General features: G+C 26.0%; 3 protein-coding genes across 6 annotated transcripts in view; 2 read left to right on the forward strand and 1 right to left on the reverse strand.

Annotated features, from left to right (window-relative positions):
• LOC112598403 (titin-like) overlaps positions 1-289 on the forward strand; it is a 12,949-nt gene extending 12,660 nt beyond the window's left edge. Inside the window, exon 28 of the mRNA XM_025344840.1 lies at positions 1-289. This exon is cut by the window's left edge and continues 273 nt beyond it. The gene's annotated coding sequence lies outside the window, so the exon portion shown is untranslated.
• An 8,416-nt stretch (positions 290-8,705) lies between these two features.
• LOC112598406 lies at positions 8,706-52,924 on the forward strand. Of its 2 annotated transcripts, none has more exons than XM_025344842.1 (6): positions 8,706-9,158; positions 29,812-30,230; positions 42,406-42,513; positions 46,779-46,940; positions 51,696-51,943; positions 52,627-52,924. In XM_025344842.1, exons 2-6 carry the CDS (start codon positions 29,893-29,895, stop codon positions 52,713-52,715), a joined length of 945 nt encoding a protein of 314 aa, XP_025200627.1. In that variant the 5' UTR covers positions 8,706-9,158; positions 29,812-29,892; the 3' UTR covers positions 52,716-52,924. The 2 variants fall into 2 exon arrangements, with proteins under 2 accessions (XP_025200627.1, XP_025200628.1); XM_025344843.1 differs by having other exon boundaries at positions 29,815-30,230.
• A 7,193-nt stretch (positions 52,925-60,117) lies between these two features.
• LOC112598560 (transient receptor potential cation channel subfamily A member 1) lies at positions 60,118-96,649 on the reverse strand. Of its 3 annotated transcripts, XM_025345076.1 has the most exons (22): positions 96,615-96,649; positions 96,286-96,388; positions 86,108-86,287; positions 75,467-75,623; positions 73,467-73,557; positions 70,191-70,386; positions 69,560-69,633; positions 69,334-69,424; positions 68,524-68,733; positions 67,444-67,680; positions 67,178-67,378; positions 65,164-65,455; positions 64,743-65,079; positions 64,521-64,665; positions 64,368-64,460; positions 64,085-64,306; positions 63,740-64,002; positions 63,413-63,539; positions 62,989-63,276; positions 61,082-61,241; positions 60,692-60,819; positions 60,118-60,629 (listed from the first exon to the last, which is right to left on the reverse strand). In XM_025345076.1, the coding sequence occupies exons 2-22, from the start codon at positions 96,382-96,384 to the stop codon at positions 60,474-60,476; spliced, it is 3,747 nt and encodes a 1,248-aa protein (XP_025200861.1). In that variant the 5' UTR covers positions 96,385-96,388; positions 96,615-96,649; the 3' UTR covers positions 60,118-60,473. The 3 variants fall into 3 exon arrangements, with proteins under 3 accessions (XP_025200861.1, XP_025200863.1, XP_025200862.1); XM_025345078.1 differs by lacking the exons at positions 69,334-69,424; positions 69,560-69,633 and having other exon boundaries at positions 63,740-64,017; XM_025345077.1 differs by lacking the exons at positions 86,108-86,287; positions 96,286-96,388; positions 96,615-96,649 and adding an exon at positions 80,638-80,854.
• Positions 96,650-103,136: the final 6,487 nt, after the last annotated feature.

A 103,136-nucleotide genomic window follows, 5' to 3' on the forward strand; every position in this document is an offset into this window, starting at 1 on the left:
ACCTATTACCCTTTATTATTACCTATTTTTATTGTCAAACTAATGTTAACATATGAATGAGATGAAAAATTTTCGTATCGACGTTCCCTGAGTCGAGATGAAAAGTGTTCACCAATTTCTATGTTATTGTTTTGTTTTATTTTTTTTTTTAAACGATTGTGATAAAAAAAAATAATATATATATATATATCTTTTTAATTTTAGTATAATAATTCCCTATCCTTTCCAAATCCCTGTTATTAATTGTCTAATATGTTTAATTTATAAATAAAAAATGGTGGTAACTTAAATTACGTTTTATTTATAAATTAATTATTTTTTTGGTAATCTTTAAATTGTTATTATAATATAAACTATAATTATGATTTATATCTGTAATAACTGTACCTATATTAACTATTATTGTACTCCCTATTATTTTAGTGTTAAGGAATATATGTATATCTAAATAAATATATATTTTTTTAATTACCTATTATTCATATCATTTTTCAGTATAAATAAATCAAAATGAACATAATATAATTTTAATAATTAATAATACAAGCGGTTTTAGTACAGCTATAAGCTACAGAGTTATAAACACCAATTTCAGAAATCAAGAAACTCGCCTTAAGCTACTCGCACTGTTACACAATAGGTTTCGTGTGTACTTCGTTATTGAGAATGTAGGTTCACTACTAGATCTGATATATTTGAATTGAATTTAATGGGTAAATCATTTAAAATGACTGAAATTTGATAATATGTATTGTTGACTGTTGTGACAAATGAACACGACAACATTTCTAAATAACGAGTACCTATGCTAGTATATCTACCCATACAATATTTATTTTAATACCAATGGACTACAAATCAGAAATAAAACTCACCTAATTTATATGATCATTGTCCCTAATCTAACCTAACCTCACTCCGTTTAGAATCTAAAATATTGACATATTTTAGACAATTTTCACGTTCATCAATACGCATAAAATATAATTATATTTCGACGGTCATATTTGAGCAACCAGAGAGATATTTTATTGTAATTTCCTCAGTTTCTTACTGTCCAATACTATATAATCCTCAATAATAGTACGTGAATACTATAGATGCTCGCAAATATGAATAACGAAAAAGCGATGCGATCGATAATTGAACACTAGAGTCGACTTGCGATTAAGACGGATGGACATTTTATAAAACTGACCGGAAAAAAAAATATAAATTCCAGCTCACCACAGACACGATAACTATAGAATAATTTAATAATATGTTTTATTATGGTTTGCGGTCGTTTATGGAATCGAGATTTAAGCCACATTAAATTTCACCAATCAATGTTTCTGCGACAACTTTCTGAACGTGTTCGTCCACGACATTCATAGTGAGATCCTATAAGCCCGCGACCCGTGCTTTGGTAATGTTTCTTATAACTTTACTAACTTTACAAGTACATTTATTGTATTGTATTTTTTTCACTAAGTACAGATTATTTACTCGTATTTTAAGACAAGTTAAAAAAAATTACCATACATATATAAAAATCCGTCTTCTTGTTCCATCCCTGCTGATTTTCGTTTTATTTTTTGACGATAGTAAACCATGGTTTTTATAAAGAACGATACGACATTATTTATATTTTATTTCCCTGATATACATTTTTTATTATTTACATATGGATATATATAACTATGCAAATTTAAATTTGACAGCACATTTTTGTGAATTGTTTTTTTTATCAATAAAGAAAAATAATTAACTACATAATTATTATTTATTTATATGCACTATAAATATTCTATTGATAATAAAATTGTAAATGAATAAAATTGATGCCAATAGACGTATAACATTAAGCCTTATAAAAATTATCGTTATATAATTAATATTAATTAAGTTATAAAGTTTATAATCTTATATCAAACATAATAATTTATTATAATATTATTTTACTAGTGATTAATCTAACCAAAATTACAAATTTAATAATTAGGTAACTAATTACTAATAAATACGATATAGAAAAATATAAATTACCATGCTATAAATTATTTTTCAGTAAGATATTACGACATTGCAATTATTATTCATTGATCTTTATGAGGTGAAAATAGTTTAAACGATTTATTTTGTTGTACAATTGTGACATTGAGACATTGACATATTATATGATTCACTATAGAATAAATTAAAAGTACATAATATTGTTATACTCTAAAATAAACATAATATCGTGTAACGAATTTATAAATTTATTTGATACACTTTTTCATCTACAATATAATAACTAATAAATAATAATTATAAGTTATAATAACTATACATATACTATGATCCACTTACGCACTCGAGTATAAAACCACTTGGTCATGAAATATATACTAATAGAAAGTTACAATTATTGACAATATACGACACTAATTATTATATAAAACAATACAAACAGTAATTAACAATCGACGTTGTTATTAACTATATAGTCTATAAATTATAGTTTATAATTTTAAAGACTAAATACACCCTGAAGAGACTTGTTTTGCAGTAGTCACTTCTGAGCACTGAACAATGCGGGTGGCTGTGGCCGCCTGACGCCTGTGGGCGAGTAAGTTGATTACATTTATTAGATATCTAGTATAAATTATAATTATATGTTTTTACTTCGATTAAATTATGCCCTGGGATATAAAGGTGGATAAAAGTGTTAGAAGTATACAGATTGCATAAGACTGTTTTACTCGCTAGTGTCATAAAAAGAAGTTAGTACCTAAGTACTTGCAACCATAGTAGGCATTTATCTATGTGATAGGTAATTTAAAAAATTAATTAGTTTGTGAAAGATAATTAAAATATAAGTTCATTTCATTTAATTTAATTGCCATAACAATACCATTTTAAACTTTTATGCTGTATATAATATATAAATAATACTTCCCTTATAAACTTCAGGTTGTGTTCAAGTAAATTTTACACCACAAATCACTAGATAAAACAATAAAGTTATGAATTAAAAATACAATTAATAGTGATAACTATACCAACAAATTTCAATTTCAAATTTATTATTATTTTTTTAAATTATAATCATACCTATTAGTTAGTAGTTACCGTAATAGCATTAACAATAATAATAAAACAATAAAAAAAATATTTAGTATATTATATGATGAGTTTCATGAACATCATACGAATATTTTTTAACAATAGTATTAACAAATTATAAAATTGTTCTAGCAAATAATCAAATTGTAACTTAAATGAAAAATATAAAAACAAAAAATACTAAAATTAATAGTTATAGTGTTTTAATACATTTTGTCATGTATCTGTATTAGAGCATATTATCAAAACAGAAATTCGATAATTGTGGAAATAAACATAAAAACGTCATTAATACTTGCATACGTTAAAAATAACTGTTCATATCCTTATTGTTTTAGTATAAATATTTAAAAATTCAAAATGGTTATAATTTAAGAAGCAAAAAGAAAAAAACTAATAAATCTATTAAATCTAATTATCTTATACTTATACATTATTAAGTACCTAATTTAGTCAACCATTGACCTTTATTAAGTTTGGTATCCAGTAAATCGTTTTATTTCAGGGCGTATGCTTAACCTAACCTATTATACCTACTTACAGTACAATGCACATATCTATATTACTTATGCAATAATATTATTTAATTCCAACTATTGTACTGAACTATGTTTTTTAACTGATCTAACATATTGTAATCTATTGGCTATTTAACTAAATATTGACTATTTTAAGCATTGCATTTGACTATTAGAGTATTAGATTATTACAGATGATTATATATAACATAATACGAGTACATTATAGAGCGATTTTATATATTGTATCTATCAGAAACATAAAATATGGATATCATACTCGTATATTTATTAACAATAGGTTGTAATAGTTGTTTATTTGAATAAAATATATTTTACATACCTATAAAGCGCACTATTTATTTCATAATAATGCCTTTAAAAACTTTATTAATTTTAATGATGTATGAAATTATATAGAAACATCATTTTTTATTGGCTTTCATCATTATAGCTCAATAATCAATTTTAAATACTCACACAATATTTTACAAGAGCATTAATAATGTAAGTACTAATGTGCCATTCGAGAATAACAATTATTAGTTAAGAGTTAAGATAATACTGTAACTATTATTATATTACATTAATAATATTTTAATTTATTTTGAATTCTAAATTGTACCTATATGGTTATATAGAATAAATCATTTATTTTATAATATATAACCAGAAATGAATACAAATGACTCAGGAAAACATAATTACAATATCAATAACAAATCGTAAAATCACAACACATTTTAGGTTTGCAGAAGTATGAAAATTAAAATTCAATAACAGTTAATAACAATAATAGATTCCTAAGTAATAGGTTTTTAATTATCTTGCAGTGCTCATTATAAATTGCAGTGTGAAGTATCCTCTTTTTTATCCGGATCTGTCCTTGAAAAATTCAATTTTACATCGCGGAAAAGATACCACGTAGTTCAAATTACCTAATTAGTTTTATAAGTATAAAACATACTATTCTTAATTTGGTATGATAAATGCACAATTTTTTTCCAATAGATTATCAGTGAATCATTAATGTGGAGTAAATATCTTATTTATAATGCGGTTCGTACCTGTATTATTTAAATTTTAAATATTAAACAGAAGCGAAATTATTAAAATACTAATTAAAGGTAGCTATAATGGATGGTTGGTACGAGTGCTGTTATAATACACACAATTCAGTAGACTACTATAATATTACATTTCTTTAAAATTTTTAGCTTAATGCCAAAAAGATCTGGGATTTTGGGTAAAAGCCAGTTAAATGATAGTTACAGTCGCTCAGGTAATTACTTAAAGAATAGCAAAACAATATTTACAGTAAACACGAGTAATGGAAAAATATATAATTAATAATCTTCGCATATTCTGATTTTTTTAAATCAAATATAATAAAGTATAGGGGGCTTATGTAAATTCTACCGATTGTGACTTTTTTAGTCCTTTTTTCGTGTAAATTCCACCGGTTTATTTTTTTTTACTTGAAAAAAAATGTAAATTCCACCGGTACAATTTTTTTATTTAAGAAAAAAATTAAATTCCACCGGTACATTTTTATTTTTATTTAGATATTTGGGATTTACCCTTTTACATTTGTGATAAATTAACTTTATTAGTATTAAAGTATAGGTATGAATGTATAATATAAAATTATTAAACACGCAATAACAATAAAACAATAGTAAGCAATAATAATAATAATAAGTTACAATATATAATAGGTACATAATTTATGTACAGATTTCTTATTTATACATAAGTAATAGGTATATTTAAAATTTAAATACTTATATCATTTTTTACACAAATTTAAAAAAAAATAAAATATGTAATAACTAAGAAAAATCACTAGTTAGTAGTTACTTATTTCACTATCAATGGAGTTAACATGTTTCCAGGTCAAAAATATATACCGGTGGAATTTACAAGTTTTAAATTCAACCCAAAAATCGACTACCTATAAATCGATGGAATTTACAATCGCCTAGTATTGGTACCTAAGCGTCCTAAGCTAATTTTTTTTTTTTAGCAAATACTTCAAGGTTTAGTTTTAAGCTATTGACTACATAAAATAATTTAGTCTGTAGCCATGCTATAATATAATGGACGGGCTACAAAGGTGTTCTATTTATATCTAAAACTGTTTAGGCATAACCTATACATAATACCTACTCATAAATATTAAATAGCATAATACAGTAAACTTTATGTCATAGAAAATATTAAAAACGTAAATAAACTAATATCTAATATAGGTACATGCATCTTGTACAAATCATATCCAACAAATGGGACATAGATGTATTTAGACTTTAAAATAATTTTGCAAGAATAAATTTGATTTTTTTAAAGTTATAAGAGTAAATTACAAATAATTTGAATAAATTTAAAATTGAATGTATTAATAAACTAAAATAAACTGCTTATATTATTAAAGAAAAATTGATGACTTGTAATTTTATTGAGAAAGGAAGTTCTTGAGTCTTGATATAGTGAAGAGTTAAATTAAATTAGTGTTTTCTAATGCTTGATAATTGATAACAGCCATAGCTGTGACGTTTCAATATTAGTAAATCCTCCATGTATGGACATAAAATAATTCTCAGTAGAAAAAATTTCAGTAGATTCATTAAGCTAATGTTGCGAGTGTTTTTTATTACCGGCGCATACTAGTTGCCTCCCAAAATATACGAATTGCCTCCCATCCTTATCGTAAATAAAAAGGTTAATTTACACTAGTTGCCTCCGATGACCAGGTAGTTCATAATTATAAACGAGTTGCCTCCCATATAGAATTAAGTAGTGGTTCATAAATCAATAAATACAAAAATAATATAAAAATAATCAATAAAAATAAAACATATTATACTACTTATTAAAAATATATAGTGTAGTTAAAAATATCAGTCTTAGGTATAATAATATGTAGAATAATATTATAATAGTATTTTTAGACAAACATTTGCTGTCTGGGGTACGTCGGGAGGCAATTCGTATAAAAATTATTGACCTTTTTGACTTCGGGAGGCAACTAGTGTGTCCCCCTTATTACCAACTTATTCGATGATCCACTGTACATCATATTTGATATACCTATACAGTATATTGTCCGCATCTATACATGTATTAATATTAAATTACTATAGTCTATAATTATTATTTATCTACTATAATTATCATGTTAAAAATAATATAGTTTATAAATACGTTAAAAACCTTTTGAGAGGAAGTGAATATTAATTTTAGAGTTTCATTTTTCAGATATCAACCCTAGACAGTTTTGACATATTTTTGGCGTTTCTTCAAGAAATTGTTTACCACCTAGTTTTTAAACGAAAATTGTTACTTATAAATATGTATTTAACATGAACATTTTGCATGTGCCAGGGGTGGTCAAACGTAGAGGGGATAAATTAAAAATATGTTTAAAATATTAATTTTAAAGATTAATATTTATAAATAAGTTGTGTAGTTATCATTCTATAGTCGTCTTAAAAAAATACGAAGTACATTTGCTAAAAGCATATTATAACTAACACTGTGTACCTATCCTTTTTAGAAGCGATAATAGATTAGCACAGAATTTCTAGGAAAAAGGGAAATCAAACTCAAATATTAAAATACATTACAGTAAAAAATTATTATTTTTATACCATATCGACGTTTAGCAAAATATAGATAGAAACAGACATGATATGCTACAATAGATTAGATAAATAAATTTCAAAATTAAAACAATAATTATTATTTTTTTTTTATTTTAGACCAGATTAAAATCTGATTTAGAAAAGAGTAAAATTGGTTATAACTAGGGTTCGAAAGTTTTTGCATTTGCAAGTTTTTTTGACGATTATTAGATTTATTACTAATTTAGCTTAAAATTAATTTCTTGATACCACGAAAAATATATCAAAATTCATAGTGCTTATTTTTATTTATTTAATGATATTGTAGTTTTGAGAGCATATTTTTAATTTAGCAATTTCTTAGAGTATATTTGATGACTAATGATATGTCAATAACACAATTTTAAAACTTGACAATAATAATAAAAAACTTCATAATGTATATTTATATTGAGGGTTTTCACTAAGTAAATATAATTATATTATGTTTATCAAATTTTTAATTGATACACATTTTTAAATTTTTATTAATAAATAGGTTAAAAATTTTAAAACATAAAAATAATTTTTAATAAAATATTTATATTTTTGAAAAATGTGAGTAGAAAAGGAATAAATGCATATTTTTAAAACATATTTGTATTAATATAAGCGTATTAGTGCATTGAGTTCTGGGCTCTAATTATAACAGTTTCATTTTCAAATATATTTTTTTTGTCACCTAAGCTCACATCTGCTGAAGTTAAAAAAAAAAAAAAATTTAATTTTAAAATTAAAACTTAAGATGTATTAAAGCAATTTGAAAAAGAGGGTTTTATTATTTTTCGTTGGAGAGGAGAGCGTACAAAACGTTTAGTTGACTCACGACGCAAAATGTGTTAATATACAATTATGTTCGTGTATATCATAATATGAGTTATATGGCGGAGCCATCAGGACATTTCGACACCGGAGAGACGAAGAACGGGGTATTATATGCATTATTATTTATTACCTATAGTATTCGGATAGGTACCTCTAAACTGAAACACACTATACGCAAAGATAATGCAGGCACGCAGACTGTGGTTACAATCTTCAGACGCCGCCGTATACCAGCTCTCGTTTACATAATATTACGCATATTATTATCAAAGCAAACACAACAAATTATTATTAATGGAATGCGCTATGGAGGTGGAGGTGGCGGTGTCGAAAAAAATTTTATCGTTTCTACATAATCGCGTTTCGCAATCGGATCACGTATGTGCGGCGGCGAAGATCTGGTGTGGTGGACGGCGGAGGAGTTGCGGTGTAATAACACGGTTTCGGGTTTGGCACGAGCTTGAACTTGACCTCGACGTCGTCGTCGTCGTCGTCGTCCGTCAGCCGGTCGCAGCGCTCGGCGTCGACGGCGGACGACCGAACCGACCGCCAGGCGGCGCTCCGGCGCAAGCTCGACAACGCCGGAGTTACGACCGCCGCCGGGTGAAAGCTTGCCCGACAGACGTACCGCGCGTGCCCTGCTGTTCGAACGTACGTGAACGCGTCTCCGCCGCGACTGCCCAGTTTACCTGCATGCTTTTATGTGTGTGTGTGTGTGCGTGTAAGCGTGTGTTTATATTATAAATAAGCTGCACCATTGTACACTTGCTAGTACCGCTGAAGATCTGCGAACACGGACTCCAGACAACCCGCAAAGTCCGGTAAAAAAATCACGCGCTGTCATGTCGGTGCCGTCACCGTGGTCCGCGGCGTCAGCATCGCGATAGACGGCAGGCGCGTGAGCGTGACCAGACCGACCGACAAAGAGTTGTCGTTTATTATTTGACGTCTTGACACGACACAACGCCGACAGCGGTGCACATGCGAGCGATGATAACGACGACAACGACGACGATGGTATCGTCAGAAAATGATTGAACCTGCGGCCGCTCTGTCACACGAGGTGAGAGTGATAATCACCTTGCGGTAGCGTCTTACGTCCAACTATATTGTATTGCGTTTACTGTTACGACTTGTGTTCATTATATGATATAATTATTATGATTGTGATGGTATAAATATTATAATTTCGTCGTGATGACTGATGAGCAGCTTGTATCGGGTCGGTACGACCCGGGCGGTCGCAATTTGTCGTCTTAGAGCCGGGAGGCGCGCGCAATCGATCGCGTGCAGCCCTATTATATACCGCCCCCGCGGAGACCACGGCAGCTGCCCTCGTGTCGGCCACGTGACGGTTACGCGGCGGTGTTCCGCGCGAACGGCGGTACACTGGCCGTAGATGCATACGATTGTACGCGTGCCGCCGTCTCCATGGTAACCGCGCGTCGCCGGCCGGCAGCGGTGGTGATTTCGCAGATTTTTCGTGTTTTTTGGGGTCGTCATCGTTGATATTGTGGGGCGTTTCGAGGGGTAGTGTTTTGAATACAAACGGGGTCATTTTTGCTCGGCGTACACCGCGGTGATGATGACAAAACGCCTAGACTGCAGCACACTGTTTAGATACGACCTTTACAATTAGATCTCACGTAATATCATAATATTATTCTGTGTGTTATACCAGTTGTCATTTGCTTCCGAGTACCCGCTTCCACCGGCGGTGAATAAAAAATTTTACAACCCGTATCCGTCTTTGACCAACATAAATTCGACGATAACAACGCCTATAATACTACATTATAATCGTAACTAGTCTACAACTCGCGTGCGCCGATCGTATGTTTTTGTGACGAGTCTTGGGTTTCACAACACGTGCTATATATAATTCAATATTGTATTATGTGCGATAAAATGTATACGGTTTCTCGGCGGTAACACTAGAAACTGGTGTCCACGCAGGTAACGATCACGACACAATCGTATACGATTATACCTAGTGACAACATTAAACGTCTCTGGTCCGCGATAGCGTGTTTGGATGGAATTCGTCGATTATAATATTATTATTTATACTCGTTTCGCCGAAGCCGTAGGACGAGACGCCGTTTAAAAATATCATACATTATGCACTATACTATCAGCCGTACGTTATATTCAATCTCGCAGTTTTTCGACAGCTGAAAATTTGCAGGACAATCCGATTAATTCTGATTTAATCGAAATCGACTACTAATAATTTAAAAATCGTCTGGTTGTTATAACGGAAATGGGACGTGCTTGTGCTGCGTACATTTGATTTTGCAAATATTATAATTATTTATATTATGCTCTAATCCGGTCGTCACATCTATAATAATAATGGCCGTTGAGGGACACTTTATATATTTGCAGTTATTGTTCTCCTCGTTAATGTACGATTTAATTTAGCCGGGAAACGATTTAAACGGACGTGAGTAGAATACGGTGTACTACGTTGATCTTCGCAATTTTCTAATCGAGAAAAATAATTGAACCAATTCCATGTACTTAACTGTTTGATAATGTAGCTCTGTTATTACTTCCGTCATTGCCAAACATCTAAACATTTATACTTCCAGCGATTTTTCTTCGAGTCAAATAATGAATAATGCTTACTGCGAAAATGTTGTGATAGTGACATTATTTTTATGTACGTTTTTCTTTTAAATCTGTAAAGTATTATTTATAGTATGAACAATTTATCACCATTGTTTACGCCGGTTTTCGTATAATTTATTTCGAGAAACGTAGGCGGATAAAAATGGTTACTTCTATTCAGTATAGCCTCACTACCACCCACATACCTACATGACGAAATGAAAATATAAAATAATTTAATAAGCTTTAAGACAATTTAAAAAGGTTCCTACCTATTAGAGATGAACTGTAGTATTTTAATATTCTCTTTCTCAGAGGTAAACAATTTCTCGGCTCTAGGAAAATAATCTCCGGAGTACAATATACTTGTACTGAATTTTCCATTAAGTGACTAAATAAATATACTTAAAACATTAAATAAAATATAACAATATTATTCAAAAATATTATATTAATATTATTAAATATAAAAAATTACTTATAATTAATTTATACCTATACAAACTAAAATATTATAAAAGTTCAATAATTATTAAAAATTAAAAATCAAGTGTTAAAGTATTATTGTTTAATGAAAAAAACCAAGCTACATTTAATATTGAATTAAACATTGAATATAAATTAATTTACTTTTACCTACATATTTTATATTATCATTTTTAAACTTTAACAATAATATTGTTTTGTATTTCCTATATTATATTATTATGATTAATTCTATAATAAATTAAATTAAGTTTTGTATATCCTACATAAATATATCGCTCATAAGAAAGACAAATTTTAATATTATAAAACATTGAATGAAGTATATACTATAATATATACACAAATAGAAATTTTTTACCAAATGTCTTAATTTATTCTGGGATTTTTTTCTTTCGATTACCATGATAGAGGGCGAAGGCCCCTGAATTTTTTGTTTAATTAAAATTTAAATTCAATAAGTTCCGTGTATTTCTTATGTCTCAAGAACGATGAACTGAGCGTGTTTTTAAAAATGTGTTGGCAATTAAATTAGTGTATTATTATTACAGCGCCTGAATTTAAGTTTCACTAGTAAAAGGGGAAGAAGGAACATTATAATATTTTTAGATCATAATATAATATATATTAACTCATACGACTGTAAAAAATAATTAAGGCTACACGCGCTACGCACTTATTCGTTTACTTTTGAAAAAGTAAAAGGTACAAAGACATAATTAGTTATTGTGACTTATAAGTTATGATGATATCAATGTTGAATTCATAATAATCTTACTAACGGTACAAACGGTCCATGTAGTTAGGTCCGTTTTATATTACTCCTGTTGGTAGGTAACGGAATAGTTTGATTTTGTTTCTATATGAAAACCATAATAATGACACAACGTTATTTTTCAATTTGTTGATTGCATTATTCATAAATAATTCTAACTTAAGATACATTTTTAAAATGTTGACCTAATTTAAAGTACATTGAAATAATTACTCCAATTAAAAATATTTTAACCGTTGAACTCTGCTGTGAGAACCGTTAAAATTATTTATTAAATCGATGTGAAACTATTTTTCATGGTCTACACAAGTCAAAAGTTAATTTTAGTACTTAATTATGATAATTAATTGATAAAAGTTGTAAAAAAATAAAAATATTTAAATAAGATGTGGATACAATAAATTCAAATATTTTGAAACTTTGTATAAATGTGGGTATTTTATGTAATATCATATTTTTATTTTTTTTGTGTAAGTAATTAAATTATTTAGTTAAAAATATTAATCAATTTAGGTTTAATAATCAGAAAAATATAAGCTATACAGCATTTTTTGATATTTTAAAATACATCATCAATAGGTTTGTTTTAACGGAATAAAAAGAGTTTAAAACAAATATTTCGATGTTATTGGTATCTACTATTCAGTACAAAGACATTTTAATACAAAACTTATTCGTCCTGGCTAATGCACATAAAACGGCATTTACATTATACACCAGTGAATTGTATATAAATAGTTTTGACCCTCTTTATTTGTACTACAGTCAAACATAAATAACACAGACGCTATAAACCAGTATCTTTCAAAAAAAAAAAGTCGGTTAATTATGGACTGACAATCTAAGTCCTAAGAAATATTTAATGTCTTTGCGATTGTACAATATTCCACGATTAATGTGTGTTCTTCATATTTCGAGAGTTATTGTATTAGTGAGTTATCACAACCAATACTTAAGTCACTGAGTTAAGATACCTATTTCAGTAAGAAGTGTTCCGAGCGCATTTTTTAAATTCTTCGTAATCGTAATTTTCGTTAAAAAATTCAATTTAAAACAATTATTGATCAAAGAGTACTTATAAAGGTATTTGTTTTATATAAGCACAATAAGTTGATGTATTTATATTAATCGAGGCGTTTTTAATAATAATAGGAAGTACAAAACTTGCTTATGTGTAATTTTCAAGAATGCCTAAAAACTATATTAACAAGTTTTCAACTAAAGAACTTGACAAATTGTACATATGTACATTTATGTACGTACATATCGTCAAGCTTCTGTATGATATAATTGTGTTTTAAATAAACCTAGTGATGAGTGGATGTCAATCACATAGTTTCGGACGATAAACATGTTTTACGTCAAAGTTAGAAAAAAATGCAATTTCATTAATTATGTATCTAAATTTTAATACATTAAATGCAAATTGTGTGAATAGAGTAGCTACAATTCTTTACAATTATTTAATTTTACAGCGGAGTGTTAACTTAGGTAATAAGTATATAATTATACAGTTTTAACCGATATTTTCAGGCAAAATTATATAGATATTATCAACATTTAACCTATACCATCTAATTTAATATTCAAGTTTTGAAGCTTAATGTTAAAATAAAATATAATAGTATTATATACATTGGGTTGGTGTTGTGTTAAATGTTGATTAGTATTAGACTACACTTGATGATCGCAGTTTAGGTCAAAATCAAACTACTCATTACTTTAATTTTGAAATATTATTAAGTACTCATGTTCCGAGTATCGGATAAAATATGCTTTGAAGTTTAAATTTGTTAAATATATTTATCTAGATTCTATAGACCCAAATACTTGAAATTGATAAATATATTATTGAATTTTAAAATCATTTACTATATGTCTATGCAAATATTAAATACAATATATACTTTATACTATTAGTACTTTTAAATGTTAATTTAATTTTTAAACGTAATAAATTACTATTTGGATTTTGTAATAAGTATATCTTCTTCAAAGTCTATAGTATATTAAATAATATTCATCTGGTGCATAAAAATGCATTTTTTTTTCTAACATAAAAATAAAAGTACGATTAAAAGTACATTTCAAACTAATTTTATGATACAACCAAGTTAAATATATTCATAGTAACTGAAATATAATTATGCGCTTTATTGAAGCTTTTTAATGAACCACTTATTAGTTAACTAATAAGTAATTTTTATTATAAGTTATTAAATGTAGTTTCATGAAACATAAACTAAGTATGATACTTAAAAAATTTTAAGTTCTTATAAATGTATTGTAAAAATAAGATATTTCATACAATTTGCTATTATTAAGGTAGTATAAAATAAAAAAGTTCTTGTTGAAAAATAATAATATTTTTTATCGATTTTTAAATTATTTCAACATGTTAATCAAATTATTATCTAGTTATTTAATTTTTAGAGATAAAAAGTACAATTTTATTTATACATTAAAATGTGTAGCAAATAAAAATTAGAATATACTTGATTCTAATTTGTTCAACTAGAATCTTTTACCTATTTCACATTTCATCAAAAATATGGCTTTCTGAATTAATATTAATAAATAATATTTAATTCATGTTTTTAATTTTTAATTAAGTATTATATAATAACGATGTGTCAGCGTTTAGAATATAAACTTTTTAATTTTATTTATCAAAACTCCCGATAATCTTATACTTTATTATATTCATTAAAATCAGACTTAAAAATATTTTAAAATACTAATATTGAAGACGTATAGCTGGAGTCTTCTTTATTGAAGTATTTTCATTCGCTTTTGATTTATTATTTGGGTCTTACTTTGTTTATTAGTAAGATACTAAAATATAAGTATGATATTGTAGTGTTACTCTTGGCATTTAAAACATATAAACGCGATGTTTACTTATAGCAGATCTATCAAAAATAATTTATTGTTTATAGTAAATGGTTTTAGTGTAGTCTTGGTATTACATTATTTTCATATCGCAAATTAGTGTCGTCGTAGATGGAACGTTAATTAATCTATTAGCTCTACTTCGTTTGATTTATTTTCTTTTATTTTTTTCTTTGTGATAGTCGTTTAAAATGATTTGCAATCGCTAACACTTCACAGGCGAAATCCATAACTTATCTGAGTTCACAGATCACCAGATCACGCAGTAACATGTTCAACGAATGTATTTTTATCAAGTACTTAGACACTAATTACATAATTACATACAGCCAACAATTTATTAGTACGCATTTTTTTACTTACGACTTTACTTTAAATTTTAGGTCGTTAAATTTCGAATACCTACTCTCCGATAAACTTTATGATATTAATACATTATTAATTTATCGCAGTCTTCGCGTCAGTAACGATAATAACACATTAAACACACATTTACATGTTTTTGATATTGTTTTATTTTTTTACGAGTATGATTTTGATTCAGTTTGAGAGTGTTGGATGTGGAGACGATAAGGGTCAATGGTGTTTCGTGTTCCATGGTGGGTTTTACGTGCGTTGAGCTAATCGTAACTACTTATTAAGCGTATATACTTCCGCGTAGACAATCGCACAAAACAAAGAAAGAAAGTATGAAAGAGAGAGAGAATTAAGACACGATAATCTCTTCAGTTCACCGCCTATGCCAAGAACAAAAGTATTATTATATTGTTGTTATTATTATTTATTTTTTTTTTTTTACGACCTGAGAAAACGAAATATACCGAGATGACGGTCAATTTATCGACTCTTGTTTCGTGTTCACGTTATAATATTATTCTCATTGTGTACCAACTTAAATCGTTGGAGTTACTTACATATTATTATGCCTTTTTTCATGTCGTATCTAATAGCGTAAGACATAGGTTTACATATTATTATGCTGCTTGTCATCACATCGAAAACGATTTATTCGTCAGTTTTAAAATATACTTTTTCTCATTTAACCGACTTGTAGACATTGTATGTAGTTGACGACGACGAACGTTGGACTGAAAACAATCTCAAATAATGTTCATAATTTAAAATGTGACGTATGTCGCTATTATCACGTGCGCTCTTCACGTCGTGTTGTCGGACCGTTTTATTTTCGTCAGAGATGTTATTCATCGTTGAGTACTTGAGTATCACATTTTGTGTCTGTCATTATATCATATTAAATCATAAATATTATACATAGTATAATATTTTCCGTTTTATTTGGTGGTTGTATACATTTTTAATGAAATTTTAAACACTAAAAAAATGCCTGCCCTGCAACACTTAAATATATTATGTACTATTTATGCGACAGTAGGTTAAAAATAAAGAAAAATCTTATTTTATAGTTTAAATAGAATTCAACGTTCTTATTTTTTTTTCAATTTACTCTACTTATTTTGTTTCTACATAGCACGTATAACTACTATATTGTATACAAAATTTATATAAATGTGACCGGTTGAACTTAATCAAAAAAATATATCTAACTACTGACTCCAAATAGACGCTAAACGGTAAATTATATTAAAATAATTTTGTATTTACTATTACATTGACATATTCAGTTTACATAATTACATTATTACATCAAAATCTTTCAAGGACTTTTTAGTACGCGTATACGAGTATTTTAGTAAACCTCAACCATACACTTCCCTTCTTATATGTGTATAATCATAACTGTTATTTTATTTTACATTTATATAAAATAGCTTTATAAGTTTAAATGACAAAATACAATATAGAAAGTTATATCTAATCATAATAACTATTTTTTATTTCTAATCAATATCAACCTTATACATATATAAACAAAAAACTATTTCATTTTTGTGAGTCGAACAAAATGCATGTATAAGCCTGTATAAATTAAAAAATAATCTAAAAACTTTCCCCAAGTCACAAGTAATTTTTTCATATAACTTTTATTTAGAACAGTCTAGTAGCTTTTAAATTTATACAAGGTGATTTTTTAAATTCATTATTTCAAAATCCATTAACATTTAAATAAATATTTTTCTTACATAATTTACAATCCAAGTAAAACTTTTTTTAAATATTTTTTATCGCTATAATTTTTTTAAAATTCTTTTAAATGTCAACATACATTTTTTAATTCAAATTATGAAGCAGAATATTTTTTGGAGTATTTTGATACACAAAAATTAAAATTTGAACAAGTAATTTATTAGTTATAGTCTTATAAGTATTCAAAGTTTTGGAGATAGTTAGAGGATACCACGCAAAAATGTTGATCTACTACTCTGCTCGCCTAAACTTTAAGTATTTATAACTCAAAAACTATTCGTTTGAATTTTAGTTTTTATGCATCGAAATATCTTGAAAAATATTTTGCTTTCGAATATAAAATAAAAAAGCAAGTTGTCACTTAAAAAATAAAAACTTTAACAATTAGGTATAATAGTAAAAAACATAAAAAATATATATCTTTTTCTAAAAAATGCTGTTTATTTTGACTGGAAATAATGAAAGAAAAATGTTAATATACTTTAAAATAATGAGTATTAAATGATAAAAAAAATCAGCTTGTATAATGGATAAAGAAAGAAATATTCATTTAAAAAAATACTATAAAATGTTTAGAACGTTCAATGATAATATTTTTTAACAGTCCAATTTCTCGATTTGCATGGATTATTTTTGTGGTTAACAGTGAGTTGAATTGTGATTAGTGGTCGAATATTTTCACATGCTCTCCAAATACTTACCACTGAATCTACAGGCTGATATATTATTATTGTATACGAAATATTTAAAATGAAAAATGGCAAGCTATTATTTCTTGTGGAAATAATTTAGACACATATGATAACTGATAAGTATTCAATATTTTCGAAGATATATCTTATTTTTGTTAGTGTATAGCGCATTTTTATTTTTTTTATTTTTTTTTTTTTATAGAAAATAATAAAATAAACTCCAAAACAGAATATTTAAAAAAAGCCGATTTCTGTGTTATATATATATATATATATATGTATTGATTTATACATGAGGTTATACCATATAATATAATAATAAGTGATAGCAACGAAAAATATTTTTTTTGGATTCAGTTACTATATAAATTAATTAAGTTAAAGAATTAGTATTAGTTGTTTATCCATTTATAGTTTTAATGAATTTAACAAACTTAATCATAATAAACCTATTCACTCGCCTATTTGCATACAAATTATTTATAATGTATTTTAGTCTAAGGCTAAATGTATGCAGTTTTAATGTAATTATAGAATAAGTATATAAAATTTAATGAAAATCCTAGTAAATCTGGACTTAATATTATGACAGATACAGGATTGTTTATACTGCATTATAACAAAATTAATACTGTCCAATTTTCATTCCATACTATTTTTTTTTTTTATTCAAATGTATTAAATTATAATTTTTTATTTGAGTGTTGATAAAAAAACACTTATTCATTTGTCATAATTATTATTAATTTTAAAAATATGTAAACCATCATTCGCAGTGCGTCAGAGAAACGGAACAGGTATTGTAATATTATTACTATAAAGTAGGTTAAATACACGAGATAAATTAAAAAATTTAAACGATGCAAATACAAAATACATAGATTGTGTTAAAATTTAAATATACTCCATAAAAGGAAGACAGGAAAAAGGAAACTAAATAAAACCCCGTACATAAAGCCGTTAGGTTTCTTAACATTGAATGTATGTATTGAATTGCAATAGGCACTGCTGAACAATATTGTCACAATTCCGGATGACGTGTTTTTATTAATAATAAGTAGTAGGTACTGTTTGTTATTCAGTAATTAGTCTTAATCGTAGTTTATATTTTTAAATTATTATGCATAAAGATGAATTATGCAGAAATAAATTGCTCCAATGTAGGAACACAATTTGAACAGTTTTTTTTTATTGTATTAAGTAATGGTAAAGTAACTATAAACTATTTTTCAATATCCGAATTTAAATATGTCACATATTATGACTTTTATTAGATATAATATTATAGGTTCAGACTTCAGGTATCATATTTTATCTGAGAAATAGTTTTGAAATTAATGTAAACCACAAATTTATTATTGGCAAAAGGCCTAAAATGTGTTAAAATTTAAACTAATAGTTTCGTGTAGTAAAAATAAAATATTGATGATTGTTTAAAAAAATTTTAATATTAATTTTAAATATGTATACTATTATAGGTAATCAAGCTTACAGTGTATAGATATAAGCAATAAGTATATATTATATGTTTAACTTTACTCAGAATTTCGTATTAGTATTTGTTATATAGCTAAATAGTTGTATAGATATGACCGAGCTTACGCGCGTAAATTTATATACATGAGTAATATTATATTGTATTACCTTTTTTAACAATGTGATATTTTAAAATTATAAGTAAATAATTATTAAATATTTACATAAGTAGTATATATTTTAATTTTTCAGATTAATTGCACATTAGTGTACATCTATTACTAACATAAACTTAAAACTTAAAGTTATATAATTTAAACCTAATATTTACTTAATAATATAACTTTCAAAATTTAAAATGTATTTTAACTAAAACGTAGATATTCGACAGTATATTGCAATTATTAAAAATATTAGCATCTTTAACGAGTTTAAAGAAATTTTCATTGAATATGGTCGTCATGGAATATTAGAATATACCTACTTGAAAAATGTGACTAATTAGCATTATAATTAATCCGATTGTTCTTTAGTGTAAGTACATGCATATATTTTTTAAAAGTACTATAATAATTAGGTATGCGGTTATTGTTGATTATAAAAAACATAAAAATCGATGTTAGGTTATTAACTCACGGAAGTCAACTATCAGCTCTATTTAATATTATTTTATTATAATCGTTGGAAAAACGCCAAGGAAATGAAAAAAAAAAAATATGTGACACTAATCGATATTAAACAATATGAGACCAATATAACATGTATTATACCGTCAAAAGTTTAACGACGCGCGTGGTACTACTGGTACTTCCATGCACACGCATTTGCAGAAAAATTCGACACGGACGTATATAATAAACAGTAATTACCTTATATCCGGGATAATATTTTTCCATACATTTCAAAGAAGCTAAATACTCGGCAGAGTCAGTGTACAAACGTTATAATTAATTTTTCATGATTTTCCGTGTAAAAAATATGTATGCCTAAAATTTTTAAAAAAAAAGATGATAAAAAAAATAGTAGGGACGTAATATACAATAAACACGCATGATGGTTAGATTATATGTAAATCAAAAAACATTCTTCGTATTTTGACCATCGAAAACGACCACCGACATCGCACACAGTCAGATAATCGGAAATTGCGGGTTACGTTCGGTTGCCCACAACTGCGGACGTTTGTGCTGTGCGAGCAGTGAATTAAAACGTCGGCGGCTGTACATTAATTCAAAACTAATTGCATTACCATAGAAATGTATTCGGATCGCCATAAATCTTCTTCAAAAACCGAAGGTTAGCGAAAGTTAATGAAACAAAAAAAGTAAAATATCACCTGTTGCTTTAATATTATTATTATTATTATTCAGCGTGTTTCGATTGAATTCGAAACTTTTGACCGTGAAAATAGTCAAACAAAATATATATAATCATTGCACGGTACATATTTATATCTATAAACGATTAAATGACTCACGAAGATCTCAAAAAAACGTCCTCGATCGATCGACCCCCGGTACCTACACCGTTATTTTTGGCAACGATTTAATACTACCGTCTACCGATCGACCTATAATTATATTATGTGCAGCCATGCAATGTCACAATATCATAATTTGAACTACATATCTATCTGTTAAAAATAAAAATGACGCCGATGTGTTTTATTAGTTAAAATTAATTTATGTAATGATACGTTATTTTTTTTTTTACAAAAATGTAGGTATATAGGTCGAATCAATGATATTTATTTATACAGGACATACAATCACGAGTAATAAATATTAATCGATTTGCAAACGATAATAAAGTGATGCCTACTACTTTCATGAACGTCTTTCTAAAGATGGAATAAACAATAATATATTTATACATTGTACAATGTAAAAAACGCATTGTTTCAAGTTTCAACGCTCAATTGCATCGCCGCAGTTGAGTCTATTCAATTCGCGTCTTAAACCATTTTGTTTTCCTGTTTTAACTATTTTCTATATTATAATGTCATATTTTATATTTATAATATTATTCTCATTGCTCTTGAAGACATTTTACCGTTATCTAAATTACTCAGAAATGCATAAATAAACTTAAATTAGATGTATAGTTATATAAAACACTGCAATTTATATATGTACGCAAAATGGACCGTATAATTATAAAATCAGTATTCAAACTATTTAACTTAATCTAACCATTTATTTAATATTAAAAAAATGAATCATGTATTTAACTTTATAGTATATAAATACAATAGAATGAACGTTCCTTGTTGAAGTACCTAATTTAAATATGCATAAAATATTATATTATATGCATTGAGAATTTTCAATCAGTTAAAATATTAAACGATTTCTTTTTTTAAATATAATTAATTTGTATTCAATAAATTATTTTATAACCGCTATATTTTAATGAGTACTTACTTACCTTCTATTTAACTCAAATAGTGACAGAAATATATTACCAACAACTCACTAAACGTTAGCGTAGCTGACTGATGCTGATTTTACCATATGCCTACTCATTATTCTATTATTCTAATTGTTTACGTAATACTAAAAAAGCCATCGAGGACTTAAATTTACCAGTTACTACTGTGTATTTTATGTAATTATATAAATATTTAATTTTTTTAATATTAGATTAAGGCTTAAAATACATTGTTCATTAGACAATTATTATGAGAACTTTCAAAATAATATTATAATACGATAAAATTGTGGTGTAATATGTATTTTTCTTTGGTAGTTAGGTGCGTTGTTCTTTATGTTTACTGTGATATCGGCTATTTATATGTAAATATTATATACAATACGTTTAAAGCCTCCATTTAACCTTGAATTTGAAATAGTACACATCTGATTTATAAATACTCATAATATACGTAAAATATTGTACGTGACATGTAACAAAACTATAACTGTGTACACTTTGATTTTTTTCTCTTTTAATGCATTATATTCATAATATGATGTGTATTTTATTTGTTCGCACAATGTGTTTATTTATTATATTGTGCACACATACACCATTAGTATAAAAAATCAACCTTTATTACAATAAAATCATAATATAATAGTGGATCATAAATCATAATACATCGACTATTGTTCTGTACTATGCGCTTATATGTACATTACTGCACGATAGTTTCTATTTACCTTTTTTTTTTTATTATTTGTAAAAGGTTTAAAGTTTTATTGTGTGGCGCATTTTTATTCTGGGTCAAAGATTTTTCATCCCTTTGCTTAAATACGATTCCAGATTAAAATAATAGGATTTTTGGTTGCCAACCCCGTTGGTGTCATCTCGTTTTATTTATACCATTAAAACGATTCATTAAACTTGTGTGTGTACATTTTGAACAATAAACTTGCTTCAAGTTCCTTAGCTGCATTTTTGTCTTAAAGTGTCATTCCTGTAATACAGGAATGACAAAGTGGAATAGAAAAACTCATTAATTTCGCAATGAGTCATCTCTATAATTAAAATAAATTATTTAAAAAAAATCAACGAATTATGCGTAGGTATCAAAAGTGTACATAATATAATATATTATTTAACACTAATATTACACTGCAAAATTCGTGACATTACACGCAGTTCTCGTGTTTATATGTAACCTACACTATTACAAATTTATATACCTAATTCGAGAATGGCGCAGACAAATTAATGTTCAATGATTTGTCCAAGTGGAAGATATTGTAGTTTTTGAATATCTTCTGTGTATAATAATATAATGTACAATTTTATATAACTATTCTTACACAATCTGGCAAAATTAACATCGTAAATGCGTTAAATAACTTTTTATCGGGTAATTATGTATTTTAAAAATAAAACATATTTTGTAGAATATAATATTTATGTACTGCATGGCTTAAAATAGATATTTAATAAAAAATTAAATAATTATTTTATAATTTACCTGTATACATATAGCGAATTGGCACTAGATTACGAATACGATTTGGATTTTAAAAAATGATAGAGGGTTATAAATTATAAATGTCCAAACAATTATTATAGTTGAACAATTATATTTTGAAGAATTGAAGCCGTCTTCGTTTTAAAGTATGTCCGTGTTATTGATTTTCAATATATTAATTAATATAAGTTCAGAATACTTAGCTCCAGCTGCCTAGCGAAATACTAAACCCATTAGTACAATAGACAGATTAAAATGTATAGATTATTTTGCATATACCTACGATGAATAAAAATGTAATAAATGTCAAATATTGTTGATGTATTCCCATTATATTAACACGGAAGTATGCAGTAGGTACATTGGTATATACGTAATGATATAACGTCTAATATGTAATACGTGTAGTATCTAAAAACCGTTCATATTATGATAATTTTCGCACAATGAAAGTGAAATGTTACTCATAGAATTACGTAGGTAGTTAAAACAATTATATATATTATGATCAATGCCGCGCTTTATAATCATGTTATCTTACATTATCTTATTGTTAGTAATGGTTTTGCATAATTTATAATATCTCTCCATCTCTTAATATATCCTACCATGCATTTATTTGTAATTACAGTAAAAGTAAACATACCTAAATACACTTTTAAAATAAAAGTTAGACATTTGAATTATTTTTAAATACATACATATGGTTTCCACATAAAAATGTACAATATTATGTGAATTTTGGAATATTTTGTGCTTGACGGACCATGAAAAGAGTATGCTCAGTAAACAATAAAGGAGACAATTGGGTTGGGACGGGCAAATAGGTTAGTGTATATAGTGATATGTATACGTATGTGTAAATATAGGAACTATTATGTGCGCACATACGTGACCAAAGATAATTATTGAGTAGGCGAGCCATACTAGCCAATATATTAGGTGTATTATTGTGGTCAAATTTTCTAATTAAAAAATTATATAAGGTAAAGTAATACTTAATAGTGACGATTGATTAAAAAAATAAACATCATAATATATTATATATTCGTTTGGTTGCAAATCCCAGTGGTTGCGGTCTTAATCAATGAAGCTTATTTTCACATGAAAAAATAAAATACTCGTATTTATTCTACAATTCAATATAGGTATACTTGCACTTTTTATTTTATTATTTAACAACCGGTTAATAAAATAGTTTCTGTATTTAAAATGTGTAAAAAAATTAAAATGCTAATTGGCCTGTTAAAATTATCGTAGTATGTGTTCAATTTAATATATAATATATTGTATCATATATTTTCGGAACTATATTAATAAATTTACATTATTCATTAGATAGTATCGAAATATCATCTGAGCAGAAAACCGTTTAACCTACGAGGGTACGTGGTTGACAACGGCGAAAACGAGGAAATATAACATTTCAAATCAATCTCAGATTTAATCAACGCAATAGAAATGATATCAGCCACATAGTTGATGAATTTATACGTGTAAACAATAAACCGATATTATCGGAGATATCGTTTAAAATATCCAACAAAATGATATTGTTGTGAAATCTGATATATCAGTCTAATGGTTACTTTATTAATTTGTAATGTGTATTATTAAATTAAATAACAGTAGGTACATGAATAAAAGTCTAACTCTATGTAGGTGTAGTATTTAAAAATAATTTACCTGTTATATATGGGTGGGTATCTTTATAATCAGCTATACCATATATCATACGATGACTATTAAAGTTAAAGTTTCACAAAAAATTATTTTACTTTTGTTCCTGATCATCGATACCTGACCATGTTTTTATTATTTCTTTTATATTAAATTTAATATTTTTATCTAGGTATACATAAATTTATTATAGATGTGGGGTACAGTAGTAGGTTGCAAAAATCATATTATATAAAATGTTATTTAACAGGATGTTGTAGCAAGTGGCAACACTATATTGTTTAAATATTAATAATATGTATATTTTAAGTTTAAAATTTATAAAAATGGCATAAAATATAAAATTCTATGTACCAAAATTAAAGATAATATCTTATACTTTGTATACTCGTACTATCTTTATTCGTGGTTTATAGCACAATAAATGGTCAAATAATAAAAACTAATTAAAAATATATCTACATAAAAAGTGTCTATAATTCTCCAATTATATATTTTACATAAAATAAAAAACAATTTTAAAATATTATCTTCCTTATCCCTTTGATTAATAAAGAATTTTCTGGAGATACCTTTTTCCTCTTAAATATGTATCAATTAGATGTAACACGATTGCGAATGTTTTACCTTTTTTTATTACAAGATTGCGAACGAATGTCGCTTATTAAAAAATTTGTTTTTTGAGTCGAAAAAAGAACGATTGCGAACGTTTTTATAGGCTACGTTGTCAATTTTATAATTTCTGATCATGTTTAATTTTGTTCGGGAATTCAATTAAAATTTTTTTTTTTAAATAAAAACTATTCGATGTTAATAATACATTTTTACATTATAGCTACGTTACAAAATAAAATTATATAAAATAATATGAAATGTTTAAAATATTAAATAATTAAAATAATTTCGGAGTATAAATATTAATAATATTATTACATAATTTATAAACTGAAAAAAAAATAAAAAATAATAGTTTTTAAAATGTTTTTCTACATTTTTTTTTCTTTTTTTTTTTAAATTTTTTCTTAGTTAAAAGTTTCCAGTTTTTCGTAAATATAAAATTAGATCTTTGTGGATTTTATAAATTATAATCGTTATATTTTTTTTAATATTGATTCAATTTTAGATTTATATTTTTTGACCGTGGGGTTATGTAATTTGTTTTGATAGTGTGATAACATAAAATCCTTATACCTACTATTTAATTATTTTAAAATGTATAATTAACTAACACCTAATCTGGCAACACCGCACGATTAAAGGTAAGTTAAAACGTTACGGGAAAAGGTCCGTTCGTAATCGAATATCACCTGAATCAATTTCGTTATTTTAAATCTTATATTCCAAAATTTGAACTATGTTTTGGACTTTATCATTATTAGTTATTTACCATTTATTTAGATACCTACTGAATGTTTAATTCAGCTGTTATGGTTCACTTTTATATAATTGCATCATAAGAATGTTATTATATATTTTATCATGTTGAATAGTATTAAGAAACTTTGCACTATTCTTTAAAATTTAAAACGCCATTCTCTAATTTTATTTTTCTATCGAACAAATCAATAACGCTTTGTTTAATATCTCATTTTTATGGTTCATAACTATCAATAACAGAATTAATTAAATTTTTATGGCATACCTAACTGTCCCCGCTGATAAATAATAATTTTTTCAATTTTTTATAATTTATGTTTTTTCTTTTATACTCATATTTCATAAAACGACGTCAGCACATTCAATTTTTGACGACTTCCACTGTGGCTTGATTCCTTTGAGAAAAATAGTTTTGATACAATAAGTATACAAATTTTTTCTTTTGGTTGATTTCAAAATATTTATTTTGAATAAATTATTTTAATGCATTCCGAATATAAAATTTGTATTACAAGATTGTGATTACTACATGATTTTGTTTACATAACATAAATCATAGTTAAACATTATTGAGGGGGCTTAATAATATTTTATTCATTTAGACTTAATTGTACCTATAGTAGACTTTTTTGTGAAACCATTTTATAAAATAGACTTTTGTTTTTTAAACCTATTTATTAAAAGTAGATTATTTTTAATAGGAAAAAAAGCAACACCAATAGTACAGCAACACTATAAATATAGTTTATACACTTCTATCAATCATACCCGATTTTGTAATAAATTATTTTTCCCAAGGGGGAAAAATTATAGGGTAAATTACGTGATGTCGATCACTATCGTAACGGAAAATTAATCAAAAACTGTTAATCGTTTATCGGTTTGATCCCTCGTATGTTATTCCTAGCGCAGTACAATTTTAATATTTCGGATATTTCAACAAATTTTTTTCCTGATTTTAGTATTTTCTCACTTTGACTTTATATACGCGGACACCGATCATTCGTTATACTTGACGTATATGAGAAACTTACAATATGTAAAATGTAATATAAGGTACTTAAATACGGATTACAATAAGCCATTAAGCTGTATAAGAAAGAATAGAAATGCCACCGAGACATTATTGCAGAGAACGGTCGTATTCTTCGGTATGGGGAGGATTTTCCACACATAACATATAATATAATGTATTGTAGTATTATACTATCAGTGATCGGCGTGATCTATTATGTGTGTAAAATTATACCTACGTATAAAGGTTTAATTCTTCGTGGGTTTAATCTCGTGCACCATTATGCTACTAGTTTACGTTTAGTTATATACTTAGAAATTGTATCATTAGGTACATGTAGTACGTATTTAATGTACAAATGTACAATAAACCTATTCTTAATAGAGTTAGTCGGAAAAATTTACAAGACTCGTGTTTAATGATGATTCATAATAATCATAATATAGATAATACACTACTGTACGATATAACGACGTTGCTAATATATGAATTGTGGAAACCCCAAGTATCCTAGCATTAAACTATATCAAATTTATATATATATATATACCTATATATGTGACTATCTATACAAATATACACAATATATAGACAGTTGTGTTAGCCAAAAAAAAAAAACCAACAACTCATCATAGTTCAGATAGATACCCAAAATATAATTTGTTTAGCATTTAATACTTATTTAAAATAAATTAGTCAGTTATAAATATATACAGGCAATCGAGCTTTTCTATAATTTCTTAAAGGCAATATTATTATGTAAATAAACGATTGGTGTCTGGAAGTATATATTATTCTTAGGTAGTTTTTATCGATTATGAGTAGCGAAATAGGAGTTTTTAATTTTATATTAATTATTAAGACGCGTAACTTTTAATAAATATAAGTATATAATAAGGCGGAAATAATTGATATAAATATAAAATATATTATGGTCTACCAATTTTTAATTTAAGTTAGATACTCGTATATTCAATGGAACTAATGCATTATATTTGAGATAAAACTGTATTTTTGATTTTTAAGGAAGGGGAGCAAAATAAAATGTTTACATCCGCCAGATGGACTCTCGTCCCACCCAAATGCCACTTATTATTATGACCTGAACAATGCGTCGGGCTCACATATACAGAATAATTATTATGTGCTACTATCCTTAGTATATAACATAAGAGGCTTAAGAGGCTGTAGTAAAGTTGTGCTCTGCAGCTAGTTTAGCCCAAAAAAATATAGATATTTTAATGAATTTTCTTTTAAGAATGAAAAATTGAAAAAAAAAAATGTTGAAACAAAATACAATTACGTCGGTGGTCGGTGTACATATTTTAAGTATCGCATTACTATTAACACAATATCTTACACCTATGCATAAATAGTAATTGTTTAGAATTTATATATACATCTTTAATTTATTATTATGTATATTGTTTTTGTATAATATTCAACTCACGTCGTATATTACATAATAATGTAAAATATTAACTTACATCGTAATTTTTCGTAAGCAGATAGACGACACACCCACGTCATGTCACAACTTGTCACAGTTGTATATTGTATTGTATACATAGATACTGTATTTACAACGTATCATACAATATATGGTAGAGAATATAATATATTGTAATGTATATAAAGAATAAAATGTATCTTGATGTTCTCGACGAATGCAATAATGTCCCGCTTTAAAAAAAAAAGATAATTTTTAACATTACATTAGTGTATAATATACTGTAAAACTCCATGGATAATAATGATATAATTATAATTAGAGATGCCTATAATTACGGCTGATATATATTAAAGGTACACAATTTCCGAGAATACTACAGCTACTGAAAATCGTTGGCGGAAGTATTTACACATTTTTGCACACAAATTTTTGTATAAATTGTTACGTACATTTTATATTTGCTAGGGGCTACCTGATATTTTAAACCTGATTACTCATTTAAAAATGTAGAAAACAAACCCACCAAACTGTTCAAGATTAATTAATTAACTATTTTTTTTAGTTTTTAATAAATAAACATTAAACATAAAAATAATATTATTCCACTTAATTTGAATATTTTTTTTTATTACGTTCTTACCCACTATAGTTCGTTTCGCTAATTTTTTTTTTATACTGGCATCAAATTTTATCGGGAAAATAAAAATAATAAAAATAAACATTAAATAACACGTATACGTTTTTTCGTTATTAAAATAATTTACAAGCATCCCGCTCTTAGGGAAAATAATTATTATTACGTATACGGTATAACATATAGTTATCTATGCGCGTGACTGGTCGTTGATAATGAATGCATTAAAAAATATATGTAATATCATAAAAGTCTTGGTACGGACGATGGTTCCTAAGGGCTAGCTCACATGAAAAGCGTTAGGTAAACTGTTTTTTACGCCATTGAGCGAGCGTTTATACCCACCCTTTTTTTTTCCTCGTGGCGAGGCACGTTGCTTCGACAGAACACGTCGTTATTGCAAATCGATGTGTATTTACACACGCTCTGACGCGCGTTAACTCCGCGTGTGCGATAATTAATCGCAATTGTGTGTGATAATCGCGAACGCGCCTTTCGCGCGAACCAGCCACTATACCTACTAACACGACGTCTGATAATGTAAAATAATAATGTCATCATCGCTCGCTTTGGCGACTGTTTGCAGCAGACGGTTTGCCGCTGTCCGACGACGACGACGACTCGCAGCTGCAGCCGTACGCACCACACTGCGACCCGCCGGCGGTGAATGCCAGTCAACTGTATTATGCTGTCGTACATGGCGCCATCCGTGAGCGACAAACCGCCGACGGTGCCCAGCCGGCTGGCGCTGGAACACAAGTCGGCCGCGGCCACGGCGTACCACCGGTTCAGCCGGCCGGCGCCCGGCGTCGCGTTCAACGTGCAGCAGCTGGACGTCCACCAGCCGCGCGAGGGGTTCGGCGCACTGCCCGCCCCGCCCGTCCGGCGAACCATGGTAAAAGACGATAGCACGGGCAGCATCGCGTCCAGCGTCATCGTCGACGCCGTGCTGCCGGCCACGCACGATAGTAAACGGCCGGCCACCAAACCGGCCGCGTCCAAAAGGTCAGTTTATATTTTTTATTTTTATTTTTTTATTTAAGTGCGTAATACCTATATTATGTGATTTAATTTTACGATTTGCACTCGCCGTTCATTTTTTTTATTTTACCTTCCCCGCCCCCTCACTTGCTCTGTACCGTGAGCTACAGTCTTGATTCCAACGACTAGACGTTTAATTCGGCTCTTGAAAAAAAACCGAAAATCATAAATTTATTATCTCTGATTGAAGGTCGTCTAAAGTAATAATGTGTTGAAACAATAACTTTGATTTATTACGCGCCATGCACATGCGTAGGTCTAGGAGAGCTTAAGGAAATTCCCACTTTGTACTCTGTAAATGTTATATTATAATATTGATAATAATATGTTATACGTCTTAAAATCCGTAAATTTCAAACATAAATCAATTTGTTAACATTGCCATTAAATCGTATCTATAATTTTATCTATAGTTTATTGTGTATTAAAAATTAAAATTGTATTTTTTCTGAAAAAAAAATGATGATATTTTGTAAGCTTTCAAATCAGCGCCGTTCAGTCTAAAAAAAAAATTTAATCGCGAAGTAATTCTCTGATTATACGTATTTGTGTACGTTTTTTAAATCTTTACGCTGCAACAAATATATTGGATATTAAATCGTCATCATCGTCTGTACAGACATAAAACTTTACGTAAATCCGATTGACTGATGCATCTTTGTACAAATAGATACGCGTAGCCCGTGAATGGACATATGCAGATTTGGTTCTTACTTTTTCGTACAATTTCTGATGTGCAATTAAGTATGTGTATTAAATTTTGTAATGAGGAGTTCCATAAAATATTCACTTTGTAAACTTTGGGTTATGGTAGGGTCTACTGCAGTAAACGCATAACTTCATAGGTAGGTACCGTCACCGTATTATTATATTCTGCTTATTATTACAACAATAATGGTCTTCATTTATCGTTCGTACTTTGATGAACGCGTTTCGTTTCTGATTTTGTGAACATATATACATATATAAATAACTGTAAAAAATAAAATGAACGCCACACATCGCAATGAATTCTCACTCTCCGTTTACAAACACGCTCCAATACGGTTCAATTTATGTACTTATGTAGAATACTATATTTTACGCCATATTATTATGAATATTTTTCCACGCCCATAGACCAAAAGCTAAGATGAGTAAGGCATATATTAGTTTATTATGATATAGGCATATAATTTTTTTAAATTTATTTATTTTAATATGCATCATATAGATAAAGATCTTACTCTTATCTACTCTTTTAAGCAATTTAAGCTTAAACTTGTGATGGAGTATAGAATTGTGTAATAATAATGAAATATAATAGAAAAAAATAATCTTAAATAAGTTAAGCATTACAAACAAATAAAATTAATACTACAAAGAGCAATAATAATACAATAAAGCATAAACAAAATGTCAAATGATTTTAGTTCCAACACACTTGTTGGTAATTATTATTATTCGTATTTGAATACAGTTAAGTAATTTAATTTTACTAAATAACGTTTTAAGATGCGCATTCTCACTAAAACGTTATTGTTTCAGAAAATGACTAATTATAAACTGTTTTTTATCTATTTAATAAATAATAAGCTACAATGAATATTTTTCTGAAATACCGTTGATTAAAATAATTTGAAAGATTTGCTAGATTTCTTTTTTTTTTTTTGTATAATTTACTGGCATGTCGATGTTATATTTTCTCTTATTTGAGAAAAATTCACTATGTTTTTTGGGGGGGTTAATGAATAATATATTGCATTTATCACGTATAAGTGATATAAATGGAAGAACATCTAAATGTTTATGAATCTGTTTAATTGAACCTTATAATGATTTTTTTATTTAAAATTAGTCTTAAAATTATATTGTATTAGGTACTATGTACATCATAATGTTCAACGCTTTATAACGTACACTATATAATGTGCAATAATATAATATTTAATATTATAACAGCTGTTTTTTGCGGTTAATTGAGTTTCAAAAATAATATAGTTTAAAAGAAATTCTATTATGATGGCAGGTAAGAATGTGAGATGAATCCCAGTGATTTGGACGCAAGCCACCAGTCATAAAATTTGTGTATCAATAAGTTATTTGCGTTTCAAACGAGAAAATGTTATTATATATATTATTTTAATAATGGTTAATGTGCCACCAACAAACATGCCAAAATAACATAAATCAATATTTTATACATATACGTTTTTACATATTAGTAGAAAAAAAGTACTAAAATAAAATAAAAATGATCAAAATTTTAATTAATTTAAAATCGAAATATATACATGTGCAGGTAATTATAAAAATATGTGTACCTAATTTTGATTTCATATTTTCTCCAGAGTATTAAATTGTAAATATTATAAATAGAAATATAGTACATATTATGCAATTTTTATGATACTAATTTAACAATTTTAAATTAGTTTTATCTTATTTTATTATTCAGTTTTTACTCTTTGTTAAGATTTATTATTATTTAAAAAAAATGAATAGTATACGTTACGTTAATAAATCAAAATTAACTTAAACTTATCAATTCATCGATAACTATTTCTATAAATAATAAAATTATATTAAGAAAATAGATCAAGACACAACTTTTTCTTATTTAAGTAATTGAACCGATTTTCAAGTTCCGTCTAAAACTCTAAAGTAATCGGACGCAAGTTACCGGATCTTGTCAATTTGAGACACAAGTAGACAGTAATACTCTAATATTAAGTATTTATATTGTAATATATCACACGTAAAATGTATCACAGATATCTGTATCGTGTGCTCGTTAAGAAAACGCATAACATTTTTTGTTTAATCGACAATCATATGCTCGGAATTGCCTGTAGGTCTGCAGTGTTGCACGTAGAGTGCAATTAATCGCCATTATTATAGGTAGAAACTATTATTGTTATTATGTGCAGCTATCGTATTATAACACGCGATCTGATTAAGAGTGGTTCAGACGTACACACGCTTCACGAATAAAAAATTCAAGAGAGTTCTTGATTTCGATACGAAAAAGAAAAAAAAATCTACACTTACACAAATAAATTTTGTTAATAATTATATCATCGGTCAAATGCAACAAATAAGTTATGTCTACTTCAAATGTCGTGCTTGATCCCCCTTCGAATCAGAAGTTTAGATAAATAGAGCCTATACCCTTCCAAAAATACAAAAGTGTTATGCCCAACTAATATGCTTTAATAGCTCACAATTAATAAATTTATTAACTTCAACTGTTTTATTCAATAACTCAATATAGAATATTATAAAGCGACGATTAGGTTCAAAGTTATGATAAAATGTGTAGTAAATATTAAAAAAAAAAACAGTTTTTGTGAAATCCTCCCATGATAAAAATTATATTTATAATTGGAGAATTTTTTATTACGTATTAAACTATAAATTGTATACATATTTAATAATTTTCAAAGAAATATGAAACAAAGATTTTTCTACTTATCAAACATACATATATACAGTGTTAATCTTTATTCAGTTTTAATTGTAAATATAAAAAAAATTAAGATTTAAAATGTCGAGTTCTGATACACAACCAACATTGAAAATAGAAACAAATTTACAAATTAGTAAGTTTTTTATGACAATAAAAAATCAATGTACCTTTACAGGTTACCAATATATTATTAACATATATAGGTATATATATTATAATAATCATATTTAAAGGACTATTAGTTCACTCACAATTTATTAAATGTTTAGTAATTGTTTATGCAATCTGGTAAAAGTAATGTAAATAGAACAAAAATTTTAATATATAAGTATAATTAGTTACTTTTAGCCTTAACATAAGAACTACATACTAATATATTTAAATAATATAAGTATTACCTTTAGTATAACCAAAAGATCCCTAAAACTACTATGTTAATAAACTGACAATATTTTTTCATCGTCAAGAAACAAAAATTATAACCAAAATGTTGGGTTGTGTTAGTTTTCAAATTTTATGTTAACTAAGCGTTAGCAGTAAGGACTAGGTTTTTGGTTAATTTGACTGTTTAATCACTCGAGATTATTCAAGCCTTAAGTTGTATTAGCTTATACATTTTAGATTATTAAAGGTGTCAAGGACCCCGGTTAATTCAGGTTTAAATTCTTGATCTAATGTGACTATATAATATTATACATGAGATAAAATTTAAAATGCATATTACCTACATGCAGTTTATATAGTCTAATATCTAGTAACCGGAACTAATTGAAACCTAAATTATTTAAGTGTTTAAAGTAGGCTTATTAATGATACCCTTAATTTTAAGTGAAGATTATGATTTCAGTAGATTTATTCAGGTAAGCATCTTGTTATATTACATATTTAATACTGCAGTTATTAATGTTAAAGATATAATACTTATTATTTTTAATTTTAAGATTTCTAGTTCGTTTTATAGGTACACGAACAAATGTACAATAATATCCAGTTATTAACTTTCCCTCTAATCATATGTATCTGAAATTGTCTTTGTATATTAACAGTTAACACATACAGTCAACATTTATTATTATTATGACACAAGTATTTTACTTTAAAATTTTTATAGGTATTCTTTTCTTTTAAATAATTACAATCATACGTAATCTATGTAATATACATATTAACAGTAAGTTGTATAGACATTTTTAGATGGCAATTTATTGATTTTCAATCATTTACGTTAACAATGTAACTGTAAGCATAGTGTTAAAAATGCCATTTATATTTTTTCAATTCATTGTCAAACTATTCAGAAAACTAGAAGAATACAAAAAAATGTCCAACCTTTTAGTCCCTAAGGATTTTCAAGTCTCCTTTTGATATACCACCTATTGAAAGTTATAGAATAATATTTACAAAGAAACATGAATTGGTATTGTATCACTGATATATTTACTTTGTCCTGATAAAATAACAACATTGTTATTCTTACAAACACAATTTGTTTTATTAAAGCTTTTTATATTAAACATAAGAATACCCCACATTAATATTATCTAACAGTGTAATGAATAATCATATTAATTGTTATATTACTAACCATCCAAAAACAAATTTAAAGTTACGTTTATAGATTTTATATCTCTTCTTATTTTATGATTTGGACCTTGATCTGATCGATTAATCATAGCCAGAGTGTCTATAACCGTCTATTTTATCCTAATATTTGGAACACCAAAATGGGTTATTATAGCACCAAGTCAAAGAAAAATAATTGGCGTATTTTAAATATTAAATATATTTAAGTATAATTTAAGTTTAAAATTATCAAATCTTTTAAAAATATAAATATTTAGGTTAGGTTAAGTGTGAAGTGTGAAGTATAATGTATTTCTACTAGTATATTGTAAGTGTATATGGTTAATAACTATTTATTATAATATAAATAAATGTTTATACTATGAATAATTCCATAACATGTTCATGATAACTAGATATTTTAAACGATGATGTATTTTCTATTAGAAAACCATTGAATACTTGGAACACACATAATAATTTAGTGCCAAAAAATATGACTTTCAAAATCTGGCACTAAATTTACTCGCAATATTATGACATTTCTTAAAAGCTCCTGATATGTCATTAATAACTTATAATTATATTTTTATAAATTAAGCATGTCATTTTTAACAATTTAAATGGTTAAATATATCTAAAACAAATTAGAAGTAAATATACAAATATATAATATTATATATATATATGTGTGTATTATATGTATCGAATATTAAAAGTGATCAAAAAATAATAATTTCAATGAAAACTTCATTATATTGGTTATATACAGGAAAATATGAGAATTAAATTATAAAATAATCAATTTATTTTTTAAAATTAAATTAAATACATTTTAATTCATAATTAGTACCCTGTTGGATGTAAACTATATTTTTTTATCAAAATAATATTTATAAATCATTTTTTTGTATATTCTCGTGATTCATTATTCATTTTCCATAAGTTACTATATACGAAGTTATTAAATTAAATTTAAATATTTTATTTATATTATCACGTGGACCAGTAAACAATTAAGTAGGTATATTTAACTCAAACTTACGTAAATATTCATACAAGTCAATTAAATATACAGCTGTATGTAGGTACTTATAAATTTCAACACCACAGCATCTAATTTTATTATTTATCAATTTAAACAGAAATTATTTACTAAAATCTAGTTTCTGTATTTAATATAAAGTTAAAACTGTTATGACTAACTTAAAAAAAAAAAAAAAATTTTAACGATACAATAATCGAATTATAAATAAAAACATATAATGCTTACAATTTAATAATTGTTTTATAATTTTTCTAATCAACAATAAAAATATTGATTTTCTTATAACTTTATTACTGTCTTTACAATGTTAATAATAGTATATTATTCGTTATGAAAAACACATCATTTTTCATAATATACGATTATTGACAGGTGCAGTTCCTGCTCTATTCACCCAGTACGAAACTATATAAGTTTGTGTATATACAGTATTTGCCCTTGTTGATGACTAACTACCCCGTAGCTCAAAAACTATAAAACTATATTGAAGCTATAGATATATAGTATATACATTATAAATAAAACTGGCTGTGTATGTGAAACAACACTTGTGCTCGATGTAAACCGAACAAAGGCTAATAGCGTATGCTAGAAAAAAGTATTTTTAAATGGTATATATAAGTACATTACTAATGTTAATAACTAAACCTCACAATAGACCAAAACATTAAAAATGTATGAATACTGTAAACATGGTTTGTAGTTTAAATACATTATTATGTTGACATTCTGCAAGTCATAAGACCTATAAGATAATTAAAAACAAGCTACCTATGTGTAAGTAATTTGGATAGTAATTTACTATCATAATATTAAATATGTATATACCATAAAAATTTTTCTCAAAAAATATGCATTATACTTATAATAAGCTTTTTTTTTTTTTAGCAAACAATTTTCACAAAATTTAGTCGTCAATAAATTATATGCTTGAAATTTTGTTTTATGGTGAATAGAATTATGCTATCGTAAAATTTGAGCCTTGACCTAAAAAAAATATCGTTTTATATTTGCGTGCGTTTGCGTTTATTTTTTTTTTTTATTAATAGACACTGTAAAATAAAAAATACTTATGATCTTTGAACAACATTAAGTAATTATTTAATGTGATAATAACAACTAAGTAATATATTATCGATATATTTTTATTTTAGAAAATAAAAATTGCGAAAATTTGTTTCTAAAAATGAAAAATCAATAGTTGTTCATTTTGTTAGACGCTTTGATATCTACAATTTTATACATATATGAATATTAATTTATATAATTATAATCTAAGTAATATTATAACTAGTATTTTAAATGTTTTACATTTGAAAATGTATCTACACAAAACTTTACTTATTTATTTAAATGATAATATATAAAATAATACCTATAATCTATGGTTATCCTGAGTTTTCCTCAAGTTAAATCATAGGTATAATTACAACTAAAATTGTTACTTTTTATGCAACCCATTAAATTATATTTACGCACATATTCAATATATACGACCGGATGTATAAAAATGTTTTAATTGCAAATTTAACTAGACATTATAAATAACTTTTGTTTATTTTTACAGCTTAATAATAGTTATTTAAGTCTAAAGTTTTATGTCATGTCAACAGCAAAACTGTGACGCTATATTTCTTTGACATCAGCCCGTGGTCATTATACAAAGGCTAATTTTTCTTTCAACATATTATGACGTGTATTAATACACGAACGTCTTAGTTCATCCTGCCTCGCTGTAGAAATATGACGATTTTATTACGCATAAGTACATTTAGATGAACTTAGAATCGGGTTGCACGACAATATTATTTTGTCACGAGTTTTTAAGCAAGTTACTTCGATCTTCCTACGTGACCATTCGCACAGTAGTATAATTACGTCATCACACAAGAGTGTGTCGTTTTATTTTCAATCTAACGTCCTATCCGGAAGGGATCGTGAAACTGGCAAAATTACGAGACCAAAACTGATCACTAAAACGTTTAATTACAATTTTATCAAATTACGAGTATTAACTGTAGTTATAATGAATAACGTTTAGGTGCATAAAATATAGGTACAATATCGTGCATGCGCATGAAACATCAAAAATGTGTTATGCATTCAGAATAAACTTTTCAATTTCCGGCTATAGCCAAAAATAGAACGCTTCATACGAATCATCGTGAAAGGCTGTTATGAATGCTTTCGGCTATCATATTATTAAGTTGGTGATGTTAAGTTTATTGAAATTGAATAGCTATGTCTAATCACATTTTAAAAAAATAATAATAATAGACCTAAGTCATGCAGTTGTAAAAGTAAAACGATAATTTCGATAACGAATCGTTTAAAAAAAAAAAAGTTTTATTATATTGGAGTAAATATTCTACGTGAAAGTATATATTATTATGTATAAATATACAATATATCTTTGTATATTAAGTTGGTACCAAAATCGTGATATACTGAAGTAGAAAATGGTTCATCGCATAGATTCAGAATGTTAGTGGGTACATATACATGTATAATATGTGGTTTCGTACTTCTCACATGCTCTTTCAGATAATTGTGAGTATTATACGTACCTATATGCATTAAACAAACAGAAAAATAAATATTGAGAATATTTTTTCGGAGAAAAGTATGATAATGAGACAGTTTGACCCGTACGTCGTACGATACCATATAATTTATTATATATGTCTATTATTTTATAAAGTATACACAAATATATAAATATAAATGTATATATTTATAGATACGCATCCGTTATCCGTACGAACGGTATAACTAATTTAAAACAGGATGTAAGTTAAATGTTAGGGTAAAACACGTCATATTGGACGAAAATTAAAAATAATAAGGTTTCTCTCTGTTAAATTAGAAATAAATCAATAGTCAAAACTGAAATTTAATATATTATAATATTTTATATATAAATAACAGATTAAAGTTGAATTTGTATCATAAATAAGGAAATGGGTTAGGTATTTTAGGTTAAACAGCGTCAATTTTTGACACGAACAAATGCAAACAAAAAGCGATCATAAAAAACGTCAAAAATGAACTGAAAAGTGCATTAAAATTACTGGTGTTGCTAAGAAACACTAAAAAATGCACAACAAACCCGCTTAAACGCAAAAGAGTATATCATAATGATTGTTGTAGTTAATTAGTCTTGTGTTATTTGATTAATTTTAATTGCCATAGAACAGCTGCTTAGAATATAATGTGTATCTACTTTTTATTTATGTTGTTAAAGGATTTACATTTAATTTAGTTATATATGTTGTAAAATGTAATTTTATTATTGTTAACTCAAACACATTTGTTCAAATAAATATTAGCCAATGTGTATTTAAAATTTTAGTCAGATTTTGTATCATGGTTTTTACCAAAAATTTTACTTTATATTAGATATACTAGTGTACGCACAAAACCAACTTTGATTTATAGAAATACAAGATTATAGGTATTTTATTGAATTTAATTATTATATACCTAATCAAATAAATACAATTTTAAAATGTATTGTTTGTTATATTCTTACTATTCGTTTATGTAAAATTAAAGTATTTATTAATTGGTTAAAAAAAAAATATATATATATATTGATGTAAATTTTATAACGCCTGATTACTATATTAATATTTTTTAATAAATAGTAATAAATAAATATTTAAAATAACTACAACAGATTTTAAGCCAATCATCATAAATTATTAATACTATAAAATGTTTAAAATAAGTGGGTGTCCGAGGTGGATATTATAAGTAAATAGATAAGTTATTAAATTATTATTACTATACTGAACCCACGTTATTCCATATAAGATATTTTAGAATTAATAAGAAATTAATTCATATTCATTGCATAAAATTTAATTTTGCCACTGTGAATAATTTTATTTTTAAAAACTACTAATATTTTTAAATTTAAATTTAATTATAATACATAGATATCAAGAGACCTCAATTTTAAACAAAAAATTATTAAACACTTTAGTAATTAAAAAACTTTTCAAATTCTGTCTTTTCTAATTTTCGCTAATCATTGATAAACAATTTATTTAAGTGAAGTATTAACCAGTTTTCTTGGTAAAGTTTAAAATTTAAACATAGTATTATAATTATTTATTGGGAAATAATATAATTTAGAGAATTGAAAAAAAAAGTTTTAAAAATGTTTTATTTTAGATAAAGTATATATTAAGTTTTAAATTTAAAATATAAAACCATAATTTTAAATTTAAATTTTAAATTCTTAACAGAAGATTATTTTAAGATTAAATTATTAATAATAATAAGAATGGTGGTCTGAGAAATGTTGAAATAAAAACTAAAATCGCAGTATTCACAAATAAAAACAATTTCAGAAAATGTCAACACGACTAAAGCTCACAGTTTATTTTGCTAAATCTAAGTTTAAGCAAGTAAAATTAATATTCATATAAATACATAAAATGATTATTCACGAAACGTCAATTATGCTAAACATAATAATACAATATGTAAGTACATATATTATTTAACTCTGACTACATTTCTCAAAAAATATTAATGTTTTGTGTGAAAAAATTAGATTTCAGTGATGTCGATTATTCTGTGATTTATTAAAAAAAAAAAAAAACGTGTCTAATATTCAGAAAATCATCAATTAGCGTACGACACCAATAAAGATTTTAAAAACAGCATTCGAAGGTTGTGCATTGTGTTAAAGAAAAAACAGTGTAATTAATGTATTATTCTGCCCACGAATTTGCGCAATGACACTTATTATAGTGACAATAATAAATGTATGAATATTATTTAAAGTATCGACTGTCGATCATAATATAAGCCTATAAGTATACGAATACTATTGAATATAAGTATTTAAGGTATATATCATATTTTAATAGAATAAATAAAACTGTTTGTTTGACGCATCTAACTCCGTATGGTAATGTTACTAATGTATTGTATTGAGCAACAACAATGTACCTACATGGTTAACGACGATGTATAAATATATAATATACATATATAATTTTTTACTAGCATTAAGAAAGTTGAAATTTAAACTGTGATAGTATTACCATCGCCTTGAATTCTTAGACCATCGGGGGCGGATGTGGCACGACGAAAGTATCGATTCCATATAGTAATATAGATATTGTACTCGTATGTATTACGGCAGTCTTGGATTTTCTTTTTTCTACAATATTTGTATACTTAGGTGCATTCCACGTTATTTTTAATAAAATTGTATTATCTTCCACCATAAGCCGAACGAAAAAATATCCAGAATATTATCCCGTCACGCGCGTATGTGCGGGCATTTATTTTTTTCCGAGAAACTATACAGGTACAACGTTCCACTGTGGCATTATACATGTCATCGCAATGTTTCAATTGACAGTTTTTATTAAGCTCGCAACACACAGTCGTGAGAATATATCATTAATTTATTTAAGACTCGAGTTTATAACACGCACGGAGTGAGACCATTCTCTTGCATTTGTGTGCACTGTATTATATGGATATAGTATTTTAATGTCGTTGGTGCGTATTTATTGCACCGCGCCATATATTATATAGCATTGTGCAGATTGTATAATTTCTCTTGTTAGTAAATTTAAAAAGAATACAAGAAGAAAACGTAAAAAGAAATACGGAAACCGTAACGGCCAGCTGACAACACCGTTTGTTAGGAAGACGAACTATACTCGTGCGTCCCTCGCCGAGTACCTTTATAATATACTCTTTTGCGTGTATATAATAATTATTATATTACTATTGATCACGAAACGCCGTGACCCAGTCAAGATAAGAAAATTCGGTCACAATAACCACGCCCGGGTACTCCAGTTAATGTTATTATTCTTTTTTTCATTATTGTTATTATTTATTTATATATACATAAATATTTTTCACCAATGTCAGTTTACATTAGATATACATTGTTATGCTTGTTTACGTAAAATAAATGACGTAACAAAAATACAGGAGGCTTTACAATCGGAGATGAATTATCTGTACCTATTGTTCTCATCAAACAGTTGCAGTTCAAAGTGTTTAAACCGCATAATATTAAGTATATTATGTTTTGTTTTCAGGGTTTCGTTCGGTAGTTCAAAAGGATCTATGGTTGAAACATTGATATACGATAGCCCCCCTGTTCAAGAAGAAGTATTGGATGTAAGCGATATTGACGACTCTGACGGGTAAGTCGACTTACGATTATTATTTTAAATTTGTTCAAAAATTTCATAAATATTATGAAATTATAATATTATTCTGAAATCGTTTTAATTAATCATGTGTAGACATCACGCAATTCCGTAATTATAACAATAGTTAATTGTTCATCATTTCCTACGCTATCGTAGTTATAATAAAATAAAAGAAAAGTGGTTTTTGAAAAGAATTTAAATAAAGACATTCATGAAAATTGTTTAAGCTGAAGTTAAAAGTGTGTATAGATACATTTTTTCTTCATGCGTGTAAAAACTATTAACTTAGGGGAAATACTAAGTGCATATTAAGAGTCTCCGAGGACTTATTAACAATAATCACTCTATTCCCCTCCGGAAAAAATGTTAATGTTTATAGTTCTTCAGTGTTTAATAAGTTTACAAAAAAACTATTATTCCCAGAAATATATCTGCAGTAAGAAAAGTTTTATTAAAGGCTTATAATGTATTTATAAATGGGATTCAAAATATTTTGCCAACAAAAATCAACAAACAAACATTTATCAATATCATTGGTAAACAATATAAATTGAATATGTTTCAAATGTCAAAATAATTACTACATTAAATACATCTATACATTTACTTAAACTTACTTAGGTATTTATTATTGCCCAAAATGTTGTATTTCATACATAAATTTAGTATTTTAAAAAATAAACTAATTTAGCAAACATAATGTGTTTTAACTTTAAAAAAATTAAAACGTATATAATTGCTTGCAATATATATTCAATTATTTAACAATATTCAATACATTTTAATTATTTTTGTACTATTCAATACATCTTAATTATTTTTATACAATTCTTATATTTAATTAATACTGCAATTATTACAACTAATTCACATTAAATGGATGGTAGTAAGATTTAGTAGATATCAAAAGAAAAAAATGTTTTTATATTGTTTACAAACTTAACAAAGATAATATATTTTTAATATTCATAGCATTTAGTACAACACAAACCTTAACTAATTATATACGTAATATATTGATTATAGAAATTGTGAATTAAATCATTTAATGAATAAATGTAATCATATAATTACAAATAAATATCTACACAAATACACTGCCGCGCGTAATGCTCATTAAAATATTCTTTATCAAAATAAATTATGTTTCATCTTTAATCTATTTATTTAGGTATATAGTATACCATTTAAAACGATCTGCAAATTTAAACATAAAATTATAGATTGAAGTCTTTATCTATGTAATATTCCAAGTTGTTTTTATCAGTTACACAGTATAACGATGTAAATAAAAAAAAATTATTTATAAAGCCGGTTTTGTGCATGTGTGTACGTATTGAGTGTATATAATTTAATATCCACATAATATATAGGTACTAAAAATTAAAAAATCTCATTACCATAGTTTGGTGCATGTGCGTATTAAGTATATATAATTTAACATCCATTTAGGTACTAAAAATTATAAAATATCATTACCATAGTTTTATATAAGTGATATACAAAAAAAAAAAACGTTTCAAGTAAAAATTATACCACTTATAATAGTCCAAAAAATTGCTCTTTGAATTATAGTTAATTTAATAAATTAGTCGATCGTACATTTTAACAATATTATTCACAATACATAATTATTAATTTTTTTGAGTGATGAAGCTTATTTAATTTATCAGTTTTAAAATATCGTTGTTATATATTTAACTTAATAGACTATATATATTATGTAGAATAGAAAATAATATATCTATAAAATATATGTTTGGATTGATAGTGATTTAAAATCCTTCATAATATGCAGGTAAAATATTATACTTGCTATTTGTAAATCATTATTCATTTTTTTTTTTAAACATAATTTTGACATTTTAATATTTCAAACTAATAAAGTTATGAAATCAATTTATATCTCATGAAAAAGTTTCGTACATTTTCATTTTATATCATATTTACTACCATTTAGAGAGGACCACCCACTTAGTGGACGGATGTGTTAAAATAAAAAAAAAAGCTATCATGGACATTTATAAAACCAAAGTATTTTCATGTTATTAAAAAAAAATAAATAGTCGAAGGGAACAATTTAAACTTTAATTCGATTTGTATGCAAGAGTACGATTTGGTATTACTGAGGAACAATAACAATAAAGTAGCTCGCTGCGTTTCGATCGATCGAAATCGTCGTCGTCCGTCGCAACATCAATACATCAATTTGGGAGGAAAAGTGCAACAGGGTAGTGCGAAGAACTGGCTTGAGCGGTTCGTTGCACTTTAATAAAGATTGACAAACGAGTGATGGCAATTTTTACGCGTATTATTATTATAAAATAATGACGATCACGGGTATATTGTATCGCGAAGAAAGGCGAATTCGTTGGCCAACGACGTCGAAACGTCGAATAGTGCGGCGCCAGCCCGAGTGGCAACACTGCGCACCGGTGGCTGCCTTCGAATCCTCCGATTCTCTCCCCGGTCCCGTCCCTCACGACACTCGCACCAGTGACGCCGACTGCCGAGCCATTTTTCGTGGTGCGCGCACGCCATTCATAACCGACTCCCGTGCAGCAGTCGTGCCGACGGCGGCGCGACAACAATAGTACGTCAGATGCACTCGGCTATTGTCGTCGTTTCCTCCGGATGATCTCGCAGTTCCGCGATCGTTGTTTTGAAGAAACGGTTATTGTTTTCAGCGCGCCGCCCGAGAAAAACCTCCGATCAGTTTTACCGTCGTCATTGTTGCGCTTTTTTCTCAATTATTTATTTTACGACAATTGTTATTAAAAAAATTATTCGATATCGCGCGCGTCTTTCGTGTTGTGCTTTCGGCCGGTCACGCCCACGACGATCAGTGCGAATCGATACCACGACCGCGGGATAGCGCCACCGAAAAAACCCGCGACGACCATATAGGTGAGTGTTATTGTTTGGGTTTGTTTGTTTACGTTTCCGCCGCGCGAGGAAAGGTCCCTTCGAGCCGCCGCCAATCTCGTTTTCCCGCGGTAGCGCGTAACCGTTACACGGTGGCATACAAATAAATACACGATAATATTATTGTTAAAGCGGTCTGATCAATATACATTTTTACATGTTTTTACACAGCGAAAAAGCCTTAAGTGGGGTTCGAACGTCCAATAACTCCTCCTCTCTATGTGTGTAAACCGCTTTCGTGTTGGGAGTTACGAAAGTGTTGATGACGATGACGATATTATGATGTCACGGCATATGGGAAGCCGGCCCGACCGGTTTGGCTTTAATAATATATTATAGTGGCCGTTATTTAACAGCCTTCCGGCCTTCCAGCCCTACGTGTTGCCCACATATTATCATTATCAGCTGCAATACGAAAAGCAAAAGTCCCGTAAATGGAAATATATACTTTCACCTCGTACTATACTTACTCGCCTATATATTGACGGCTATAAATCAAAAAAAGGTCCGACGCGATTGCACTCGCCAAACGGGAATTATTTTTTGTAATCTGATCGTTTTGGCGCGTAAACAGCGGTACACGGCCGCCGTGTTTTCGTATATAGATAGATATAGGTGGTGATCAAAACTTTTCACGTTATGTGTGCGCGCCGCGGCGAGCCACGTAACAGTCGACAAGGTCAAATGCTTAGTGCTATATAATCAGCCTTGCGTTTATTATTTCTATAATATTTATGACCCACGTTGTTCTATTCTGTCTGTATATTATGTTAATTAACCTCCACCAGAGTTCCGACGTTATACCATCTAAACCTCCGCCCGACACAAACATACGCAATAATTAATAGAGTTATGATCAGCCCACGCCGCCGCCGTACTACACAATTATAACAGTGTGTGCGTCATAAAACGCTGACAACCAAAATAATCCACTACATGTTTATACGATCACATTGTTTGCGCGATAATCGTTTTGCAGGTATAATAGCGATATAGGGACGCGATTTAGTCTTATTTCGACGATAAAATGCTATGCGATCACCACTGCCAGAGGCCATGTGGTAGTGATTCACTGTTTCGTTCTGCTCTGGAGACCTTGGAGTCGCGTTTGTGAGGCTTTGGATGTGGTCCAATTTGGAAACGGTCCATTTGAAATATTTTTAAATCGTGTTTATTTTCGCATTTCCTCCGGACGTCATCTGGAGAGAAGCGCGCACGCCTGGAGTTATAATTAGAGACACAAATAGGTCAAACATCATAATATATAATATTATGCTCTTCGTTTTTAACCGTCGAGCCACGAGTTTAATCGATTTTCTGTTTGTTTTCAGTACTGTTGCGTCCACTAAAGTCCGTGTGAGCTTTTTCGAATCCGAAAAACCTTGCGTACTACCTTCACCACCAAAATCGTTGGAAATATTTGGCGACAGCACGATGACCACTTCAAGTCCTATACTACAAAGGTCAAACGGCCACGTCCAAACGCAGATTAGGTAAGTGACGACAGATATTGTAGTAAGTACGAGTATATAAAAGCCCAGTCTGTTGAGTGTTTTGAAGCGTGTTACATCATCATTGTGTCTGCCATTATTTCGGCACAAGACAATAAGAGTACGTCGTGAAGTCCTGTGCAAATCTCATCATCTATTATTGTAACGATTACTATTTTTATATAACAAGTGAATTCGTGGCCAATTTAAATTAGCTACCATTGTCCAGACGGTTGAACGACCCTACCAGGGGCCTCCGATACTATATAACACACGTGAGAAGTGTTGGCCAAACCATTTTTAATCTCGATGCTCGATAATATTATACGCTAAAGTAATAACACTTGTCGCCCTAGACGCGGCAAAGATACGCTTTGATACGTTTTTAGTGTTAGTCGAGGACATTTCGATACGACCTCAAACAACAATTCGTTTTGCCAGAAATCTAGTGTAGAAATATGTGGAGCTAATCATAATTTAGTCGCAAAAAAACCAAATATTATGACTGCAAATATTATTTCAACGATCACAGCGGCATTGAAACTTTATTTTTGGAGAAATAGAATTAATTTTACCATCAGTTCCATGAATATTTTCACAAATACGACGACAAGTTTTGTTTTTTATTATTTAATTTCAATATACCTAAATGAAAATTTATGCTTAAGAAAACTGCATTTTCAAATTATCCCCACGCGGAAAGAAAAGTGACTAGAAATATCGAATTTTACGAAGTATATTAGTCTTTAATTAAATTTAACTAAAAAAGTATTTTAAAGTGTTGTGTCTTTTTTTATGTATGTGACTAATTTTTTAATAATAATATACCTACCTAAATGGGTGAGGCGATAAATGCCTAATAGGTACTCGTTATATTTTTAGTATATATATATATATAATATTATAAATTATTTTCTTTAAATTAGGTATACTCTTATTATTTTTATTTTTTTCATTTTTGTATTTGGTCGCCCCCAACACTTCAGTATTAGAACTTTTGATGTAGACGAGTCAACGAATTGTATAAATATATTTTATTAAACATTAAAAAATAAAAGTATAAAAAGAGATGTTGATGTTTGACATAAAAATGTTCGTGTTACATTAATACTTGGTATGAATTGAACTCGAAGATGAATGAAAGAGTATTGTTTTCGAATAATAAAACAGTCTCAAACATTATAGTCATAGTAAAAACGGCAATACAACTAGAATGGTTAATTAACAATATCATAGTAATTTGTCTAACAAACAACGTATACATATAATAAACCACCCGTGGTTAAAGTGAGACTTCATTAATGTACCCGTATAGGTCAGTAGGACATGTGGTATTTTAAATACCAATGCCGTGCATCGGTATTGTAATTATTTTGGACACCGGATTGGCCTGGATATCGCGATAAGGTATTAAACGGCTGTTCTTCATTCCGTCCTCGGTGACTTCCAATCGCGGGTAGTATATAATATATAGTGACACCTACAACTCGCATTATATTGTTAATCATATAACGTACGGTCAACGACGATCTGTCAGGAATATTATATTTATCGGGAAAATTTCTCATGACCGACTTTTTATATAATTCGTCTACGAAACCGCGTAAAAAAAAAACGCGCGCAACCTTTTGGAGAGCTTACCCATCCATATTATGTGCGTCGTAAAATCTAGAACCAACACACTTCCCACCTGTATCTAATATAATATAGTTACCACCCGTCGTACCATAAAAACGTCTTCTCCTTTCCCCATTTCACTCTCCTCCGGCGCGGTATAACTACTACAACCATTATACCGTAATACTACTACCGACACCGAGACGCCATCGTAACACAGCGCTTACGTCACCTGCTCGTCGTTTATTGTATACGTTCCCACACACGCACACGCCGCACAAGAACGCCACAACAATCGATATCCGTTGCAGCGGTGGTTGCGGGGGCGGTGAAGAGGGAGGGAGCAGAGCGGCGACAAGCGGCAATAGCATCAGCAACCGCCGAATACGTGCAATCATGCGCACATCGCGCTCGTGACGGTTCTCGTTCGGCGTGGTGAAAAAAGCCACCGGCGTCGTCGTCGGCAACCGTTATCGATGTTGCGAGAGAGCCGGTGCAACGATACTATCGATTGTGAGCCGCCTCGACTCGGTATCCTAACGACGGCGGCGATCGTGAGAAGGGGACCGCCGCCAGCGCGCGCGCGCGCGCGCCAACCGTAGCGGCTCGCCTCAGTCTTCGTCAGTCCGTGTTTCAGGCCGCGTCCGCGACGCTCGCAGGTTCGCCGTTTTCGCGCCACTCACAATAACAGCAGATAAGTGACAAACTCCACACGCACGGCATGCCAACAAGTATGACCGCTTCCCATGGCGGTGTGCTGTACTATGTGGTCAAGGTGCCCAAGGACGACCCTACTCTGGACTACGTGTCGGCCACGGCTTCGCACAAGTATCTGGAAGAAAAGCGCACGCTGTCGCCGTTGAATTTGGAGTGAGAATTCGTCTTAAATAATTCTTGATTTCGGCAGTGTAATATACGGCGGTGTTGATCCGCTTAGGGTAAATTCCATTTACGATGAGAGCTCAAAGGTTTGGAGAACGCCGCGAGATCGAAGAGATCCTGAACGACGTTACGATATCTTCAACGCTCGCCGATATCGATATAAAAAAAAAAAAAAATACGAAATATAATTTGAATAGTGACAGTCTAAACACAGAGTCGACACTTACACCGACGTTTCACGCGACATGAACTCTGATTTCGTGTATACCCCTCCTGCCCCCCTCGAAGTCATGTCAAATTAAACCGCGTAACCACTGTATACCACTATGGTATACAGAGTGTAACAGACATCGGCTGTCAAAACATTCAACAGAGATCTGCGCTGCAATTACTTGTATTCGTGTTTTCACAAACTGAGACTCTTACTATTATTATTAGTAATAGTATTAGTATTAGTATTAGTATTAGTATTACTGTACCTATTGTATTCAATAATATTATGATGTGTTATTATTTACAAATGTGGTGTTCATTTGTGTATGACCATACAGTATAATATGCAATATGTTACTACTTGACGTGTGTTATCGTGCTCAATACTTGGGGTGTCTTGGTGAATTAAATATAGATTCAGGGTTATCGTGCGAACGAAATAAAACCAACATTTCACTATACGTGCGACTAAAACTAATATGAGTAACAATTCAGACTTTAAATTCTTTATATAAATTCTTTTGTTAATCGATTTATTCGAAGTTTTGGAAAACATCCAATCGTTTGTGTTCATTTGAGTTTTTAAAATTTTAAAAACCCTTATCCTGTAGAGCCTGTACCTATAATTGTTATCATATAACTGATTTTTGTAATCAATATTTTGTTGTCCACTCATATAGTAGAACTAGATGCGATGTCAGTCCGCCGCATGCATCAATATCTTTCGTATCAGCATAAAAGTGGCGCATAAATTTTTTCTTATTTTAAGTGTTTTTCATGATGATTGATGACAATTAAACGTGGGCGAGACCTTTTGCTGTCCGAAATCGCTGTACATTATTTTGAATGCCAAACGACGACCACACCTTTTTAAAGGTCAACCTTCAAGCCGACGAAATTATCCCAAAGTTTTATGAGTATAGGCTGATGGATAAATTACGGCTGGCAAACTTTGGTTGTACTAATATTTTGTGACTTAACAATAGCATGACATTTTGCTACGTTTCAAATCATTGAGAAAATTTCATAACAGCTCATTTAATTTATATAAAATTCTGTTTCACGATTAAATTATATTGTTTTTATCCTATTGTTATCATTAGTTTTATTTTTAATTTCAAATATAAATTTAATGCCTGTTTATTGATGAAACACAAATGTCACGAATTTTTAAATATTTTAATCTATATTAACTTCAACTGATTTTTAAAAAATTTACTTCATCCAAATAGATCTATGCTAGATTAAATTAAAAAGTTACCTATATACCAATGCATTATCTACGTTTATTTTTTAACGGTAAAATATTGTTATGTGAACCATCTATAGTTCAAAACGTTTAAGTGTTCTTGTTGAAGTTATGCACAATAGAAGATTTAAAGTACTTAAAAATAGAGTAAATCGAGATAAGATAATAATTTTTGTTCAATGAAATTATTTTATTTAATGTTTCTTTTGTTGTTTTTGCGTTCTTTCGCATGGAAATGTTATTTTACTTTCAAACATACGATACAACGGGTTCTTCTGATTGATAGTGATGCTATTGTATAACAATATCTTTTTAATATCATCTCATGTCTATTATGCATTAATACATAATATTGCATATTATGCCATGAATCGTGTTATTTGTTCGACGTTCGACAACAAAACCCAAGTCGCTTGTTTGTAATGGTAAATTGCATTTTAGAAACGAATGTTTTGATAGTAATTACTAAACCGCCGTATTCGTGTATTATAGTGTCGATGATCATCATTGTTACCTATCATATATGAGATTTTTCATGGACAACCATCACGGTTCGGTGAGCCGGCAATGGTCCGTGAACCTGGTTCCCTCTTCCTGCCATGCACCTTTTTAATGCACCGGCTAGTGAGTGTCGCTGATGGAATTCCTGCGATCGACTCTACGCGTTCTCTCTTTTATAATATACTATTTATCCAACGCGACCAACGTTGTATCAAAAATATTCTCATCGTTTTCATTCTACATTGTTGTTTCACTATACGCACGTATTTTAATCCTATTTTTTATTTATGTTACAGTTCGGACGGTTGGGATAATCCTTTCAGACCGGACGGTGACTTGTCCAAAGAAGCTGACCAGATAGTCGAACTGATTAAAGAAGGCAAACCGATCACGCCGACGCCCACGAGTGCTACGTCGCCGCTATTGCCTGACCATAGCACGGACGTCAAACATGACCAACAGCCGGTGACGTCCACGCCAACAAAGGCGAACGGAACGTGCAATGAAAAGAACGCGGTACCACCCAATGTGGAAGTCCAAAGAGGTAATTACACACGAAACCCGCAACGATCTTTTCTAGACTAACGGATCTAGAACGACTACAGATGATTCTGTCAGACTGATAAATAATAACAATATATTTATTCGTTATAAAATCTGACTACATACTAATATGTATAAATTCGTGTATAAATGTTTCCTTTACAATGCAATCGACACTACTGTTCTTAATTATTAATTTCTGGATTATTCGACAGTTCATACCGATAGTTATTTGTTTGTAAATTTATCGGCTCGTTGACTAACTCTAAAGGGATATAGATACACTGAGAGATAAACCTGTCAATGAAAATCTAAAGATTATTAAGTATTAACGGATTTATTTACGTAGATTGTTAAAATATTCTTAACGATATGTTTAGTCAATACCATTAGTACCTACGTATATAAGTAAATTATCCTATAAGTACCTATTTAACTACGATTCTTCGATAATAACGCAAATTAATTTTTAAATCGTGTTCATGACTTTTATTTTATAAGACTATACACGAAACGTTGATATCACTTGAAATTACAATGGAATAAAATTATATTTATATAAACATAAAAAAATTTATTTTTTCGATAGATAATCTTAATTTAAGCAAATAAAGTTGTATAAATATTTTCTGAGCATTTTGTTCTAATTGATTAAATAATTATGTATTTTTGTTTCGTATATAGGAACTGTGATAAATGGAAACGAGCCTTCCCAAGTGGAACACGTAGTGTTGAAGAAAAAACCAAAATGCAGGTGTTGTGTGATACAATAACACGCAACCGGATGCATACACGTTTTTATTTCTATGTAAAATATAATAATCCAAAAATCATAAACCAAAAAGCAAGAACGCGCTGTTGTACCTTCAGCTATGTCGTTCGTGAGATGATCACCACGTCCTCGCGATTCAAAATTATTTTTCAGAGCTATATTATTATTATATATATATATATGTTTGTACCTATGTTTGTATTTATAAGTATATATAAAACTTTACAATTTGTATTATAAAATGATGACTTTTCTATATAAATACCTGGTATTATACGGTATAAATAAATGTCACATAGTTCCTTTTTATATATATTATGATATTTATTGATAAAAAAAAAAAAAAAAAAAAAAATGTAATAGTATAGCAATATTGCTTGTGACATATTATATTATATTATACTCGTGCATGTTATTTGGACAACTGTGGTTCGTAATGAAGACGGGGGAAAGCGAAAAAATGTAAATTTTCACGCAGTCATACAATATAGGCGCAAACGCACGCTCAAAAATTTCATTTTACGAATTCACAATAGACAAATATATTTTTTCAGTAGCTAAACCCCTACTCTTTCTGTGATTATATATATATATTTTTATTTTTTTTTTTGTTTTGTTATTTATTTTTTATTTATTACTATTGGCAGATATTGTTCTAGGGATTCAGCGAATTATATAATATTTATTGTATACCATAAAAATATATTTTGTAATTTTCATTTCGATTTATTGGGTAAAGAAAGAACGTTATGATGTTACAAACTTAGTGTGTTCACTTAAATATTTTTTATTAAGTATGGGAATGTTGGGAAACTAAACGAAATTTTGACCTTTGAAATGTTAACATTCTTTTAAATCACTTTCACCATAAAATATTTTCTAATTGTACATTTATCCTAAAAATATGTAAATTGAACTTTGAAGTTATGGAATATTCGTTGGAACAGATAAAATTTTCTCAAAAAACTTCATGATATGTAATTACCTAACTATATTATGTAATTTATTGTAAGAAAAAAATCATGATTACTACCAATGAACATATTATATAATAATTTTAAAAAAAATTTCCAACATTTCCAGTGTATAATTCTTAACAACAATGTATCGTTTCTGAACAATGTCATAATAATAAATATATTTGTACTTGAGTATCTATTCTATTGTACTTGTTATTTGTTACTTTTAGAGCCGATGTTCCTACTTGTATGAACTTCCATGTTAAAAGACCAAAACCAATGCGGTTTTATTTTAATTACACATAAACAAAAGAAAAAATGTAATTGTATAACCTTGTCGATCCAAAAATAACATGTAGATATTTGATTTATGTAGATATTTTAACTTGCAGAAATTCTAAGAGTGTAGTGTATAAGTTGGCTTTATTCAAAACCTCCAATTAAACATGTGTTTTTATAAATAATTTATTTTTATCTGACTCGATTTCATAAGATGGGTTGGGGAAAAACAACAGTCGCATCGATGAATATAACAATAATCAATATTAAATATTAAATAAATACATGTTTTATTTTATTACTGTAAATCTTCGATTTAACACCAGCGACCGTACTGCGACAATGTTGTAATTAATATTATTTCCCAACAGCTGACTAGTCGGAGTAGTTGAATAAATGGAGTATTCAGGTGAAACGCATTAGTCATTTCCTATAGTTGGAATAGTCGTAATGTTTATTTCGGGACATGAATTTTTGGACGGAAAAATAAAAAAATTGACCCAGTGCGCATCCCTGACACGTGTCAAAACAATATTTCTCATTTACTCGGCCAAGTATGTTATTTCTGCGTCGTCTGGCGAGTGTAGCATAGGTAATACTTAACAACGACTAAATAAAGTGATTTTAGGACGAAAATAATCGACTATTTTTACCATTCTTACTCCGTAGTGATACTAAATGTAGGTGAAAAAAAACATCGTATAACTTTGAAATATCAAAATATCGTTAAAATAGTAAAATTTGTGAACACTGTTGAATAATAATCGCGTGTGAGAACTGCGCAGGACACATTGAAAATTTTTTTCTGCAATTCTACAAAGATAATGCGTGGCGGGTTAGAAGTTAAGAACGTGTCGAACGTGATATACGCTTACCAGACTTATACTTACGCGGAAACAAAAATCGTGTATCGCCCATAAATGCGTGACTTGATTTTGGTATACGTTGGCTGATTTCATTTAAATTACGAATGTTCTCGGCTTTACGTGAAATTAACGACGATAATTTTTTATGATAAGAACATATAGGTGAATATTCTATTATAATATGCATTTCAAAGGAAATACGAAAAATAATCCATGTCAAACACATAATATTAGCACAGAATAAAATAATATTAGTAAAAGTATAGGTAATATACATAAATTTAAGTATCAAGTTTAGTATCAAATTATTCATATAGAACCTATGCTGTAGGTGCCGACGTAGTTAAGGTATATTAATTATTGTTAACATGATGTAAAGAAAAGAAAATTTGAAATAATCCATGGCTATTAAATTATATTACACGTATAGTTTGAATACTGTTATAAACTACACAATTATCTACACCAATATAATGATTAATAAAATATACTTGATACTTACACAAATGTTAAAATTCAAATTTAGCTTTTTTAGTTCTATATGGATCTTTAAGACTCTATCGAAGTATGAAATAATCAATTAGGAATATTGCTTTTCAAACTTAATTATCACAGATCAAGTGTGAGTACCTATTAAAACAAGTGAAAAAACGACATTAGAAATTAAAATTAAAATTAATTTGAGACACTTATCATTTATAAACTGTTTATAATTTATAAAATAGGCACTCTTTACTTTAATAAAATTCTATTTGAATGAAACTTTATTTAAATTACCTGACCTATTCTATTCAAGAAGATAGTAAAACGTGTAAGCGATTATATACAGAAACTCTTTTAAAATTTTTAACACCCCTACCAAAAAAATATGGATATAAATCATTTTTTTTTTGAAAATCTCAAACAAATGTTGTAATTTGTAAATATTATATTTATAATAGTAGGCTCAGTTTTATTTTTCCCTGTTCAACACTGAATAATAAAAACTAGTAGTATATGACTTCTTGTATCTACTTCTTACCTTCTTTTTACAAATTTGGAACCTAGTACTTAAATATCGAGCTTACCACCAAGTCTTAAAATTGATGGACCCATAATATATTAATCTTAAAATAGTTTAAAATAAGCCAACCGTTTTAAAAAATTGTATTGTGTCTAGTAAATCCTAATATTTTATGAAAATTTTAAATCATAACGTTTTTCTATCATTCTTAAAATTGTAAATTTAATTGAATTTTACTGCTCCAAAATATGATAACAAACATATAATATATTTTTTTTTTAAAAACCATATCATTGTAAAATTATTTTATTCGTTGCTCCGCTTCGAATCTTAACATTAACGACTAAATAATTATTGATAGTTTATAAAAATTAAAATATTTCTACTCTACGTTTGCATATTTTCTTATAAAGTACCATCATCTGGTACACTAAACCACTTATATTTTACAATAATAAAATGTGTAAATATTGTATTTTTTTATACGCATAATATAACTGAGACGTGTAATGGGTTATTGCTTATTATTATCATTTACATGACGTCAACAATCATTCCACGAATTCCACAAGTGCTCTATAAATATAATCTAGACTACGACGCGACTGAATTTAATATACATACACACGATCACTGTATTATTAAGTATTATAAAGCTTTACCTCTTCCGGAACAATACCCAAATATCTTGACCGACACAAAACATTATGATTTTCTATTTGCAATATAGTGGTCGGCAACCTTTCTGAAGTCTCAGGCCACATTCACAAATGTAAAAAGTTTCATGGATCGCACAAAAATAAAAAGTTCATACCTTTATTATTTATTTATTATGAAGAAAGATACTGCTATATTTATTTAATTTGAAATTTTCAAGAATACAATTTTAATATTGAATAAAATAAAATAATATTTTATAATAGTGTGGAAATTATAATTGTATGAAAATATATTTAATGCGATTTTTGCTGTTAGATTTTGCTCACGATTTTTTCAATTACTACATCAAAATTACTTGTACCAGTTCTATTAAATGATAGAGGTGGTCATCAGTTAATCATGACTGAATTTGGTTTTTAACTTTTTTTCATGTGAGAAAAGGCCTGTTCCATACGTATGTTGATCCAAACATACTTAAGTATTTTGTAGCTATTATTTTTATTTTTGCAAATTCTGAAGAGAGCTCAACAAAAAATAGCGAAGGTGAATATTTAAATGAATTTTTAAGAGTATCTTGTGATTGTAAACCTATCATTTCCATTTGAAGATCAACAGGAACTTCATTAATATCTATATTCAATGCATTTAAAAGTAATATTAAATATTGTAAACATTGTTTAAAATCTTGAAAACGTTTATTAAATTTATATCGAAGTGTTAAAATACTTTCAACAAACTTAACTGTCGAAAATGAGAATTTCGACGATTCAAATAGACTTATACATGCTGGAAAATGTATAAGTTCATTTATTTCAATATGAGACCGTAAAAGTTTTAACTTAGTTTCAAACAATTTTTATATGAGATCACATATCAAGAATAAATTGATTTTTACCTTGTAATTTTATGTTAAGTTAATTTGTATACTTCAATATAAACGAAAAATTTCATACACTATACTACCACATAATGTTATATTTTATCATGACTGATTAAATAAAAATATGTGCAGTTAAATTATTTATATTGAATATTTTTGAAATTTTATTATATATATAGTTATATAATATAAAATTAAATTTCGTCAGGCCGTTAATATAAAATAGACGCGCAGGCCACCGGTTGCCGACCACTACGTATAGTATAAGAATGACTTTTTAATTTCCAGACAGATCACATTTTATTGGTACGACGCTAACGGTAATAGTACAATGTACTGGCTCACTACCATTTTTTGACAATGAATTTATTCAGATTTAAAATTTTACACTTTTATTGATACTTAAAGGCCATATTTGGAAATTTTTGAGGTTATCTTTACTGCATTTTTAGTGTTCTAAGATGATACAAGCTTCTGTTTTTAAAATAGAGTCCTAATCATTTTTTTACTGTAAATTATTTAGTGAATAATTATTTTGACAATTTTAATTTACCCAATTCAAAATTCGAATGAGTAATTTTGTATTATTAAAATATTTATATTATACGTATATTGCTACACATAATAATAATTAATAATTAATACGATATTAAAATGTAAAAAAATGTATAATACTTATGATATTGCTAAGATTTAAGAAGAAAACTTTCTAGAAATCAGGTTAAATTTATGAAAATTTATAAGAAAATTAAAATTTGTATAACAAGCTCGTAGTATAAATTATATTTAATTCATTATTTTATTCATAAATTACGTTAAATTTCACTCAGCGATATTTACTATATCTTAATTAGATACACATAATTATTTAAGTTTCCGTGTGACTGACAAAAATTATTTTATTTTAACAAATTTTTCCTTTTTTTTTAGTTTATACCAAATTCAATGTAGTGTTTTCACTTAAATATGTATTTATAATACCCGCCCAAATAAAACCTTGATAGAATAATGAATCAAGGTCCAGCTGCATAGTGCATATACACATATACATATAATATTGGGTGTGTTTATGTAGGGATATATTAATACAAAACAATATACTGTCATTAGTTAATAGATATTTTAATCGAAAAGTGTATCTCTATAAATTTTTATTAATCATAATATAATAATATTTCTGATGGCAGGTATCCCATTATATTATCGCGATGACTGCATTAGTGACATATACGAAATTTGGGCTGATGAAGGGCTTATAAATTTAACATTATTATTTTTACATAAAAAATATTTTTGTTTTTCAACCAAAAATGGTCAAACATTCATTTAATTATATAGATATAGCATACAAAATAGAAGGAAACCAAATGTGTCAACAACACAACGTCACATAATATCTATTAGGATAGCCACCACAAGATTAACTACTAAAATGTTTAAAACTATTCAATAATAAATTATCACATACAAGAATTCGATTTCATATCAAGCTTTCATCTATATTGATTTAATTGTCAATAAAGTTTAAACGCTTAATACTACATAATATTAAAATATAATTTTTAGTTAACTATTGTATACATTCACAGGATGATTATATTAAATATCAGTCAATAAATAATATAGGACGATTGTTATTTATAAACATTTAAATTATTAGGTTTTTTTATTAACTGTTATACACAATACTTTATATTTTGTAATAGTTCGAGCTTTGTTCATCCTGTTTTCTCAAATATCGAAGAAGCAATTTTATTTTTAATGTTAAATTAATAACTTAAAAACTCAACACTTTTTAAGCAAATTTTAGTCTTTAATTTTTTAAACAAACAATCAAATTTACATATTGACTGATAAATGACGAACAAAATTTGTAGGTACTCGTACTATGAAAAATTAATTAAATAATCATCCTGTACCTTAATAATGAAACATATTGTTAATAATAACCCTAAATGATACGTTTTTAAATTATATCGGTATTCGTTTATAAACATAAAATTAAGTCCATTTATAAAATTAACTGTTAAAAATATAAATTATATTTAGTAGGTATGGATTATAAGTAATTAATTTATCGTAAATATTAATCTGTATTTTAAGTAAAAATAAAACTGTTCTATAATATTTTATTATTTAATACAAATATTTATTTAAAAAAGACTATGTATTCTTTAAATAAAAATTTTAATAAACCAACCAGTTAAAGATATTACCCTTCAAAATTTTAATTCACATTTGGCTACAAGAGCGCTCACATAAACCAGAAATGTAGCAAAATTTAAAATTAAGCAAAAAAACATTGTTTCACAAATAAATCATGTTGCAAAAATCAAGAAAACAAAATCAAAAATAGACCTAAACTTAGATATAGGTCATAAATAAAAGTTGGTATCAATTGTATGCAGTCAGAAATAACATGAAGTATGCGTCCCTAAACAAATACTGTAATCGCCTGTGCTATATGCCTATATATCGTATATCTATGTGATAAATACAACATTATATTAAAAATATATAGGTTTTGAGTTATAACTCCATAATCAACTATAGAATACCAATATTTAAACAAATGTAATAAATAATAATAATATACAAATAGAGTGTATCACCGTGTTGATCTCTGTCATTAAATTTCAAAAGTTATAACTGTAATATATAAAGTTTATATAGTTACATATTTTATTACATTAATTTATAAAAAAAAAAAAAATTTAAAAAGCTAAATTTTAATTTTTTTGAACATCCATAAACGGTCTCAATTCATAAAGCTCATTATTGTTAAATACTTTAAAAGTTAAATTATTACTATATCTATTATTCGTATATTTATGTATGCAAGATGATTGTCATACAACTAATGATCACACTTCTAGTTTAACGAATTGCTTCGTGTTTTAGTGGATCCATGTTGCTTATGTTACACTACAGCCCGTACATCAAACATGTCCCAAAATATAATCAAACCGTTTATACGCAGCAAGATACTGATAGAGAAGTATAATATATTGTACAAAATAAAGTGGGTGTGTAGCAATATATCATCAAGATAAACACGGTAAAACACACTGTAGGTATATTTAATCTATTGATTACTAAATATTAAATTTCACTATTTAGTGTGACATTTAGAAAAACTAAAAGATGTCTTAAGTTTAGTCCTAACTCTTGGTGAAGACCATTTCCCGTTTATATTATTTGTGAACGCCATTTCTTTAGCTGACACGCCTTCATCCACTTCATCCTCTTCGGTTTTAATTTCCATTTTCTGAAAAATAATATTATTGCGTTAAAAAATATAATTTTGTAAACATAATCACCATTGCGTACTTGTATAATTAGACGAAGAAATGTTTGTTGGTTTTCAAGCGAGCTGGTGATCGTTTTCAATCGATCTTTTACTTTTCCAATTTCATCAGCCAAATGATTTTCATTATTTTCTAACACCATTTCGATTGCTGTTAATAACGATAAAAACATTAAACATAGAATAACAAGTTTTATTTATATATTATTACACAAGTCAAACTACGCTTACACTATACTGTAATAATTTTGATAAAATACATAAATAAGTTATTGCGCACATTTTAAATTCAACGTTTATTCACCAGTGCAAAAACGCAGCAGTACAAATCGGATACACGAATAAACTTACAGTCGCGAGCGACTTACTATAAACCTTATTGTAGCAACTAAAATTGCGATTGTTAGACTTACCGTCATCAGAAAACGGGTTACAAAACCATTTACGCAAGATAAAATCCAAAAATCCCATTTTAGTTTTTCTCTCGTTTGGATATTCGATCTGTTCCGCTTTATCGATCTTCTCCATCAGCACGTGTGGTAACTTGCGTTCCAGCTCTGTATGCAGTACAACCTTGAACAAAACAGTCAAATTGTCAATTTAACAAAAGTTTATTGACTTTTTCAATGATATTCTGTGGCTTTGTTAAGTTATTATAAATAAGTAATAATTATATATATATATATATATTATATATGAATAAAAAATGTAAATAACATACATTTATGACACGAAGAAGGAGTAAATATCCATAGTTCGATGCTCGTGTACAAAACTATTATACGATATATATATATTAAACGCTAAGCTATAGGATCTTATTTAGAAAAGTGTTTAAACCTTCAAAATTTAAAACACATATTTCTACATCAACTCCATAAATAGTAATTGTATTTTAACAAAACCATAATAGTAATAGTGTTCCAAGAGAAACAATTGATAAATCCTTTAATTGAATCTTTTATTCGGTAATGTTTTGTTGAATAATTTATTACTTATATGTTGTCACTTGTCAGTACATACAATAATGGTTATAAATTATGATGTGAATTATCAACGAACACTATTTTTATCGAAATCATATTTTTCAATGCGTGTGGTTTTCAAAATATAAGTATTAGTATCTACTTAGCATTACAATATTGTTTTTTTCAACCATCCGTGAATCGTTACAATTACAAAATAAATAACAATATCATATTTTTGGTCAACTATTGTCGGTCCACCCGGTTTAGTTAATAAATCATTTGCTGTACTAAGGCATTAAGTACAAATAGCTCGGTAGTGTAAGAACGTCGCATGTCACTGCGTGATGCAGACGATGCAGCCCGCAAGGCCACAACTACCGTTTAAGGAATTTTTAGTACTGTCAGTTTTTAGTTACAACGTTTACATGGGGACGTAAAAACGATTTTATTTTCAAGATTCAAATAGTTACTTAAAGTGGTATAAGTATATAAGTTTGTATGTGTGGTTTATAAATATTACAATATTATAGTTTATATACTTGCTTAATGAATTGACAACAAATGTTGGTTAAGAATGTTATCATGATTATCGCAGGAAAATATTTTTTTTAGAAAATTACTTACTTATTTAATATAAAATAATGTTTAAAGATTAATTCAACGTATATACAAAAAATAATGAAATTAGCGTCAAAAGTCGTGTGCATGAGTACACCGGAGTGATGTCAAGTATCATGGTCCATAGATACAAAACGATATGAAAAAAAATTCAGTTGAATTGATTAAATTTAATATTTATCATTTACGGTATAACCTATTTAACTTAAAACACTCTTTATTTCAGAAAACGCTAACGTTTTTAAAAATATTTCTTTTACTTAATTTTAAATTAATATAAAACATAATATTTTTTATCATTATCATTTTTTAGATTTCTTACTATAGTTTAAATATGGTAACATACATTTTTAATTTCATATTAGAAGCAGAATAATATTAAGAATATTTTTATTTATAAAATTCAAATTTCATACAAGTCATTTATTAGTTAAAAATACTTAAAGCTTAGATGAGCAGATAAGTGGACCAAATTATTTGTCCATAATTCAATTTATTCTACTTTAGAATAAGGAATTAAAAAAGCATGTTATTATTAAAAAATAAAAATTATGAATTAAAAAAATGTTGTTCTTAATGACTTAAAATCATACTTAAAAATATTTTCTTAAAGTTAATGGTTTTTAAAATAATGAGTGTCATGCGTTAAATAATTCGTTAGGTATAATCTAAATTCAATTTCTTGTGAAATGTAAGTAATATGTATACCTAAATTAGTATTATATATTTTTTACCTGCATCGCTAGTCTTTTAAGCTGTGCATTTCTTCTAACAGATTCTATATCACCAACAGCCAAACCAATAAGTAGATTCATTAGAAGAATAGGCATAAGAACCATAAATACGCCAAGCATCAAAAATACGGGAACTGGATATGGTATAGTTCTAGCTTGACCATTTTCTTCTTTGTCTTCAGCATACAAAGGTTGTATGTAAGTTCCCAGTAAATCTATTTCACCCAACATCATTGCAAAAGTCCTTAATAATGACATTGGTATCGTACTGAATGACAAATGATTGCCCTAACAAATATTCAAAAAATATGTCTATAAGAAAATTTTCTTTTAAAAATAAAAATAAAAATAAAAAATACTATTCACCTGATTTACATGCAAAAATATGGTGAAACATATTAAAATTTTAAAATTTTAAACTTACCCTCGATAATAATATGTAAAACGCTAAACCAAAAGCAGCAATTAATATAGAAAATAAGAGCAGTACTTTGATCAAGGTTTGTAAGATTTCAAGAAACATAACAACGTATATTCCTACCTGATCGAATCTAAGAAAAACAAACGAATACGTACATTATTTATCATCAAATTATGTATTTAAAATGATATGAAAGAAATAAATATATTATTAACATTTGTCTAATTCATTCAATCAACTAGTGGTAATTTTCCATTAATTTTACTTATAAAATGATGATTAGGTATATTATTAATTAGTTATAATGCACTTTGCTCTGTTTTGATTTACCTCTGTAAATTAAGAAGTAACGTAAACCAACTAAGGAATACAGTTATGCTAGCAAAAGATATTTGATACTCAAGCAAACAATTCGTTAATATCGGAGCAATCATGGCTATAGCTGAAAAATATAACAATATTGCCACAACATTGGTGGGATCCAATAGGTATGGCCATCCCTGCTGATAAAATTGAATCCCTTCACGAGCGCTATTCATGAACACATAAATGACAATCATAACTGCTACTGTCTTCAATGTGGCTATATTTGTCTGAAAAATACAATACTACTGATATGTATAAGAAAAAAAATGTTTAATAAACAAATAATATTAAAAATATTTTATATTTTACCGAAGTATCGACAGTTAATAGAGCATTACTCGTAGCGTTATATGTATCTTGATTGTAAACCATTAATTGAGAGGAAAATAAAGTTACAAATATTAAAAATATCGTGTAGAACAATAAATGTGCGAGATGAAAATATTTTCCATATGTATTCCATTTCATTTGTAAATACTTTTGACTTAATGGATGTGCTAAAAGTTCAACTCTACCATGGTTGACCATTGCCTATTTTTAAAATAAAAATATGAAAATAACAATAACTTATCATTATAACATCATAACATACATTCAAGGCAGGCAATGGAGTGGGTTTTAATGTACCAGCCGCCCCATTTTTTTGAACCATTGGACATTGAAGACATGAGAATGAATACTTTATCTGAAATAAGATCCATATTTTTTTTTAAATTGGCAACATTTTCTTATTAATATTACTCACATAAAACTGTTTGGAATCTTTTTTACAATTAGCTTTTGTAATGCATTTGTCTTGTACAGCTTCAAAAACACGTGGCATAGACGCAATCAACGCCAATGTAACACAAGGGTGCCTATCTGATTTCAATGTCATTATTTCTTCGGCTCTTAAACAGTAACACAATTTTAACTTGACCAATACAAATGATTGATATATTATTTATAATATTAATTAATAATATACCTTGAATCATGAGTAACCATCGCAAGTGCAGCTTCGGGAAACTTATAGTAAATTGCATAATCAATTGCACTCAAATCTAATGAGTTGAATAATAATTTACAGTTCATATACAGTAACAATGTTATAGCATTTGGTTTATTCTCCATGGTTGCTAAATGCAAAGCCGTATTTTTATCTTTATCACATTGATCTAGTAGATGTGAGTGTACGGAATGTAATAGTTCTATGGTTTGTGTATGGCCGCTCATAGCAGCCAAATGTAAAGGATTACGACCTTTGTGATCGCGATGCAGTAAGGCTCCTCTGTTCAAGAATAATTGCACTACTTTGGTATGTCCTGTGAACAGGTGTATTAAATATTGTACAATATTTAAAACTGCATATCAATAATAAATATAAAAAGATTTAAATTAAAAATTACCTTGCTGAGACGCTATGTGTAAAGGTGTAAGTCCTTCGCCATCCGATTCATTTATAATAAAAGCTCCTTTTTCTGAATTCAATAATCTTTTGACTATATTATATCTTCCATATCTTGCACCAAAATGTAAAGGGCTCTCGCCGTTATAATTTTTTATATTCACACATGCTCCTAGTCGAATTAAGCTTTCCAAACTTCGTATATGTCCACCTCTACTTGCGTAATGCAAAGGTGAACATCCAGTATTATCTTTTTCGTTTAATAACATTTCTAAAGCTCCTTGGTTATTTGCCTATAAATTAAATCAAATTACTATATTTAATTAAATAAATAAAGTATATTTAAAATTAAGAAAAATTATTTTAAAAAACAATCTAACATTAATATAACATAACATAAATGACATAATTTTAAATAAAATGTGATATTTTATAAATTTATGATAATAAATCGAAATAATACAAATATTTTTTAATTAAAAAAGTACGATTTTTATAATTTTATGCATTACATTAATTATTTAAAAATAGTATCAAATGAAATTATTATACATTTATACTCTGTTCTATAATCATTTTATTATTAACTATACTAATTATGAATTATTTAATATAAAATCAAAACTCTAATCAAATATTTAGTACCTACCTAATAACTTAAGTTTTATATAATATTATAGATGTTATATTTTTTATGTTTATGACCCAATAAATTATTAAAAAGTAATAATAACGTAGTAATTATTAAACATTGTGTATTTATAATAAGATTATACTTATTATACATCAAACACATAATATCATGGAAAACTCAATCCCAACAAAAGATCTAAACTTCTTATCTGATATCTCATTTAGATAATTAATAGTTCTCATCTACTCTTAAACAAATATTAATTAATTAATAATACACTGATTAAAATTACTGAATGTGTGCAGTGGCGCTAAAGGTAATTAAAATTAAGTCACTATAGTATTGTTCTTACCACTCATGTGCATAAATTTCTCCCTACATTCTTCAATGTGGCCCCAACATAAATATAATTTCTAAACATATCCATACAATCCACCTACATATAATATACAAGACCTATTATAGTCATGAGATATATTGTGTACACATGACCTGTATATGAACTTCCGCACACTTGACATAGATACTTGATTTACCCTAGGTTAGGTTTGTGTTAAGAAAATGGTGTACAAATAAAAAAATAAAAAAACCCATAATTTTAAGTTCTCATATTCTATCTAAAATAACATTATTACTACTCTTACTTTTATTCAATATCTAAAATAATTATTCTTTTGTGTTTGTATGAAAAATTTTAGCACATAAGGAAGAGATGTTCATGAAAAAAAAAGTTTATCGTTAAAATCTTATAACTTTATACGGCAAAGAAAAAAATATTAACTTTAAAATGTTTTTGTCGGAAATAAAATTTTGAACTAAAAAATTTAAACTAAAATTTACTTTAAAGTACTAACATTTCTTTCAAACTAAAAGATAATAGTAATGATAAAATTCCTCTAAATTCCGCAATATATATTTTTAGTTACAAAATGAATTTATTATTTTACAATCAAAAGTAGCTAATTATTAAAATATTAAATTTATTCACATAGAGTATTTAGGATTGATTTTACTTAATTGTTTAAAATTTTGAACACAATACAATTTTATAAAATTTCAAGTATACATAATATATTATATAATAAATCAAGTTCTGAAAGTTTTTTATTTTTTCACTATTTCGTTTAATTTTAAAAATGAAAGAATAAAAAAAAATTAATTGTAAATTTGTAACTATTTAAGATTCCAAGCGGAACAATGAATGTATTGATTTAAAACTATATGTATTTTTTATATTCTTTTTTTTTTTGTGTAAATTTACTCGATTTATAGCGGGAAAATGCTTTAATTTTCAACTTAATTATTTTTTTATTACATGCATTACAGTGTGACTTACGAGGTAAACTTATATATATGTATTATTTTATGATGATTAAATTACCATTGTGATCTCGTGAGCGAATTCGTCAAGTCTTCCACCATACATGACTACCAAATGTAAGATATTCCTTTTGCTAGAATCTTTAACTTGGATGTCAGCACCTAATCGAATTAAACTTGCAACTGTTCTCCATCCTGATCTGCTAGCAGCTAATAATAATGGAGATCTACTTTCTTTATCCAAAGCGTTTATGTCGGCTCCCTAAAAATTTTCTGATATGCACTATATATTACAAAAAAAATACGTGTACACGATATGATTTTTACCTCTTCTATAAGATATTGTACAATTTCAGATCGATCAAACATAGCAGCACAATGAAGTGGCGTCATTTTTTGTACATCACAAGAACATAGGCACTGGGCCTTTTCATCAGGCTGTAAACCAAACATTAATCTGACAATGTCTATGGCTCCTTGAGCACAGGCCAAATGAACTGGAGTGGACAAATCATATTGTTGAGTTGAAATCTTCGCTCCAGACTTTAAACATAATTCTACAGCCTAAATTAATCAAAAACAATTCTAATTCTCACATTGCATTATGGATAAAATATAATTTTTATTTGAAATACTATTATTATTCATAATATTTTAGTATTTTATCAATACCGTTTAACTTTAAAGTATACTTTAATTATTTTTATTCAATGTTTTAAGTGATAAGTTATTACTGTAGTTTGTAAGTAACCAATAACTCATTTAATTTTTAAATCAATATCAAACCAAGCAAATATGTTGCATTTTAAGGAGAAATATAGTGTACCTAATCGGAAGCAATAAGTGAAATAAAAGTAAAGTTGTACAAAAAATTATAATAGCTTTTATTATTGATTAATAAGTTAGTTTTATTTCATTTTGCTACTCAGATGCGTAAGCTGTGTTAACCCGAATATGTTTAAGGCATATGATTTTCTTTTTATTTGTCTATACTTAGTACCTATTTAAGAAATATAATACAAATTAAAGTAATTTTACTTAATTAATTTAGAAATAGTGAAAACAATAGTCTGGGTAGTACAATATACGAAAAAGTCATCTGATTGAATTTAAATATACCTAAGTTTAGTTTTTACGTCAATATAGTTCTATAATAAGTATGAACTTTAACATTTAAAAAAAAAAAGTTTTTATTTTTGTCACTTTTTGTGTAGATAATTGAATTTAGTGGTCTGTAGTTGGTCTTTTATATACATAAATATTCCAAATTCAAACACTCCGTATTATCTACATTATATCGTGTACAATAAATAAACAATTCTTTTGTGAAATTCTACCCCAATCCTTCAGCTTGATATTTTACACCAATTCACTTGCTTTCCAATCATCGGTTTTGTATTTATTTACCTTAAAATCTCCACTGTGTACTGCAGAATGAAGCGGTACGTTTCCCTCGGCGTCGAAAAACGATATCATTTGATGTCTTGAATTGCCTCTACTCTCAGCCCATTGCAAAAGTACTTCCATCGTTCTGGACGCTGCATTCTTTGCTGCTTCATGAATTGGGTAATATCCATTGTGACACGGTTGTCTATTGTCAGCACCCAAGTCTCGCATCTATAATCATAAAATAACATACATTAAACTAATTAGAAAATGTAGCACCAGCAGAAAATAAGCGCCCTTTAAACTTGAACTTTTACATTAGGTAATAACTAATAATATTCATGATTATTCGATGAATAATTATTATCACCATTGTTATTTTATATAATCACATGCTATATATATATATATATACTTATTTGAACTATTTATTACAAATATATTACATTCTTATGTTAAGTAATATCTTATAAGTAATAAGATTACTAATTCTTAGTTTAGTCAAACAAAATGAACTACACGTTAACAAATATGAAATTTATGCATATTGCTATAGTTATAGTCATTTGTTAATTGAATTTGTTACTTTACGAATGTAAAACTAAATGAATATAAAACAATTAATTTGATGTATGACTGCGTGGTGTGAAAGATAACAAAAAAATAATTAGAATGTGATAAGGCTATGGACAGCTTGTTAATGAACTAAACAATAAAAAGTAAATAGATTTTGAAAAAATCTCGATGTTATAAAAATATTATATTAGTCAAAGATTTTGTTGCGTAAAGGACGCTCATAAATAGTATCTGAGACAAATATTATAGTCAAACCTTTATCGGACAAATATTGCACCGTTTCTTATAATATTTAGTATATTTCCACGTCAAGCACATTTTGAATATTGAACATAAGAAACTGAAACTAATCCCATAGGTTCACAAACTTATATTGGTGTTAATAAAATATGTTACAGTTAACAACATGTATGTATGTCTATATGTTTACCAACCACTACGAAATTTAAAATATAATGTATTGCTCACGCTAAGAAGTTACCTATATGACTTTCGATTCGGTATAGTATCTTCGTCAATGGAAAATTTTAATTTTGAATCTGCGAAACTTGTGACCTGAAATGTGTCTGATAAATAATTTGCGTTTAATGCACTACGGGATCAATAAGCATTTAATATTAATTAATCAATATCTATGAATGACAATATTACACATTTGTTTTTTTAACGCGGGTATTATTGTAAACTAATAAAAAAAATTCTTGTATGACATTTATGCATAATCTCATCTCACTCGTATATAATATCTATATCTTAAACTTTAATGATATAGCTACTACGGAAGCATTAAGTGGTTAGCTATTGACACTAATATAATATTTTAGTAAACATCTATTGTCATATTATTATTTATGATGGTCTGTAGTCTGTTCATTTTTAACATATTCTAATTAAAATATTTCGTTAAAACACAGATATATGATCGATAGAAATTTCATATTAATCAATATAGTCATGCATTCAAAGATAGGTGTTAATGTTATAATTTCCGAGATACAAAACTGTGATTAAATAAAACTTACAAGACAACATTATAATAGTAGCTACACGCTACACTACTATATTTTGTATTTTGGTCACAATATTGTCGAATGGAAAAACGAGTTACTCACCAATATACGTGCACATTCATCATTATCATGTATGGCAGCCAAATGAAGTGCTGTCCTACCATGTTTGCCACCTTGGCCGACTTCAATCCGATCTTTAAATTTGCACATTACTTGAAGAACGGCTACCCGGTTTAGTTCGACTGCCAAATGTAAAGCCGCTTGCTTTTTGTCATTTAGTGCACTCGGATCAGCACCGCTTTATAAACGTATGCATTACAATGTTTTAGAAAAATCAAAATAAGTCATATACAGTAGGTACAATTAGTTAGTGAATTCAAATATGGTATAATCTATATAAATCAACATAAGATACTGAACCATTCAAAATACCTATATCAGTATATTATATTGTTATTTTATCAGATTTGTTATTTATTAACTAAAGTGTAGTCGGTTAAAATTAGTTATAAACATAATTATGTCTACAATACATTTTTTAGTTTATATAAACGTATATCTATTATTTATAGTAGGTACCTATATATTATTTAAAACAAAAACAAAATACTCTTAGATAATATTTTTTATATGTTTATTAGATATATTTTAAAGAAAAGTTAGATGAATTTATTATTTAACATTAATGAATATTAAAAAATTAAAATCATACAAACATATGATAAATTTATAAAATATGACAGTCATTTGCAAACATATAGACATAAAGATTGTGAATTATATAAAATAGTATGAAAAATAATTTAAAAATAAACTATTGACAATAAATTACCAAACTGTAACTGATTTGATATATAATATAAGTAATTAGTCAATTATATGTACTCAAAAAATTATAAATATTCAAGTTCAAATACTTTTAATTAAAACTGGCATATAAAAGACATTTTTAAACTGCAAAAGTCTAGATGATATTCTTCGTTGCAATTCACGATTTAATTATTAGTTTAATGTACTATATAATTAAATTATAAAAATGTCAAGATACAATAAATAAATAAAGATTTTTAAATAGTAAATAATTTTAATATTTTAAAATTAAATTACCTAAAAATAAGTAGGTATATTGTAGATTTCCAACCATACTGTAATTAATGGTTAATATTACAATTAAAAAATTTATATTTTGTAAGATAAACATTTTAATTAAAATACGTAACAAATAAAACCAATACTTAAATTTAGAAAAGCTGAGAAATAATAATGAATATGTTATATGTACACTATAACTGCAATTTAGAATCTAATTTATAAGTTAAAAAGAATGATAATAATAATAATAACAACAATATAGCATACTGATCAGAAAAATTATAAATAGTTATTATCTGACTTTTAAAAACTAACATTATTAAAAACTTATATTAGACCATTATAGTTAGCTCAAGTTTTTTAAGAACAGTAAAAAAATAATATAACGAAATTGAAAATAAAAAAAATCAGAATCAGTTAAAAAGTTCACCATCATTATTCTCAATTAGGTGTACCTTTCATAATTGTAGTTGCACAAAAGTGTTTTATTTTAAAATTTATAAGATTCCTGAAATGCATCAATTTAAAAACATTGTTCCTAACATAAGCCGTTAACTTAATCCAATAATTATCCGTAATCTTAGTTTGTTTTCAAAAAAAAAAACATTTTAGACATGAAATAAACACAACTATTCAGTGACATGTAAGTTGTTTTTTTTATTCTAACAAAATAAAAAAATCACATAACCGAGAAAAAATTTTAATATTCTAAAAACAAATGTTGTATAGATACGCTTTTTATAAATGTAATTTAAATTACTAAGTGTCAACCTTTCTCAAATAAGTGTTTTGGTATGCAAGGAATAACTTTATATTAACGATACTCGCTATACAGCACATAATGACAAAATTGCATGTGTAATAATTAGTTAATAATCCTGAGTATAGAAAATCTGAGAAGACCTTGAGCTTACATAATATAATTTAATATAATATTTAAATTTTAAACCAAAAAAATATTATCGATAAATAAAAATAGTTTTTTTTAACATTGTACTTATTGCTGACAGTAGTGTGTAAATTTATCAAATAATTATAGTTTTCTTTCTTTCTTTTTTTCTTTTTTGTCAAAATAAATTAAATGAAAATATTTTTTTCTTAAGTTAATTCCGGTAATTTTTCCAAATAATTTATAGAACTTAGTTTAATTTAATTAAATCATTGATATTCACAATTTTGTTTAGCTGTATAACTTTGGAAATAAAGATCATCAAGCATGTTCTTTACTTTTTTATCAAATAGACATTCCGTCAAGAATACGTAATTATAAATATCTATAAATTTATAACTATTACTCAGAGCTAAAAATGTAAACAAAAAATTAAATTAATATCATTCTAATTATTATTCTTCAATCTATAAATATTTTATTCATAAATAAAATATTAGTTGTAAAATTTGAGTAAATAAGTATAATACGAATACAAATTCGTAAATATGATCGACTATATTTATTCCAAAAACAATGGTTATTGTATTCATAATTATTAATTTCATATTTATATATGTAAATTGTTGACGAAATTGCTTTTATTTGTAACAAACATCTGTATTTGTTAGTACAGTGATAATATTCTTATGTACTAAAACATTTTCTTTGATTTTGTGATTAATGTAGTTGTTCTCTTAAGTAAGTATAGTATAGGTATCTCTTACAATTCATTAATTTACGCCTCACATAGAAAATATCTTGTGGTTATTTATCAAATCAAGATTTTCAATCAACAGTTTATGATAATAATTAATTTAAATACATGTTAAATAACTATAGCATTGTACGGCTACAATTTCACATTATTTCCAGCACGTCTTAAGAATTTAAACATACAACTATTGACAAATATCCATTTGTTTAACTATGTACCTAACTCGTTTTAATTTTAATGATAAAACGATAGAGAATCAGAAAGCTCCATAAATTCTATAATATTTAATTATATTGTATAAATCATGTATATGTACAATGTACATATTGTACATTGATTTTTATTGAAAGCAAATATTTTTTTTTTTTTTTTTTTATTAGCTATTAGTTGAAAACTATGATAGCTCGACAATTACAATTGTACAGGTACAAAATTAAACATTACAATTATATGATATATAATAAAATTTTACAGTAATAATATGAATTGAAGACCTATAGGTACAGTAATTACATTTACATACTTAAATTATGTATAGGCAATTTATAAATTATTCTACGAATAAATTGTTCATTTTTAATACAGATTCCACAATTAAAAATATTATATTTACTATTTATAATTTAAAAATATTACTTACTTTTGAAATAAATATTCCACTGCGTCCAGAGAATTGTGTTCAATTGCTATGTGCAATGGAGTGTTTCCAAAAGAATCTTTTAAATTCAAATCTAACAAAAAAATGTAATATTAATTAACATGTTTCAAATTTATTAATACTCTGTCAATAAATTTAAAACGCAAATGTATTGCTTAGAATAATCAATAATCAGTTACAAGTCACTATTTAATGGAGAAAACTTTTTGACAATGAAATAAGAAGACAATTTCATAAAATATCAAAACAAAAAAATAAAAATGACAAAAAAATAGTATTATATTTTTATATTGTATGATGGTTGTGTCATCTGAATAAAAATAACTATCTAGACTATTACTAGGATATACGTAGAAATATCTGGTTGACACTGAATATATGAAAAATACACAAACATTTTTGGATAAATATAATATTTCACTGACATTCGATTGAAATGGGTAAATTTACATCATTTTTATAGAATTATTACGACCAAAATCTAAAACAAAGCTAGCATATGATTTTGGTTTCTATTATAAGTATTTTATTACTCTTATACGTACAGATATTTCGATGCAAAGCAGTTTAATTGCATAAAATTAAATATTAAATAAAAAATAATATATCATACTCTCAAAATAGATATTAATAATTTATCGTGATTAATTTTCGTAATTAGGCAAAATAATATACCTACCAATATCCATATTTATACATATTCCTTAATTTTAAAATAACATAAGACGATTCCAATAGCTCAATTTAATTATTTTTTTATTTAATTTTTTGTTATATATTTTCTATTAAATAAAATGCATGATAAATAAATTATTATATTTACTGACTAAATCAATGATATGAAATTTTAAATTCATTAAAATACCTAACGTATTTACAGACATTTAAATATTTAAATCGATTTTTAAAGAATAAATAATTTTTTTATATTTTTACTTGCAATTTAGTATTATATAATATTATTGATGAAAAAGAACTGTACATAAAAAAATATAGATCAAATCATATTAATAAATTATAGTAAAAATAAAATGTAACGGATGATTGAACGAATTCAACATTGAAAAGGTTGGAAGAATCATATTTGGTTGAAAAAATATCTTATGCGGGGATAAAAAAAATCGATTTTGAAGTTACAGCAATTCGTTCTCAAATAAAAAATATGAAAAAGACCTATAAAAAGTAAAGCAATAATTTATTGTACAAGTTCTCGGTAGAAGTTGATATTAAATTTATTTTATAAATAAAAAGCCACAGATAATTAATGTTATTTAAATTATAAATCATAATTTATAACTATTCAGTTTTTAGTATAAGTAAATATTAATTTAAATACCTTAAACTTCCACGGAGACACAGACTATTTAAACTAATTTATACAACTTTAAACAGCTTTCTATTGATCTTTGAATCGTGTTTATCTGTTTAGTCTAGCCAACAAAGTTTTTGAATAAATTTAGAGATAACAAAACAATAAAAATAATGTCTATCTATCTTACTGACATGAAACTACTAGTATATTTTACATTTTTAGTTCGTCTTAAAAAAATTAATAATTTCAACAAGGATCTTAAAAAATCACTAAAACCGTAACATGATAATAATTAATTATTAACTATATTTAATTTTTTATACTCTATTTCATAATAATTTATCTGTCTGTCAAATACGTAAAGAATCAAATTTATCTATTGCAAAACAAAAATTGTGAAAATTATTATGACAGAGTCATCAATTCATACTAGTCAATTAACCTATTACATCAAATTAAAATACGAAAATATTATTATTTATAAAAAAATAAAACAGTTTTATACTTAAAATGCACGAATACAATTATATAGTATATTATATTATCAATTTATTATCATGTTTTATACATTATCATATTCTATTGATTACGATTTAAGATAAACTTATATGACGTACAGCATTCTCTTACAAAAAAATAAATAAATATTTTGTATCAGTATAATATTTACCTCCGCCGTGATTACGAATAAATTGTAATATATTTAATTTATTTCTAGCAGCTGCTTGATGTACGGCTGCTCGACCTTTTGAATCTCTCATATCAAGACGAGCTGGTTCTGCTATAAAAAGACGATTGAAATCATCTAAATTACCACTTTCGGCAGCCTGAAAACATATTTTTAATATTTTAATTATTATTCACTTAGATAATTATTCTAATAATATTCATTACAATTATATTACCGCAAAATAAAAACGTAAAACGTATTTAATTATAATACTCCAATAACTATTTCTGCACTTTTACACAGAACCAATAGTACGTATTGTACAACTATGTAACAAACATGAACTACTTAATTAAAATAATTCCATACGTATTAACAATGTATTTTGTCTATCAAAAGCACAATTTAATGAAATTCCCTATTTTTATAAATTTAGTAACTTGAATTTAGAGTAAACTTAAATAATATATTCCTGATTTCTTCACATACTACACCAACACGTGGAATGTAATTTTAAAATTTAATAAAAATTGAATTTCTAACTTATTGAAACATATTTACTTAAAAAATAAAAAGTTGAATATAGGTATTAGTTATCCGGCGATCAATTTTTTTTATATGTCTATAATAAATATTGCACTGTAAAAAGAACTAAAAAAATGCAATATTATATAATATTAAAAAAATAATATACATAACAAAATATAATATTTTATACAATTTATACTAATCAATGTTAGTATACATACAAAATAATAGTCAACTTATGAGTTTATACGTATAATGTTAAAGGTAAGAACAAAAATAAATTCTTGCTTGACAGATAAAGAAAACTACCCACTGTTGAAATTGCTGAAAATTAAGTTCTAAACTCGCCTCTCTGTTGTAAATCCTCAAGACTTTAAATTAATATTAATTACATAGTATAAGGTCACTATAGTCATTCTACTACTTAAATATTTTATAGAAAAACATTTCTACAGTGTCATGCAAACATATAGTTTTATTGCGTAATTTTATACTTAATGATTCTAGATTAGAAACATTATTTAAGCTTCATAGTAGTAAAATTTAGTTTTTTTAATTTTTTATCAATACTACAAACAGAATTTATATATATATATATATAAAAAAAAAATAGAAATTTAATTAATTAATTAAACAAATTAGTGTCCAAAATATTATTAATACAATCTTTGATACATTTCAAAATTTGATCTGAAATTAAATATTAAAAATAAAAAACAACTTGTAAGTTAAATAACGTAAATATAATAATATAAGGTAAAAAAAAGACGAAATTGCAAATCAAAAATTTATTGAACAAATCAAAGCTTATAATTGTTAAATATTTATTAATTACAATAATATTATTTATTTACATCATATGAATAATAAATAGATAAATCTATTAAATATTTTTACAGATAACATTTATAACAGTACTTATTAGTTGTATTATTTTTAATATTCATTGCATTAAAAAAGAATTATTTTTAATAGCTATTCATTCACAGTATGAATTTCTAAAAGTACACTATGTTCTAATTACATTGTTTTAATTATAGTACGGAATTCAAAAATAACATTTCATTTATTATATTCCATTATAAAAACTTGTTTTTAAATCAAATAAAAATTAACTATAATGCATATGTCAGGTTAAGTTAACCAATAAATGTTAAAGAACTCATAATCTAAAATAAAATATTTTAATTATAATATATTTTTTAGTGTTTATTTTTAAGGAACTTTGAATTGCATACAAATTGAATCAATAAGAATATATTGATTCAAATTATTTTGATCATAACACCCAATGGTTTATGATTTCTTTTTCTAGTTTTATGCAATATTCAAAAATATCTTATAGAGTACAAATGAATAAATTTTAATTTGTTTTAAAATAAACTAAAAAAAATAAAATAGTATTTTATCGAAAGACATTTTACGTAGGTACTTATCCAGCATCGCAACGGTAACATTATCAAATACTTTACATATTATGTTTCGTTCTGTTTATTCATAAACGCTTGACAAATTTAACAACGTTTACTTTCGTGATTTTATTTATTTTGGTTTTTTTCTTTCCAAAAAAATAGTTACTGAATATACTAAAACTTTGAAAACTTCGAAAACATATATTTACAAATTCAAATGAATGGTATAATTTATCTTTACGCATATCTAAAAATACATTGTAGTTAGGTCTATTTAAATTACTAAAAATTCATACCTGTATGAAAACTTCATAATTTAAACCTACTACTATATACAAGTTATTTGAACTCGGACTTCAATTAAATTTTTTTTTATTTTATGACAATTTTCAATTAAAAATTCATTTAATTATGACTAATTAATTCATAATTTCACAATATAGATTATATAGGATTATAGGTATATTTATATACCTATAATCAAAATAATAAAGCTTAATATAAATCAATAAAATTAGTGTAATTATGTTAGTACCATTTATAAGTTTATAGGTAGTATCTCGATCTAGTATCTCATTATACTATTATTCATCATTTATAATGCTAAATAATTATTTCAAAAATAATATTAGATAAAAACAATAATTTTTGTAAAAAAAAATTAATCATACATTTTAATTAAAACTTTAAAAATATTAACACAAATATTTCAAGAACTCTATGCATATTTGATAATTTATATTAATGCTTTGATAACAATAATCATAAATTATTATTCCCATTTATTTGAAAATGTTATTCCTCATTAATGATGTAAATTTTATTATTCGTTTAAAAAGTTCGATGAAGCATCCTAGATGATATAATTAAAAAATGTATAATAATAATATAACTTTAACTCTTATATAATATCTATATAAAAATATCCACAAAATATATCCGTAAATAATAATATATGTTAGCTCGGATATCTTATGAGGGGTGATTTGGTGGATATCTCGGTAGTAACATCGCTTCTCAAATCCAAAATAAGGTTGTTATAATGTCACACGGATCACAACTTAGTATACAAGACTAATGGAATAAATGTGGTATAGGTACGCTTTATTTCATCAATAAATCGTGTTTATAAAAAAACCTATTGGAATCAATATAAAAAAAACTTTAGCATAGATAGAAAAATTGAAAAATAATCAAACACCTATTCAACAATCGCAAATCGTAACAGATACCTAATAATAAATTAAAATACTATATTTTTCTATAATTAATCACTGTGAAATTTTTCAATAATAAATAACACATACAAAATCAATCGATTTTATATAAGTACTCAAAAAAAAATATACAAAATTTACATAATAATTCAAATGTAATTTTATGAACAGGTTATTGTATCATACATTGTCTTATTAAAATTCAATATGCATTTTATATATAAATACATCTTGTAGCCAAATGTAAAAACTATGTGAGTAAAATAAGAAAGATTTTTTATAGTTTTTAATAAACCAAAACTAAAAAAATAAGTTTAACTAGGTATTAATAAACTTTATATATTTAGGATTAATATATTTTTTTTATTAAGGCTTTATCTCAATAAAAAGATTTATATAAATAGTGTTATGACTTATGACTTTGTAAAATTTAATATTGCATCTGAATATTGTACAAAAAGAGGAAGAGAAATACTTTTCTAATTTTATGTCTAAGTCGTATCACAATAAATTATTTATACAACTTAAATTCAAATTAATTCAATCAATACTTTTTATTTAGTTTTTAAGGAGTCATTTGGTATACGGAACAATTTCAGTGGTCACGTTCACTTTTAAGTTGTGCATCAATGGATTAAATAGCAATTAACAATTTACCTATATACATATTAACAATATCAAACAACGTAAATATAAGTTGTTATAAGAGTTTTAAAATTTATAATTAAAAGTAAAACATCTTTAATTTACCACTCTTAAATTATTTTAAAATGTATAAAACACTAGCATAAAAATTATGATGTACAATGAAGCCTCATTTTATTTTTCAAAGTATTAATAATGATATTAATTATATTTACCTTACAGCTCTTTTAAAATTAATATAATAAATACACAAATGTTAGGAGATATTCAACATTTTTCATATGGTTTCTTAAATGTTAAATTGTAAAATATTAATTGTACATAAAATAAAATAAGTAATAAATTATAATATAGAAAATTTTTAAATATCTTATACTTCAGAGTTCAAATTGCCAATAGGCTTTTTTTTTACACCGTTTCTTTCATTCCTGGAGGGGTTGTTCTAAGTTAATATATACAATCGATGAATAAATATATAATGTCAGAAAAAGTATAGCTGCACAGATATTATACATAATTTATATTATAAGTATAAAAACCTCATATTCTTATTTTATACTTTGTAAAACACAAACAAAATTTTAACTCAAAAAATACTTATAATAATACGAGACATTTAAAAAAATAATTCAAAATTTTAAACCAATATTCATTATATCATAAAAAATAAATAATAATTTCAACTTTTTCGTGTTTAGTATATAATTCTCTTTATTTTGTACCTACTCGTGTAATTGTATACTTAAAAGTTTTCACCACATTAAAAGGACGTCCAAATCCAATTTTAAGGAGTTTTGAATAGACAATTTTAATTCAGTCAAATGAACAAATTCAAATTTGTATTATAAATAGTAAAAAATTTCATCTGAAACATTAACATTTTTTCCACAATTTTTCTTAGTAATTATATATCGGTTTATATTACAATAAACATTTCAAAAATTACAACATTTTTACAAACTAATTTTAATATCAACTAGCTGCTACTGTCAGAAAATTAAAAATAATTTTCCAGTGCAATCATATTCCAGAATATGATCAATAAATATATTTTTTTATTTTCTTATAATACAAATTCAGTTATTTTATTATAAATATTATGTATAGGTTATTTTAATAATATTTAAAGATTAATGATTTAAAATTAAATGTGTTAATATACCAAAAGCTCTTACACAAAGCGTTAGATAGTTAATACTCAATTAAAAGAGACACTTTATGAGTATTAAATTTTAATCAATATTTCTGTTGATACTTAAAGATTGATTAATAAAATAAAAAGAAACTTAAACACTAATAAATTAGAAACTAAAATAATTTCGGGATTTTATACAGTATAGTATGAATTAAATTTGTTTCTTATTCTTACCTTAATAAAGTCTTCTGAAGATAATTTCTGAATTGCTTGGCAACCATAGAATACTTTATGCCAATGCCTTATGGCCTCCAAAGGTGATGAAGACATCTTATCAATACAGATGTTGTACAGTTTTATGAAAAAAGCCAACACTGATCCAAAAATTACACGAGTATAACACATAAAATGAGGAGAGGAACTTTTAACCAAATGAACCAATATCCGATTAGCAAAGAGATCGTAATTATATTATAATATATTGATATTAATAGATAATTTAATTTTAAACAATATAAACATTTATTTCTGTTTCGAAATAATTCATTAACAATTTATAATTTAAAACAAATTTGTTCGAGAACTAATAATAAAAATTATACATAGTTTTAAAAATATATTTGTTCGTTATTTATAGTTTATTATTATTATTTTAAACGTAATATGATAACATTTATCAAAATAATATTTGTCTACAGTTAATAAAAAAAAAATAAGTAAACTTACGATTGAAAAATTGTAAATTTAAGTATCACATAAACTACCTGGAGAATAAAATTTAAAACGTTTCAAATCAATTTCAATTTTCCCGTCGGTATTTTTAAATGGATAATATTTTAATCAAACGTAAATTATGTAAGACTGTACTAGTATGGATGCATGTAAGGACTGAAACGTCGAACATGAAAAAGGGTGGTATAATATACGCCACGGTTGCTGTAACGACCTCTAGATGTGAATGTATGATTAAAGGTTTAAAAATATTCTTGTTGAATCTAGGTAAAATAATAATTAAAATAAAATAACATTAATTTAAATCCATGTATATCATATTATTAATATTAAATAATCTTTACTAAGTAGTGTTACTGCAGGACGTTCCCTTCTATCACTTCACAATGTTTGAAACCCACGCTAAATTTACCTATTTTTTTACTTTTAATATTATAAATTCTCGTGTTTATTAATTCACATATATTAAATAAAACCAAACAACATTTTATAATTTTACATATCAATTTTACTACTATACAACATTTTGTTACGATAAAATATTGTTAAGCTTAACTGTGTTGTGTTACTTACGTGTGCTCAAACACTATTGGAATTGTACTGAACCTAATTCGTGTTCATTCCTTATTACTTGATAATAGAATAAAAATATTCGGTAAATTTAATTATGGTTTGTATCTATAAATGATACATTACTAAAAAAAATTGATTAGATTTCCACAAAAATACAAAAACTGTATAATGTTTAATTTTATTAATAAATGCCATTAACTTGATTATACTAATCCATTATTTGTTCTGTTAAATTTTCTATGAATCTATAATATTTTTTTTTTAATATAAGGTTCATCGTAAGAATTTAAATTTAACAAATCAAAAAAATAATTATTATTAAATTATTTAAAAAATACAGGCAAGAGACAAATAATAAAAAGGAATAATCATGGTATATACCTTAAAAACCAAATTCAATCGTTAACAGTTAATCACAGTACTACATCGACTAATACATAAAAAAAGTGTTTTAACTACTATAAAATAACATTTTTTCTGTAGTTATAATTTAAAAGATTTGTTTTACTGTACATTTGTACCAAAAAAACCTATATATAGTATATACTAATACAAAATTTAAAAAAATAATTTATTTACTCTTAGAAATGAAAACTTAAAAATATATTTTATAGATAAAATTAAATATGCAATATGCAATTTTATATAAATAAATTAAAATAATTTGATTGGTATACCTACACCTAACTAAGTATATTTTTATGATTTCCGTTGTATTAAATTTTATTTTTTTAACAAATACTATGGCAATTTATCTCTTTATTAATTTATAATTTATAATAAAGATATTTGTTTTATAAATGTTCAAACACATAATTTTCAAGTTTTAACATATTAAAAACTAAATGTACGATATTCTAATATTATTAGACGAAACACAAAACGATTTATTTATTTTTAAGTTTTTTGTGGTGTTTTAAAAACTGAAGAAACTAATAATATTAATTTGATTGCTTGATACATAATGAGTTTTTACTTCGAGTTGATCAGGTAAAAATTTAGGATTTACATTGGTACCATCTTTATCTTTTAGTAATCATGTTGAGCTCATTACTTGCAAAGTAGGTACTTCGTATTTTGAGTTTTATTCGTCATAATACGATGGACTTTGATCAAGTAAATTGCCTCTCGACTTTATACACATCATTAGTAAGGTAAATTTTAGAATCCTAATCTGTTATTATGGTCTTTTTATACTCAAAAAAACATTCAAAGAATTGAAAAGATTCAAAAACATTTTCTTTCATTCAATTTTAATGCTTTAAAAATTCTCACCCTCCTCATAATTACACATCAATATTGGGATTTTTGAACTTATCTAACTTTAAAATCACAAGGTAAAATGTTAGCTGTGAGATTTATCAATTATTTAGTTCTAGATAAAATAGAAACTAGCTGTGTCTCAATAGGGTTGCCTTTCATGTACCCAGGATTAGATCTCGTAACAAACAGGTTTTCGAAATCAAAAATCGTAAAACAAACTATTTATGTAACAACCCTGTCTTATTAACTTAGACATTAGTCTTCTAGATGTTTAGTCCGAGTGAAGTGTAAATTTAATTTTTGACTCAGGCCATCACACAACGTTTAGCTTTTAATTTGAAAATATATATATATTACTATTTATTGTATGTCTTTTAACACTTTTAAATTGTTACTTAAACAAACTAATTAATATCTTTAATATTTACTAATACTTATGTATTTTCTTTGTAACTACCATTAGACATAGAAATAAATAAATAAAATAAAGATGCATGCTTCTATAACACATACATTTTGTATACATTACATACATTTTAAAACAAAAATTTTTCATAAGTTTTTATAGATTTATTTAAATATAATTTAAATTTTTATTATAAGATCTTAAACTTAATTAAGTTCATATTAAATAAATTTCAAGCAACCATATATGCTTATAAATACTTTTTATGATCGCTATAATTTAAAAAAACTCAGTTTGTCCCAATAAGGTCCTTAAGTACATATTATAGCTACAAGTTATGGTAAATCAAAACTCAAGATTGTTTTTAAATATAATGATTATTTGAATACCTATAATCAAGCCGTATAGTTTTTCATACTATTTTTAAGCAATATGCTAACATGAGTACACTCCAATTCTCTATCCCCAATATTTATATCATCTAAAATAAAATAAACTTCAGAAGTATTAACATTTCAAATATGTTCATCGTTTTAATAGAAAAAAAACATCAAAACATACTTGAGTAAATAATATTTAATGGTATGTAAAGATAAAACAAAATCAATACAACATGCGTCAATGTAGCACTCCCTTGAATCAATTTTTTTATTTTATTTAAAACTTATTCTTGTTGGAGTTTTAAAATTAAGATTTAATTTTACAAACGTATGAAAAATTTAAAATAACTAACATTTCTATTTAAGCTACACAGTTAAAATGTTTACTAATTTTAGGTAATTTTTAAGTAGCTATTTACGTATAAATTTATCATAGAACAATTTAAGAAATATTATTTTGGGTATTTAATATGTTAAAAGATCCGTCGCAATAATTTAAAAATTAGAAATTTAAATTAAACATAGGTACATTCAAAATAAATAAAAATAATTACAATTCTTTTATAATTTTCTAATATATTATTTTCTATTAAAATTATTTACATAATTAGATAACACTAAAATTTTTCTCAAAGGGATCAGTTAATAAAAAAATAAATATAAAAACTATTTACTAATATTTAGATGTTCAATTTACCCCGATTTTCATTAATTTAAATCGTTTAAAAAAGTTCAATTATAATATTATCTATCTGTTATAAATGTATATAAGAAATTATAAAATTAATAAACTTCGATAAATATAATCTATAAAATATGAATCATTTATTATACTTTATACATATTAACTTTTTACTTACACTTCATTATTTGGCAGGAACACATGACTTAACGAACACCATTTGTACAAATAAACAGTTGGAGTTGAATATTGTATTTTTATGTAATATTATGTACACAATATCAACACTTATTAGATTTCTTAAATATCTATAAGCTATGTACCTTATGATTCTTAATTAAATATTTTATTATAATTTGATGAAAAACATTAATTAAGTTACATAACAATAAAAATGCACGCGGAAAATAACGTGTCACAATATGTTTTTTAAATTATGACTACAAGACCCAAAACGTAGTAATAGTATACATTTAAAACAATAAATAAATCAATAAACCTCCAATTTTAAAATAAATGTAAATACGTTGTGGTGTTATTATGCCTATTACATTAAATGAAAATTAATACGTTTTGTAAGAAACGTTATTATAACCTCTGTAAGCAATAATTAATATAAAGGGAAGATATAGTACCTACATCATTATACACCACTACAATATAAAAATTATAAATTACCACTTAACTACCTAAGTTCTTAATATATTTACGTATATGGTAAACATATAATTTTATACTCCAAAGATACTCAGTTTAAATCTGAACTTAATCGTACACGAATGATAATTAATTACAACAGGTACTAAATACAAAAGTAAAATTGTATACATAAATCCAAAACAACTCACTAACATAAAAATCTTATGTAAATAAACAACATGTCTATTATATGTAATAAATAATATCGAAATCTGAAAGAATTATTACTTATCATTGCTGAAAATATTAAAACAAATATTTGTCCTAACATAATACCACATAAGTGTTCAGTATAATGTATAGTAGGTAGGTACTATAATTTCAATATTAAAAGCAATTCTACACAAATAGACATCAAAAAAATTATTCCAATGCTAAAAATATCAAAGATTTCCTTGGCTTAAGTATAATTAAAAAACTGAGAAAATAAATAAATATCTCCGTCTATTCATTCTCAGTATATAATGTTACAAAGCTTTTTCAAATAAAAAAACATCAATTTAATTTGTTTTATTTTAAGACTAACTATTTGAATATATATATATTTAATAATAAAATTAAAATGTACCAAAAAAATAATAAACATTTTAAACAAGAAAATAAATGCATATATACCAGATACCTATATTATTTATACATAAGTATTTTTAATTAAGCACTCAACTATTTTACTCGGTATTAACTTCAATTTTATATTTTATCTCGCATTAATATAACATATTCAATTATAATTTTTTTTTCTATCCAAACGTTCAACATTTAATATACAAATAAAAATGTCAATCGTATTAAAAAAAACTATATTAGTTTTAATTATATATTAAATATAAAACTTCTTATCATGTAAACATAACACTTAATAATACTACACCATTAAAGTTCCGTACAATTTTAACGTAGATGCATATTATTAAGCATTTTATTTTATTTTATTATAATTAATAATTACAAGTATAATATAATACTTACTCTCAAAATTCTGTAAGGGCTATCTGTCAACAAACATACGTCCCCATCAACAGTAGAACTTTGACGAAAAATTAAGGGTGTAAGGCTAAGTTTTTCACTTGACGACAACATCCGGCCTGTACCACCAACTTTACTCCCGTGTATTCTTCTCATTTGAATCAACTGCCACAAACGATGTTTCTACAAAAAAATACAGCTTAAAAATAATACTAATCATACATGAAAGATATAACAACCAATCCATATCGTGACATAAGCTTATTATAAAACAGCTCTATAATACCTAAGTTAAAGTTTTAACCCTTTTCTAAAACTTGATAGTTAGTAAAATTATGTGTCAACATGATATTACTTATTAAACTACAGAAAATATTAAGTTTATTTTTAATGTCTTTATCGTTATAAGATAAAAATGTAAATAGCTCAAATACATTGACTTCCGAAATGTTTAGATTATTGTAGATGCTAAACATTTTTAGTAGAAACATTCAATTTAACATTAAGGAATTTTTATATTATTTTTAATTTTTACAGTACAGCTATACGATTAAAGCGATACAAAAATAAAATATTTATAATTATGTTTTTTTTTTTTTTAATTTTATTATAAAAATATATTTTTCTGTTATTCATAAATTATTACATAATTAATTACAAAATGTATTTTGTTTTTTATTCATACAAGCTATTATGCATCGGTACAATAAATATAGTAGATAATTACAATAAAAACGTCAAAAATTTCGGATTGTAGAGGCCTTCTATAGCAGGAATTACGACTAATATATACGAGGATTTTAACACCAACATTAGGTAGTGTACATTTTAGTTATAAGCAATAGAAGTATATTATTTTTTTTTTCAAAAATAAAAGTTGAAGCAGCAAATATGATGCTTACAAAATGTATCATAAAAATAAGCTGTTTATATCTATTCGTATATTAGACCATAGATCTTAGAACAAAAGTTATAAAAACTAGATAGTCTATTCAAATTTTCAGTATATAATTTACAAATTAAATAAATAAGAAAAATTAAAATTCTGTTTGAATTTTCAAGTTGAAAATAATTATTAATTTTTAATGATGTAAATAATAATAGTTATATTATGACTAAATTATTGATCCATAGTAAGAAAATGTCATAAAATGAAATTTAATTTAAATGCACAAGAAAAATGCATTCACCTCAAAAACAACATTCATTTTGATATTTTTAATTATCCATTTATTAAGTAGTTTTATTTTAGAAGGACTTCAAATAGATTAATAAAATTTAAATATAATTTTTATCAGAATATTTGAAGAAAAATTTATTTATTATATTCAATAGGTACATTATTAACATTTCTACATAAATTATTTTTACGATAATTTAAAATTTAGAAATAGTTGGTATAAGCTATCTTTTGTTTCAAATATCGATGATTTACTATTAATTTAAAAATAATGTAAGTATAATATATTAATAAGTAATACATTTTTAGTATTATGTCGTTTTAAAATCATATATTTTATTGCAAAAAAGTTCAAAATTTAACTTATAAAAAGTTTTTGAATACTTTCGAATCAACGTACAGTAGAACCCTACTAATCCGTCACCATCAGGACTGGGGATATGGTCGGAACGCGAAAAAGATCGGGTTATCAAAATATATAGAAACATTTGAAGAAAAAATGTTATCAAATGTAGGTATTTATTTAATTATTTTAAATATTATTTTAAATTACGTACTTATATTAAATTATTTACTACATACTATATGTAATATAAAAAATTTGAATGATTAATTGAATTTGATTAGAAAAAAAATTCAGTAATGAATTTTTATTTAGCAAATGAAATTATAGATTTAGTAAGCTGGAAATTAATTTTATAAATATATCTAACTACATACTATAAATTGGAAAATCCAAATGCACATATTTTTAAAGAATTAATATCAATAATACTATGGTCGGATCAACCGGAGTGGCGGACGAAAAGGATTCTACTGTATAAAAGAACTTACGATAATGGAGATGGACAGTGGTTCTGCATTAAACTTTAATGGTACACATTGTTATAAATATTCTATATATTAAAAGTCAAAAATATTTGTAAATATTTCAAATTCTCAGCATTAAATTTTAAATTGATATATTTGATTTATTTATAATTAATAAAATAATATTACAGTTTAATATGAAATTTTACATTTTATTTAGATGAAATAAGTTCTATGGTTTAATTACTAATTTTTTACAAATATTAAATTTATATATTAATAATGAAAAATAACTGATATTTAGTCATTTTCCAGAAATGTATCAAAAAAATATGTATATTGGTACTAGAAAACAATCAGTTTTAATATAATAAATAATTAAAAATCTACAGAGATATAGAGTACCTATTTCTGAGTAGGTACGAAACATTATAGATCCAGTAACTCAACACAAACCTTTAACTGAATAGTAAATATATATACATATTACATGTAGGTATCTTATAAGAAAAAAACAAAAATAAATAGACGTAGTTATTTTAAAAATGTTGTATTCAATTTTAACAATAATAATAAATCAACAACGCATATTTATTTGAAATAAAATCAATATATTTTTTACGTAAATGAATTAATAATTTTGTTGAAAACTTGCATGTATAAAATGACATAATATGAATCACTCATGGGAAATCATAATTTAAACCACTTATTTTAATGAGATTTGTTAAAGCACTTAAAAAATATATGAATTTATTTTATATTAAACCAGGTAAAATATACTCATTATAAAAAAATATTTTAAAACAACAAAGTATGTTAGTTTCTACAGCTATAAGTATCACTTAAATGTTGATTAACTAAATAATAACATATTTTTGTTAATTTGAATACTTATAAATTAAAGTTTAGCGTTTGCTTAAGAATTGCATAGTAATAAAATGAAGAAGCTTTGATTTTAAATTGGATTATCCAACAATTTTTGAGTTATTAAAAATATTTAAATAATAAAAACTATTTCATATTTTTTAATTTTTTTTTTTTTTATTATTATTTACAATCTGTAGCTTGTGTACAATGAGCAAATGTGATTAATACAGAAAAAATTACTTAAATTACATGACTTGATTAAAATGAAAAGGGAGACTATTCATTAATAGAATCCTTATTTTATAGTTAAACTGCATATCCTTTTTATTTGACTTATTTTCACAAAATTATTTTTGCTATTAGTAGGTAATATATTTTTCTATAAGAAGTAGCTCTAGGTATACTTACAAGTTTGTAGAACTAATTTTTAGCAAAAACATAACATTACATATTATACTATCAATTGTTATAATATTGTATAAAACATTCATACAATATTTTTATTAACTTATAACAAGTCAATATCACTGGAACAGGGTAAATTGATTCAGGGAATAAACATCTTAAAATATTATATTCTAAATATTTAGAAAATTGCATTATGTTCCTATAGAGTTAGAGTATAGAATATAATAATACACAAAACGTTTGAAATCCTTACGAAACTAATAATAAATAATTTTATCCAGGATCTAAAAAAATCTTTCAAATAGTAAAAATACAGTAACTAAAAGTTTATCGGAAATTTTAAATAAATATACATTTAACTCAATAGCAACTGAAATAATAATTAAAATTTAAAACAAAATTACCTAAGATGGAAAAAGTATTAGAAGATATTTATACGTAAATATTAAATACAATATTGATGTGTATCCCCTAACCTTAATAGCCTCTATGAGTAAACATTAAAACGTTAAAACATCAAACAGTACAATTTTCACATACATTTCTTCGCAAAGATTTTTTAAATGTTCATGTCATATTATTGACCACATTTTACTTTTAGTTTTCATTGTCAATAAAAGTATGATTGTTTATATATGTATTAAAAACCAACCATAGTGATAAGTTATTTCTAAAACGTTTTATCCCCAAGAATGCATATTATTCACGGGAATTTTACAAAAACTGCAAGAATTAACTATAGTCAACACGAAATAAAATTAACTTATTCTATAATCAAGTAAAATATTAAAGTTTTTTGGTAAATTTTGTTTTAAAAAGAACTATGCTGCTTAAAAATATATATAAAAACGACATAAAATTATGTTTTAACTGGGATGAGTATAAAATTATATACACCTTTACTTGCGAAATCGATATTATATTGATGGAATCGATAGGACTATTACAATTCTATAGTTTTCTTATTGCGTAAAGACAAAAAAATAAATTAAAAAATAATTAACATAGGTACTAATTAACAATTTAATCTGACAAATCTTTTATTGCTATTAATAATAATTAAGTTTGAATTGATGACAATTTACAAAATAAATCAGCTTTTTTTAATATTTTAAACAGTTTTAAACACTTAAGAACTCACAGTTAAATTAATAATAAGTGTTACGAAAATAAGGAAAATCGCAAAAAAGTAATATAAATTATCAAATGATGATATTTTATAATGGTGCATTTTTTCTTGGACATATCGGAATCCTGATAAAAATTATCGGGGCATGTATCAGTCTAGACAGGTTAGAGTCCTAAACCTTTGACCATATTATAGCTTTTGCAAGTGAATAGATTAATTAAATGAGAAGCTTCACATTAAGTATATGTCTTACGAATATTTTGTTGGGTTTCCTAGTGTTACAATAACAATATATAATCAACAAAACATATGCCAAACTTTTTTTTTTTTCATTCGTTTCGGAATCTATAAACTACTTTACAGGGTATTATTAGTTATTTAGTAATAAATTTACCCATAATAAATAAGTCTACCTATAGCCAACTAGGTGATAAATATATGCATATTAAATCTAAATTTATTTTATTATTTTGTGTAAGCCTTTTTTTCATACTTTCAACAGTATTATTCATTATAGTACATTTTTTAAATAGATTAACTAAGTTAATTATATGCTAAATGCCAATCCGACATTTCTTGATTCTATCGATTTAATTTAAGATGGTTTCCGTTGAAACTAATATGATAGTTGCGACATTTACAATAGTTTGTAATATCCATATTATTTTTAAACATAAACATTCTCCACCAAAGTAACTCTTAACCGTTATCGTCATGATTGTTTTCCGTTAAAAACAAATTAATTAATTAATGATGTGTAAACCTTAGCAAGGTGCATTATGCAGTGAAATGGATTATTCAAACTGTACTTAGTGATGCGTAAAATGATAGAAAAGGGGATAGTAAAGCAGGTTAAATATGGAGGGACTTAAAAATTGGTGAGGAAAAAAAACTGAGGTGCGTTCGTGAAACTATCCATAAAATTACAAAAGAATTCAAAATGAAAGTCAACTCTTCTTCTATCAGCTAATATTAAAAAACCGAGTTCGTGAAAAAATGAAAAGTAGTTGTGCAACGGGTAGGGAATATTTATCACATGGCTTGTATAGAATAGAAAACGCCTTTGAACTCATGATTATAGAATTGGAAGATGTGTAGGGATCCCACAAGCCTGGACTTTAGCAGGTGTCGCACTAATGAACAAAAGAGAGCTTTCAGTGGAAAGATAAGCTTTAAGTTGACAATGCTCGCTTTTCGAACCCTTATGTCTCAAAACCTTGCAACTTATTGATAAAATGTGAGGGTGAAAATTAAGATCTATGCATAAAGGCCTCCCAGGATTTTTTACAACTGGCCGATGTAATATTAATGTTGTTAATTGAGTAAGTGTAGTTAAGTTCAACTAGCAATAGAAGACAGTCAAAATCGTTACTAATGCTACGGAAAATTTTTAAGTTATCCAATTGAGGACCAACAAGTTCATCACTGCTAAGCACCCAAGTGTAGATTCAAGATAGACGAAAAAACTTCTTCACTAATGAACGTCCTGAAGATTGACCAAACGTGTACAGAAAAAAAAGACTTAAAATTAAAATGGAATATTTGAAAGAGCCCATCGGCCCTGTAAAATACACATTTCTCTAGATTTCAAGACCAAACTCAGCATCAGTCATACTAAAAAAACAATTATTGGACAAGTCGCAGTGTAGATGAGAAAAATTAGCGTTTACTGTTGGAGGTAGAAATAAAACACTGAGTTGAAGAGTTCAGAAGACAAGTTAAAAATTACTTGTGAACCAAAACTGGAAAATTTATCTTAGTGGACACAATTAAAAATACTAGTATTAGACTTAAGTTTACGAACGAATTTCTAAAAGAAGTTGTTGTTTTTTTTTTTACAGTTAATATATTCTTTATATGACTTTTTAGACTCTGATTTATATTGAACATGGAGATTATGGAATTAAACATAATGATGCGGTTTATTAGACTGTTTGAAAAGAACATTAGCTCGCATTTTGACAAATGCAATTATTTTAAGTCTTGTTGTGAACCAAATTAAGAAATTAGATTGTACATACCTTTTCATTGAATCAAAGTAGAAGAAGATACAGATATACAGTATTGAAGTGCACCAAACAGGGCTAAAATCAACGTCGAGTAATCTTATAGTCTCTGCCCAATTAAATGACTCTTTAAATTTTATAATCTCTTGGTAATTAATTTTATGACTGCTATAATAATAATAGTAATAAATTAAAGGGAGAACTTTTTCAAGAATAAGGTGATAAAGGTCACTACTCACAAGGAACAGCAATGGAAGAAGATTTAAAAATCTAAAGAACATTATTGTTAGAGAAAATAAGAACAAACAACTTACCTAAGGTATACAATTTAATTGAAAAAGCTTAAAAATTCAAACATTTTAGGAAGACAGTAACTTAATATAAAGAAATAAAAGAGACCAGATTCATCGTTATACCAAGAAATATCATGTAGGTTGAAATTATCGCAGAAAATAGTTAATTGATGTCAAAACAATAATTTATTTGATACGAAAAAGTTACCTGTAAAATACAAAAAAAAAGGTAAATGGGCACATGTGTACGTCATTGCTTGGGTCGGATGATAAAAGTATAAGATAAACTATAGACTACTATATAACTACAGACTTGATTAGCGACACGCCGCTAAAACACAAGATCACTACGATTATAGTTAATTACTGTACAATTATAAAATTAAGTTAAGCTATTAATGCAAACAGTAATAGGTACAATATAAATATTAATTGTTATAAACCTCACTATTATATCGCCGAAATACATTAAATTATGAAATAAATTTACATTTTAAATACAAACATATTGTCAATTACAAGTTTTGATACCTATATGAAAAAGGGATTGTTTTCGTAGCATTGTCACGCATAAAACAATTTAAAATGTCTGTAAATTTGCATAATAGGACCGCAAATACTAATTTCCAGTATTTTTAGATATTATACACAAAAATATAATCTACGCAGTTAAATAATTAATTCAAAAATCAATAAGTAACTTTACGCCACGTCAATGTTGTCGCGTTATCGATTGACTGTAACTTTCATTAACGTCCACGGAAACACGTCGGATAACGGGTTTCGGTCGCGATGAAATAATAATAATACAGAATGTAAAGAGTTCTTAAAAAATATAAAAAAAACAAATGATTTTATTTTGACGAAAATAAAACACAATGATAACGGATGATGGTAACTTAGGTGGAAAACGGATGGATAACACTGTTAAATATATTATAAGATGTTTGTCAGTAATATTTTTTTTAACATCATTATTTAAAATCCTATTTTTAAAACTTACTATAAATTAAATATTTTATTTTTATATTTTAATAAGAATATAGAAAGTAAAGTTTGCAAATTTCATATAAAAAAAAAAAAATGAGAATATATTTCAATAATTTGTTAATTATTTTTAGTGTTATGTAAAATTTTCAAATAAGCCAACACATATGATTCAGAATATAACACAACTATTAAACTATTCATTAAATATAAATCAAACCTACTTGTAATTTTTAGTACTGTTAAGAACTACTATCAAAATAACTAAGTAAGTATCTACTATACAATTTATTATTTACATTCTAGAAGATAGTTATAATATAATTGAGGACCGTATTTCATTTATATTGCAATTTATTTGTATCATCAAATAATTCAAATCTGATCAAATAATTACACGATTCGTATTAATTAATGTATTTTTATTTAATTTTATGTTGCAATTTATTGCAATTTTTAATTTTTTTGCAATTTTGTATATTTTACATAATTAAATGTACAAACCAATATTTCTTAGCCAATTTTATAATATAAAAATAGTAACATTGTTAGGGATTTTCAATATTGATTAAATTATGTAGTCTAAGAAGTATAAGTATAGATATACGTGGCGATATGGACTTCTATGGGCCATTAATGGTATAGATAACAATAATTTATTACCCATTATGATTACAGTTTTTAAAATTGTGTATATTGAAAAAGACAAATATTGAATTTTTAGTATCAGTTGCTTTCAAGTAATTGTACTAGCTTGTTCTTATATTTTCATGTAACTATAACTATCATGCTAATCAAGTTTAAAAAATACCTGGCGCAAGCAGTTAATAGAGTATTAGAAAAAGGTCATGAATTATATCCAGACATTAATACGAAAATTTGTAAATTAATTAACCATGGTATTAATTTATAAATGTTCACAATTTTTAACATTTAATTCATTTATTTTAGAAAAAAAAATCCTTCTTAAAAGCTCCATCTAGAATCAACAAATATAGAGAATTAATGCTGGATGTATATGCTTTTATCTTCCGAACCTGTTATTACCAGATGGGGGACTTGGTTAAATGCCGCAATGTTTTATGTAGATCATTTTGAAACTTTTAAAAATGTAGTAAAACATTTAGATGATGATTTCATTAGTGTTGATAAATTAAAATAATTAATAAATAATAATGTAGTGAAATGTGGTTTGGCATTTTTAAAGTTACATTTATCCGAGTTGACTACAAAACTCACAAATTTAGAAAAAATCAAACAGCCACTTACACAACAGTTTAAATATATTTAGTGAAATTGAAAATATATTAATAAATATTTCCGGTGCTCATGGAAAATAATAAAAGATAAATTTACTTATGTATTAGACAAAAATAATGGATTTAAAACAGTTAAAACTTACTCTGAGGTGATAGCAGGTAATTTAAATGTTAATTTAGATATAAACATAATACCATCTCTTTTGAATTTTTTTTAAATATGCACCAATAACCAGTGTGGATGTCGAAAGATCATTTTCTTTATATTAATATATTTTAAGTAACCGAAGATATAATTTTAAGGAACACAATTTAGAAATGTACATAATTATAAATTTTAATTTAGAAAAATAATATATTTTATTTATTGAATACTTTCAAAAACTTTTTTAATTTATTATTTGTTAATGTCTATCATGTTTGTAAGAAAATAAATATTAATTAAAATTTTTTTAATATTTTAAGAATAAATTTTATAATTCAATTTATACTTTTTTTGAAGCAATTACATGATTTTATTATACAATTATTGTATTATTTTTATTCCAATTTTTACATATTTTTAATACAATTAAATCTGGTCTTTAATAATATGTAATCAATAAAATGCTTCAATTTTAAATCTTAAGGGTAGTTATGGATAAAAATTAGATCTAGTTTGTATTTTAGAGAAATAAATATCAAAATTCCAACATTTTTTAAAATAATCAGAAAAAAAATAAAATAAAAATTTTAAAAAAAAGCAGGAAGTTTTATGTAAATCCAAATTTTTAACAAAATTGCTATAGAATTGTTTTGTGTCAAAAACATATAGCCATAACTTGAAATGTTCATTATATTATTATATTATTATATGTTTTCATATCTTTAATATCAATTCAATATATATAACTTATATTCTATAGCGAAAAACATATGAAATATACTACACGTATGCTTAGTGATATACCTATAAGCTGACAAATGCTTCCACTTAGAATCGTTTTTAATACACAACGATAAACTATTAAATTAAAATTTAACATACTTATAACAATAGCTCATTCGGCATTTAATATACAGCAAAGCGATGCCAATCTTTACCTATCACTTATCAATCGTTTTAAAATTTAATTTAAATCTAAATCTTTAGAAATTCTTTAAATATTCTATATATTATACAATTGATGTATATTTTTAGAATGCGTTTTTATAAGTTAAGTTTTGAATAACTATATTAAATAATGTTTTTAATTTTACCCCAGGTATAGTGTCATCATTTCGTTGAACGTTCTTGCTACTGCCAATTACCCATGACATCCACCTGATACCACCATCTCTAGTCGGTTCTTCTTTCATAATTCTATATAGATACAAATGTATAAATCACTGATTAAAGTACTGAAAGTAAAATCTTCTTTATGTAATGAGTAATGACCAAAAATAGTTAATGTATTTGAATTTTTTTTTTTAATGTAATAATAATAAAAAATTGTACTTTCAAAAAATTATTTTTACTTGTATAATGTGTACACGCATTCAAAAAAAAAAAAAAAATAAAAATTGTCTTTATACTCTTAGACGTTTACCTAAGAATTCGTAAGACGAACAAAGGTAGTGAACATGTAAACAGAGATCAAGTAACAATTGTACTGAAGCGGTATAAAAACACGTTTTAGAAAATTGCTACACCCTCGATGACGCCACAATCGATTCAATAAGCATTTTTAGGCGTTCCTTGTTTTCATAGAATAATTGCACTTACACATATAATACACACGCACACGTTTATAATAGATATGTATCTATACGCACACAAATATACATATTAATATTATTGCAAATAATAATTATAATATCTATATAGACATAATGCAATACGTGTTATACACGCAACAATATTGTTCATTTATAATAATTTAAATATATATAAAGTAGGAACATATTTTTTAACGGTGATAAAGTATTTTACATAAGTATTACCCCATTAAAATTATAAGAACTCACTTATTTTATAACAAAGTATATATTATTAATAATAATTATAAATAAATTATTATTTTGGTAGTCAATTTTCAATATTTTCATAAAAAAATATGTTTTTTTTTTCAAAAAAAAAAAATATATATATTACCCACTTATTTTTTATAAACTCGTGCTTATTTTATGTTTTAATGATAATAAATAAAATGTTTTACAAAACATTCACAATCATAGGCATGAATAAAGAGGGTAGCTAATGTGTCTAAGCACCTCTTGATATTATGTGATTGGGGGCCTAAAAGCAAGACTCCTGAGTCAAGGGTTATATTTTAATTTTATCCATTGTTTCTATGTAAAATCTAAGTTTTTAAAAATATTTGATGATAAATAAAATGATCAAAATATTATTTCGTGTTAACTCCTGCATAATATAACGTCAGTACGAAACATTTTACATTCGCGTGTATAAATTATCGTTTATATTAGAAGCATTGGTAATTACCAGTTACCATAATCCAAAACCGTTTGAAATAAATAGAACTAATAATACATAGAGTATTAGAGTAGTAAATAATTTCAAATATTAATTTAAATCTAATAGATAATAAAAAAATGAAATTACTTAAATAACATGTGACTTATTTTGTGTACATTTTTATGTCCTACTATTGTTTTTATTATTCTTAACATGATACATCGATATACCTAACAATATTATACTTTGTACAAAAATAAAAGTAATGTATGTAATATGTATACATGTATGCAAAATAATTTTTTAACGTTATTTTTCTTGGTAAAAGAGGACCTAAATACAGAAGGGAATCCAAAAATATTATAGACATCACCAGAAGTCTATTCACGCCTTTGTTTACAATATAAATTAAAATCATCTAAAATATTAATTTGTGTACTTAACTTTATTAATGAGATACTAAACGTTCATAAATTTAATCAAATATAATAATCTAATAAAAAAGTTGTTAGACTAATACATTTTTAAATAACTCATTGTATTAAAACATAATGTTAATAAATTAAAATTTAGTAATAAAATTACAATTTACAATATATGAATGAGCTTGTTATTGCATTTTAACATATTTTTAATTTAAAAACAAATAATCGGTGAAAATTGCCTCATAGCTTAGATAATTATATTTTATTTTTTATAATATATAGTAACTGAAATGGATTTCATAAAAAACAGATTTACCATATAAAAGTTATAATTTTTGTCAGCAATTATTCAATAAGAAAATACTTCTAGAAACTAAATTTAAAAAATACATTAATAAAATGAACTTTTTAAACTTGAAGCTATAAAAAAAAACTTCTTATGTACCTAAAATAATTATGTTACATGCATATATCTAAAATCTACATAAAAGTTATGGAGCAATACTTTTTCCAAAAAAAATATAAAATTCATAATAAAAAAATTTTAAAAAATTGAACAAATAGGTAATTGCTCTATTATTCAGTACCTGATGTCGATAGTGTACCTCATCATTGAGTAAGTTACTGTAATAGATGCCTTAAATTTTAATTCCATTCAAAATCATTTTATACATAAGGATTCCGATCAAAGATGGTCAGCTATAGTCGTCTATATATTACTAAGTATAAATATTATTATAAATTTAATATTTATAATATTGCAACTATAATAATTTATCTTACTATTAATAATACGGTTGATAGAATTATTTTTTGCTAAATAAGAAGAAACTAATGACGTTTGAGAAAAAAATATTAGGAGGATTTTAGGGGCCCAAAAAAGAATACTGAAAACAATGAATACGAACGAAGGATTAGAAAATTGTTCAATTAAACTGCAAATATAGTACGTGTTCTAAAATATCAAAGACTTAACTGAACAAGACATAATAATATATGGAGAGCGGAGGATAGTATAATAAACAACGTCAAAATGCGGAAACCAGATCGAACAAGACCAAAACGATAAACAAGACAGCGGTGGAACTACTGAGTAAGTAAAAGAAAATCTAAAACTCTTAGGAATCAGAGATGGATAAAAATTAACATTGGATAGAGAACCGCGGAGAGGTATAGTGAAAGCAGCAATGGATCTAAACGGCCTCGAATAAGCCAAAAAAAACTTATTAAACTTATTATATTAGTAATATTTAATTATTATAAGAGTATATATTTTATATTATATATTATTGTTAATAATTTTTGAATTATTACCAACTTCTATCGAAATATAGTGTGAATAAATTGGTGGTGTAAAAATTTAATAGCTTAAAATTATTTTAAATACTTTGAAAGTGTATTTATGTAAAATGTAATATAAACATGATAATCTTAAGATTCTCGGTAAGAATATTTTTGAATTTTAACAAAAAAGCCTATAAACTATAAATATAAGTAAGAAATAAGGACTACTTTTGAGAAACGTTGTTTTAAGTTTTCAAACTTTTAAACAAGCCTAGGTATTTTTATCGACACACAAAATGCCTAATATAATAGCTTAATATACTTCGACAATTTCAAATAAGTATAGAAAGCAATAACTTTAGTAACAGTAAAATATTTCAAATATTTTTTAAATAATAAAAATATATCAAAAATTGGTTGAAGAATAAGGATAAATCATTTTTAAATATGCCCTATCCAATGTCGTCAAAATTTTAACTTCAATCGCTTACAAAAAATTATAATGACTTTTCAATCAACTTTTTTTTTTCAGTAAACTTCAAGGAAATTTTTACTAAATTTTCAAACTTTTTTTAATCAATATACATTTTTTATTAAAAAATTTAACTGTATATAAATAAATCATAAAAACTTAAAATAACTTAAAAACTATACTACGTATGTATAGAAAATTCTAATATTTTGGCTAACATTTGGGAAACATCAAGTAACTATCGATATTGGTTTTTAAATTACAATAAAAAAACAAGATAAATTTTGTTAAAATCACGTTTTGCATAATAACTCACACATTACCCTAGTTTTTATCCCTAAAGTACTAACTAAATACACTTTTCTACTAGTAAATATTTTTTAACTGAAGATTACAGTATTTTAAGCACTCAAAATTATATGAATAGACAAGAAAAGCACATTATAAAATCATCATCGCTTCGCCCAGAATCTTTAGAAAAATTAAACATCCCTTGTCCCATATAGTATTTAAACATATTCAAATCTATTATTATTAAATAAAATATGGTTAGTTGATAAATCAAGTTTTTAAACTTTTGCATTCAACTATGCAAGTATCGATAAACAAGACATCTGGATTTTATAAACTAGATTACGCATAGGTATTTTTATCTGTGTAGCAATATTGTTATAGTTGCAACAAACAGTTTCCACTCATTTCTATGTGTTGAACAAAAAAAAAAAAATAGTAAAAAAAAAGTGTCTACTATAAAATTTAACACACATAAAAATACGCAAATATACTACATAATACAAAATTAAATATAATTAAATCTTATGATTTATTTACTTCGTAAATCTTATTTCAAATATAAATTTTTAGTTTATAATAATTAAGAATACGCCAATTGGAAACTATTAAAAATTAAAAATTATTCAATTTTATTTAATTTTACATAAATAGTCTGTAGATAAAAATTACATATTTTAAATTTTTGAAAACGCTATTTTCATGAAGACTTACGTTTGATTCTATTATTTCTGGATGAGATCGTTTAATAAACAAAAAGAAACCTATTAAATTCACAATTAAGATATCATTATGTAGTGTATATGAAATACATGTATAATACATATGCCACGAATGAATAAATATATATGCTCCAAAATTACTCAACAAATAAAAATAAAAATAGTTCTATATTATACTGAAAATGAAATACTATTCAAAATTCAATAATACATATATATTTTATACACATACGCCAAATACCAATTAACTACGAATATTGTTATTTTGTAATTTACAATTTAAATTCTTCATCTTCAAAAATTCTTTATAGACAAATATAATAGAGTGACAGCTTCAATGTTAAATTTTAACTTATCTAATTAACAAGATAATTCACTAGCATGCTCATACTCTTTTTTCTTCAATAATTCAGTTATTCAGAATCTAATTTTTGCAGTTTTTAAATAGAAGTATTTTAAGACTATATTTTCAAATTCTTAAGATTTTTTTGTACCAATAAAAGAGTATCCTATATATTATATATAAATTTATAGTTTACAATTTTAAATTCTTCTTTTGTATTACAAATTATTTTAGCAAATAGTTTTCCTAAAAAATATTACATATTAAAATCAAAATTCTTTAGTTTTTAAATTATTTAACTTTATATACCAAGGATAATAATTTCATGATTAGGGCTCAGAATTTGATAACCTAGTAATCTTTAAAAAATGCACACAAAAAGTATTAAAATTACTTATAAACATCAAAAAATTACTTAAAAAAATACTTTAAAAATACCAAAAAATAACATAACATTTTCAAAAATTCTGTTTTTTAATAACAAATCATCAAAAAAGTCATCTTTTTAAATTTTATTTATCTGATTTAAACAATGCAAATTGTGATGCAAATGATGCAAATGGATCAAATTTCGGGCCCTATTCATGATACAATGCTTTTGAAAGATATAGAAGCTATGATAATTTGAAAATTATTAGGAAATCATTTATAAATTTATAATGACTGTATGCTTAATGTATACCTTAACATTATAATAAGTGAAAAACTACACGTTTGAATTTTGAATTTAATACATGAAAAATTTTAAAAAAATTATCCACTTAATAATTTACAGTTAAAATGGAGAGTTTTCAATGTTTTCATTTGAAAAACAAAAGTTTGTATTGCCACTAAGCACTCCTTAAGTAATAAAAAAAATTTCGAGAATTTCAAAATCTGGTCTTTGAGTATATTTAAAACTTTCAAAAATCAAAATTTAAATAAATTCATTAATAAAAGGAAAAATATAGATGAACATGCTTGGTTAATAGTCCTATACATCATAATCATTTAATTTGAAATACGATATTTCTTTCCGTTTCGCTGAAGTATTAATAATATTTATATAGTATATCTATATAAACTATAATGATATGCTCAGTTATAATTATTGTAATTTGTAACAAATAAACTTTATTACAAGAAATAGCAACCCATTTATCATATACAACCTTACAGCCTACAGAAAACAAACATCCTCAAAAAAAAATATGTAGATAAAACATTGACGTACTGCTGTCACATATTTAGAGGCTAAAACTCGTATTCTTATAATAACGTTTGATTTGGCATCCATGTCACAAGAAAAAACGAGATGCCAAAAAGACATCGATGTCCAGAACAAAGATGATGCTCTTTAAAAGCATAGAACCCTTTATTTAACTCCCCGACAGCGTGTTTATATAGTTCGATCTCTAGTGCATGTTATTTACATGTACTTTTGTTATTAGAAATTATTTTTTTTTAATATTATAGAGGCATTTGAAAAATGTTATACTGAAAAAAAAATACTAAAATATTTAAATGATTCAATTTCATTTAGAAATACAAAATACTTACATTACAATAACATTATATATTAATACAAACCAGTGGCGTATTTACGGGAGGAGATGAGGAAGATATATCACCCCTTTGACTTTTTTTTTCAACTTTTTTTAGTTTTTTAAATAATAAATAAATTAATGATTCACTATCTAATATGTTATAAATTATAAATATAAAGTTTATATACCTACTATGTACAGATATAATATATATTAGGCGTGTAGTTATAATCAATTGATAGTATCGTCATGTATTTCGAGTGGAGGGAGAAAAACTATTTCAGTCATATCTCCCTCCTCAAATAAATCCTAAATACGCCACTGATACAAACAGTTAAATGTATTAAGTATAATATGTCAACTATAACACTTATTGCATTAATATTATCAATATTAACTGCATTAAAAATTCAGTATTTCACGGTTTTACATCATCATATTAATTAGTATAAATACGTATGAGTAGATGCCTACGCTAAATTTTGATTTTATTCTAAACTTTTTCAAAATATAATTAAATACCGCTACTACATTTTCTATTTCAGATATGCATTTTGATTAAATACACTATTATAGAATATTAGAATCAT

This window comes from Melanaphis sacchari, unplaced genomic scaffold (assembly GCF_002803265.2).
Source record: "Melanaphis sacchari strain LSU unplaced genomic scaffold, SCAv2.0 Contig48_pilon_pilon, whole genome shotgun sequence".
Taxonomy (NCBI): Eukaryota; Metazoa; Arthropoda; class Insecta; order Hemiptera; family Aphididae; genus Melanaphis; species Melanaphis sacchari.

What these genes read in the sequence shown, in the direction of transcription:
- LOC112598406 (XM_025344842.1), top strand. Translation starts at nt 29,893, where the DNA reads ATGCCAGTCAACTGTATTATGCTGTCGTACATGGCGCCATCCGTGAGC. An exon ending in GATATTGACGACTCTGACGG is followed by an intron (nt 42,514 to 46,778) that starts GTAAGTCGACTT and finishes GTTTGTTTTCAG; the next exon opens with TACTGTTGCGTCCACTAAAG. An exon ending in CAATGTGGAAGTCCAAAGAG is followed by an intron (nt 51,944 to 52,626) that starts GTAATTACACAC and finishes TTTCGTATATAG; the next exon opens with GAACTGTGATAAATGGAAAC.
- LOC112598560 (XM_025345076.1), bottom strand. Translation starts at nt 96,384, where the DNA reads ATGAAAGAAGAACCGACTAGAGATGGTGGTATCAGGTGGATGTCATGG. An exon ending in GCAATATTTGTCCGATAAAG is followed by an intron (nt 68,734 to 69,333) that starts GTTTGACTATAA and finishes TTATGATTATAG; the next exon opens with ATGCGAGACTTGGGTGCTGA. An exon ending in AAGATTCCAAACAGTTTTAT is followed by an intron (nt 64,461 to 64,520) that starts GTGAGTAATATT and finishes ATCTTATTTCAG; the next exon opens with ATAAAGTATTCATTCTCATG.